The sequence below is a fragment of the Magnolia sinica genome, chromosome 8 (genome assembly GCF_029962835.1).
Source record: "Magnolia sinica isolate HGM2019 chromosome 8, MsV1, whole genome shotgun sequence".
NCBI classification, from domain to species: Eukaryota; Viridiplantae; Streptophyta; class Magnoliopsida; order Magnoliales; family Magnoliaceae; genus Magnolia; species Magnolia sinica.
The window spans coordinates 68,689,958-68,834,136 of NC_080580.1; the positions used below are offsets into that span (position 1 = coordinate 68,689,958).

Below are 144,179 nucleotides of genomic sequence, written 5' to 3' on the forward strand. Positions count from 1 at the left end.
TGGTGGGGTATGCTAGATTCGCTTAAGACTTCTTATTTAGATGGGGATCTGTAAGTACTATGGTTTTATAGTCCTTTGGTTGTCAAATTTTGTGGTGCCAAAACATCAATCTATGTCTTGTATAGCTCATTGGTATATATGATCAAGACATTGCATCACCGCTCTAAATACTTTGCTTCAAGTCAAAAACGAAGAACTACTTGAATCCATTTCAAGAAATGCAAGTACAAGCTACAAAGAAGTGATCTTATTCAAGACCCAAGTTAAGTGAAATTCAAGCTACAGGAAGTACAACTCAAGATTAAGTGTAATATAAGCCCTAGAAGATCTCAAGCTCAATGTTACATCAAGAATAGAGATCTTAAGCTTCACAATCTTCTAAGGTCATCTATCATCTGAAGAAATGGTATTTCAATATCCATACTTCATGTTCCAGGTATGAAAGACCATAGATTGACCTTAGGGTAGGTCATGTTGAATACATAATTCAAATTGAATCAGTTTAGAAGTATTTGGTCTGTTCTAAGACTAGTCCGGGACCTTGTTCGACTAGTCCTAACACTGGCTTGACCAGTCCTAGAAAATTCAGGACCAGTCCTAAGTTTGTTGCAATTGTTCAGAATTTTTTATTCATTTACGACTAGTCCTGGACTCTGTTCAACTGGTCGTGTGAACAGTGTCAACTAGTCATTCGACCAGTCCTAGTTCTTCGACTCAAACTACAGCAACCAATCTTTGAGTCCTACGACTAGTCGTGGGTATTCTACGACCAGTCGTAGAGGTCCTACGACCAGTTGTAGACACCCTATGACCAGTCCTGTAACTATCTGATTCAATCCCGCTTAATTTAAACATTTATTTCATCTACGACCAATCAAAGGGTTCCCAAGACCAGTCGTAGAAGTGATTTTTGCATCTATAAATAGACGACGAATTTCAGAGTTTGATAATTCAATTCAAGGAAAATCAAGGTATCACTCTGAGATAAGTTTGGGTTCATTTTAAGTTACATTGTGCATATTTAAAATTTTCTTTTGTTAGCTTATTTAATTTGATTTTGTTTTTATATTCCAATCTAATTTGAAAAGAGGAATTGTTGTATTCCTTTTTCTTGAAAAAATTCTCTTTTGTTAGCTTATTTAATTTGATTTTGCTTTTATATTCCAATCTAAATTGAAAAGAGGAATTGTTGTATTCCTTCTTCTTGGAATCAAAAATAAATATAGCTAGCCCAACTGGTTTAATTTAAAATCAATTAGAACCTAGAACCATTTCAAAGTGAGTTATTGGACATAGAACATCTACATTTGAACTTCTACTTCGATTGGTTCTTCAGGGCTGCTACAAAGGAGAAATCCAAGTATTTTACATTTATTGTAAATTTCAGTATTTTAGTTTTGTTTGAGGTTAAGCCAGAAAAATCTCATTGTGCTAGTTATCTGAGGAGAGCTAGAAAACTCAAAATTTGAGGTTTTTGGATTGTGTAAGCCCAAGTTAAAAACACACAATTGTGAAGGTTTTAGGTGAACTTGTGAAACCTATTTTGATAGTGAACGCTGATATCCCCTATGTGAGGATATTAGGAGTGGAGTAGTTGTGTGGCTGTTGTTTAACAGTTGGTGTACACACAGGCGAACCACTATAATTTCTTGTGTCTTGTGGTTTGAATGTTCATTTAATTTTTTCTATCTTTTATCATTCAAAATTGTGAAATGTTTGTGTGGATGTGAATGTTGTAATATTTATATTTCAAGTACAGTGGGGAATGTTGTAATAATTTAGATTTAAATTCTTGCAATTTATTTCAATTCATTGTGATTTATTCATTCCTTTTCTGTTTGAGTTCTTGATACAAAGAACGTTCTAGAAATAAGGTTGTCCTGCCATAAACCCTTGGTTTTTATGGTGTAAGGTTTCCTTAGAACAACATTTGTATCAACCTCTCAATTCTTGATTATTAAGGTTGTTTTTCGTTTTCAGCATTGTGAATTGATTTCTTTTAATTGGCTATCATATTCTTTTATTACGCTGTTAAAGCTTAAATTTGGCATAGTCCTATTCACCCCCCCCCCCCCCCTAGGACATATAGCTTGGCCTTTTCAAGTAGTATCAGAGCCTAATAGCTCGTTTTTAATTCTTTATTCTTGGATTCATTTCCTGAGCTAACAATCTAAGCTATATATAAGATGTCAAATTTTGATAGCCTTTCAGTCACTAGGCCTCCACCATTTGATGGCTCCAACCCTTCCTATTAGAAAGCCAGGATGAAGATTTTCCTCAAATTAATGGATGAGAGTGTGTGGCAAGCCACAGTGACTGAATGGATCCCACCTACCACTAAAGTAACTGGTATCGATGATTCAAAATCGATGAGAGTAACACCGCATTTCTCATGGACCACTCTTCAGAAAAATGAGTGTAGTGCCAATGCAAAAGCACTAAATGCAATTACTTGCGTACTTCACCAGATGAGTTCAAAAGAATTATATCCTGTGATACTACAAAGCAAGCTTGGGATATTTTAGAAATGACACATGAGGGTACATCAATTGTCAAGAAATCTAAAGTCGAACTCCTCACAACCAAATTTGAGAAAATTCATATGGAAGAAAATGAAATGTTTATGGACTTTTATACAAGATTGAATGACATTGTAAACTCCATGTGGGGTCTTGGCGATAAAATCCTAGAAAGTAAAGTGTGTGCAAAGATACTACACTCACTTCCTGAATGGTTCAACTCTAAGGTAACCGTGATCCAAGAACTTTGTGATGCAGACAATATGAGGGTAGAAGAACTAGTTGAGTCTTTACAAATTTATGAGTTAAACTTTAAAACTCCTAAAGGTAAATCTATCGCTCTTAAATCTTCTAAATATATTTCTCAAGAAAATTCTGATTTAGAAAATTTTGAAGACGATATGTCGCTTTTAGCAAAAAGTTTTACAAGATCTTCAAAAGTAAAAAGAGAGTTGATTTTCAAAAATCAAATGATAAGAAAAAATATATAACTAAAACCAGGAAATCTTTAAAAGATAGTCAAAGTTACAACTGCCAAGAATATGGGCATCTGGCAAACAAGTGTCCTAAAAGGGACAAACCCAAAAAGAAGAGCATGTTGGCTACTTGGGATGAATCCTCTTATTCTAAAGCTACTTCTGAATCAGAAGATTCTTAAAACGAGTTGGGCAATGAATTTGAAGCCCTTATGACTCTAGCCAAATTCACTTTTTTAGATAACGATGATTCAACAAGTGAAGAAAATCTGAATAGTGATTGTGAAAATGAAGATGATCTTCAAGATGCCTACAATGCCTTATACAAGGAAAGTTGTAAAATTGTTGTCAAAAAGTTTAAAGAAAATTTTGAGTCCCTTGTTTTAGAAAAATCTCATATTTCAGATTGTTTTGAAAAGACTAAATGCGATTTAGAATTCAAAACCTCCTTGATTAAAAAACTTAAATCTGAAAATGATAAACTTAAGCTTAAAAACTCTTCACTTTTGAGTTTAAAGGATACATGGAGGTATGCCCAAGGAGATCCAAAGTTTGAAAAACTTCTATCCGAATCTAGAAAATATGGCGACAGATCCGGGTTGGGCTATGATAAGAATATACCTTCTAAACAGAAGAATACTCCTCCTAAGTTTGTAAAAGGAGAAACCTCTAATTCAAAAGGAAAATGTATTAATCAAAGTTTTTATAAAAATGCTAAAACTTTTTTTAAAACCTAAAAGCAATTATGTCAGCTATAAAACTCAAAACCAAAACCCTTTAACTCAAAAAATAGTTGATTTTCTCAAAGAGCTCTTAAAATCTAACTCAGTGGGTCACTCGTACATCAATTACAAATACAAGAAGACCAACTATACTCCTAAACCCAAAACAGTTATGAAATGGGTTCCTAAGGTTACTTTCTTGGTTGCCCACACTGCTTTCAAAGCTACAAGCCATTCAAAGTGGTACCTTGATAGTTGGTGCTCCAGGCATATGACAGGCGACAAGGCTTTATTCTCCGACCTTAGTGATACGGCTGATGGGTCAGTCACATTTGGTAATGGTAACAACTGCAAGATTATTGGCCAATGTAACCTTCCCTTATTTAAGAATGTTTTATATGTTGAGCGACTAAAACACAACCTGTTTAGCATATCTCAAATATGTGATAACAATCATAGCATAAAATTTTCTAATAAAGGTTGTGAAATCTTAAACAAAAAGGGTTCAATAATATTATCTGGTCACAGAACTTCTGAAAACTGCTATATTGTTAGTGAATCCAGTTCATCTAGTCAAACGTGTTACATGGTCCACACCGATGAGACTGATATGTGGCATAAACGTCTTGGACATGTACACTACCGTAATTTGTATAGACTAAACAAAAGAGACCTAATAAGGGGTCTACCTAAAATACAGAAAGTAGACAAAATATGTGGCGAATGCCAAATTGGCAAACAAACAAGGAGCTCTCACAAAAAGGTGAACTCTAAAGCCACATCGAGACCACTTGAGCTTCTCCATATGGATCTTATAGGACCAACCAGGATGGAGAGTCGAGGTGGAAAAAAATACCAGATTTACCAGGGAATATACCAGATTTACATGGGTAGCCTTCTTAAGGGATAAATCAGAAACACTTGATGAAGTAAAAAGAGTGTTCAAACAGATTCAAACTGAAAAAGGTTCTCAAGTCAGTAAAATCTATATTGATCATGGATCTGAATTTGAGAATAGTAGTTTTGAGAATTTCTGTAGCAATCAGGGAATATCGCATGAATTCTCCGCTCCCAAAACACCACAACAAAATGGAATTATGGAGAGGAAAAAGAGAGTGCTTTAAGAAATGAAAAATGTAATGTTGAATAGTATGAAGCTCCATAGAAATCTTTGCGCTGAAGCCGTAAATAATGCGTGTTATATTATTAACCGAGTTTATACATGTAAATCTAATAATAAAACTTCTTATGAACTTTGGTTTGATAAGAAGCCTACTATCAAATACTTTTAAGTTTTTGGCAGCAAGTGCTATATTTTGCGTAACCATGAAAATCTGGGAAAATTTGACACAAAAAGTGATGAAGGGATCTTTTTAGGATATTCTTTAAACAGTCATACATATCGTGTTCTGAAAAACAGAACCGGTGTGATTCAAGAGTCAATTAATGTGGTCATTGATGATCACTTGAATACACCTGCCCCTAATTCAGATAATGATGAAGTTCTTTTGATTGGCAAACCAGATACTTCATTAAGTCAAAATATTTCTGAACAGAGGACTGTTAAAGATCATCCAACTACTCAAATTCTTGGAAACCCGTTCACTGGTGTGTGCACTCTTAAACAACTAGAAGACATGTAATTACGTGTGCTTCACATCCCAGATTGAACCGGTAAATATAAAAGAAACTCTTTCTGACGAAAACTAGATAGTAACTATGCTGGAAGAACTAAATCGGTTTATTCGAAATGATGTCTGGTACCTTGTTCCTAGACCTATAGATAAACATATTATTAGAACAAAGTGAATTTTTAAAAATAAGTCTGATGAACTTGGAAATATTATTCAAAACAAGGCAAGACTGGTTGTACAAGGGTACACTCAAATAGAAGGGATTGATTACGATGAAACCTTTGCCCCAGTTGCTCAGCTTGAATTAATCAGACTTTTTATATCCATTGCATACTTTAGAAAGTTTAAAATTTATCAAATCGATGTAAAGAGTGCCTTTTTGAATGGTGATTTATATTAACAAGTACATGTTGAACAATCTACAAGGTTTGAAGACCCTAAATTAACTGATCATGTATACCATCTTAAAAAATCTCTATATGGTCTAAAATAAGCTCCCAGGGCATGGTACGAAAAATTGACTAAGTTTTTACTAAGTCATAATTTTCAAATGGGTAGTGTCAATAAGATGTTTTTTATTAAGAAACATAACGATGATATTTTAATGGTTCAGATCTATGTTGATGATATTATTTATGGATCAACATGTACTAACATGACTATTGAGTTTGCAGATTTAATGAAATCTAAGTTCGAAATGAGCATGGTTGGGGAATTAAATTATTTCCTAGGGTTGCAAGTAAAACAACAACCTGATGGTATTTTTATTTCTCAAACCAAGTATGCCTTGAACTTGATTAAAAGGTTCGGATTTGAGAATGGTAAAAATTTTGATACTCCTATGAGTACAACTTTAAGACTCTCAAAGGACTCTACAGGTAAAGATATAGATCCTAAACTGTATAGAAGTATGATTAGTAGTCTACTTTATTTAACTGCTAGTAGACCTAATATTGCTTTAAGTGTTGGTATTTGCGCTAGATATCAGTCTAACCCTAAAGAGTCACATCTAACTATGGTTAAGCGGATTATGAGATATGTCGCAAGTACTGCTAAATTAGGTCTCTGGTATCCATATGATACTAGTGTTCAATTGGCTGGGTACTCTGATGCTGATTAGGCTGGTAATATCGATGATAGGAAATCAACCAGTGGTGGTTGTTTTTATATTGAAAATTGTTTAGTTTCTTGGTTTAGCAAGAAACAAAGTTCTATATCGCTCTCAACTACTGAGGCTGAATACATCGCAGCAGGAAATGTATGTACTCAGCTGGTTTGGATGAAACATATGTTAAGCGATTATGGAATTGCACAAGAATCAATGATATTATATTGTGATAATTCAAGTACGATAAATATTTCAAAAAATCTAATACAACATTCACGTACCTAGCACATTGACATCAGGTATTATTATATTCGTGAATTAGTGGAAGAAAAGATAATATCTTTGGAATACATTCCGACTGAGACTCAACTTGCTGACATTTTCACTAAACCACTCGACAAAAGCAGGTTTAATAAATTAAAATTTGATCTTAGTATGTGCATTCAAAAGTGATTATATTGGTCTATATTAACTTTATTACTTTTTTACTTTTGGTGTTGTATGAACCTTAAGTTTTTGTTTGAACTAGCTTATGTTGTGTGGACTTTTTTACTTGCTTATATCTTGATTAGTTCATACATTTCTTACTCTCCTGCTAATTATCCTTTTGATTTCTTCCTTTGTCATATTGTGACAAAAGGGGGGAGAAGATTTTAAGTATTGATTGAAATGGAATATGTATTGAAGGGTAGTAGCATTAAATTTTTTATATGTGTGCTACTCAGGGGGAGTGAATAAGTAAGGAAGAATTTATGCTAGTTAATGACAACTGGTGCATGATTCGTTATTGAGTATGTTGTGCTTCTCTCATTTTTATTAGAGTGTTTTGTCACAAATTTGACAAAGGGGGAGATTGTAAGTGTTATGGTTTTATGCTCCTTTAGTTGTCAAATTTTGTGGTGCCAAAACATTAATCTATGTCTTGTGTAGCTTATTGGTATATCTGATTAAGACATTGCATCACTACTCTAAACACTTTGCTTCAAGTCAAGAACGAAGAACTACTTCAACCCATTTCAAGAAATGCAAGTATAAGCTACAAAGAAGTAATCTTGTTCAAGACCCAATTCAAGTGAAATTCAAGCTACAGGAAGTACAACTCAAGATTAAGTGTAATATAAGCCGTAGAAGATCTCAAGCTTAATGTTACATCAAGAATAGAGATCTGAAGCTTCATAATCTTCCAAGGTCATCTATCATCTGAAGAAATGGTATTTCAATGTCCATACTTCATGTTCCACGTATGAAAGACCATAGATTGACCTTAGGGTAGGTCATTTTGAATACATAATTCAAATTGAATCACTTTATAAGAATTTGGCCTGTTCTAAGACTAGTCCTGGACCTTGTTTGACTAGTCCTAGCACTGGCTCGACCAGTCCTAGAAAATTTAGGATCAGTCCTAAGTTTGTTGCAATTGTTCGAAATTTTATGTTCATCTACGACCAGTCCTGTACTCTATTCGATCGGTCGTGTGAACAATATCGACTAGTCATTCGACTAGTCTTAGTTCTTCGACTCAAAATACAGCAATCAATCTTTGAGTCCTACGACCAGTCGTGGGTATTCTATGACCAGTCGTAGAGGTCCTACGACCAGTCACAGACACCCTACGACCGGTCGTGAACTTGTCTGATCCAATACCGCTTAAAAATTCAAAAATTCATTTCATCTAAAACCAGTCGAAGGATTCCCAAGATCAGTCTTAGACATTATTTTTGCATCTATAAATAGACGACGAATTTCAGAGTTTGATAATTCAATTCAAGGAAAATTAAGGCATCACTCTGAGATAAGTTTGTGTTTATTTTAAGCTACATTGTACATATTTTAAATTCTCTTTTATTAACTTATTTAATTTGATTTTGTTTCTATATTCCAATCTAAATTGAAAAGAGGAATTATTGTATTCCTTCTTCCTGGAATCAAAATCAAATATAGCTAGCCCAACTGGTTTAATTTAAAATCAATTAGAACCGAGAACCATTTCAAAGTACGTATTGGACATTGAACTTCTACTCCGATTGGTTCTTCTAGGCTGCTATAAAGGAGAAATCCAGGTATTTTATATTTATTATAAATTCCAGTATTTTGGTTTTGTTTGAGGTTAAGCCAAAAAAATCTCATTGTGTTGGTTATCTGACGAGAGCCAGAAAACTCAAAAAGTGGGGTTTTTGGATTGTGTAAGCCCAAGTTAAAAAGACACAATTGTGAAGGTTTTAGGTGAACCTGTGAAACCTATTTTAATTGTGAACGCTGATATCCCCTGTGTGAGGATATTAGGAGTAGAGTAGCTGTGTGGCTGTTGTTTAACAGTTGGTGTACACACAGGCGAACCACTATAATTTCTTATGTCTTGTGGCTTGAATGTTCATTTAATTTTTCTTATCTTTTATTATTCAGAATTGTGAAAGGTTTGTGTGGATGTGAATGTTGTAATATTTACATTTCAAGTACAGTGGGGAATGTTGTAATAATTTAGATTTAAATTCTTGTAATCTATTTCAATTCATTGCTATTTATTTATTCCTTTTCTATTTGAGTTCTTGATACAAAGAACGTTCTAGAAATAAGGTTGTCCTGCCATAAACCATTGGTTTTTATGGTGTAAGGTTTCCTTAGAACAACATTTGTATCAACCTCTCAATTCTTGATTATTAAGGTTGTTTTTCGTTTTTGGCATTGTGAATTGATTTCTTTTAATTGGCTATCATATTCTTTTATTACGCTGTTAACGCTTAAATTTGGCATCGTCCTATTCACCCCCCCCCCCCCTCTAGGACATATAGCTTGGCCTTTTCAAGTGGTATCAGAGCCTAATAGATCGTTTTTAATTCTTTATTCTTAGATTCATTTCCTGAGCTAACGATCTAAGCTATATATAAGATGTCAAATTTTGATAGCCTTTTAGTCACTAGGCCTTCACCATTTGATGGCTCCAACTCTGCCTATTGGATAGCCGAGATGAGGATTTTCCTCAAATCAATGGATGAGAGTGTGTGGCAAGCCACAGTGACTAAATGGATCCCACCTACCACTGAAGTGACTGGTATCAATGATTCAAAATCAATGAGAGTAACACCACATTTCTCATGGACCACTTTTCAGAAAAATGAGAGTAGTTGTAATATCCCGAAAAAATCCATACAGAAACCCAAGCACTACCTCAAACAGAAACCACTTAGGACCAAATCCTTTAGAAATTAGGTTAATATTAGCAAGTGTTAAACTAGAGTGCTTATGAAATTAGCACTAAACAGTTTAAATTTGATCTACAAGACCCAAAGTGTGCAGAATCATTGACGCTACATTACCCTGAAATCTAAAATCCATCCTTGAACCCGTTTGCTCTCGGGAGCATCTAGAAACTCCGTATCGGACCTGGACCGCATGTTGAAAGTCCGATTACCCCAAAACTATACAGTTATGACCGCATTACTGGACTTGACAATCTCCTCAAAAATCTAGTCCAAACTGTGTCTAGAAATGCACAACTTGAGCCCGGAGCGAAGAGTGTAAGAAACGTGAAACTATTTAGAAATAAAATTCAAATTTAAGTAATATGAGTCGCGTCGCTTGTGGACCAAATATAAGGATTCAGACCGTTAGCATCTGACCCAAAACACCCTTGGATTAGGAGAAATGTCTCTCACATGTCCGTGTACTTGTGACCCTGATCGAGTTTTGGTAACCGTTGAATTGAGATTGATCCGCCATGAGCGATATGGAAACCCGATCGGACTGAAAACTTAACTTGATCAAGATCTAATATCTGTGAGCTTAAGTCCGACCGTATTCAGCAAAAGGACCTCCAGAAATGCTCCGTTGGATCGGAATAAGCCCGATTTGGTTATAACCTAAGTATACCATGGCCTTGGGGCTATTTTCGTTAGTTCTGGGCCTATAAAAGGGTCTTAAACCCTCACTCTCTCATTCCATACGAATTTAGAAAACCTAGGAGAGAGAAGAGAGCAAAGAGAGAAGGAAAGAGAGAGGAAGTGAGAGAGAGAGTGGGAGAGAGTTCCTGGGATTCCATCCCATCGCTCCACGGGCTTGGCTACCACATCTATATCGCTAATCTGATGATTCCGACTCCGTACTTGGGTAAGAAATTCTAACCCTAATCTGTTCTAGGGATTCAAATAGTGTAATAGATGAAATAGCTAACCTATTTCGTACTGTAGGTTGTCATTGTGCCGTAAACAATGTATTAACAGACGAATTGAGTTCGTTACATGTCTACTGGCGTAAGGTGCGGACTATAAACGTATAGATTATGGTTTTCAAGCCTTTCAATGTCGGTTAATGATTTATTACTGACGCGGGTGCTATTTCACATGCCAAATGCGTCATTTGTTTCGCGTTTCAGATATATATGAACTATATTGACTATAGTGTATTCTAGGTATTTGTTGAAATGATTGAATGCGTGTAGAATTAGGATTTGTGTTTGCCATGATTATCTATCATGGATAGGGGATAGTTGCATTTGCAACAACTCCTTGGTGAAAGGATCCATCCAAATACATGTTATGACTGATGTACATCATGTATGTTGAAGGGTATAATTTAAGTGTTTGTTGAAATGACTGAATGAATATGAAATCATGATTTGTGCGTACCGTGGCTATGGGATGTTTGTGCATGATGATGGTGTATGTGACAACTCCATGTCGGAAGGATTTGTCCAAGTATATGTTAAAAATCAACATATGTCATGTATGTCGATAGTGTAGTATAAGTGTTTGATAAATTGTCTGTATGAGTAAGTAATTGGTGAATTGTATTGTATATGGGCGTTGAGATAAGGTTCTTAACTACCTTAACTATGTGCATAAATCCCTCTATGTACCTTATATTTTATTGTCTGATGAAATGCATATGTGTGAATTCATGTTTTTATTGTATTTCATAAAATGCTTAAATGGTTGTAGGATTTGAATTACTTACTGTTTGATTATCTCACATGAACTCTTGTTGGTACTGAGTGTGGTTGGGACTATGAAATAGTCTAGGCAATTGGTAACAGGTTCTGATTTGGTGACTGAGGTTGTTTTCGCCCACAGGACGTGTTCGATGAGCCCGAGCCATACTTCGGTTGTCGACAGTGGTTAGGCCACACAGAGTGCTCGTGCACTTCATGTCGATCAATTCGATGTGCGCTCATGCTAGTCAAGCTTGTCAAGTAACCCGATTGACCCGATGTATGTTCACCATGTATGGATGCTACTGCTTAAACCTAAGGTACCAAACTTACCAGTGAAAACCCCTTTAACTTTGGTATCTCGATCCGCTAAGACTCATGAGCCGGACATGGTAGTATGGGATACCGTGGTCAAGCTGTCGGCCTACGCTGGGGTGACGAACCTCCCCGTAGTGACCAGTGAGCAACCCAAACTCGTGAACCGAATATGGTGGTATGGGACACTGTATTCGAGCTGTCGGCCTACCCTTGCACAGCCTGGCTATGGTCCCCACTCGGGTTGGTGATGAGCCTTCGAAAATAGACTGTCAGCTGGTAGGGTGTGAGTGGTAGTGACCTCGAGTATACTCTGAGACTGTGTTGAGGCGACGAGTCTTTCCATAGCAACCAGAGTACAAACTAGGCCTGCACTGATAAGGTGATGAGCCCATTGCAGTGACCTAGAACCACAACATCGTATGAGAATTGCTAGGACTGATGACCCTAGCATGGATCATTATTTGAGAATTGATATAAGGGAGATACCTTAGCTTCCCAATCCTACTGTATGAAAAGGATTAATAAAAACTTGGTAATCATGTTCATGCACCGCATTGCATGTGCCTTGGCATTGTGGAGCACTGCGGGAGGTTGTCATGCGTACCGTAAGATCAAGACGCTGAGGGAGTGCAGGTGAGGGCATGCATCATTTCTTCATACATCCTTGCATTAACAAGAGTAATTAGGACTTGTTTGATTGTACTGCTTTATCATTACTACTTGATTGAATTGATAACATGTTAACCTTTGCTATATAGTTCCACTGAGTTGATCACTTACTCCCACGTTCTGGGACGGTGTTTAAACACCAACCAGACTCTGTCTTAGATGCAGATGATGATGTAACCCACTAGGCAGAGCAGGAGTATGAGGATGATGAGGAGGCGTTCTCCTTTATGCGGTTCTCAGGCGGGTTCATGTGAGCCATGTCCTGAGCTACAGGGATTCAGGGTTATTATTGTAGTGATTTATTTTATTTTGATACTTGTATTTTGAGACAAACACTTGTAAATATTAACCTGGCACTGCATGCATCCTTTGGGGACTTACACTAGTTTATATGTTCATTTCAGTCTTCCGCTTGCGTATTACAACTGTCCCTGGATTATGTTTGCAGTTTGGCTTAATCTACTCCATGTTTTATGCACTAATACAGACAACATACATTCATCATTTCATATGTTGCATAAGTGATGTTCTGAAACTCGAAAGCTGAGTTATGCTCGACCCTCGAATTTCAGGGCATTACAGTAGTGCCAATGCAAAAGCACTAAATGCAATCACTTACGTACTATCACAGAATGAGTTCAAAAGAATTATATCCTATGATACTGCAAAGCAAGCTTGGGATATTTTAGAAATGACACACGAGGGTACATCAATTGTCAAGAAATCTAAAGTCCAACTCCTCACAACCAAATTTGAGGAAATTCATATGGAAGAAAATGAAATGTTTATGGACTTTTATACAAGATTGAATGACATTGTAAACTCTATGTGGAATCTTGTGATAAAATCCCAGAAAGTAAAGTGTGTGCAAAGATACTACACTCACTTCCTGAACGGTTCAACTCTAAGGTAACCGCGATCCAAGAACTTCGTGATGCAGACAATATGAGGGTAGAAGAACTAGTTGGGTCTTTACAAACTTATGAGTTAAACTTTAAAACTCCTAAAGGTAAATCTATCGCTTTTAAATCTTCTAAATATATTTCTCAAGAAACTTCTGATTTAGAAAATTCTGAAGACGATATGGCGCTTTTAGCAAAAAGTTTTACAAGATCTTCAAAAGTAAAAAGAGAGTTGATTTTCAAGATTCAAATGATAAGAAAATATCTAAAACTAAAACCAGGAAATGTTTAAAAGATAATCAATGTTACAACTGCCAAGAATATGGGTATTTGGCAAACAATTATCCCAAAAGGGACAAACCCGAAAAGAAGAGCATGTTGGCTACTTGGGATGAATCCTCTGATTCTGAAGCTACTTCTGAATCAGAAGATTCTGAAAACGATTCGGGCAATGAAGTTAAAGCCCTGATGACTCTAGCTAAATTCACTTTTTCAGATAATCATCATTCAACAAGTGAAGAAAATCTGAATAGTGACTGTGAAAATGAAGATGGTCTTCAAGATGCCTACAATGTCTTATACAAGGAAAGTTGTAAAATTGATGTCAAATTTAAACTACAAAAAGAAAAAATTTCGAAGCTTATAGAAAATTTTGAGTCACTTGTTTTAGAAAATTCCCATATTTCAGATTGTTTTGAAAAGACTAAATGCGATTTAGAATTCAAAACCTCCTTGATTGAAAAACCTAAATCTGAAAATGATAAACTTAAGCTTGATAACTCTTCACTTTTGAGTTTAAAGGATACATGGAGGTATGCCCAAGGAGATCCAAAGTTTGAAAAACTTCTATCCGGATCTAGAAAATGTTGCGACAGATCCGGGTTGGGCTATGATAAGAATATACCTTATCAACAGAAGAATACTCCTCCTAAGTTTGTGAAAGGAGAAACCTCTAACTCAAAAGGGAAAAGTATTAATCAAAGTTTTTCTAAAAATGTTAAAACTTTTCAAAAACCTAAAAGTAATTATGTTAGCTATAAAACTTAAAAGCAAAACCCTTTAACTGAAAAAATAGTTGATTTGCTTAATGAGCTCTTAAAATCTAACTCAGTGGGTCACTCGTACATCAATTACAAATACAAGAAGACCAATTATACTCTGAAACCCAAAACAGTTATGAAATTGATTCCTAAGGTTACTTGCTTGGTTGCCCACACTGCTTTCAAAGCTACAAGCCTTTCAAAGTGGTACTTTGATAATGAGTGCTCCAAGCATATGATAGGTGACAAGGCTTTATTCTCCGACCTTAGTGATACGACTGATGGGTCAGTCACATTTGGTGATGGTAGCAACTGCAAGATTATTGGCCAAGGTACGATTCAACTCTATAACCTTCCCTTATTTAAGAATGTTTTATATGTTGAGGGACTAAAACATAACCTGTTAAGCATATCTCAAATATGTGATAACAATCATAGCGTAAAATTTTCTAATAAAGGTTGTGAAATCTTAAACAAAAAGGGTTCAGTAATATTAACTGGTCACAAAACATCTGAAAACTGCTATATTGTTAGTGAATCCAGCTCATCTAGTCAAACGTGTTACATGGTCCACACCGATGAGACTGATTTGTGGCATAAACGTCTTGGACATGTACACTACCGTAATTTGTATAGACTGAGCAAAAGAGAACTAATAAGAGGTCTACTTAAAATATAGAATGTAGACAAAATATGTGGTGAATGCCAGATTAGCAAACAAACAAGGAGCTCTCACAAAAAGGTGAACTCTAATGCCACATTGAGACCACTCCAGCTTCTCATATGGATCTTATAGGACTAACCAGGATGGAGAGTCGAGGTGAAAAAAAATATATTCTGGTAATCGTTGATGATTATACCAGATTTACATGGGTAGCCTTCTTAAGAGATAAATCAGAAACCTTTGATGAAGTAAAAAGAGTGCTCAAATGGATTCAAACTGAAAAAGGTTTTCAAGTCAATAAAATTTGTAGTGATCATGGATCTGAATTTGAGAATAGCAGTTTTAAGAAATTCTGTAGCGATTAAGGAATATCGCATGAATTCTCTGCTCCCAAAACACCACAAGAAAATAGAATTGTGGAGAAGAAAAATAGAGTGCTTTAAGAAATGGGAAATGTAATGTTGAATAGTATGAAGCTCCCTAGAAATCTTTGGGCTGAAGCCGTAAATACTGCGTGCTATATTATTAACCGTGTTTATACATATAAATCTACTAATAAAAATGCTTATGAACTTTGGTTTGATAAGATGCCTACTGTCAAATACTTTCAAGTTTTTAGCAGCAAGTGCTATATTTTGCATGACCGTGAAAATCTGAAAATTTGACACAAAAAGTGATAAAGGAATCTTTTTAGGATATTCTTTAAACAGTTGTACATATCGTGTTCTAAGCAACAGGACTGGTGTGATTCAAGAGTCAATTAATGTGGTCATGATGATCACTTGAATACACTTGCCCTTAATTCAGATAATGATGAAGTTCTTTTGATTGGCAAACCAGATACTTCATTAAGTCAAAATAATTCTGAACAGATGACTGTTAAAGATCATCCAACTACTCAATTCTTGGAAACCCTCTCACTGGTGTGTGCACTCGTAAACAACTAGAAGACATGTAATTACGTGTGCTTCACATCCCAGATTGAACCGGTAAATATAAAAGAAGCTATTTCTGATGAAAACTGGATAGTAGCTATGCAGGAAGAACTTAATCAGTTTTTTCGAAATGACGTCTGGTACCTTGTTCCTAGACCTATAGATAAACATATTATTGGAACAAAGTGGATTTTTAAAAATAAGTCTGATGAACTTGGTAATATTATTCAAAACAAGGCAAGACTGGTTGTACAAGGGTACACTCAAATAGATGGGATTGATTACGATGAAACCTTTGCCCCAGTTGCTCGTCTTGAATTAATCAGACTTCTTATATCTATTGCATGCTTTAGAAAGTTTAAAATTTATCAAATGGATGTAAAGAGTACCTTTTTGAATGGCGATTTACATTAAGAAGCATATGTTAAACAACCTACAAGGTTTAAAGATACTAAGTTAAGTGATCATGTATACCTTCTTAAAAAAGCTCTATATGGTCTAAAACAAGCTCCCAGGGCATGGTATGAAAAATTGACTAAGTTTTTACGAAGTCATAATTTTCAAATGGGTAGTGTCGATAAGACGCAATTTGTTAAAAAACATAACGATGATATTTTAATGGTTCAGATCTATGTTGATGATATTATTTATGGATCAAGATGTACTAACATGACTATTAAGTTTGCAGATTTAATGAAATCTAAGTTCGAAATGAGCATGGTTGGGGAATTAAATTATTTCCTAGGGTTGTAAGTAAAAAACAACCTGATGGTATTTTTATTTCTCAAACCAAGTATGCCTTGAACTTGATTAAAAGGTTCGGATTTGAGAATGGTAAAAATTTTGATACTCCTATGAGTACAACTTTAAGACTCTCAAAGGACTCTACAGGTAAAGATGTGGATCCTAAACTGTATAGAAGTATGATTGGTAGTCTACTTTATTTAACTGCTAGTAGACCTAATATTACTTTAAGTGTTGGTATTTGCGCTAGATATGAGTCGAACCCTAAAGACTCACATCTAACTACGGTTAAGCGGATTATGGGATATGTCGCAAGTACTGCTAAATTAGGGCTCTAGTATTCATATGATACTAGTGTTCAATTGGCTGGGTACTCTGATGCTGATTGGGCAGATAATACCGATGATAGGAAATCAACCAGTGGTCATTGTTTTTATGTTGAAAATTATTTAGTTTCTTGGTTTAGTAAGAAACAAAGTTCTATATCGCTCTCAACTACTGAGGCTGAATACATCGCAGTAGGAAATGCATGTACTCAGCTTGTTTGGATGAAACGTATGTTAAGCGATTATGGAATTGCACAAGAATCAATGATATTATATTATGATAATTCCAGTGCGATAAATATTTCAAAAAATCCAATCCAACATTCACGTACCTAGCACATTGACATCAGGTATCATTATATTTGTGAATTAGTGGAAGAAAAGACAATATCTTTGGAATACATTCCGACTGAGACTCAACTTGCTAACATTTTCACTAAACCGCTCGACAAAAGCAGGTTTAATAAATTAAAATTTGATCTTGGTATGTGCATTCAAAAGTGATTATATTGGTCTATATTAACTTTATTACTTTTTTACTTTTGGTGTTGTATGAACCTTAAGTTTTTGTTTGAACTAGCTTATGTTGTGTGGACTTTTTAACTTGCTTATATCTTGACTAGTTCATACATTTCTTACTCTCCTGCTAATTATCCTTTTGATATCTTCCTTTGTCATATTGTAACAAAAAGGGGGAGAAGATTTCAAGTATTGATTGGAATGGAATATGTATTGAAGGGTAGTAGCATTAAATTTTTTTATATGTGTACTACTCATGGGGAGTAAATAAGTAAGAAAGAATTTATGCTAGTTAATGACAACTGGTGCATGATTCGTTATTGAGCATGTTGTGCTTCTCTTATTTTTATTAGATTGTGTTTTGTCACAAATTTGACAAAGGGGGAGATTATAAGTGTTATGGTTTTATGCTCCTTTGGTTGTCAAATTTTGTGGTGCCAAAACATCAATCTATGTCTTGTGTAGCTCATTGGTATATATAATTAAGACATTGCATCACTGCTCTAAACACTTTGCTTCAAGTCAAGAACGAAGAACTACTTCAATCCATTTCAAGAAATGCAAGTACAAGCTACAAAGAAGTGATCTTGTTCAAGACCCAAGTCAAGTGAAATTCAAGCTACAGGAAGTACAACTCAGGATTAAGTGTAATATAAGCCCTAGAAGATCTCAAGCTTAATGTTACACCAAGAATAAAGATCTCAAGCTTCACAATCTTCCAAGGTCATCTATCATCTGAAGAAATGGTATTTCCATGTCCATACTTCATGTTCCACGTATGAAAGACCATAGATTAACCTTAAGGTAGGTCATTTTGAATACATAATTCAAATTAAATCACTTTATAAGAATTTGGTCAGTTCTAAGACTAGTCCTGGACCTTGTTTGAATAGTCTTAGCACTAGTTTGACCAGTCCTAAGTTTGTTGCAATTGTTCAGAATTTTCTGTTAAAGTACGACCAGTCCTGGACTCTGTTCGACCGGTCATGTGAACTGTGTCGACTTGTCATTCGACCAGTCCTAGTTCTTTGACTTGAACTACAGCAACCAATCTTTGAGTCCTGTCACCAGTCGTGGGTATTCTACGACCAGTCGTAGACACCCTACGACCGGTCGTGTAACTGTCTGATTCAATCCTACTTAAAAATTAAATAATTCGTTTCATCTACGACCAGCCGAAGGGTTCCCAAGACCAGTCGTAGACGTGATATTTTCATCTATAAATAGACGACGAATTTCAGAGTTTGATAATTCAATTCAAGGAAAATCAAGGCATCAATCTGAGATAATTTTGTGTTTATTTTAAGCTACATTGTGCAAATTTAAAATTCTCTTTTGTTAGCTTATTTAATTTGATTTTGTTTCTATATTCTAATCTAAATTAAAAAGAGGAATTGTTGTATTCCTTCTTCTTGGAATCAAAATCAAATATAGCTAGCCCAACTGGTTTAATTTAAAATCAATTAGAACCTAGAACCATTTCAAAGTGAGTATTGGACATTGAACTTCTACATTTGAACTTCTACGCCGATGGGTTCTTTTAGGTTGCTACAAAGGAGAAATCCAGGTATTCTACATTTATTATAAATTCCAGTATTTTGGTTTTGTTTGAGGTTAAGCCAGAAAAATCTCATTGTGCTGGTTATTTGAGGAGTGCCAGAAAACTCAAAAAGTGAGGTTTTTTGATTGTGTAAACCCAAGTTAAAAAGACACAATTGTGAAGGTTTTATGTGAACCTATGAAACCTATTTTGATAGTGAACGCTAATATCCCCTGTGTGAGGATATTAAGAGTGGAGTAATTGTGTGGTTGTTGTTTAACAGTCGGTGTACACACAGGTGAACCACTATAATTTCTTGTGTCTTGTGGTTTGAATGTTCATTTAATTTTTCCTATCTTTTATCATTCAGAATTGTGGAATGTTTGTGTGGATGTGAATGTTATAATATTTACATTTCAAGTACAGTGGGAAATGTTGTAATAATTTAAATTTAAATTCTTGCAATTTATTTCAATTCATTGCTTTTTATTCATTCCTTTTCTATTTGAGTTCTTAATACAAAGAACGTTCTAGAAATAAGGTTGTCCTGCCATAAACCCTTAGTGTTTATGGTGTAAGGTTGTCCTTAGAACAACATTTGTATCAACCTCTCAATTCTTGATTACTGAGGTTGCTTTTTATTTTTAGCATTGTGAATTGATTTCTTTTAATTGGCTATAATATTCTTTTATTCCGCTGTTAAAGCTTAAATTTGGCTTAGTCCTGTTTACCCCTCCTCTAGGATATATAGCTTGGCCTTTTCAAGTGGTATCAGAGCCTAATAGCTCGTTTTTAATTCTTATTCTTGAATTCATTTTCTGAGCTAAAGATCTAAGCTATATATAAGATGTCAAATTTTGATAACCTTTCAGTCACTAGGCCTCCACCATTTGATGGCTCCAACTCTGCCAATTGGAAAGCCAGGATGAGGATTTTCCTCAAATCAATGTATGAGAGTGTGTGGCAAGCCACAGTGACTGAATGGATCCCACCTACCAGTGAAGTGACTGGTATCAATGATTCAAAATCGATGAGAGTAACGCTGTATTTCTCATAGACCACTCTTCAGAAAAATGAGAGTAGTGCCAATGCAAATGCACTAAATGCAATCACTTGCGCACTATCTCCGGATGAGTTCAACAGAATTATATCCTGTGATACTACAAAGCAAGCTTTGGATATTTTAGAAATGACACACGAGGGTACATCAATTGTCAAGAAATCTAAAATCCAACTCCTCACGACCAAATTTGAGAAAATTCATATGGAAGAAAATGAAATGTTTATAGACTTTTATACAAGATTGAATGACATTGTAAACTCTATGTGGGGTCTTGGTGATAAAATCTTAGAAAGTAAAGTGTGTGCAAAGATGCTACATTTACTTCCTAAACGGTTGAACTCTAAGGTAACCGTGATCTAAGAACTTCGTGATACAGACAATATGAGGGTAGAAGAACTAGTTGGGTCTTTACAAACTTATGAGTTAAACTTTAAAACTCCTAAAGGTAAATCTATCGCTATTAAATCTTCTAAATATATTTCTCAAGAAACTTCTGATTTAGAAAATTCTGAAGACGATATGGCGCTTTTAGCAAAAAGTTTTACAAGATCTTTAAAAGTAAAAAGAGATTTGATTTTCAAAAATTAAATGATAAGAAAATATCTAAAACTAAAACCAGGAAATGTTTAAAAGATAATCAATGTTACAACTGCCAAGAATATGGGTATTTGGCAAACAATTGTCCTAAAAGGGACAAACCTAAAAAGAAGAGCATGTTGGCTACTTGGGATGAATCCTCTAATTCTGAAGCTACTTCTAAATCAGAAGATTCTGAAAACGATTCGGGCAATGAAGTTAAAGCCCTTATGACTCTAGCTAAATTCACTTTTTCAGATAATCATCATTCAACAAGTGAAGAAAATCTGAATAGTGACTGTGAAAATGAAGACGATCTTCAAGATGCCTACAATATCTTGTACAAGGAAAGTTGTAAAATTGATGTCAAATTTAAACTACAAAAAGATAAAATTTCGAAGCTTATAGAAAATTTTGAGTCACTTGTTTTAGAAAATTCCTATATTTCAGATTGTTTTGAAAAGACTAAATGCGATTTAGAATTCAAAACCTCCTTGATTAAAAAACTTAAATCTGAAAATGATAAACTTAAGCTTGATAACTCTTCACTTTTAAGTTTAAAGGATACATGGAGGTATGCCTAAGGAGATCCAAAGTTTGAAAAACTTCTATCCGGATCTAGAAAATGTTGCGACAGATCCGGGTTGGGCCATGATAAGAATATACCTTCTAAACAGAAGAATACTCCTCCTAAGTTTGTGAAAGAAGAAACCTCTAACTCAAAAGGGAAAAGTATTAATCAAAGTTTTTCTAAAAATGTTAAAAAATTTTAAAAACCTAAAAGTAATTATGTCAGCTATAAAACTTAAAAGCAAAACCCTTTAACTGAAAAAATAGTTGATTTGCTAAATGAGCTCTTAAAATCTAACTCAGTGGGTCACTCGTACATCAATTACAAATACAAGAAGACCAACTATACTCTGAAACCCAAAACAGTTATGAAATTGGTTCCTAAGGTTACTTGCTTGGTTGCCCACACAGCTTTTAAAGCTATAAGTCATTCAAAGTGGTACTTTGATAGTGAGTGCTCCAAGCATATGACAGGCGACAAGGCTTTATTCTCCGACCTTAGTGATACGACTAATGGGTCAGTCACATTTAGTGATGGTAGCAACTGCAAGATTATTGGCCAAGGTACGATTCAACTCTATAACCTTCCCTTATTTAAGAATGTTTTATATGTTGAGGGACTAAAACATAACCTGTTAAGCATATCTCAAATATGTGATAACAATCATTGCGTAAAATTTTCTAATAAAGGTTGTGAAATCTTAAACAAAAAGCGTTCATTAATATTAACTAGTCGCAGAACTTCTGAAAACTGCTATATTATTATTGAATCCAGCTCATCTAGTCAAACGTGTTACATGGTCCACACCGATGAGACTGATTTGTGGCATAAACGTCTTGGACATGTACACTACCATAATTTGTATAGACTGAGCAAAAGAGAACTAATAAGAGGTTTACCTAAAATACAAAAAGTAGACAAAATATGTGGCAATGCCAGATTGGCAAACAAACGAGCTCTCATAAAAAGGTGAACTCTAATGCCACATCGAGACCACTCGAGCTTCTCCATATGGATCTTATAGGACCAACCAGGACGGAGAGTCGAAGTAGAAAAAATAACATTCTGGTGATCGTGGATGATTATACCAGATTTACATGGGTAGCCTTCTTAAGGGATAAATCAAAAACCCTGGATGAAGTAAAAAGAGTACTCAAATGGATTCAAACTGAAAAAGGTTCTCAACTCAGTAAAATTTGTAGTGATCATGGATCTGAATTTGAGAGTAGTAGTTTTGAGAAATTCTACCGCGATCAGAGAATATCGCATGAATTCTCTACTCCCAAAACACCACAACAAAATGGAATTGTGGAGAGGAAAAAAAGTGCTTTAAGAAATGGGAAATGTAATGTTGAATAGTATGAAGCTTCCTAGAAATCTTTGGGCTGAAGCCGTAAATACTGCGTGCTATATTATTAACCGAGTTTATACATGTAAATCTAATAATAAAACTGCTTATGAACTTTGGTTTGATAAGAAGCCTACTGTCAAATACTTTCAAGTTTTTGGCAGCAAGTGCTATATTTTGCGTGACCGTGAAAATCTGGAAAAATTGACACAAAAAGTGATGAAGGGATCTTTTTAGGATATTCTTTAAATAGTTGTACATATCGTGTTCTGAATAACAGGACCAGTGTAATTCAAGAGTCAATTAATGTGGTAATTGATGATCACTTGAATACACCTGCCGTTAATTCAGATAATGATGAAGTTCTTTTGATTGGCAAACCAGATACTTCATTAAGTCAAAATAATTCTGAACAGAGGACTGTTAAAGATCATCCAACTACTCAATTCTTGGAAACCCTCTCACTGGTGTGTGCTCTCGTAAACAACTAGAAGACATATGTAATTACGTGTGCTTCACATCCCAGATTGAACCGGTAAATATAAAAGAAGCTCTTTCTGACGAAAACTAGATAATAGCTATACAGGAAGAACTTAATCAGTTTGTTCAAAATGATGTCTGGTACCTTATTCCTAGACCTATAGATAAACATATTATTGGAACGAAGTGGATTTTTAAAAATAAGTCTGATGAACTTGGAAATATTATTCAAAACAAGGCAAGACTGGTTGTACAAGGGTACACTCAAATAGAAGGGATTGATTACGATGAAACCTTTGCCCCATTTACTCGCCTTGAATTAATCAGACTTTTTATATCCATTGTATGTTTTAGAAAGTTTAAAAATTATCAAATGGATGTAAAGAGTGCCTTTTTGAATGATGATTTATATTAAGAAGTATATATTGAACAACCTACAAGGTTTGAAGACCCTAAGTTAATTGATTATGTATACCATCTTAAAAAAGCTCTATATGGTTTAAAATAAGCTCCCAGGGCATGGTACGAAAAATTAACTAATTTTTTACTAAGTCATAATTTTCAAATGGGTAGTGTCGATAAGACGCTCTTTGTTAAGAAACATAACGATGATATTTTAATGGTTCAGATCTATGTTAATGATATTATTTATGGATCAACATATACTAACATGACTGTTGAGTTTACAGATTTAATGAAATCTAAGTTTGAAATGAGCATGGTTAGGGAATTAAATTATTTCCTAGGGTTGCAAGTGAAACAACAACCTGATGGTATTTTTATTTCTCAAACCATGTATGCCTTGAACTTCATTAAAAGGTTCGAATTTGAGAATGGTAAAAATTTTGATACTCCTATGAGTACAACTTTAAGACTCTCAAAAAACTCTACAGGTAAAGATGTGGATCTAAACTGTATAGAAGTATGATTAGTAGTCTACTTTATTTAACTATTAGTAGACCTAATGTTGCTTTAAGTGTTGGTATTTGCGCTAGATATCAGTCTAACCTTAAAGAGTCACATCTAACTGCGGTTAAGCAAATTATGAGATATGTTGCAAGTACTGCTAAATTGGGTCTCTGCTATCCATATGATACTAGTGTTCAATTGGCTTGGTACTCTGATGCTAATTGGGCTGGTAATATCGATGATAGGAAATCAACCAGTGGTGATTGTTTTTATATTGAAAATTGTTTAGTTTCTTGGTTTAGCAAGAAACAAAGTTCTATATCGCTCTCAACTGCTGAGGTTGAATACATCGTAGCTAGAAATGCATGTACTCAGCTTGTTTGGATGAAACGTATGTTAAGCGATTATGGAATTAAGATCAATGATATTATATTGTGATAATTTCAGTGCGATAAATATTTCAAAAAATCCAATCCAACATTCACATACCAAGTACATTGACATCAGGTATCATTATATTCGTGAATTAGTGGAAGAAAAGATAATATCTTTGGAATATATTCCGACTGAGACTCAACTTGCTAACATTTTCACTAAACCGCTAGACAAAAGCGGGTTTAATAAATTAAAATTTGATCTTGGTATGTGCATTCAAAAGTGATTATATTGGTCTATATTAACTTTATTATTTTTTATTTTTGGTGTTGTGTAAACCTTAAGTTTTTGTTTGAACTAACTTATGTTGTGTGGACTTTTTAACTTGCTTATATCTTGACTAGTTCATATATTTCTTACTCTCTTGCTAATTATCCTTTTGATTTCTTCCTTTGTCATATTGTGACAAAAAGGGGGAGAAGATTTCAAGTATTAATTTGAATGGAATATGTATGGAAGGGTAGTAGCATTAAATTTTTTATATGTGTGTTACTCAGGGGGAGTAAGTAAGTAAGGAAGAATTTATGCTAATTAATGACAACTGGTGCCTGATTCGTTATTGAGCATGTTGTTCTTCTCTTATTTTAATTAGAGTGTGTTTTGTCACAAATTTGACAAAGGGGGAGATTATAAGTGCTATGGTTTTATGCTCCTTTGGTTGTCAAATTTTATGGTGCCAAAACATCAATCTATGTCTTGTGTAGCTCATTGGTATATATGATCAAGACATTGCATCACTACTCTAAACACTTTGCTTCAAGTCAAGAATGAAGAATTACTTAAATCAATTTCAAGAAATGCAATTACAAGGTACAAAGAAGTGATCTTGTTCATGACCCAAGTCAAGTGAAATTCAAGCTATAGGAATTACAACTCAAGATTAAGTGTAATATAAACCCTAGAAGATCTCAAGCTCAATGTTACATCAAGAATATAGATCTCAAGCTTCACAATCTTCAAAGGTCATCTATCATCTGAAGAAATGGTATTTCAATGTCCATACTTCATGTTCCAGGTATAAAAGACCATAGATTGACCTTAAGGTATGTCTTTTTGAATACATAATTCAAATTGAATCACTTTATAAGTATTTGGTCAGTTCTAAGGCTAGTCCCGGACCTTGTTCGACTAGTCCTAGCACTGGCTCGACCAGTCCTAGAAAATTTATGACCAGTCCTAAGTTTGTTGCAATTGTTCAGAATTTTCTGTTCATCTACGACCAGTCCTAGACTTTGTTCGACCAGTGTATGAACAATGTTAACTAGTCATTCGACCAGTCCTAGTTTTTCAACTCAAACTACACCAACCAATCTTTGAGTCCTACAACCAGTCGTAGACACCATACGACCGGTCATGTAACTGTCTGATTCAATCCCGCTTAAAAATTTAAAAATATGTTTCATCTACGACCAGTCGAAGTGTAAGACCCGTGTCCTAATCCGTACCATTCTGTTAGACGACGAATTTCAGAGTTTGATAATTCAATTCAAGGAAAATCAAGGCATCACTCCGAGATAAGTTTGTATTTATTTTAAGCTACATTGTGCATATTTAAAATTCTCTTTTGTTAGCTTATTTAATATGATTTTGCTTCTATATTCCAATCTAAATTGAAAAGAGGAATTGTTGTATTCCTTCTTCTTGGAATCAAAATCAAATATAGCTTGCCCAACTAGTTTAATTTAAAATCAATTAGAACCTAGAACCGTTTCAAAGTGAGTATTAGACATTGAACTTCTACATTTGAACTTCTACTCCGAGTGGTTCTTTTTGGTTACCACAAAGGAGAAATCCAGGTATTTTACATTTATTGTAAATTCCAGTATGTTGGTTTTGTATGAGGTTAAGCCAGAAAAATCTCATTGTGTTGGTTATCTGAGGAGAGTTAGAAAACTCAGAAAGTGGGGTTTTTGGATTGTGTAAGCCCAAGTTAAAAAGACATAATTGTGAAGGTTTTAGGTGAACCTGTGAAACCTATTTTGATAGTGAACATTGATATCCCCTGTGTGAGGATATTAGGAGTGGAGTAGCTATGGGGCTATTGTTTAACAGTTGGTGTACACACAGGCGAACCACTATAATTTCTTGTGTCTTGTGGTTTGAATGTTTGTTTAATTTTTCCTATCTTTTATCATTCAGAATTGTGAAATGTTTGTGTGGATGTGAATGTTGAAATATTTACATTTCAAGTACAGTGGGGAATGTTGTAATAATTTAGATTTAAATTCTTGCAATTTATTTCAATTCATTTCTATTTATTCATTCCTTTTCTATTTGAGTTATTGATACAAAGAACGTTCTAGAAATAAGGTTGTCCTACCATAAACCCTTGGTTTTTATGGTGTAAGGTTGTCCTTAGAACAGCATTTGTATCAACTTCTCAATTCTTGATTATTGAGGTTGCTTTTTTGCTTTCAGCGTTGTGAATTGATTTCTTTTAATTGGCTATCATATTCTTTTATTCCGCTGTTAAAGCTTAAATTTAGCATAGTCCTGTTCACACCCCCACAAGGACAAACTTCTTATTTGGATGGGAATCTACTTTCGAAAGTATCGTTGAGCTCGCCTCATTCGGCATGATCTTCGGCTAGAATCTCATTGAATCTTTCCTTTCTTGGTTCGGGATGAAATTCTTTTAGAGTTTTCCGCCTTTCAAGCCAGGGTCGATCTGGTCAGCTTGAGAGGCGAGTCTTATTATTGAACCCTGCCTTTAAGCAAGTCAACTTGGGGGTTGGCCGGCCTAGGGCTCGTCTCAATAGTGGTGCCTCACCAACTTATGAATTTTTCCCTGGTATTCTAATCAGCCTAGCTTTAAGTTTATATGCACCCTCTTCTCTTGTCAGTATGTACTTATAGTAACATATGTGATTTTAGATTTTTAATTCCATTTTATGTTTTTATTAATATATTCATGAAATTAACTCTTTCTCAAATACTAAAAAAATGGGGAGAAAGATCAAGTCCTACTGATAACGCCTTTATATTGCATATTTATCCTCTCAATTACACTAGTTTCAGATGTATTTAATTACTTCATCGATCTAATTATATATATTTTCTACATGCGAGATGATTTTGAACATAAAGATGAATACATACTTAAAAGGATATTTAAAGCTCAAAAAATTATTAAGCTTGAAGATAATGAAGACTTGGATGTTTTGATGTCATTAATGAAGAATTCAAATACCAAAGTCCAAAAAAATCAAGAACAAATAATGAAGAAAAGACTAAAAAAACATAAATTGCAATAACAAAAATAACAAACTGTTCGGTTCCACCTGAGGTTAGTTCAGTCCAACAAAAAATAGTGATTTTCATAGATAATTTGGCTCAACATTTAGGTACAACCAATCATCTTTAATGCAACCTAAGGGAAACAAACTTTAGACTTATTTTGGATAAATTTTATTGCAACCGAAAGTAGGTTCGGTGTGATTGAAGGTATGTTCGGATGCAATTGAAGGTGACTGTTGGTGCGACCAAAGCATAATAAAAGTGCAGAAAATTCAAGTCGGTTCCAAGTCGGTGTAAGTTTTTCCTATTTAATTGGATGTTTCAAGCTATTATAAGTACAAAATAAGGTAGAGGAGAGAGAGCAAGGAGTTGTGGGGCTTTTACGGATTCCTTATTCTTCTCCAATCCTTCGGATCTAATTTAGTTTTTATGTTTTTATTTGAGTTCAGTTCAATCATGTTTATGCATGGTTGGATAAATCTCTTAGCTATGGCTAAAAGGTAAACCTTGTAGCAGTTTTTAATGTTTTAGTTTACTTGGATTCATGTTATTGGTTTAATTATAGAACAATTCATTAATATTGGTTTGAATAAAGATTTAATTTTTAGTATACTTTGATCCATTGTTGACTCTGTGCACATTGAATGCTTAGAAAAGTTAAGAGTGATTGCTTATTTATTTTGCAAGGGATTGATCTACCGTAGACTAAGGACATGATAGATGCTTTGAATTTCCTGTAATCAATAATTTGGTGCATTTCGTGGGAACCAAATCAACTAAAGTTCAAATTTATTTTGATTTGTGAATGATAAATTAACTACTTTATTATCCGAGTGGATAGGATAGAAATAGATTCCAAATGAGTTATCTAATTGAATAAAGTGAATTACACATTAAGAATGGCTATAAGTGGATCATTAGTGCTCTAGTATTTTGCTTTATTGATTTCTTCTTTAAATTATCTTAGATTCAATCATACTTCTTTTTAAAATCCAATTTTATAATTAGTTTTAGTTCTATTTCTAGTTCTAAAGTATTTTATAAAATGTATAAATATAAGTCGATGCGGATTCAACCTTTGTCTCACTGAGTAAAACTACATCGTAGCCCTGCACTTGAGGTTTGCTCAACAAGTTTTTGGTGCCGTTGTCAGGGACTTTGGTTGCATTTTTCTCAAATACCTTAGGGTTAGAATTTGTGTAGGATTAATATTAGTTTTCTTTACATTTATAGGTTAGGGATTTTATTTTTCTACAAACTTTTCTAACTTAGGGTTTCATTTATTTTTTTTAAGGGTTTTTTCAGAATTTTAGAATTTTTTTGGAGTTTGTAATTTTGTTTCAAATTTTCTAACCCTGCTAACATTGTTTGCTTGTTTTTGTTTTATAGGTGTCTTATAGTTTTAGTTCTCCCCTTCTTGTAACACCATTCCCCTCTCTTCTTAATTAGTTTTCATATTGTTGTAGGAATTATTTTTATTTTACTGTAGGATTTAGTTTGGAATTAGGGTTTCATTATGTTCATGCTGGAGTGGACATGAAAATACATTAATCAACTTTTAAAATATGAAACATTAGTTGAAGGACTGTCAGATCACTATGTTAAGAAACGCCCTACGTCTCGTAAAATAACTGAAAGTACAATTGAGAACTGACCAGATTATGATGTTCCACCGGTTAAGAAGACAATGCGTGATTATTACAGGGTAAGAACACTTATCAATAACCATCGAGTATGCCCATATATGGCACATATAATCTTGATTGGTGGAACAATCAGAGCTTAAATTTAAGAGGTTAACCAACCATGGATTCTAAGGACTATCCCCTTAGGCCTTTTACTTATGAGATCCCACAAAAAAACCCAATAGATCAGTTTCAGAGGCTCATAGATGCTCAAGAACAAGTCAACCAAAACACCATGCAAACATTCCAAGACAGTAGAATATCATTAGAGATGTTTGTATCCTTCATTCAAAGAATTCAGTCACACCTTATTGATGAGGAATGGATTTGTCTAGCCCGGCGTCGGCCTAATCTAGAAATACAATGCGAGGAGAATGATCTCAACTAGCTCGTTGAGCATACTAAATTTGAGAATAAAGAGCTAGAGTATGTTCAAGAGCCTATGGTTCAGTTTTCCCAAGTGTTAATCTCATCGAAAGCATCATTTAATAATTATGAGATATGAGAAATTTTCGAACATAGTGATATTGATATAATCTACTTATTAGACACACTAGATTCCATTGTAGAGAATGAGTCCCTCTTCTCTGAATGTTATCTCTCTAGAAGTTGGCTTGGCACACTTTGAAGATTCGAATAATGACATGATTAAAGATATAATAAATACATTGTTGAACTTTACATCGGTACCTGACACTAACCGGGAGAATCATTATTTTGAAGTGTCTCTTTCCATCGGTCTGGAATGTTTACCATCAAAGGTGGAGGAGCTAAGATTTGAACCAGAGACTGAAACTTCAGAGTTTGTAGAGACTGTACCAATAAAAGAATTTTTTTCCTAAATTTCAATTAATTGTAGTCTTGATTTACCATTGTGTACTAACATTGAAATTTTTTCTGCCACAGGTGAATTTTATAAAATTTGTATACTTCAAAATTTTAAAAGAAATTTTTTTTTTAATGGGGTTTATAAATTTCTCTGGATGTATATGCTACAAAATATCCTAGCCTACTACAAAACGAACTTTTGTATGATTGTACTAAAAAATCCTTTGAGAAATTTATCGAAATACTTGTTAGATGAAGAACCTATGCGTTTGGATGATTGATAGTTTAGAATTATGAGTTTATTGCTTTGTTATGATTAGTTTAATTTAGTTGTTGAAACACCAAATGATAAACAGATCACGCTAGCACTTATATGTTGTCACCTTTCAAATATTTGTTATCTGCTCTTTTTATTTTTGTTTCTCTCATATTACTTTTATTTCATATATTTATACATTAAAGACAATATAGATTTTAGGTTGGGGCAAGTAGTATTCCTTGGCTGAATTTTTGAGCTTTTGAGCTAAAACTTTTCAAAAAATTTGAAATTTTCTAACAATTCATGCTAATCTTTTTTGCATATTTTCGTAAACATTTCTGGCGCCACATAAACAGATGCCATCTATCAGCTTTGGGTGGGCTAAGTTTGCATAAATTAGATTTTCGCCTATGCCCTTTTTTCTAATTTTGGCACACGCGGGTTTCAAGATGTCATGAGAATGCTCTCGGTCCAAGGAAATAATCGTCTGTGTGTTCAGGTTCAAAACAGAAAAAGGCAGAATATTCCACAGGTAGGATCTTTAAATTTGGAGGCATTTCAGTGCATAGGCCATCCACTGTGAGGCCCATCATATCAACGGTTTGGAACACTGAACCATGGGTCCCACTTGTAGAAAATGTAAACGTTGAACGTACTTTATAATTTTCGGCTCTGGCATTGTATAGGTCACGATGCATTAGAAGGTGAATAAATTTTTTGCCCTAGAAATTGCTACCAGTTAGTCATAGTGCAAGTGAGCCTATGGTAAGAGATCCAAACCCTTGATCTGATAGATCCCATTACATCGATTGGGGGATGTTCCAAAATACACGTACGGATGAGCCTAACACTTTGTTCAGTGGCAGACAGACAGACCGTTAAGAATATTTTACAGCAACAGCCTAGAAAAAAAAGGCAGATATTGGACGGCTAGGATTTTCTAATCTGGATCAGTTTAACAGTGTCCAACATCTGTAGTGGGGCCATCATGTTAACGGTTCCGATAGCGGCCCTAATTGTCAATGCAATAGTTTTGACTCAAACAGGTATTGACATTTTCCATGATGTAATGTTGCGTGTCTTTTGTGGCCCACGGAACTCTATTTTGGACGTAGTCTTTTGGAACCATGAAGTTGCGACCCATCTAAAGTTTTGACTGACTCTCTCTTCCTTCAATTTGAGAAAGAGAGACGCTAATATGCAGGCGTTGCATACAAGTTCCATACAGTTCTTTCCTCCTCACCATACACGTGGCAAAAATGTCTGATGATCAGGGCTGTTGTTGTGATGGGCCATCATGTGGATGGCCCACATTCCAAAATACAAGCGTATTAGAGCAACATAGAAATCCAATCTGTGCCTAAAAGAAGGACAGTTGGAGTTTCAGCAGAACTCAAACATTGGATGGTCAGAGTTGTCCAATTATTGTGGCATGTTCCCACAGATCAGACGGGTAGGATTTGTAAACTGTGAATATGAGTTATAACCACGAGCAGTGGGCTGCAATGTACAATCATGTGCTCATTTCGACGGACCATAGTGGCCCACTAGAATAAGAACAGGCAAAAACGACCTACCCAAAAATCAAGGTAATTCCGCCACATGGCTGCATCCTAGAGGCCTTTCGTTCCTCAACTATTCAATCTATTCCAATCTGGTGGCTACTGCACAAATAGAAAAGGACAAGATATGTAATATTTTACTCACATTGACCAAGTAAAATAGAGTATTGCTAGATGCATTCGCACGGGAACGATGAACACGTGTGTAATACCGCAGCCGGTCATCAGGCTGTCCCACAGGGTAGTGCCACGCTTCAAACCTCAGACACAGTTGGTCATTAGGTGGGCCACTTTATACAAAAAAATAAAAAAATAAAAAAATAAAATTGCATGACTATCCAACTTCTATATAAAAGTGTGGCCCACCTGTTAATCATATCGTTCTGTTTTTTGAGATATGAAATCTAGACAATCAGTAGAGCCTGATTACCGGATCGGATCTTGCATACGTTTCTTCATTTCCGCACATGTGGAGAGTGTAATTGGAGTGCAATCTAGCTTGCATTTCTCATTAGAAAAAGATAATGCATGTTCACGTACAATGTTGCATGAGGAATACAACATACAACGTTTTTAATTTTTGCTAATCTGTCATTTGGGTGGAACATCCAGACCGTTAAACCAGTGGACCACACTAAAAAGATCATCTATAGAAATAATTAGAAGAATACACACATTAGTTGAAGCAAAAGTCATACCAACGGCTGTAAATTGATTTCGAAAGTGTAGCCGAGAATATAAACGAACCATCCTGGTTTTTTTCTCTTGTGATATTTATAATACGTCCCACCATTTGCACGACCTGGAGGTTATAAAAAAGTATCACATTCGCCGAAGAGAAGTGTTGAATGTTAAAGATCTCATACAACCTTGAATGTAAACATTTCTCTTTAAAAAAGAAAAAATGGATTTGCCCAAGTAAACATGCATTAGGAATGTAAGAGAGATTAAGAGAGACGAAACCCATGAAGTAGAAGCTGCATGGAAACAGCTGCACCTACAATGGCTACTGGCTTCCTCCCATCAGCTTCTCTAGTAGAAGCCCTTATTCACATCTCCCATGAGGTCACATGCATGGACAGGCTCCCATACATACACGCCCGCAACACAGCCTCCACGATACGCAGAATCAAGCTCTTATCGTCGCTCTTTGAAGATATTCGGGAGGCGAAGAGCCCGCTTCCACCGTCTTCTATCTTGTGTCTCACCGAGCTCTTCTCGACGATCCGACGGACCAAGGCTCTCATACAAGAATGCGCAGCCAGGAGTGCGCTGTGGAACCTTATGCAGGCGGAGCTCGTCTCAAGACAGTTCTATGCTTTGGCGGTGGAGATGGGGCGGGCTCTTGATATCCTACCGTTGAGTTTGATCGAAGTAACGGGGGATGTTAGAGAGCAGGTTGAGCTTCTTCACAAGCAGGCTAGACGGGCCCAGCTGTTCTTGGACCCCAATGATCGACGGCGAAGAGAAGAGCTGTTTCAGGTGATGGCCCATAGCAACAGTAAAGACCTCGGTATTGATTGCAAGAAGGTGGAGGAGATCATGATTGGCCTTGGATTGAGAAGAGTGTCGGATTATAAAGAAGAAATCCTACGGTTGGAAGCGGAAATTCAGAAGCAAGCAGGCACCGGTGGCCTAATTGTGATATCCAACATCAACAATCTGATCTCCCTTGTTACATACTCAAAATCCATGATCTTTGGTGAGGATGGTAACGGCGCAATTGAAGAAGATGCGGGAAAACACTCCATGGCCCACCAGCGGAAGCTTGACCGTTCGTTGTCTTCGTATCTATTGGCACTGAGTGTCCCTGATGAGTTTCGATGCCCGATTTCTCTTGACTTGATGAGAGATCCTGTGATTGTGGCAACAGGACACACTTATGACCGGAGTTCGATCGCACAATGGATCAACTCAGGCCACCACACATGTCCGAAAAGTGGGCAGAAGCTGATTCACACAGCTCTCATACCCAATTTTGCACTGAAGAGCTTGATACATCAATGGTGTCATGACAACCATGTACCGTTGGGCGATGATGAATTTCCATCGACATCATCTGAAACAGAAAGTAGTGGGAGGAAATCATCCGCGGCAAGGGCTGTTGATCACATATCAGCCATGAAATCGGCTGTGGAAGCTATCAAGATGACGGCAGACTTTCTAGTGGGAAAATTGGCAACTGGGTCTCCGGAGATCCAACGGCAGGCAGCTTTCGAGCTACGGTTGCTAGCTAAATCTGGCATGGACAACCGCCGTATCATCGCTGAGGCGGGTGCGATCCCATTTCTGGTGACGTTACTCAGCACCCACGATCCGAGGACTCAAGAAAATGCGGTTACTGCGTTACTCAACCTCTCCATCCTGGATAAGAACAAGGTTCTCATAATGGAGGCTGGGGCGATCGATGGCATCGTAGATGTATTGCAGATGGGGAAGAGCATGGAGGCAAGGGAGAATGCAGCGGCAGCGATCTTCAGCTTGTCGATGGTAGACGAGTGCAAGGTGATGATTGGGGCCCACCCCAAAGCGATCCTAGCATTGGTAGGGCTCCTCAAGGAGGGGACTACTACTGGGAAGAGGGATGCCGCAACGGCGATCTTCAACCTCGCTGTCTATAACGCCAACAAGGTGAGTGTTGTGGATGCAGGCGCAGTCCCTTTGCTCATCAACCTCTTGATGGACGACAAGGCCGGGATCACTGACGATGCGTTGGCCTTGCTGATGCTTTTGTCAGCATGCGGGGAAGGATTGAAAGAGATTAGGGAGAATAGAGTGGTGGGGTCCATTTTGGTTGATCTGATGAGGTTTGGGTCTCCCAAGGGGAAAGAGAATTCAGTAGCAGTGTTGTTGGGGATGTGCAGGAATGGAGGAGAGGAGATGGCCAGGCGTTTGTTGATAAATCCACGTAGCATTCCTTCTCTTCAGAGCTTGGCTTCTGATGGGAGTCCTAAAGCAAGAAGGAAGGCAGATTCACTTCTAAGATTACTCAACAGATATTGTTCTCAATCCCACCATGCATAGGAATGAAAACAACAAACACACATAATATATGCACATACACATACACACACATGCACATGTTGTTCGTATCTCATTGCCACTGGAACTTCCCTATTGCAGTCATCTAAGGAGATGGGGCTGATGTGAAGGGATTGTGGTTTGTTTGTATAACCTGTTTGAAGTAACTTTCTCGAATGTGTGAATGACTCTCTCTCTCTCTCTCTCTCTCTCTCTCTCTCTCTCTCTCTCCTTGCCATGCTCTTAGGTTGTGTTTGTTTCTGAGGAAAACAAAACTTAGATATGGCAAACTAAGGCCCCGTTTGTTAAATCTGAAGTCTGAAGCTAAATATGAAGCCTGAATCTAAAATGTGAATATGAAGTCTGAATCTGAAATATGAAGCCTGAATCTAAAATCTGAATATGAAGTCTAAATCTGAAGTTCAAGAACTTGTTTGGTAACTGTTGCTGAAGTCTGAAAATTAAGTACCAAATTTGAAATAACTTGTTTGTTAACAAACGTCTGAAATATCTGAAATCTATTAATTCAACACATTTGCCCATATCTCCTATTTGGACATGTTTTATATTATAAAGAAATTATTTTTTATTAAATAAAAATAAAATCATTAACTAATTCCATGGATTCCAACAATAATTCCGATGTTTGATTTGGAGGTCTATTTTTTTATGACAACCCTTGCAAACGAAAACCAAAAATGAAGAACAGTAAGCTTCGCTTTCTTTCGTTACCCCAGAAATTGATTTAACGCCTTTTGTCTTGCTGACATTGATTTCAACGATTTTCTCCACACACACACACACACACACACACACACACACACACAAAAAAGGAAAGGAGAACTGATTTCCACAGCATATTTTTGTCCTTGCAGGCAGAGGAATAAGGAGTCCTTGGAAATGACTTCATTTCCAAGATATCACACAACGCCTAATCTTTTCAACGGAGAAATGAACCATTGATCTTTTTCTCTTTTCTCTATTGATCTCTCTGACACACTCATTTAAGTCATTTATTATTATTATCTTTGTGTCTTTTATTTCCTAAAAAGTTCAATAAATACGAAAGATTGCAATGTAAAACATGTCAATTATCAAAACATTGCAAGTTTTATCTTTCTTTGGAGTAATACAAAAAAGTCACATCCATTTTAACTTATTCATTCAGCCTGTGGGACCTGCTCCTCTTATCTCCATCTTTGGCTTTAAATAATTTTTTATCATTGCTGATAATATTCTAGTGTACATTTGTTTATTTGTTAAAAAGTCATGACGAAGTTTCATTGATTACAAAGATACTTCATTAGATGATAAACCCAATACGACACCAAAATTAAAATATTTTCATCTGTCAATCCCCAAAAATTCTTATACAACGATTTACAGAAGTATTTCATAGACCATGGTGTTGGGTTTCAATCCTCTTGCCTGCAAACACCATAACAAAATGATATAACTAAACGTAAAAATCCTCATTTATTGGAGGTAACCTAATCGCTATTGATTGGCATGTTAACACAGAATATTGGCACTAAATCATTGTTTTTGTCACCCATATAATCAATCGAAGTCATCTTGAAGTTCTTAAAGGCAACTCATACAAGTCTTGCAATCCCATGCTTCTCTATTTACAATTCTACCAATGTTATTGGGTGCACTTACTTTTTCCACATTCTTGGAACATCTGGAACCAAACACAAACTACAATGAAATGTGTGTTTTTGGGATATTCTAACTATTAAAAGGTGTTTAAATGTTTTGTCCCATGAATGAGAGATGTGTTTCAAGGATGCTATATTCATGAGACAATGCGCCATCCCTTCTGGCGCCCCTTCATCTTCCAACCATTAATAATTCGCGCATTAAAGAGGCCCCAATTTTTCTCCAAGCAAAGAACTAAGAGGTGTTTACTCAAGATAAAAGATAGAACCCAAACTTCTCGTGCATGGTTTGAAAAACTCAGACATACAATTTTTAAATTTACTTCCAAATTTAACCATTCTTTGTTCGTAAAACACATGGATGGCAATGCGAAAATTCTTGTCATATATATCATTGATATCATTTTAACTAGGACAAGTACAACGGGTGTGTGTGTGTGTGTGTGTGTGTGTGTGTGTGTGTGTGTGTGTATATATATATATATATATATATATATATATATATATAATCAAATCGTTAAGTTCTTGGCCTTGTAATTTAAGATGAATGATTTAGGTTTACTGAAATAGTTTCTAAGAATTGACGTTGCTCAATCAAAGCACAAAAATTTATTAGCCCAACACAAGTACATATTAAACATTCCTCTAATGTTGGTTTACTTGGTGCTCATCTAGTTGATATACCTATTGAAGAAAATCATAAAGTACGTGATCATAAAAAATAAATAAATAAATAAAAATCCTAGCATGTATCATCAACTAGTGGTCATTCAATTAATTTCAGTTTTACCTATCCTCGTGACTTTGTCATTAGGATTGTAATTCAGTTTATGCGAAAGCCTTGCCATCATCGTTTTAGGGTTGTCTATCAAATCCTTTATCATTGGAAAGTTGCTCCCGGTCACACTCTTAAACATCTTTATTCCTCTTAAACAATAGTGTTTCTATGATGCCGATTGGGATTGGGCTCTTCCTTTGAATGATGTTCTACTACAAGCTACTTCACGTTTGCAAGAAAAAACCTAGTTACTTGGAAAAGTAAGAAATCAGTAGTTTGCTCTTCTACCAAAGTCGAGTATTATGCAACAACCCAAGCTGCTTGTGAATTAATATGGGTCAAATCATTCTTCAGGACATGAGATTCACTACATCCTCCTCCATTCCCTTCATTATGATAATCAAGGAACCATAGACATTGCCTCAAATCCCATTTTCCGTGAAGGAACCATGCATATTGAAGTTGATTCCCATTTCATTCAAGAAAAATTAGATTCATAGCTTCCACATACATCCCTTGTTCATTGAGAAGATCGATTAGTGAATATCTTCACTAAAACCTCTTCATCCACCTGCTTAAAGAATATCAATCGCCAAGCTTGATACATGCATGCATAAGCTTGAGGGGGAGTATTAGAGTTCGCAGTTTTGTTTACGTGCAGGGCATCATACTAGTACACATTGTTCTATGTGTATGTCCAGAGCACCATATTGGTGACGTACATCTTTTAGTTATTCTTGATTTCTTTTGATTCAAATGGTAATTATATCATAATCCCTTTCTAAGATAGTAAATAAAGTACTATCAAGGAGAGATGAGAAGGCAGCTCTCCACATCTTCTCCCTTTTAATCTCTTTGGTTCCTCAGCTCCATCCACAGTAGCATTTTAGATTCTTCAGACAGGAAGAGAATATGAAATATTCATTGCTCATAAGCTGAATCCAGAAATTACATTTAGATTACAGGAGGCGTCGAGCCCTCAATAATTTACAAAACTCGGAATCAACATCTTATTAAAAAAAGAAAAAACACTTACATCCGAGGGGTTGAATTGAACTTCTGTTCAACTAATCAAGAACTGAACAGGCCGGAGATGACAGCGTAATCTTCGAGTCAAACCTGTGAACACCGATTCACAGGAAGTGAGACCAAGTTTTGGGTTAGTAAGCTACAGTTCCACCATTTCCAGGCGAATGTGTGTGCCGTCTAGCTTATACTTCCAGAACCAGCTTCCGCTGTCCATCATCTCTGTCTTTATGGGGTCTAACTTCACTAACAAACCTGAAATTTGGATCAGAAGCATAAAAAGGACAGACAGGTTATCCAAGGACATGTTCTTATGGAAAGTATTGCAAATTCCGCAAGGATATGTATACCAGCCCTTGTACATGCTGCCACATCAGAGCAGTCCATCACAGGGGCTCACAATAGATGCTCTGTTAATACCAAGGACTCACAGTAGATGATCTGGGAGAGTACCCAGGCTGATCCACTCATCACCTGGACTACAAAATAAAAAACAAATGTAAAGGTCAAAGAACTTGGCCAACCTGATGAATGGTCTGGCCTGATTTTTTTTTTTTTATCCTGGCAGTCTGGAGGGGCTGGATCATGCACATGAAACTCAGACTGGCGTGAGGTAGCATGGAGAGGAGCTTGGATATACACCCATAGGACACTAGCAATCCTCTTCATGTGGAGTATGAAGAATCTCAAATGAAAGCAGGAAATGGATAAAAGAAACACACATCAAGTGAGAATCATCAAGTTTCCAGGAGAGTTCATGTTTCACAATAACTCGTGCAATCATGATTATTGGGTTCACTAAGCCCACATGCATGTATATTCCTCAGCAATGTGGAGCTTGGGTGTAAGATCTGAGCAGTCCATCAGGTGGGTGACACTGCGTGGATGCTCTGACAAAGAACTCAAACTAACACAATCATCAGGTGGGCCACAGTATATGAAACAACTAGAAGGCTAAAACAATTTTCTAGCCATTCATTTGTTCTATACATCGGGATGCACCTAATGAGTAAACTGGCCTGATTTCTGGGCTAATTCATCCATGCAGTGTGGCTACCTGATAAACTACCTGGAGAGCACATTTGTGCTGCATCGGCATGTTCACTGGCATGTAGGTGGCTGGGTATTCATACGTGTGGTCGCAACCTCTATGAATGCACCTAAGTATTCTAATTGCTTTTCAAGAGTGATGATGACGGACTGGGGTCCAATTGTCAGATATGACAAAGGATTGAAATTCTTTTATTGATAGTGAATGAATCCACACTGGGGAGCATAAAGATACCCCTGCACAACAAATTTAAGACAGGAGATGTTTTCCATTCACTTTCATCTGTTTCAGTTGGCGCATGTGATGCTTTCACATACACAATTTAATAAACACAGTACGTGAGAAAGGGACAATAAGGGGCAGAAATATGACTATGCCGACTGCAGCATCTGATGGATTTAAAACGGGTGCCACAATCTGGTCTAGATGGCACAAAGCAAAGGGACTTCTTTGCACAGCTTGCTAAAAAAAAGATGGTAAGATAAGGAGGTACTGTTATTAAGTTGCTTTGGATAATTTTGAGTTGTTTACTTGCCATGAGGGAATGATTAACATTCGCACTGACAATCATATGACAGGACCAACATGCTCATGAGGAATAAAACAGATACAGGCATCTAATGCAAGCTCTTGGTCGCAGCAGATGAGCAAAAAATTATCATGGTTAAAAGGAAATCTAGCTTTAAGAACCTGGATTTCCAGAGGTGATACGCAGCCTGTGACCATTTGGAACTTCAAAAACATGATTTCCCTGGACAATACGAAGATATATGGTTGAGAATTTCAACAGGAGGATATTCCAAAGGAGGAAAAAAAGAGAAGAAAGAAAAACAAAACTGCTCTCTTGTCATTTTGACCTGCAGGACCACGTCTGTTGCCTCGAATTCAGCATTTCCATGAAGTATGACCTTCAATGCCTCAATACGCTTGACATCATGCTTCCAATAAATGTTTTCAGGAGACTTCCAGTCAATTCCATTATTCAAGACCTTGACATTCTGTAGCTTACATCTTCCACACCTTTTACCAATGTCAAGAACCACATCAGTTTCAGATACTCAATTTTGGAACTTCTTTCTTCAGGAAACATAGAAGCAGAGGATCTGATGCTAACAGTTATATGTGAGTTAGTTATCAATTGCTCTATATCTCCAATTCTCCAAGCACATGGGACACATACGATCAGACCCTTCCGTATGTTAGGTCTGTACCGTGGATAACCTGTTAAAATCAGACCAGTCTCATGATCCTAGCGGACTTTTGACATCTATAAATGGACGGTTAGAAAAAGAAGCCCAGGACATTCAATAGGCAGAAGTCCTCTAATCAGCAGCTAGGATCATCCAATTGGTTCAAATGTTGTTATGGCCCACCCATAGCAGGGTCCAATACATGAACAGTTAGTCTAGTTCATTTGTGGCCATTGTTCTGAGATAGGGTCCTTGACATGTAACGTTAGATATAATGATTCAGCAACAGATCCTTTCCCAAAGGTTTCAAGCCTGTAGCTCAATGGTAGACAGGGTGTGTTTTTCAACATTGAGGTCTTGGGTTCAAGCTCAGCTTACCAATAAAAGTAAAAAAACAAAAATAAAAATAAAAACAGATCCTTACCCAAAGAATGAAATCAATATATATTTACCTATATCCATAATGCAATATTGGTTCATCATTTTCATGGTTCCTAGTTGAGCCCATGACATTCTCAGCAACAACAATGAGGCTTCCATCAAGCTGGGTGGGAAAATGAAATCGATCTTCATCCTGGGTCAAACATAAAAGGCGTAACTTTTAACATAATATTATCTTGTGATGACTACCTGAACATCCCTCCACAAGAACTCCGCCACTTCTAATTGTAACTCAGAGCCGTCAGAAATAGAGCCTCCATAGAACTATAACATTGAAGACAAATAGTTATAATTTGTAAGGTTAATCGCATAAGAAGAATACTTTAGAGTATTTATAGATTTGTTAACAGTAACGTGTGAGTCTCAAAATTACTAATCTTCCCAACCATCATCATCATAGTAACTTAGATTTTAATGTGACAGGTTAAAATGCTGAAACATATCATTTCCTATCGGCATTATGGTTCTGAATATCTGTATTGGGTGGCATATTGGGCCAGTCAAAAAATGATACGATATAGATGTTGGGTATCGGTATCAGCCCGTCTCAATCAAAAATCTTTTAACACAAAAAAATCAAGGAAAATACAAACAACAGGGGGAAAATGAGATATTCAAGAATTTATCTTTTCTTTTATATTTAGGACATGTATATAATGGTGGATTAGACTATTCTTTTGATAAGAAAGTTGTTAATCTGTTTAACCTGTTGAAAGTCAACCAAATGGACCCTAATTAAACACAAATAAAGCATGATGAGGTAATGTTCGAAATATCGGTATCGCGTTATCTATCGCACCCTTGGGATACAGATATGTATCGGTTATCACATGGGATATATTAGTTGTATCGCGTAATGTATCGTTGTTGTTGGAAACATGGGGAAACATTGGAAATTGATCGAATTTTTCAATGTAATTTCAGTGATTGTTAAAAAAGACATCAATACACACTTACAAATCAAAACATTACAAAAAACAAGTGCACATAATGGGTTTTCTTTGTATGGGATCCTAATCTATGTGTTGTCTAACTAAATTGATGCAAGTATATTCAAAGTCTATTCATATAATTTATAAATGTAAGAAGACAAGTGGAAACACAAGAAATACATTCAAAAGCAAAAGAAGAATCACTAGATTAGGTTACATACATGGTTGATTTTGATTTTTTGTCAATTTTCCGCAATTCGGACCTTCTCCTCCAAATCTCGAAATTGAAATTCCCAATCCATGATTTTTCATGCCATGCAAAACTTGAAAAATCATGGATTTGTAACAATTTGACACTGATTTAACATGATTTATAGAAGGGAAAAAAAAAAAAAAGTTCACCGGATCGAACATGTGGGATGTATCCCACTACTTGTGTATTTTGTGTCGCATATGTGGGATACAAGATATATCGTGGGATATATCAGCTGATATTGTCGATATTTAAAACACTGTGATGAGGTGAATCAGGGCCTAGTACATTGAATACAACCAAAAGAAGATCAAACATGAAAAGATGTGAAGGCTTACTTTACTCCAAGTTTTCCTATATTCCACTTTGATTAGTCAAATCCAAATCAATGCCCATTACATGAATACAACAAAAAGAAGATAAAACATAAAAAGAAGTGCTCCGATTTTTCCCATATTCCACTTTGATTAATCAAATCCAACTCAAATCTTTTTTTTTGATCCCTAAGATAGGTCAAGATCCAAAAAGACTTTATAAGCTTCCTCCCTGGTTGAAATGCAAAAAAAAAATAAAAAATAAAAAAATAAAAAAAAATGAGGGGGAAATAAAAAATTTGGAGCCTTTATGGGTGTGTTGACCATATGGATCCATACTAGTGCCGATACACTCCCATATCAGCCGATATGGGTTGATACAGCCCATTTTTTAAGGGTGAGCCGATTCAGCCCTTTATTGTGTAACGTATCAAACAAATACAGATATGGAACAGCCATATCAGCCGATACAATATCGATACCCAAAACTATGGACACAGTGATTTAAATATCAGTATTGATGCACATATCATACCCTTGGGATACAGAAACAGATCAGTATTGCATGCGAAATATTGCATGTATCAGGGAATCTACCTGTTTGAGGGAAATGATGGAATTTTTCAATGAAACTTCAGGATATGTTGAAAGAGACATGATTACACACTAAGAACTCAAAAGACCACAAAAAACAACTGTGCACAACAAGTTTCCTTTGTACAAGGTCCTAAACTGTGTTGTCAGCAAAAGTGATGCAATTATATCCAAAATGAGTTCATATAATTCATATATCATACAATACAAGTTCTGAAAAGATTTTCCTAAACAAATTTAGGAGATGGATTTTTTGGGGGGGTTTTCTGCAAATTTTTTTTTCGAATTTCCAATGGGAGAATATATCGCAATGTATTGCATATATCGATGATAGAAAGGAATTTATGAAGGATTTTTGGAAAAATATCACAATGTATCAATTAATCACAATATATCGGCAATGCATTGAGATATTTAATGCGATATAGGGGAATTTAATAACTCCGCTTGTATATCGTATCAGCCATATGCGACATCGATAGTATATGGTAATATGGGCATGACGTACTCCATTTTTGAGGCCAAACATTTCCTCATAAAGGAATCATATGCTCATTGCTTGAGGCTTTATACAATATACTCTAGATTTTTATTTTTAAATTTTGATGAGTAACAAATTAATTAAAAGAAAACAAAGCTAGTTACAAAATTGAAATCAAAGAGGGACAAGAGATGAGTGATCCTCTCTTCACTCTATCTTTGGCCTACCAACCGCCTCATTGACCTCCTTTGGAACTACATAGCAATTGGTTGAGAATTTGACAGCAAAACCTTAGCCTTAACATTACAAGAAATGAGATGCCATGCTCCCAACTATTCCCTCAATACGCATTGGAAAATTTCAAAAGAATTTCCATCAACATTGATCCTTCCTAAGTGATGAATTGGAAAACATACACAACTCCCAGCATGAGCACGCAGTGGCCATCCTACAACAAGGGCCCAAGAACGCTGTCACCACAATACCGCTACCATTCCTTAAAATCCTTCTGATGCTACCTGGGACCTAAATACCCTTTGAGAAACTGCCAAAGTTGATCTTGAAGAATCCTTGAACACATCATCTTCCAACCTATCAATTAGCTCCTTATGGGAGGCATTCATGGACCAACCCCAAATAGTTGGAGAAAATATGTTAGAAGGATCTAGCTACAAGGAAATGGAGAAACAGGTGATCTACAGATTCTTCATCCCTTTGGCAAAGAACATACGTTTATGAGAGGACCACTTGTGGTTTCGCGAGGTTGCTCAAGGTAAGAATATGTATTCGTAAAAGCCACTAGGCAAAAGCTTGCATTCTAGGAAGATTAGAGCATCCCTCCACTTTTACGCAATGTGAAGACAGAACGTTGCAAAGGCAAATGACTTCAAAAATTGAGTTGAACTTACATCTGATGAACATTTCCAGATCTTCGGGATTTTTTTACTAATGACAAACAGAGCCCATTGTAATCAAGGCCACTGGCTTGTTGTGTCCTGATCATAGTAACGTGAACTGTGAAGAGATGGGGCAACAGATTCGGGCATGGGTACATGAACATGTCAGTTTCCAAATGTTAGCGCGTATAAATTACTAGGAAGCAGAAGCAGGGGTGCAAGTTTGAAGCATGATTCAAAGCAGGAAAGGCACCCATTTAGAAGGATCATGCAACTAAGGTCCTAACATGGATATTGGATATAAAACTCCGAATTTGGAAGATATTAGCCACCAATTTTGGGACCTTTTTCAGTTGCATGTGGATCACTGTTGTATTTCTCCTCAAACTTCAAATTGTAGGCCATGAATCAAAGGGTATTATTGTCCTATCGAGGATATTTTACAGATATGTTCGTTACAAACCAGTGGTCAGATTAGCAACCCATGGACCCCACTTGTCACCTATCAAAACTAAAAGCCCACGTATGTTGTCAAAGCTTCAGGTCAAGGACCCTAAAATTCCACATCAAAACACAACCATGAAAGTTAGCTTCACTCCTAAGCTGCCACTACCATCACCCTTTTGTGTGTGCGTGTGTGTGTGTGACATTGATATTACCAAGTTCCCTTTTCAGAGAATTACATGGTATTGAGGTGTTTAGCAGTCAGGTCAATGTTTTAGACGAGTAAATAATATGAAGAAGAAACTTATGCTGATTACTTTACCTAAGGTAGTTATTAAGCACTTATCTCAAGCAATGTGGTGTACACATGAGATGCAATTAGTTCATCTATCCAGTGTTCTTGTTGTCGGCGAGAAATCAATAATATCGGTATCGCCACGCCGGTGACACTGAAACCCACTAATTTTGTATCTCTTCCAAATGTCGACGAATTTTCAGCAATTTTTTTCATTTTTTATATAAATACAGTCATCGGAGATAAATTCATTGTAGCTACCTGCCCCTGTCATATGCTATACTGTAGTCAACAGCCCACTTCGACGATAAAAAGGCCGATGTTATCGGGAATTTCAGGGAGTGTGTAAATACGAAAATAAATTGAAGAAAAAAGGTAAAGAAGAAGAATAATCTAAGAGATTGATTTTTGATACCTATAGAAAAGGATTCGGAATTCGGAAGTAGAATTTGGTGGGCCAATCGATCGATCGTCGACAGTTGTGCACCGTTCTTCCATAGGTACAAAAAAAAACCTCCAATTTCCCTTTCTTTCTTTCTTTTTCTTTTTTTTTTTTCCTTCAAATAGAATACATATTTCAAAAGGAACAGTGATTTCAGTGAAGAATTTGCATAGATTGGTAGATATTTTGTAGATTTTGGAGAGGATTTGAGGGTTTTGAGGCTTCCAGAACCCTCTTTGATGGTTTCCCCAAATGGCTTCCCGCGTCCGAAGCTCTTTTTTAAGAGGATGATCGCATGTGCGACGTGCGAGTCGCGACTACACCTTAATGGAGGGGCATTTTCACATCGGGCTCAAGTGGGGTGGCCCGTGGGATAGGGGGTGCACATGGAGCTAGTAGAACTAGTAAACTGGACCGAAACCGACCAAACTGCACAGTTTGGTCTGGTTCTGAAGTGCACCGGTTCCGGTTCTGAAAATGAAAGAACCGATTAGTTTGGTTCAGTTCTCGGTTATGTAGAACCGAACCGTAGAACCGACCTTGGAACCGAACCTGAAAACGGACCATCCCAAGCAATAAATATTTAAAAAATAAAAACCCTAATCTCTTGATTCTCTTCACGCCACCCCTGCTACCTCCATTCCATTCTCATCTCTCTCTCAGTATATTTTAGTTGTCTATTTAACTCATGATTTATGGTTTACAATGAGCCCTTTGATTGTTTTTGTAAATGTACTTTTACACACCTTACACAATATCTAGACCATTCATCAAATGGATCACAACACGAATGGACATGGGCTAGATTTAATATATACATATATATATATATATATATATATATATATATATATATATATATATATATATAAACATGCATTTGGGCTAGATTATAAAAAGCCCAAAACTGTATAACCGATCTAAAACTAAACCGGTTTTTACGATTCGGTTCTAGGGTACAAACGGTCCGGTTCCGGTTCCGATTTTCCTGGAACCATTAGGAACGGTTCGATTCTGGTTTCACCCAAGAATTGGACCGAACCGACCCGTGTGCACCCCTACTGTGGGATGAAGGGGCACACTCAAGGTGAGCAGCCCATGTGAAGCAGAACTCATGTGAAGTGGGGCCCACAAAGAGGGTTCGGCCGAGGTCCTAACCCATGAGATGTGGGGTCTAAGCTATGAAATAATGGGATTAATTCACCATGCCTCTATTAGTCCGAACTTTTAGACCAAGTGGTTAATTGTCCTGCATCAAATTAGTATCAGAGAGGAGGGGATTAATGCAGGGGCATTTTCACACTGGGCTCGAGTGGGGTGGCATGTGGGATGCAGGGGCACACTTAAGATGGCAACCCGTGTGAAGCGGAACCCATGTCAAGTGGGGCCATAAGGGGGGTTCAGTCGAGGTCCTAACCCATGAGATGTGGGGCCTGGGGCATGAGATAAAGGGATTAATTCAACATACTCTATCAATTCGAACTTTTAAAGCAAGTGGTTAATTGTCCTGCATCACACCTTCACTGCTCTGTGGGCCCACTATGATGTAATGTGTTTTATGCACTACGTCCATCTATTTTGGAATACCATTTTAGGTCATGAGCCGAAAAATGAGTCAAATCCACAATTAAGGTGGACCACACCAAAGGAAGCAATGGTGATTGAACGCTTGGCATTAAAAACTTCTTAGGGCCCATTGTAGTGTTAATTTGTCATCCAACCACTTGATTAGGTCACATAGATTTGGATGAAGGGAAAACACAAATATCATCTTGATTGAAACTTTTGTGGCCCCCAAGAAGTTTTTAATGGTGGCCATTCAGTGACCATTGTTTCCTGTGGTGTGGTCCACGTTAGTTTAGATCTACCTCATTTTTTGGCCAATGCCCTAAAACGATCTACCAAAATGAATGGAAGTGTAGGTAGGTATACAATGTATTTCATCTAGGTGGGCCCTACGATCACGGTCCCACCCAACTCGTTGAATCACGACCTCATGCGGATTGCATGCGAAAGCCTTTAAGAGGAACTTCCGGTCACAAGAAGCTAGGTGGGGCCCATTGTGATGTTTGTGAGAAATCCACCCCGTCCATCCATTTTTCCGGATCATACATGGTCCCAAAAATGACGTAGATCAACTTAGCCACACGATAAGATACAGTGAGTAGGGAAATGCTTACCGTTGAAACCTCCCTAGCAATTGATGGGGACATCACGCGCACATGCACCCTCCCACCCCTTACGCACGTACGCAAGGAGGAGGAGGGCCCCACCATCGATCTGGATCAATGATGACGTCCAGGGAAGGCCTCTTAATTAGAGGACTGTGTTTTGGTTCGTTAGAGTGGACCCGATAGTCATGTGAATCCCACCATGGGTTCTCATGATCGTGGCCTACTATTCTAATTAATCTAGTACTTTGGGTTTTGCTTATTATTGTTATTAGGAGTATCATGGACAGTTTAGATTGCTTTGATTAGTTGTTATTTTTTATTAATTCGTCGCCAAGAAATAGGTTGCGCACATGGCGCGAGTTTTAGGGTATAGGGTTTTATTATAAATAGGCATCCATTGTAGTCTTTTTATTCATTGAAGATTAATAAAATTTCTGCGTTTTTCTGCTCCTCTAAATTTCTAAGTTGTGAAGATTTAATTGGGCGTGAAACCCTTCCTTCCTCGAAGGGCTGACTACCGTGGTGCGAAACCACACCTATCCCGATTTACCCCACCTTCTTCCATTTATATTTCTCTTCTCCTACAATCATCTACACTTCAAATCCATCCTCTATTATAGCCGTTTTGTCTCTACAGCAGATTTCTAGAATCTAGCCCTGTATGAGGGCTGAAACTTCGGCGGAGTACCACGCACAAACCATGCATCGGATCGAGCTGAAATTTGGGGGTTTTGGAGTCCACCCCTGCTAGCCTTTTTCTAAATAGTAGGCCCCGCACACGTGCGGCCGGGATCACACGCACGTGCGCATGAGACATTGCTGTTGTCCACACGTGCGGTACTTTTCTGGTTCGTCTCTCTCCCCTCTTCCATTCCTCTTTCACCCAAAATCCCTAAACCTAACCCTAAATTATTCAAATTCTCAATTTTATGCTCTTTCTTCTACCTTAGGGTTCCTCTAATTGAAATTTCTGAATCCCTTGGATTGGGTTTTTTGGTCTATAATTTTGATTGAGTGTTTGAACTTTTGTGTGGGATGTGGAATTTTGTGTAATTGTTTCTAAATTAGTGTGATCTAAAGACTGAAAATCTTGCACATCATACTTGAATTTCATGTCCTGCATCAAATTTGGTATCGGAGCTTAGGGTTCTTATAAGGGAATGCATTACATGTTTAGAGTTTAGTTTGTTTATGTCTATTATGCATCAGGTCCCATCATATAGAGTTGTTTAGAAGTCTATAATTCCTGGTACAAGCTACTTAATTTTCTGCTATCAGAAAATCCCCAATATTTCTTTGTTGGATTTTCTACTGACAGATTCTTTGGATAGGTAGGTTGCTGAAAATCGAGTAGTATTGTGTCGTTTTACCCATATAGAATCTTATATAAGCATTTAGTCTCATCTAGGCGAATATAATCATAGTAGAAGGTCCTTAGGTTGAGTTAGTAGTTGTATGCCCACACATACAGGTCGTGGTTTTGGCTTGCACCCTAAACTAAACATGGAGCAATTGCAAAAATCAGTGAACAAGTTGACCCAACAGTTTGAGTCTTTGGGTAGGCGCTTGGAACAATGTATGGACTAACGCCTTGAGTAGTTTAATGTGCGCATTACCCAAATAGAGACCTCCCTCAGGGCAAGCCCCACCATTGGGGAAGATGCCCAATCTCAGGCAGGTGGTCAGGAGGTTAGACCAAGGAATGGAGGTGGCCAAGGAATTGGTCATGGGCGCGTACCAGTGCCCCCACCCCGCGAGGGACATCATGATCAATATGACCCAGATGCATAACTCCTCAAGGGAGAGTAAATGCTCCTATGTTGGATGGTCACTTGGACCCTAAAGCCTTTTTAGATTGGTTGGTGGATGTGGACCACTATTTTGAGTGGTATGACATGTCAGATGCTCGTCAAATCCGATTCTCCAAGATGAAGCTTGTGGGCCAAGCAAAGAGGTTTTGGGCAACGGTAGAGCGAAAGAAAGAAAGAGCAAAGGAGCTCCCAATAGTCCATTGGGGGGAAAATGAAAGAAACACTTAAGAAGAAGTACCTCCCTTTCAATTATCGCTTACGGTTGATTGAAGAATATCGCTTACGGTTGATTGAGGAATGGCAGTCTCTTCGACATAGTTTCATGAGTGTTACTGAATATATTAAGAAGTTTGAAGAGTACTTGACTTGTTGCAAGGTTGATGAGGACCCCGTACTCACCCTTGTTGGCTTTAAAACGGGTCGCCGTCCTGACATTAGGAGAGCAAAGACATAGACACTATTAAACAATTGTATCAAGTAGTGTTTGACGTCGAGGAATACCTCAAAGCATCTGTGGGAAGGCGGTTTGACTTTCACGATTCTAGTGCTAAGGCCAACCCCTCTGGGGCTAAACCTCATACTGGATACTAAAACAAACCTCCCAACAGTTCTCAGTCCAGGCCCAAGGATAATAATGGTAAAGAAATTGTCGGGTCTATCTCGCGTAGAAGTGGGGCAACTAGGTATTTTAGGTGTCAGGAGTTTGGTCACATTGTCCACCAATGCGGCACGAAAAAGGGCACCAAAGTATTCCTTATTGATGGGCAAGTAGAAGTAGTACCCCCAGAGAGTGATGGTGAGGAGGAAGAATATGATCTAGTAGAAATCCCTAGTGATGAGGAAGAAGGAGCACAAGAGTTTGCGACCCTCACAATTGTGCGTTGCGCCTTTGCTCAAGGCCAAGAACAGTGATGATTGGCGCTGCAACACGATTTTCTATACTTATGCAAAATGTGGGGAAAAGAGTTGTAAGATGATCGTGGATAGTGGTAGTTGTGCCAACGCGGCATCGACTAGCACTGTGAACCGTTTGGGCTTAAAGCTTGAAGCCCATCCTCAACCCTATAGAGTGTCCTGGGTTGATAAAACTTTCATTCTTGTCTCGCACCATTGTCTTGTTCCTATTCAGTTTGGTTCATATAAAGACACTTTGGTGTGATGTTGTTCCCATGTATGTTGGTCATATCATTCAGGGTAGACCGTGGCTCTATGACAGGGACATTACCATATTTGGTCGTTCAAATGTGTACAGTCTGGTTTAAGGGCAAGAAGGTTAAGCTAAATCCACTGCCACCCAAGAACACGACTGGAAAGGAGTCCACCACGCAGTGATGTGAGCGGCTCAAAAGAATTAAAGGAGTCGAAGTCCAAGTCCAAACCTCTCCATATTCTAAATGCCAAAGACTTTGAAAGAGAAACGAAGGCGGACTCGATGGTATACGCCCTTCTGGCTAGGGAGAGTATACCAGAGGCTAGTGTAGAGTTACCCACTGAGGCCATTCAGGTAGTGCATGAGTTTCTTGATGATCTACCGAATGAGCTTCCCCCTATGAGGGATATACAGCATGCCATTGATTTAATCCCTAGGGCGACTCTACCAAACCTCCCGCATTATAGAATGAACCCAAAGGAGCACGCTGAGTTGAAGAGACAGATTGATGAACTCTTAGAGAAGGATTTCATTCGAGAGAACATGAGCCCGTGTGTCGTGCCGTGCCCGCCCTTCTTACACCTAAGAAGGATGGCACATGGAGGATGTGTGTTGATAGTAGGGTCATCAACAAAATTACAGTCAAGTATCGATTTCCTATAGCGCGTCTTGATGACATGTTGGATATCATGGCCAATGCTACTATCTTCTCGCAAATTGACATCAAAAGTGGTTATCACCAAATCCGTATACGACCTGGTGATCAGTTGAAGATGGTCTTCAAGACGAATGATGGATTATACGAGTGGCTAGTTATGCCTTTTGGGTTAACTAACGCCCCAAGAACTTTCATGCGTGTGATGACCCAAGTGTTCAGGCCCTTCATGGGGAAGTTCCTGCTCGTATACTTTGACAATATCTTGATTTATAGCATGACCAAGGAACAACACCTCAACCATTTGAAGCAGGTTTGTGGGATCCTTAGAGCCGAAAAATTGTACGCCAACCTAAAGAAGTGTGTGTTTTTGTCGAGTAGTGTTATCTTCTTGGGGTTTATTGTGTCAGTTGAAAGCGTATCGGCGGATCCCGAGAAGGTCAAGGCCATCGTCAATTGGCCTAAACCCCTCAATATTCACGAGGTGCGCAGCTTTCATGGCTTAGTCACCTTCTATAAGCGGTTCATTCGAGGTTTCAGTTCCTTTATGGCTCCCATCACGGATTGCATAAAAAATGGAGAGTTTCAATGGACAAAGGCAGCTTTGAAGGCCTTCAAGGAGATAAAGGTCAAGATGACCTAAGCTCCAGTCACTCAACTTACGAATTTTTCGAAGGTTTTTAAAGTCACATGTGACGCGTCAGGAGTCAGCATAGGAGTACTTAGTCAGGAAGGGCACCTTCTCACCTTTTTTAGTGAGAAACTGAATGAGGTGAAACAAAAGTATTCCACCTATGACAAAGAGTTCTATGCGGTAGTGCAATCACTGCGCCATTGGCGTCATTACCTATTGCCATAAGAATTTGTCTTATTCTCAAATCATGAGGCCTTGAGATATTTGAACTCTCAGAAAAAAATTAAACCCTAGGCACGCCAAGTGGGTTGAATTCCTTCAAGAATACACTTTTGTGCTTAAGCACAAGGCCGGTGTAGAGAATAAGCCTGCCAACACGTTGAGTCGTCGAGTCGCGTTACTCAATTCCATGAGTGTCGAAGTCACGGGCCTTGAGCACATCTAAGAAGATTATTTTGAGTGTCCAGATTTTGGAGTTGTGTACATATCGTTGTTAGAAAGTCCGTTAGGAGCTAGTAGTGAGTACTTGATTTTAGACGGATATTTGTTTAGGAGTGACCGCTTGTGCATACCGCGCACCTCTCTCCGCAATTTTCTTGTCTGGGAGTTACATTCAGGCGAGGTCGTGGGTCATTTCGGTCGAGACAAGACCATTGCCCTAGTAGCGAATAGGTTTCATTGGCCAATCCTCAAGTGAGACGTGGCCAAAATTATAGGGCAATGTCGTACTTGTCAACTGGCAAAGCAAAAAAACAAAGTACAGGATTATACACACCTTTGCCAGTTCCATTCATCCCTTAGCAGGACATCAGTATAGACTTCGTGCTTGGACTCCCCAAGACTATTCGAAGACACGATTCCATATTTGTTGTCGTGAACCATTTTTCTAAAGTGGCCCACTTCATTCCTTGTTCTAAGACCTCCGACGCATCTCATGTTGCTAAGTTGTTCTTTAGTAAAGTCGTCAAACTACATGGGTTATCAAAAACCAGTGTTTGACCGTGACGTACGATTCATAAGTTACTTTTGGAAGACACTATGGCACATGATGAATACTAGGCTCCAATTTTCTTCTGCCTACCACCCTCAGACCAATGGTCAGACTGAGGTGGTCAATAAGAGTCTAGGGAGTTTGCTCAGATGTTTAGTGGGGGGCATACCAGGACGTGGGACACCGTATTACCTATAGCCGAATTTGCGTTCAATAGTTCTATCAATAGGTCCACAGGTTATAAGCCTAGGAAGCCTATTGACCTTGTCCCTATGTCATTGTCTCATAGGCCATCAGAGTTTGCAGAGTCCTTTACGCATCACATTCATTCATTGCATCAAGAAATCAGGCGAAAGATCATTGCTAGTAATGAACATTACAAATTTTCTGCAAACCAGCATAAACGTTTCAAGGAATTCAATGTAGGGGACTCTATGATGGTCCGCATTAGGCCCGAGCGGTATCCTCAAGGAGCCATTGGCAAATTACACGCGCGTAGCGCTAAACCTTTCAAAATTATAAAATGAAACGGTCTCAATGCGTATGTGGTAGATCTTCCACCTTCCATGGGAATTACTTTCACATTCAATATAGAGGATCTAGTTACTTTTCAGGGGACCACTGATACTTTGTCCGGTTCTTCGCCCAACCATCCTGATTCCCCAGACCTGTCCCTTGCTCCATGACCTCTTCCCGACCCTTCTTCCCAGCATCAATCTCCCATACCTACCCTTCCCACACCCAGAGAGAAAATAGAGGAGATTTTGGACCATCAGATAACATCAACATCGGACGGCGGGTTTCAAAAGTACCTGGTTAAGTAGAAGTCACGCCCAGCTTCAGACAGTACGTGGCTCACTGAGGAGCTTCAGAGACTTGATCCTGACATCTTGGAATGGTTCAGGAGTTTTATTTCGCCAGTGGTGAAATCTTCGCAGCCAGGGAGAGTTGATGGGGACATAACGCGCAACCCCCCCCCCCCCCCAAACGTATGCAAGGAGGGCCCAACCATCGATCTGAAACAATGACGACGTCCAGGGAGGGCATCCTAATTAGAGAACCACGTTTTGGTTCATTAAAGTGGACCCGATAGTCATGTGAATCCCACCATGGGTTCTCATGATCGTGCCGCACTATTCTAATTAATCTAGTACTTTGTGTTTTGCTTATTATTGTTATTAAGAGTATCATGGACTGTTTAGATTGCTTTGATTAGTTATTATTTTTTATTACTTCGTTGCCAAATAATAGGTTGCGCACATGGCGCGAGTTTTGGGGTATAGGGTTTTATTATAAATAGGCATCCCTTGTAGTTTTTTTATTCATTGAAGATTAATATAATTTCTGCATTTTTCTGCCCCTCTAAATTTCTAAGTTGTAGAGATTCGATTGGGTGTGAAACCCTCCCTTCCTCGAAGGCCTGACTACCCTGGTGCGAAGCCACACCTATCCCGATTCGCCCCACCTTCTTACATCCATATTTCTCCTCCTACAATCATCTACACTTCAAATTCATCCTCTATTGCAGCCATTTTTCTCTATACAGTAGATTTCCAGAATCTGGCCGTAGGAGGGCTGAAACTTTGGCAAATCACCACACACAAACCATGCATCGGATCGAGCTGAAATTTGGAGGTTTTGAAGTCCACCCCTGGCTGAGCAGGGCTAAGCTAGCCTTTTTTTGAATAGTGGGCCCCACACACGTGCGGCCGAGATCACACGCATGTACGTCTGGGCCATTGCTGATGTCCACACGTGTGGTACTTCTCTGGTTCATCTCTCCTCTTTCATTCCTCTTTCACCCAAAATCCCTAAACGTAACCCTAAATTATTCAAATCCCCAATTTTATGCCCTTTCTTCAACCTCAGGGTTCCTCAAATTGAAATTTTTGAATCCCTTGGATTAGGGAATTATTTCTGTGCATGTGTGGATTAATTTACAAACCCCCCCCCCCCCCCCCCGGATTGTATTTTGGTCTATAATTTTGATTAATCCAGCCCTAGCACGTGTAGGCCTGGATCTGCATAAGATTCCCCTTGATTGAGTGCTTGAACCTGTGTGGGATGTGAAATTTTGTGTAACTGTTTCTGAATTAGTGTGATCTAAAGCCTAAAAATCTTGCACATCATACTTGAATTTCATGTCCTGCATCAGTGTTCCCATGATGTTTATATGCCATCCTTATCATTCATAAGATCATACCTAGTGGGATAAATTGAAGACAAAAATATTAACTCAACAACTGGTGAATGATTTAGTGATATTCTAGTGGCCAGGATTTCACCCATTGCTCTTTCAATGGATATGCACTTCCAATGGTTGGGAGTTCAATTATTGCTCTCCTGGTGGTGCTAGATATTACGACAACAAAGCAAAAATAGGTTCCACCATAAGGCCACAGGGTAATAAGCTCTAGTCTAAATGTATGGCACAATAACAAGTTCGGTCCATATGTCAAGTACAAAAATGAATCCAATCCAAAATGCCCAACACAAACGAAACACATCTTGTGAAAAAGCCTAGTACGGGGAAACTTACATCCTCAAAGATCTTACATGTTGGAAAACATGTGTGGTCAGAGAACCTAGCATATAGAAAAACAACTGTGGGCAAAAAGGCCCCACACAATGGAGATCATGTTAGACCAAAAAAGGGCCACTTATAAAGACAAGTGTTGGTTGGCAGTACTAATGAATAGGTAGACTGGCCGCATGCTCAAAGCTTGGCATGGTGTGGCTTTTGGAAAATGTAAACAAAAAACCTTGGTCTGGAGAATGACCCTTATGGTTGTTTGGTGGGCAGTATGGGAAGAAAGAAATGGGAGATGTTTCAAGGGGGAATCCAATCCAGTCGAACACTTAGTGAAAAGAATTCATTTCTTTACTGTCAAGTGGGCCTCCAATGTATTTCATCTAAAGGATTGTAGTTTGTTTACGTTTTGATCAGTGATTGATCCGCTTACTTAGCGGGTGGATTTCCTCTTTTGTAATCTTTTTTATTTTAATATAAGTCTTCTGTTATCTTAAAAAATAAATAAATAAATAAAATTGAACAAGTAGATGGTGGTTGAATTAGGAAGCAACAATGAGCAACCAGCCCACATACATATGTGCATACAAACTGGTACACTCTCAAAGTACCAAAAACAACATTTAAAAAAGGGTTTCTGCATCGATTGAGATGCAGTTGGCGGAGATACCAGAAACAGCTTGGCAACACGGCACCACAAATAAGGGTAGATCAGAGATGATGAACACATGGGCTGGTAGTGCCGAAAATAATGGTGGGTTTGCATGGCGAGCTGATGATACGGGTCCAACAAGAAGAAAGTTTGGTAAGAAAAGTGCAGAGATTGTTGGAGATTAATCGCACCGATTGAATTAAAAATCGGCGAGTCGTCGATTGCTCGAAACCCACCTCTAGCAACGGGTTTTGTTGGAAGTGGGTTACGACAAGGTAGATTCGGCCAAAGATCCGATGGCAGTGGAGATTTGGGAAATCAGCAGGTGATGGAACGCAACCACCTACTATCAATCCAAATTAAGCAAGTTCCACAATGGCTTGTTGGGGCATATCGGAAGATAAATCTATTGTCAGTGATCAGTGACTGCAAGAGATGTAAGGTTTGGAAACAATGTCGGGGAAGATGATAACTAGTAGGATAGCACTAGGAAGTAATGGTGGGTTCTTTGAGTGACTGATTCCAACGATGGCAAGGACGTTGTTTGCAGACATCCAAAATGGGTTTCAGTATTATCATGCAATAATGGGTGTCGCAATTGGAATCTAGATTTGTTGGTGATTGTGACAGAAGGTCACCAGAAACAATGAAGTAGGGATGGATCTAGTGCAGTGGTGGATGACAATGGTAGTGGTCACAAATAGGAGACCTAGCCCCAACAAGAACGGTTGTGTATGGATTACACTAGCTATGGATTTGGCAGGTGTATTTTGCACATATGACAATGATGTTGTGAGTAAACATCGTGATAAGGGTTGACTGATAATGATGGTCGAGTGACATGGTAGATCAAATTGTTGCTTTGATAGCATGTTAAACTACAAGACACTACATTGTGGAAACTGCAACTTATCGTGCTAAACCGCAAGAGACTACATTGTGGAAACTGCAACTTTTTATTTCAATGAGAATGATAGGAATACAGTAGAAGAGATGGGAGATATGTAGAGATTTGGAGTGATCTCAACAGATACACAATTTAACATAAAAGGAAGTATCCTAATCTAGAAGATTACACAAATCCACTCATCCATCTCAACATCCTCATTTCGCCTACACTCATTTAGTGGATATGTTCCTTAACTACCCAATATGTTGTCCCATAAAGCATGGCTGGCCTCATAGCTATCCTATAAAATTTCCACTTCGATTTGATTGGTACAGAGCAATAACATAAAACTCTATACGCACATCTTTGCTTCTTCTACCTAGCTTGAATTCGATAAGCAACATCCTTCTCAATCTCTCTACTCTCATGATCAGCACAAGATATCAAAAGTAGAGTTGTACACGAACCGAGTTAGCTCAATTAACTCACTCGACTTGACTCAGCTCGGAACTTGACTTGATTCGAATCAATTCGACTCAAATCGGATTCACTTAATATAACTATATATATATATATATATATATATATATATATTGTATATATTATAAATATAAATATTAAAAACCCTAAAACCTAAACTCGAACTCAGCTCGTAGGCTCGAACTCGAACTCGGCTCGAAAGATCGCTCGAACTCAACTCGAGCTGGCCCAAGCCGAGCTAACCAGTCAGGCTCGAGGATCAAGCTGAGACGAGTTCAAGCTGGGGTAGCCTGCTAGTCAAGCTCAACTCGGTTCGGCTTGTGTACAGTTTCAATCAAAAGCAGTCATTTTAGGGTACTTCTTGGTCAACAATCTTAACTATTTCTTCGTTTTCACTCCCATTGTGACTAAAATTGCATTCCATATACTCACTTTTAGTCAAAGTAATTCTGAAATCTTTATATTCTAATCATCCCTCCATAGTTTTGGCTTTTTGTTACACCCTCGACTCGCAAATCAAAATTGGTAAGTAGGACCATCAAACCAATGTAATTTTCAGATAGGGCCCATCCATGGACCAATCAGATGAACATTCTTGATCCCATACTTGATGTAGAATGTGTCACAGATACGTTCTTGGCAACTTGGACAACTTATAACGATGTTTGTCCCGCATATCACTGGGAAGATCGGGACTAGCATGGTTGGGCCCATCCATGGACCAATCAGATGAGCATTCTTGATCCCATACTCGATGTAGAACGTGTCACAGATACGTTCCTCTTGGCAACTTGGACAACTTATAACGATGTTTGTCCTGCATATCACTAGGAAGATCGGGACTAGCATGGTTGGGCCAAAAGAAGGTGGACCATAAATTGACCATAACTTTTGATCCGGGTATCATTACGTGGCACACAACCTATCAATCTTTACTGAAACGGGTCATCCGAGGTAAAACGACCCACAAAGTGGGTAGCATCTATCCGTCTCATCAGAAAATGCGCGCTTTCAGCTCAAAAAAGAATTTTTAGGAAAAAATTACTATTTTTAGTATTTCCAAATTTCTTAATATTTTCCTATTTTTAGAGTTTTACATTTTCTTCCTTTTTAGAAATAACTTGTAATTATACTAGGACTCTTCCAACAAAATTTTATTTGAAATTTTTATTTTTAGAAATTAGGCTTTAAAAGAATTTTAGTAGAATTAGGATTTTTATTAGAGTTAGAAATTTGCTTTTTTTGGTAATTATGAATTTTGTTTTTTTTCTATATGAATGATGTAACAAGTACATAGATATTAGACAATCATCAATCTAATTACAAATTTGCTAGAATTTATTTCTATTTTCTTGTTTCTTTTCTCATGGATTCAAGAAATCTCAGTGAGGAGTCCAAAGAAGTTCGTAAATTCAGAACAGTTATCCACCCTGATGAAGACGATGCTCGACCTCACGTCCTTCCCTGCGTCAATTTGGTATCAGAGCAAGGCTTTTCCTCAGTCTTCTAATAGCGGGTGGGCAACAATCCCATGGACAGTGCTCCATGGAATCATCTTTTAAGCGTAATGGCTTTCGAAGCAACACAGCGAGAGAATCGGCAAGCCATAAAAGGGCTACAGGCTTCCATCGATTGCATGGCGAATCGCATAATGGAGGCCCTAGGGCAGCTCCGTGTTCATGACGGTGATCCACCCCCAACAGGTGTTGGAATTGGTAATCGCACTGATCGCAGGGTGATGCTGGCAGTAAACCACAAGATCACTCCTAAGAAGATGGGGATCCAACGACATGATTCTACAACATCCTAGACGAGGCATTGATCAGATAGATCGAACGGATCAAGAATTCAATATGAAAGTCGATCTTCCTAGTTTCAATGGTCAACTCTACTTCAAGGACTTCCTTAATTGGTTGCTTAAAGTCGAACGTTTCTTCAGCTACATGGACATCGTGGAAGAGAAGAAAGTTAACCTTTTGGCCTACAAGTTGAAGGGTGGAGCTTCAACTTGGTGGGAACAACTTCAACTCGAGCGGACAAGACAAATGAAGGCGCTAAAATGCACGTGGTCACGGATGAAGCAATTGTTGCGCATGCGATTCCTTCTTAGAGAATACGATAAGGTATTATTCCAACAAAACTAAAATTATTGGCAGGATAGCCGATCAGTAAGGAGTTATGTAAAGAAATCTCATTATATGTCGACGAGAGATGATCGTGTCGAAACGGAGTTGCGACAAACTACAAGATTCATTAATGGGGGACATGTGGCCCCTATGGGAACGGAGAACCAACCTAAGACTTCAAAGTAGAGGGACAATGTCTCATAACTGAACAATCCTTTGTTAAACAATCTGAGGAAACGGGAGATATATATGCATTACTTGGAAAGAAAAAATATGTGGAGCCTGTGAACATCCCAGAGGATTTGGAACCAATGTTGCAAGAGTTCAAGGTGGTTGTGCTTGATGAACTCCCTAATAAATTGCCTCCCATACGAGATATACAAAACCACATTGATCCCGTCCCAAGGGCAAGTCTACCTAATTGCCCACATTATCAGAAACAATATAAGATCTTGAAGGCAGAAGTGAAAGAACTGATCGATACTAGTCAAGTCAAGGAAAGCATGAGTACGTGTATTGTCTCAGCTCAAGAGCCTAATGCCAAGTACAAGAAAAGGGCTAATAAACATCGCCGTTAGAAGTTATCTCAAAATCATGAGCCAAGTCCCTTACGTAACTCGATGACGATTTTTTTTCAAGTGGAGGGGTCTAATCTAGAACATGTAACAAATACGTTCCTAGCATAGTTGGGCCAAAAGAAGGTGGATTATAAATTGACCGTAACTTTTGATCTGGGTATCATTACGGGGCGCACAACCTATCAATCTTTACTGAAACCGGCCATCTGAGGTGAACTGACACACAGTAAGTCGCATTTGTCCATTTTGTCAGAAAACGCGCGCTTTCAGCTCAAAAACAATTTTTTAGGAAAAAAAATTACTAATTTTAGTAATTCTGCATTTTTTAATAGTTTCCTATTTTTAGATTTTTAGATTTTCTTCCTTTTTAGAAATAACTTGTAATTATGCTAGGACTCTTCTAGAAAAAGTTTATTTGGAATTTTTATTTTTAGAAATTAGGCTTTAGAAGAGTTTTGAGTAGAATTAGGATTTTAATTAGAGTTAGAAATTTGCTTTTTTTTGGTAATTACGAATTTTGGTTTTTTTTATATTAATGGTGTAGCAGGTACATAGATATTAGACAATCATCAATCTAATTACAAATTTTCTAGAATTTATTTCTATTTTCTTGTTTCTTTTCTAGTGGATTTGAGAAATCTCAGTGAGGAGTCCAGAGAAGTTCCATAGATTCGGAACAGTTATTCCCCCCTAAGGAAGATGGTGCTCGACCTCACGTCCTTCCCTACGTCAATACTACCATTGCACAAAGCGTGAAGGGAAGTAGGAAGAGACTCAATTGCGGAAGCAAGGAAGTTTCTATTTCAAAATGTTAGCATATATAAACAGCTAGGAAGCAGGAGCAGGAATGTGAGTCTAAAGCATGATTTACTTGGGAAAGGAACATTAGTAGAAGATTCGCACAATGGAACCCCATACATTTGTGCCACACATACAAAGATAGAGTGCCAAATAAGTAACTTAGATATAAGTAATTGCACCCAATGCGTAATGGTAAATTATATAAATAAGAGAGGTATAATGGTGACTCAAAATCATTCAAAAAATAATAATGGTGACTCTAAAAGTTGCAATAATACCTTTTGTCTGGTGACCTCCCAAAGTGGGCCCAAGGCTGGATGGAGAAGAATGAGAAATGGTGGTCCAGTTTGAATGTATTTATTGTTGTCTTCAATCTAACAAATAGAGGGAGAAAATATCATTAAACATCAAGAAAGAGAACCTCTTGCTAATTATTAATCAAATCTTTTTGAAAAACAAATATCTCATTAATGGAAATTCCATAAATAGGTGTTGCCTATTTGTTAGTGATTTAAAGCAGCTAAAGTCACATAATAAAATGTAAGGATGAACCCTATAGAACTCACTCTAATCCATGTTGGGAGAAGAACAAGAGAAGTACATCAAAAATTGGACAAAAATATTTTATGGGTCTATCATATGAATTCTACATCCTCGCTTCCTCAATACATAATTTCAATTTATTTATTTTTTTAATTTACCAAGGACGAGAAATGCCCTCCATGTCATGACTACTCTTCAAGGCTTAATTTAGGATAAAGAAACTAATTGGAAATTTACCTAATATCACATTAACTTAAATGAATGAGGGTCCAGACTACTGATTAGTGATCTTCTTAAACCTATCCACATCATATTGTTGTCGTCGCCTTATCCCAACTAATCAGGGTCAGTTACATGAAACTTTTTTCACCACTCCACTCTATCATGGGCCCTCAAACCCATTCACATGTCTAATTCAATGCAAAAATTGGAGGAAGCAGTCATGAACCAATTCAAGGAAATTTGAGCTTTAGATTGAAATATATAATACTGACATAAATTTTAGGTAACTTTAAAGAAAAGGGTATGACAACCTCAAAAATAATTCTACAAATAAATGCAAAATTAAAATAAAAAATAAAAGGCAAGAGGTCATTCAAGACTATGGGCCTCTATGTATGCAGAGAGAATCTATATGTCCACAATTAAGGTGCATAACATGTGATTGTTAACTATATAAAAGAACAGATAAGATGTTAATAATAGAACACAAAACATCAACCAGCAGTGTCACTATGGACCATGGTATTAAAAAAAAAAAAGGTTACATTAGGGTTGTATTAGCCTTTACGTAAAGGAAATTATCACCCCCGTCATTGCGATACGGGATGAATCGGTCCGTGATGGAAAAAAAAAATGGGCCGATATGGGCAGATACACCTCATTTCAGCACCGTTACGGGCAGCATACAAGGCCAAGTCACCTGTTATAGGTCAATACAGCCACAAAGGATGCATTATGAAAGTTTTTTTTTTATTATTTTCAATTTTCCCTCAATTTTATATTCTTTATACATTTCAACCATGAAGGAAGCTTAGAAACAATTTAGAACATGATTTAGGCATTTCTTGAGGATAAAAACAAAACTAAAAAACTTAAAAAAAAACTAAAAAACTAAAAAAAATAAAAATAAAAATTGAGCGGGATTCAATGAACCGAAGTAGGTGGACCATTTTGGGAAATATCAAAAGGGGTAAACCGTCACTATTTTTAATCTTTCCATCTTCTTCTTCTTCTTCTTCTTCTTTTTGTGTGTGTGTGCGTGTGTGTGTGTGTAAAGAAGCCTAATCCATCAACTAATGCTTTACTTTCAATTAGGGGCTATTTGGTCAACTTTCAGCAGGTCAAACTGACACTGCCTGAAAGACAACATTCTTACCAAAGAATGGGCCATCACAGCATCAAATACATGTCCAAAACCAAAAAAGAATATATATTTGGGATCCTCACATTATTTTTAGAATTTTCCCAACAATATTTTATATTTTTCTCAAAAAGTTCCCGCCATTACAAGGTCATATAGGCAATGAAAGGGGTTATATCAGCCGATACAGCCCATATCGTACCGGCCAGCTCTGTAGTAAGTTATTCTGGACATGTATTTAACAACCTGACCACTATGAATAAATATGGACCAAATTATGTTGAGTTGATGTGAGAGTCCAACTGTATGGCAGCTTCTACTGATATCCACTGACACTATTTGAAGCCGTCTGATTCTTTAAACCTGGAGATGAAAGAAGGCTTTTTGAAGGATAAAGAAAGCCGGTAAAGATGACGGAAAATAGTAAAGAGGGCTGAAACCATCGATGACAAAAGTGCATTAAAAAAAACTCATAGTATGCATGGAAAGGACTAAAACGATAAAAATAGCTTATACAAGATGGAGTCAGCATGACGACTAATGTGATCAGCAAAACTTGAAGGAAAAAAAAAAAAAAACCCTCTAGAAGAGTGTTTGTGGACATAGAGTCAAGACACCTATGTTTTTCTTAACGGACCATCTTCTTTTCCCAAGAAATCAAAAGAAATTACTCATTGCACAAGAAAATGCAGAAAAGAATAGCCTCAACAACTAGTGATCAAGAAAAAAATCTTTAGAAAAAATCCTCAAGCCTTCCCTAAAAGCCTTAGCTTCTACATTGTTGGAATCACCCCAATCGGATGGGGTGATTCATGAACCATGACCCCAAGTCTTTCCTTTTGAAACCATGCCAACATCACAGTGGGGTCACTGATCATCTATATTTATATTCGTGGAAGGACACTTTATCACAATACTAGACAAATGTCCCATTGTGATGATCTAAGATTGATTCATTCTAGTGCTTCACTATTGAAAACCAATTTAATTGAACTCCTAGATGGACTTCTCTAGTGGAAGATTCTAGATTTTTTGAGAATGGGTGCACCATGTGGATTTGTATCCAATGTGCCCCAATCAAGGTTTTGAACAACAATGTAGGTGGGTGTATTGGTCGGGCCCTAAAACAATACAAGACTAGCAGACCATATTTGACCAATATTAGAAAATAAAATCCCATATCAGCCGATTTATTTTTTGGGCAAAAAAAAAAAAATTTGAAAATTTATCTGGATAATAAGAAAAAAAAAATGCATAACACCATAATCTATCTTTTCTTTCTTTCTTTATTTATTTTGTTAACATGAATTCAATTGTGTATCATACCATTCTTTAATAATTATGTTGTATGTCAGCTTAACGTCCTGAAAGTCAACCAAATAGGCCCTAATCGAACACAGATCAAGCATTGATTTGGTGGATTATGGCCCATTACATGTAAATACAACAAAAGGAATATAAAAACAATGAAATAAAAAGTGACAGTTTCCCCCTTTTTCCAATACTTCCCAAAATGGTCTATTCTACTTCCATTCGTTGAGTCCCACTTAAATTCTATGTTTCGATCTTCAAAATAGACATAGATCTAGTCTAAAATTAGTTTTCTAAGCTTCCTCCATGGTGGAAATGAAGAAAGAAGTGGAATAATAAGAGCCAAATTAAAATATAAAATTTCAAAGTGGGGACTTTATGGCCTTCATTAGCCCATATCGACCTTTATCGGCAATGGGCTGATACAACCCATTTCTGGCGTAACGGGGTGGTTCAACCATGTACACATAATGAGGATGACCAATTCAGTTATGATACATGGCCATCAGCAGTCAGTTAGGGCTCTGTTAACATAATAGAGAATATCAAGCACATCTAGATGGACTCCAAGATTTCTATCTAGTTCATAGCATTTCATTAAGATATATTGTATGGCTTGCCCATATATTCATGGCCATGCTTCCATGTATTGTAGTTGTCTATAGTGTGCATAAAGTTAGTTTTGGTGTGGGTTCCTATAATACATTTCATTATCATAATCTAAGCCTTATCCAAATTATTTGGGGTCAGCTACCTGAATCATGTTACGCCATTCCAATCTATTAGGGGCCATACCATAGGTCATCAAATTTTTTCTTACAACCTCCATCCACATCCTTTAGGCCTTTGCCTTGCCCTTTTAGAGCCTGCAACTTGTACCAACTCACTCCTTCTAACTAGTGCAGTCACTGGCTTCCGTTTCACATGACCAATCTATCAAGTCTACTTTTCCTCCTCTTATTACCTATTGATGCTACTCCCAAGTTTCCTTGAATGCATTCATTTCTAATTCTATCTGTAACACCCCAAACTTTTCAATACCCGAGTATTGAAAGTTCTTAAGTGTTACCATGAAATTTAACTTGATATGTACATGTGTATGACACCTAACTATCCTAGCCTTACATCCATTCCCTGACATGAATCTAACCGTTGGGAATAATCTCCATTCATAGATCCAGCATCTGACCGTTGATTTTAAGGAAAAGACCATCCATCATGTGACTTAACATAGATACCTTCCCTTAAGTGAATTAAAGAATAACCGATTATTCGTAATGATTTAGAGAAAAGTTCGTTTGTAAGAATTGTTCAAAAATGTGCATATAACCATATAGAACCATTAGGTTTCACAAAACTCTTAGATCAGCAATAATTACGAAAATGCCATCAATCTATACCCCTGAATTCCAAATCACATGGTTCTCGTGATCCTTTTCATGTAAAATTTTATACCATGCCTAATTATCATAAATTAATCATACATGTCGAATTTCAGCCCTTAGATCATAGTAAACTAGCTACTTGACCTCTACATCCGTCTGTACGCTTATCAGATCAAGATTTTGATCTGTTCATCTTGTTCACCCCATATGAATATGCTTAATCCACCATTAGAATTGAAATATGAAGAATTTACATATGTGAATTAGTCACTCAAATCTAACGATATACATGTTCTACCCCTAATTACTCCAAAAACCTGCTTTATGTCCATCCATTTATGAAACTGACCGTACATCCACCTACATATATGATCAGAGTACTAAACATCAAGTCCCCTTATTTTTAGCAAGTCATATAACCATCCGTCATGTTTGGATCCACCAAACGGGCCACGCGAACATCATGGTAAACTGATCATCATGAAGATCTTACGGTCTAGGTTCAAACCACCCGGTAACTTATTAATCAAAGGTGTACAAATGTTATTTTGAATTATGGAGTATGTTAGCCACTAAAAGAGAATCTTAGTCATCCTTGATAGATCAGGGCCCAAATTTAACCTGTTGAGAGGGCGTGAAAAATAATGATCACCTATCAAATTTCACCTCGTTTGGACGATAAAGTTGCAAGTTACGGATGGCAGAAGTTTAGACAAAATAAAGGGTAAATTTGTAAATAAGATATACCATGTGCATGGCACTGTACGGAAGAGAATTTCAATTGAGTTTTTAACGATGAATGTTCTCGATACTCGATTGGACTCTGTGGCCCACCCGATTTATGGAATTATTTCATTTTCGACCTCGTGTCCTAAAATAGCGTAGTGAACCGGATAGACGGAGCAGATCTCCGAAAGAAACATTCACCCCACCGACTACAACAAAAGAACCAAAAGAAGAAAAAAAAAAAGACTCCCTCCGCAAAACAGTTCCGCGTAGGAAATCCTCACCAGCCTTCTGGACTTCGATCTGAATAGTCCAAAATCAAGGGTTGGGAATTCCGATCCCACCCTAGATGACGGAAGGAAGGAAAAGAATCAAAGGTTGATTTCCCGTCAACTATCTTGCGCAAAACGCATCTTCGAAACTCGCAAACGCGAACCACGATCGCATACGTCAACACCATGATCGGAATGGAGATCCAGAGGCCATAGAGGATCAACCACTAAATCTAGGACGTCCATCTAACCACCCTTCGATGGAGAAATGTTCCCAGCACTTTTAATTGCAAGAAAATACAACTAGCAACTGTCAGAGGGAATATAACCACAACTCTGTTCCGTCTCTGTACGCAATCTACCACTGCGTAAGGAATTCCTGCGAATCCCTTGCTACATAAAAAGATTCATGCAAGGGAACTTTTGGGTTTGAACGCCTATAAAAAGCCTGTCCGGCTGCAAGAAAGAAAACAAAATAGAAGAAAAGCCTGAGAAGGAGAAAAGGGAGCTAGTTCGCCCAGATCTATAGCCGTCCAACGGGAGGAAGAAAAGAAAAGAAAGGAGAAGGAAAGAATGAAGGAGAGAGAAAGAAGACTGTGCAAGTCTAGCCCATCTTCGAACAAGAATAAAGAAAAGGAAGGAAGCCATGCCACCCTATCAATGGTTCATACACAAACATTCCCAATTCGTTCTCCTCTTTAATTTCGTTGTTAAAATTACTTAAATCCTATCTCACAAAAGATTAAACTAAAACAAACGTGTAAGGTTAGTATCTAGAGTAAATTCTAAACCGAAACTACCTCAGAACTATTTGAAAACTAACTTAAGGTATCCAAACCAGGTAAATTAGAGAAAAAGGACGACTCGTCAATAAGAGGTGAGGGTTTTATCTTTTAAGCTTACGTTAATTTAAGTCGATATATTTATCCTGCCCTTTTATGCCTTCATGCTATTTTATCGCGCCTTTCACGTACCTTTTGTCTTAATTGAGTTGATGTATTTTATCTTGCCTTTACACTTGTCCTTTACATGTCCTCAGATTTCTATTACTTTCCCTCTGTTTTCATTTTAAATTGTTATCATCAATTATTGGCCCTTTTGAGATTTTTACATGATATCTATTGTAAGAGGCTTTCCTAGATTCATGGGAGGCTATGGATACAAGCCTTGCCTTTGCCTTACCATTGATTTGGCTCTGCCACTCTCCGTATCTAAGAATCGACGGTTGTCGGTCTTCTAATTATGGAGTTGGCCGTTGCCACCCTCCTCATCAAAGAATCGGTCATTGCCGCTCTTTTATTTATTGAGTTGGCTTTAACCTCATATTCGAGTTGACCTTCATCACTCGCCTCTTATTCAAGCTAGTTATTGTCACTCGCCCTTTTTTTTTTCCTTAAGGGCTCGACAGGTGTCTTGATATTCCTAACTGTACATGGATAAAGGAATTCTCTCTTGATGCAAGTACTATGTGGGGGGGGGGGGGGGGGGTTGTTGCAAATAGTCGCTCCAATCTCTGGGGGCGTATTCACTCAGTCATGTGTTGTGGTTGTCTTGGGATAACCGTGTAAAATGATGTTAAGCGTGGGATACGGCGGCTAATCTCCGTAGTATGAGATGCAGGGCGAGCCGGATAGCTAAAATCGTATTCCACATCATGGCAATCGCTAAGTGTGATACACCGCATATACTTTGCTAGGCATGCATCTCATATAGATTGATTGTGCATTGATACCTCTTGTAGTGTAGGGTACTTGACGTATCAGAACCTTTACATATTTTTATGAATCTCTTGAATTACTGTTAATCTTAAAGGATGACCATCACCATAAGTAGGGCATTGACCATCTCCCAACTGTACAGATGTTATAGGTGACATACAAATTGAAGACTTAGAGGACCAGCCTCCTATAGAAGACTACATCGAAAGAATGAGAAGATAGTTTATTTACTTAGTTTATACTTTCGTTGCGAACTCGAAAATGTAATAAGCTCCCATTGAGAGGGCATTTGATTGTTCTTTTTACTCTGATGAAATACAATCAATATAGTTGATCTTATTCTTATGAATGCTACCTTCAGAAATGTATCTGGATGTAATCTAAATGAAAAAAAAATACAGTGCGATTTTCAAAGCATCCAAGTTTTACATTATTAACACCCGGTTTTCTCGGGCACGAGTGTAAACTCTGGCCGTGAAATTTCGGGCTGTTACACTATCCTTCCTTATCAAGCCACTCGTCCATATCAACATCCTCATTTCAACTACACTAAACCTAGGAACATTTTCTTCCTTAGCTGCCGAACATTCTGTCCCACAAAGCATATGGCTGGTCTTACAGCTATCATAGAAAATATCTCATTCAGTTTGAGTGGACCATAGAACTCCACTTGTGAGAGTTTTGTGCTCTCATTGCCAGTCCCAGCCTGGATAAAGGACAGTTGCATCAGGTTGGCGGCTGGTGTCGAATAATAACATATCTTTCATCAAAATCCAAACAATATGACCGTAGAGGGCATGCCCCTCTATAATATTCATTGGAAATCTATTGTTTTATGATCAAAACTGGGTGCTCTGATACGCTGATTAGTGCTTTTACAGCATGTTTTCTTTTATTGGAGGATTCTGTCTCACTCTAGGGTTTTCGTTCCTGCAACTTGACCAATTATTTCTTTTATACCTTTGGGGCGGGGCATCATATTCATAGCTCAAGTTTTATCATTGGGCACAGTGATCTTTTGGAGCTGAGGTTTGAATGAATTTATTGCCATCATTGTTGATTTGTTGTTGCTCCTGGACCACCATTAGACAAAGGTCAGAGATAGTGTCTCAAACTGTTTGGCATAATTCATTTAGGATTAGTATGTGTATGATATGCATCCATGTCAGAAATTCTGTGACAGTTCGTGGATTAAGATTCAATGCACAAAAAAGATTTATTATTACAGTCCTTTGGCATTTCTGATTTATATATTCAAGTTTTATAGCAGAAGTGCATTTATTTGCTGCTTTTAGATCAAAACAGTGGTTGCCTAAGGGGGGAAATGGCAAACTGGGCAGCCCAATATAGAGTCATAAGCAGGAATTTATCTTTAAATGAATAGTCATATCTAACCTATCTGAGGATTGTGTGGAAAGTTTAAGATTCTATTTGAGAGAGAGAGAGAGTATACCTTGGGAATTTTTATATCACAGCGTGAAAGAAGATCAGATGCATTTCTTATAATATCCAACAAGGAACCATCTGGAGTCTGTTCATCAAGACAAAACTGAAAACATTAACAGCAGACCAATAAGGTTCAACGGGTTCTATGCTTAGCAAAAGATAACAGCAAGAAAGTTCATACTGCATCATGACGAATTAGGAGTTTTCTGGCTTTTAAAAGCCATTTTTCAGGTGAAATATAGTAGAAATGGCATTGAGGCAAACAACTTCTGCAGCTCCTAAGGGGATTGTTTGGATGCAGGATAACTTAGAACATGGTAATCCATGTCAAATGCATTTGGATGCAGCATTCACTTAAAACAAAGTTGTTCATTTGGACAGAGCTGTCCAAAAACTGGAATATTTTGGTGTCCAATGGGAGGCTGGAAGGAATACAGTTCTCCAGGACAAAGGCTTCCACAAAAAATGCTCGACTCCACAATCCTATTGTAACTGTACTCCAGCAAATGCAACCAAACCTTACATGGACTGGATTCCAGGTGATCATACTCACATTTTAGGACCAACTTACTATAGGGACAGAACCTTACACGTGTCCCATGTCAATGCAAGACTTTCTTTTAAGAGAAGTCCTCAGTAAATGCTAGAGACGATTCCCATCATTCTTGCAATCCAAACAATGGGAAGAAATATTTCTGTGGAAAAGATAATCATGATTTCGAAGCCATAAAGATTGCAGTGGAAATGGTAATGAGGATTCCTCACTGTTTCTTACAATCCAAAAAGTAGATAACAGTGATTTTGAGGAAAACAATTTCTTTCTACAGATGTCGCCAAAACAAACAGGGACTCAGTGGAACATCCGTTAAAAGTAATATCTTAGTCAAAGAATTGCTAGGTAATGCACAACCAGAAAATTATTGCACCAATGGAGTCAATAATAGTGAACTATTCAGAACTTACAAAAAATGGAAGAAGTAATTAAAAATGATATAGAAAGTAAAATTAGTCAAAGTTTCCACTTTATTACATGTCATTGTTTAGGTGCCCTAAGACAGTTCTGGATAGGTTGGAGAGGTTGAAGAGAGAGTTTTTATGGCAGGGAGCAGAATAGAAAAATAAAATCCACCTAATAATGTGGGAGGAAGTCTGTTTTTCTTACTTGAAAGGGGGTGCAAGCATCCGGAAGTTGGAGCTCATGAACTCCCACTGCTTGACAAGTGGTAATGGTGCTCGGATCGAAAGTAGGCAGTTCATGGAAACAAGTGATTGCAAGCATGGTCAGGAAGGAGGATAAGAGGACAAAAGAATCTTCATTATATCAGGCTTGGTTCTAAATGTCAGTATTGGCAGGCATATCGGCCCGGCCAACAACCGATACTGTTTGGAGTCATGTATCAGCATCGGCCCGTATTGGACAAGAAAAAAAAGCCAAAAAGGTATAAAAATATATGAGAAAAATGGAAAAAAAGGAGTTACATCCTGTGTGGCACTGTGGAGCTCCTCCAAAAGTTACGGCTTTTGCTTGGTTGGTGGGTAGGAATAGGGTTCTAATAGTCGACAACCTTCAGAAAAGGAGGATGGTCCTTCTCAATATCTATGTCATTTACATCCAGAGCACGGACTCAATCAGCCACCAATTCATTCATTATCCATTTGCTAAGGAAGTGTGGGAGAGGTTCTTTGAAGTCTATAGAGTGGAGTGGGTGATGCCGGGATCCATAGATTTTTCTTTTTCTTTTTCTTTTTTAATTTCTAGCTTGGTTTGGGAGAGGTGTATGGAAAAAAAAAAAAGGGAAGGTAGTTTGGAGGCTTATGCTTCTTGTGGGTTTGTGATGGGAAGGAAAAATTGATGCTTCAGAAATTATAGTGGTTCGGTTTTGAAAGTGTCTAGAAAGGCCAAGTTAGATGCTGTGGGTTGGTCTCATGTTTTGAGTCCTTAAATATTTGTAGTCTTTCCAGTTCGTCTTGGGCCTTGTTGGTGTATTTGCCGGTTTTCCCAGTGCTCTCTAATAGAAATTAGCAAATGAAACTAAATTGTAAGAAAAGAATGAAGCACTTCAATATAATGTTATTGCATGTAATTATACATCTGAACCATCAACTATGTGTGAAATATCATTTAATAAGGCCACTAGAGGTCTGGCATAAGTTCAAACACACACCCCCCCCCCCCCCCCCAACAAGTATTCCCCCCAAAATCTACCATCTACAATTTTAAAAAGCAGAACAACATATACCTGGTGCAAAGATTTGTCTGCCTGTCTTCTTTTCTTTTTAGCAGATGACGTGACCTTTCTTCTTTCATTATATACAATGAAGGTGTCCAATGCATCTGTAAACATAAACATGTTTCACAATGAAAGAAGTCCATCAATATAAGTGAAGGAAACAGAAGAACAAAGAGTGATAAAGTTTGCATACTGTGGAAAACAAACTTAGCATTAAAAGTAGTAAAGATAAATTCTTTCCTACCTTCTACATCTTTATAACATCTAGAAGAATATGTATTTAGAAAGTTATCAGCAATATTTTGCATTGTGCACTCCAACCTGCCACCAGAGACACTGCCAATGGGAAAAAGTGGGTTATGTGTCCAACATGAAGGGAAGATAACTTCAGTAGAATGATATTTACATTTGTCCAAATTGAATGGACAAGAAAAAAGTTCATATCAAAAGAATTAGAAATAACTAATTTAGTTGGGAGTCCCAACTACATTAGTTATTTCTTGCAGAGAATGAAAAAAGGAAAGCATCATCTTCTTAGAGCATAACACAATATATATATATATAGATAGGGAAAAGGTTCTATGCAGTCGAGCTCATGGGAACTTCCCATGAGGTCGAGCTGTGTGGGCCCCACCATGAAGCATGTCGAACATCAATACTGTGCATTTGATGGGTCCCCTTGAAATTATGGGATATCCCAAAAATAAGCCATATATGGAACTCAGGTGGGCCATACCATCTAAAATCATGTGAAGACATGCCTAAAACATATAAAAGCAGTTCGTGAGACCCACCTGAAATTTGGATACATCTGAAACTTGGTCTAACCCCTCATCCAAGTGGGACACATAATGGATGGGCTGGATTTGTGAACCACATCTCGGTGGGCCCAACAAATGATTATGAATGTTTTAATGGAGGGAAACCCTCTCAACTTTTGTATGTGGTGTGGCCCACACAAGTCATGGGTTGACTTGATTTTTAAGCCCTAGGCCCACCATGGAATGGTACACCTGACTGATGGGGTAGATGTTCGACACGCATCACGGTGGGCCCACACAACTCGACCTCATGGGAAGTTCCCATGAGCTCGACTGCATATATATATATAATACTAACAGAATCATACATTCAGCTGATGGGATCCACAAATATAATGGTAAAACTGAAAGCATCAAACTGTGTATGGAACCTGCTACATTTACCAACTCATAAATGTTATATATGAAACTTGGACATAGTTCCGTACACAGTAAGCACACAGTTTGAGCGAAAAGAGTTAACGAAATGGAAGATCTACAAGAGCATAGAAGTTTCTTAGTTTTTCCACATTTCAATAGTTTTTTTTTTTATAATCTAGTCTCTATGGAGTTGTTGTAAAGCATCTGGTAGATAACATTGACAGGAAGACTGTCTGTTTTTCTCCCAAAATTTTAATCAACTGACATTGTTTAAATGGTAGAACAAACAATAACCGAATATTTCCTCTTTCTTGTAACAGCTATCCAGAAAAGTGATAAAGAGACCTAAGTTCATAGGCTTAGGGGACTTCCATGAGGTGGACAATCTCATGGCTAAATTCCAAGAGTCGAGAGTGACCACTCACCAAAAGGGAATAAAAAACCCCCATTAAAAGACAGACAATCAAACTCTTTGATGGGGACATCACGCGCACACGCACGCCCCCCCTATGCACCTACGCAAGGAGGAGGAGGGCCCCACCATTGATCTAGATCGATGACGACATCCAAGGAAGGCCTCCTAGTTAGACGACTGCGTTTTGGTTCTTTGGAGTGGACCCGATCGTCATGTGAATTCCACCATGGGTTCTCATGATCGTGACCCACTATTCTAAATAATTTAGTACTTTGGGTTTTGCTTATTACTGTTATTAAGAATATCATGGACAGTTTAGATTGTTTTGATTAGTTGTTATTTTTTATTACTTCATTTCCAAGTAATATAGTGCGTACATGGCACGAGTTTTGGGGTATAGGATTTTATTATAAATAGGCACCCTTTGTCGTCTTTTTTTCTCATTGATGATTGAAATAAAATTTCTGTGTTTTCCTGCTTTCTCTAAGTTGTGAAAACCTAATTGGGTGTAAAACTCTCCCTTCTTCGAAGGGTTAACTACCGTGGTGCGAAGCCACATCCATCCCAAATCGCCCCCATCTCCTACCATCCATATTCACCTTTTCCTACAAAATCCATTGGTATTTTACAGTCAATCCTTCCCTACAGCATATTTCCAGAATCTGGCCTTGCAAGAGGGCTGAAACTTCGACGGAGCACCAAGTGCGGACCGGAACACAGATCGAGTTGAAACTTAGTGGTTGTGTGGCGCAGCCCTGGCCGACCAGACCCAAGTTAGGGTTTTTTTGGTTCGTGGGCCTGACACACATGCGGACAACCCTCAGCACACGTGCGTCAGGCCTGGCCTGCTGTCCACACATGCGGGCTGGCTTCAGGTTCATTCTCTCCTCTCTTTCACTCCTCTCTTACTTGATTTCCCTAACTCTAACCCTAGATTGTCTTAAATCCCAATTTGTATGCCCTTTTCTTCGACCCTAAGGTTCCCCGAATTGAAACCTGTGAATCTCTTGGGTTTGGGAAATATTTTTGTGCGTGTGTGGATGAATTTACTCTCCTTTGAGCAGTATTTGGTCTATAACTTTAATTGGTCCAGCCCTAGTATACGTAGGCCTGGACCCGCATAGATTCCCCTTAATTGAGTGCTTGACTTTATGTGAGATGTGGAATTTTGTGTGATTGTTTTGAACTAGTATGATCTAAAGCTTGAAATCTCGCATATCATGTTTAAAATTTCATGTCCTGCATCACTCCTGCACCACCTAACCACCATCTCCATTTCAGAATTTGACTTTCAAATGCTTTCATTTTTTTCTCTTCTTCCACAACACCCAAATCAAAAGAAAATGCACCCTCTATTACTTTCATTTTAAATAGCAGTTATGATAGGCCACATCACGACCATATCAACCTCCCCATTTACGCGATACGGGTTTGAACGAGTCCATTACAAAAACAAAAACAAAAGGGATGTATCAACTCGTATTAGTGCCATTACAACTGATATGACCATAAAGGCCCCAATTTGAACTTTTTATTTCATTTTTTTTCCAATCATTTTTCCACTTCTTTCTTCATTTCAACCATGGAGAAAGATTAGAAACTAGTTTTAGTCTAGATCTAGGTCTGTTTTGAGGATTAAAAGTTAAAACACAAGCTTTTAGTGGGATTCGAAAAATTGAAGCAGAATCAACCATTCTAGGAAATATTGGAAGAGGGGTCCACCAATACTTTTTTCTTTGTTGTTTTCCTTTTTCATCTTCTTTTTATTGTATTTATATGTAATGGGTCCTAATCCACCAAATCATTCCCCATTTTTGTTCAACTAGGACCTATTTATTTGGTTGATTTCAATAGGTCAAGCAAACAGACGTCATTCTTATCTACGAACAGTCTAATACATCATTGTATACATGTTAAAAGCATTTTAAAAAATGATACATTCTTGCGCTATACATTTTTTTGCTATTTCCCAGAAAAATAAAATAAAATAAAAATTTGAAGATTTTTCGTGCCAAACAAAAATGGCCAACACAGGCCTGTTCATTTGATACAGTCAGATACACCCCGCTTCCAATTGTTTTTTAATCCAGCCGATATGCCCACTAATATTGTCACTAAAAACCTTGGTTACTCTTGATTACCTTCATTTAGACCACTACTTCAGAATGGAAGGAGCCATCAATGAAAAGTAGACGATAAGAAAGACCAAACCTTCTAAGTAAACATTCAATGAGTAAATAAGTCCCCTGATCATATCCACTAATAGAAAAACATGTATAATGGATGCGAAACACCTACATACAGCCTCGGAGTGGGCCCCATGAAAGCAAAGTGAGGCAGACTCCATGATCTCAGTGAAGTGGAACCTACAAATTGTCCAATCAGATTATTGGGCCCAAGATCTGTCTAATCAATGATTCAGGCTCCTCAATCTGTCTAGACAGTTTTTGTGTGCCCCTAATGGTGGTTTTGTTGATCTATGGGCCACAGGGTGGTACGATTGATCAGTGGGCCCATACATCAACAAACTTGGGGCTATTTTCTATATTAGCAATTGGTTAATTAATTATTGGGCAAGTTTCCCTTTACTATTTTCTTCACTTATATTGCAGACTGCAGGCCACTTTTCATGTAGCTGACCCCAATTAATTGGGATACGGCTTACATGATGATGATGATATAGAAGGCCAATTTTAAAGCACCAAATTGTGTCCAAATAACACGAAATTGGACCGCTTTGAAAGCCTATTGAGTTATTTTCAAATAAGCCCAAGATATGGCGATTCTGATGTGGATTGAGCTACGACCCATAAATGATATACATGCATGGTTGTGATGGGATTAGGGATATTACAGTTTTCTTTTCTTTTCTTTTAACCTGCGGATCTTTCCTACAGGTGATGCTTCTTTGCTAGAAGTTTGACTCTTGTAGATGGTGCAGTAAGACGCTGAACAAGCATGATTTGGAAAGATTCAAACATCTATCCTATTTTTCCCTTCCATCCCCTATCCTTCAACCTACAAATTGTCTTCATCTATGTTTATAACTTTTCCATATCTTGTGATGCGTCACACCTCTAAACCAATCTGCAGTGCAAATAATCAAGGCTACAAAGACCACAGCTGGAAGGAACAAAATTAGAAGAACAAACTAGAGGAGTTGTAAACTAGAAAGAGTGCAAACTAGAAAATAATACAATCATACAAAATTACCATTTGAAGATCCAAAATATATAAACCATTAGATGGTAGAGAAGATAGCTTCTAGTCTCTGAAACAGGGACACGGAACTTCTTCAAAATGGTGCCATGTCAACGTGTGCACGTATCCAAGGGACAGAAACTCATGACATCATATAAGAAACTAAGTTGGCATCATATAAGAAACTAACTTATGCAGCTTAATAGCAGAAACGAGGAAACTGTAGACCACTAATTCTTCCATAGTCCTCTTGCAACAGCCATTTGTTGGGGTTTCTTCAATTCATTCAGTATTGAAAGGATGATGACAGGAGAGAGAGCCCCCACATGCTTCGTGGATGTTGTCACTTCTAGCAGGATTATAGTACATGCAAAGAGCGGAACAATAGAGCCTTCATTGATAAAATACAGCTTTGTCCATGCAGGTTTCTCTAAAGCGAATGAGAGGTAGCCTTTTGGGTGCAGAGCCGAAGGGTTGGGCAAGAGGAGGCTCTCCCAATTGGGGTGTACTTTTCGTCTACATGTGGTTAGAAGATGGCTTGTCATCTACCACTTGCTTCTTTTTTCTGTTTTGGCTTAGGTGTAGTGTTGTGGCATTCTTAATGAAGTTATCATTCTCAAATAAAAAAGAAGATAAAGTTTTACTTTTGGGGTCCTTTGTGTATAAGTAAATGACTTATCGGTTTACTATTTTTGCAATTTATCTTTGGGATTTTTACAAATAGATAACAACAGTAAACTATTAAAATACAATGTACTTATTTAACATATTTGCATGGACATGTCAGCCAATCTAACTTTTAATGGTACCATGTCCAACACCAACACAAATCAACATCCAAAATACATGATTCTAGCATTAAGTATATTAGAAAAGATTTTCAGATAAATAATATAAAACCCTACGTAAAGGCAAACCAAGGAAACAAAATACTGATTACAATTATATTTTTATTTTTATTGATGACAACAAATAATTATAATTTGATGATTGTATCACTATAAGAAGCTCAGTTCGTAACAAAAGGTGTTAATTTCATCAATTAGAATGATTGATGTGCATAACATGACTTGGTACTTTCACCTGAAAAAAAAAAAAAATCAAATATTTACTTAGACCGACAATATGGTCTGATACACAAATTTTTTAGTCGTTACCAACAATCTTTAGCATTCACAACCCAAAGGTACAGTTTTCTCAAAATAGTGGAGTTACCATGAACAGTGTAAACACAAAACATGTAAGCAAATTTCAAAGAATAACAGAAGCTTCAAAGGAGAAACAATATACCTATGCCGCATTCCAAGATGGTCCACATATACAATAGGCTTTTTGAGATTCAGTACCATCCCTGGTAGGCTGGTTGCATTTTTATTGGATCCAACTTTCTCAGCAGAAGCTAAATCAACGTATAGAATGTTTGTATTAGCAGGGAACTCTGCCTGCAAGCTTAAAACCAATAAACGAGGTTCATATTGAAGTTTCTTCAAGAAATCTTAATAAAGGAAAAATCAGTAAAACATACCTCATTGGCCACAATCAAAAGATTAAAATGTGTTGAGAAAATGTTGAGAAAAGGGAGATGTAATAAAATAACAGACTAAGAGGGAGCCACAAAGAAAATTGAGGAAACAAGGAATGAAAAAATGCATGACTAGTCATAAAGGCGTCACAACTTAGCACTCCATATCAAAGTCTGGAGACACCCAAAATATAACAGCATCAATTAGCAATGAATCCAATGGGAGTACTAAAAATAGTTCATAGTGTTCAATTGATTACAGTACATATGGATTATGGACTCTTTCAAATGGTAACCAAATCACATGTCCAAAGAACACGATCTAGGATAATTACCTATAGCACATTCTACAAATACATACAACACCAATGCACACATTCACAACATGCATCTATAACGCAAGAATAACATCCATATCATGGTATTCAAAATTGGTTACGTAACAGCCGTAAGGGTCATTACGTAACAGTAACAATCATAACCATTACGCGTTACGGGGCCGAAACGGCTGTTACAAACAAACAAACAAACAAACAAACAAACAAAAAAAAAAAAAAAAACCAAGAAGAAGTAGTAACAACCCCGTAACAGTCTCATAATGGTCCAGAAAACAAATTTTTCAAAAATAAAAAAGAGGCCGTTATGGCCTATATCATAATGGGTAACGGCGGGGGTCATTATGACCACCGTTACCATTATGGAACATCTCGATCCATATACAAGCACCCGTGCAAAATACTTGATTAAGATACAAAAGGCGGAAAGGGCTTCGACAGCCATGCCTTTTTTTTTCTTTGTTGAGAGGTTTACCATGACCAGTTTGACATCATCAGTCGGCCGATATAATCAAGTATCGCAAGTCATCGATATGAAACCATATTGTAGTTGCCATTCTTGCTAATATCCGTGATAATATCGCACAATATCACAATTTATTGCCAATATCGCGATATGTATCAATATCTCATCGCGGCCCTTTATAAAATTCTACGTTTAACAATGTTTTTGTTGATACCGTTGATACATCTTGATACCATGCGACACCAACTGCCCGTACCCAAAAAAATTTGAAGAAACCCCAAAAAAATCTCATTTTTTTTCCCCCACTTCTAAACCCTTTTTGACCTAATTTTGAAGTCTATCTTGTAGAAAAACTGAATTATTTGGCCGAAATGAATATCAATTTGTTTTATTTTATTAAATCAGTGGAATTAAGTTTCAAATCCATGATTTTGCATACAAACAAAATCATGGATTTGAAGCTTTGATTTAAGGATTTGGGGGAAATTTCATTTCCCCAATTTTACCCAATTAAATTGTAATCTGATTATGGAAAGATGAAATAAAACATGTTGGAGGTTGATACACAAATTCATGGTGGTTAGGTGTTTTTCACAAAAAAAAAGGACTTTTTAATCAAAAAATATTAAAAACTTAAAAAATAATAAATTTTTTCGAAAAATTTACTTTGATCAGCAATTAGGAGTGTCTGCTAATAATAGTATCAAATAAACTCTAATTTGGGGATTTCAAAATTTTTGAGGGAAACTGGGAAATATCCAAATTTTCATTAATTTCACCCATTTAAATTACAATTAGACTATGAAAAAAATGAAATCGAAGATGTTGGAGGCTGATCTACATGTTCATGGTGGTTTAGAGAATTTTTGAAAAAAAATAATAATTTTTTAGTTAAAAATATTTAAAAATTAATAATAATTTTTTTTTTTGGAAATTCCACTTTGATCAACTATTAATTAGCCCAAATTTGCAAGAATTTAAGAGAGCTTGCTGATAATATCATCAGATACACTCTGATTTGGGGATTTGAGGAAATTGGAAATTTCCAAAATTTCCCTAATTTCACCCATTTAAATTGCAATTAGAATATGAAAAAATGAAATTGAACATATTGGAAGTTGATCTATAAATTCATAATAATTTTGGAGTTTATTGGAAAAGAAATTAATTTATTAATTAAAAATAATTTAAAATAATCCAAAATTTCTAGTTTGAACGGCAGTTAATTAGCCTTAATATCTATGGATGTAGTACAATGAATATGCTAACATGGCGGTTTGCTTAATATAGTTTTGCAAGTAGAAAAAGGAAGGCAACTTGACATTGGATAACAGCATGGGACTCCTCTTCTCAATAATCGACTCGGGTTCCGGTGCAATTATTATGGGCACATATCGAAGAGTAGAAGGGTGTCCCGCATGAAGGAATACTTAGCGAGAGGATATCGAAATGTTGTCAATTGCCCAAGTGTTCTAAAAAGGGTCAGAGCAGAAGGATATCAAAATGTTGTCAATTGCCCAAGTGTTGAAAAAATGAGTGAAGATTAGAGATAATCATGCTGTGAGAGAGAGAGAGAGAGAGAGAGAGAGGAAGTTTAGGGAGGAGTTAGCAAGGCCAAGATCGGGCCTTAAAGATGTAAAAGAAGTAGATGAGTATGAGGATGATCCTGAATATAGACACGTTGTTTAGGAGTCATTACGGGATGGTCCTAGGTGTCGTTTCTTTGGGGGCTAGGGCATAATAGTGTGCGGATGCCAGATGTACCTTCAAATCCGGTGATGTATATAAAGAGGAGGGAGAGCAGAATAGACTATAGGAATTGTAGAGTAGGGGGGACATGAGGAAGAGGATGGGGAAGTTCATCTCTTCTTCTTTTTCTTTTTTTCTTTTCTTTTCTTTTCTTTTCTTTTTTTTTTCTTTTTTCCTTTTCTTTTTTTTTTTCTTTTTTTTTTTTGGAGAAATGACAACATTTTATTCAAAGGGCTCGAAAACGAGCAAAGAATACAACACCCACAAAGAAACAACACCCACAAAGAGACAAATCATGGCCAACACTCTAAAAAGTAGGAGATTTTTCTAATGACCTCCTCTGATGCAGGAGGAGGATTCCTAAAGCAACATCTATTTCTCACTCCCTAATAGCCCAAACCACCGCCATAATTAGGAGCATCCATCTAACTTTGTTGGTCTTCCCCACACGTCCTCCATGCCATGCCCATAAAAGGTCTTCAACTGACCACAGCATCACTCAACACGTGTGGTCCGCTGACAGGAAATGACTCCACACCTTCCCAGCAAACTGGCAATGGGTAATATGTGATTGATGGTCTCTTCATTTGCCATGCACATGAGACAAATATTGGGAAGGATCATTGCTCTTCTGTTCAAATTATCTAACGCAGGATTCTCTTGGATAAACCAACCGAACAAACACCACCACCCAAGTAGGGGCCCCGTAAAACCAATGATTGAAAGGAAGAAGGGGGGACCACTGCCTCATGCCAGATACTATGCCAAATAAAGACTTGATCGAGAAGGTTCCAGTAGAATTATCAACCCCCACCATCGAGTCTTCCACATGCATCTCTATCTTAACTCGGGGCCTCAAGCAAACCACCATACTCCTCGATCTCAGAGTCTAAAAGATTCCTGTGACAAGGAGGCACCCACACAATCGAATCCCCCAAGATTGAAAACACTCCACAACGGAGACAAAGTGATCAGGGGTCAACTGATTAAACATGATCACTGAAATGCAATATGGGGGTCAGGGTATGGTGCCACCCACACCACATGAGATTATGGAAAAGTAGTTAAGTTAAATGACGAGATCACTGAGATGCAATGTTATGTTGATGAGTTGAGGCCACCATGGGAGACATGTGGGGTCATTTTGATGTGTGACGAGTAGATGGGACCAATGAGGATGTCCGCCATAAATTCCATGCTCTACTATAAGGGAAGAACCGAATTCTTAAAGTCCATTGATGGAAGTAATGAAATTAAAAACTCAAGTTACATTTATGGGATGATGACAGATGTCATGAAAGAAGTTAAGAGGAAAAACATCATATAGTTTGTCATAGATAATGGGAGCACATTTATAGAGGCGGAAGAGTTAATGAAAAAGTACTTGTATTAGACCCCATGCGCAGCCCATTGCATACATTGAATGCCTAAGGCGATTGGAGATAGGCCTTCAGTGAAGAGTATGATTGCCGATTCCTGGTTTCACTACAATCACACCTGGCTATTGGCTGAGATGTGCGAGAGTTGTGTTGGGGATATAGTGTAGCCTAGGGCAACACAGTTTGCACAAATTTCATTGCCTTGTACAGCCTCCTGAAACACATGCAGGGGCTAAGGGAGCTCTTTAACTATACGGAGTATTTCAAGTGCAATCAGACCGGCAAGAAAGCAGCATGGAGGACTAAGGAACTTATTTTGAGCAGCTCCTTCTAGGACTACGTGTGAGGTTTGGTGGGTATTTTGGAGCCCATATATACAGTGCTAAAGACGGTGGATAATGACACATCCAGTATGGGTTCCTTGGATAATGACACATGTAATGTCATTAAGGCTAAAGCCCATTCATATAAACGGGTGCATGAAATAATTGATGACTGTTGGGAAATGACTCTCGAGCACCCACTTCACAAGATTGGTAAGTAATTAGATAAGTAAGATTCAATTTTCCATATGTTTCAATATTTTACTAGTTATTTGCATAACATGGACTTATAGGGTTCTTTTCTTGTACTAATATATGAATACATGCACCATGTTGGATTTCAACATACTTCCTGAAACCCAAGTACCACTACAACCACAAACTTGCCAAGAATAACAACTTAAAGAAGGCGATGCATGATGTATATAAGAAGTTATTCCCCAACTCTCCGGGGAAGCCACTTTTGGCAATAAGGTAAACATGTTTTGCATTTAGCTCTTTTCTAAGTTCTTGTAATGCTTTATACACATTAATATTAAATGCCATCAACAAATTGTCGCCTTCCATGATGCAAAGGGAATGTTTGGGTGCTAAGCCGCGAGATCATCAAGGAAGACGACGACGTCGTGTAAGTTGTACATTAGTTAAAATCTTAATAGTTAGTTTTCATATTTCAATACTACATATGGAACTAAGGGAAAAGTGATAAATTTCATAGATGAATGGTGGGCAATGTATGTGAGCGACCGTGAGACATTACAGCAAATGGCTATCCACATGCTCGAACAAATGGTGTCCTTATCACCAAGTGAAAGAAACTGGAACACCTACTCTTTCATTCACACCAAGCGGAACAGAGAAGGTTATGAGAAGCTTTAGGAGTCAACTTATTGCCATAATAACATGAAGTTACGAGAGATGTTGCTACATGTAAAAGGTAGAAGAAAAGTAGATGACCCATTGGACTTAATGATGATCAGCAATGTTTGAAATATCAATATCGCACAATGTATCGCACCCTTGGGATACAGATACATATCGGTTATCGCACGGGATATATCATTTGTATCGGATAATTTATCACACTTTTTGAGAAACATTGGGAAAATGGTTGAATTTTTTAATGAAACATTAGGGATTGTTAAAAAAGACCTTAATACACACTTTTAAATCATAACATCTATTTAAAAAAATAATTATAAAAAAAAAAAGTGCATATAATAGGTTTCCTTTGTATAGGGTCATAAGTTATGCATTGTCTAACTGAACTAATGTAACTATATGTAAATTGAATGCATAACATTTATAAATGTATCAAGACATGTATGAAAACACAACCAATTCATTGAAAAGCAAGAGAAGTAAAAATTGAGAAATGTACATCATGGTGGTGCCCATAGAGCAACATCCAATACACAATAAGAAATTGAAGACAATGACGTACAATATACAGTGAGACACCAAAAATGGACAATCTCATAATTGCACAGATTCCTACAATCAAAATGGAACATCAAAGGCACTTGGTTTTGTTTTGGATTATTTGATCAATGCAATTTTGGCATGGTAGTCCATTAAATGTGAAACAGTGGTGAATAGACAATTCAGATTGGTCATTGTATATCCACACCATCCATCTGTTTTTCCAGATTATTTTAGGACATGGGCCCAAAAATGAGCCAACAAATGTTTCAGGTGGACCACACCATAGGACACGGTGGTCATTGAACTTCCACCATTAAAAGCTTCCTGGCATGCACTGTAATGTTTATTGACCATCCAACCTATTGATAAGGTCATAAAGATCTAGATGAAAGACAAAAACAAATATCACCTTGATGTAAAACTTTTGTGGCCAACAAAAGGTTTTCAATGGTCATTAATCACTGTTTCCTATACTGTGGTCCACCTAAAACTTATCTTATTCATTTTTGGGATCATGGCATAAAATAAGCTGAAAAAACATATGAACGGCGTAGATATACAATTCATACATCGAGGTGGGCCCTACGGTCAGGGCCACCCACATCGTTGGTACCAGGGACTCACCCAAGTTGTGCTTGAACGCGGATTAGGTGTTACCTGGGTAACAGCTTAGTGGGTGTTACCTTTACCGTAGGGCCCACCTTGTTGACGTTTTGTATATCCACTCTGTCCATTCATTTTTCCAACACAGTTTAGGACAAGTTGTTAAAAATTAAGCATATCCAAATCTTAGGTGGACCACACCACAAGAAACAGTGATGATTAAATAGTCACCATTAAAAACTTTCCAAGGCCCACTTCAAACAAATCCATAACATTTATTTTCCATCCAACCCGTTGATAAGGTCAAACAGAAATGAATGAAGGGAAAATACAAAGATTAGCTTCATCTAAAACTTTTGTGGCCTACAAAAAGCTTTTTATAATTATTCATCACTTTTTTCTAGTGGTGTAGTCCACTAGAGATTTGGATATGCATAAATTTTGGGATAACGTCCTTGAATGAGCTAAGAAAACAGATGGACGGCGTGGCTATGGATAAAAATCATCAAGGACATCATCCGTACCTAGTAACAGACGGACAGACCTATCAAGGGTTGTATGGGGCCCGCCATTCATATATGTTTTATCCACGCCGCCCATCCATTTTGACATATCATTTTACGGCATGATCCTAAAAAAGAGGGAGATTGAAGGCTCCAGTGGACCACACCACATTAAACAGTGGTGATTGAGTTATTGTCCATCCAACTTGTTCAAAATGTCATAGGGCCCATTGTGATGGTTATTTGGCCATCCAACCTGTTCATAAGGTCACATGGACCTGAATGAAGGTAAAAAAATGAATATCAGCTTGATCTAAAACTTTTGTCCCTACCGAAAAGTTACCAATGGTAAGCATTCAGTCTCCACTGCTTCCTGTGGTGTGGTCCACTTTAGGCTTAAAAATGCCTCGTTTTTGGACTCATACCCTAAAATGATCTTCCATAATGAATGGACGGATTGAATAAAACATATACATCAAGGTGGACCCCACAAAGCCCATGATAGGATCGTTCGTCCTAAGCTAACGCAATGCACCCGTGTCCGTAAAAGGCTTTCAAAGCCAATTTTCGAACAAATTGCAAACAGAATGGGTTTTGGACCTTCCGAACCCTAAAATCTCTCAAAAAAATCCCTAAAATCCCTCAATCAAACCCAAATCTCCAAGGGTTACACAGATTTCTTGCAGAAATCTCCTTCGCAATTTGAATCGAGCATCTATTCGAAGAAAAAAAAAAAAGGAAATTGAGATTTTGTGGAACTTACGACGCACCACTATGGATCAATCAAGTGGCCCACCAAATTCTACTTCCGATCACACAATCTTCTTCTACCGGTACCGATTCTGGATTGAATGATTTTCCCTTTTTTTTTTCTTTTTTTGGTGATATCGCAAAAAATCGTGCAATATATCGCACGATACATAGAAATCTTTTTTTTTAATAATTTCTGAAGGGTTTCCGACAGGTTTCATGTCGCTAGCCAATGATAACAATAAAGTTGGCCAATATATCGGCCGATAGTATTGATATTATGAACACCGACAATCAGTCATCCTACATACCACAACGCAAATACAAAGGACCAACTTTGCAAGTGGGTTAAGTCAAATGAGTTGGATCGAGCAAATGGCCAACCAAAACCACAGGTAACAAAGGAGGTAACGTGATAGGGCATCAATGTTGACACTCATGTAGAGGAGGCTAGATCTCCTCCCAAAGCTTTCGATCCATTGATGAGGAATACAGAAGGCAGGCAGTAGCAATCATTGTCCCATGGGACACATGGTGGCCACTCTATCCAACACAAAGCAATACACATAATGATGGAGGTGATAGGCTTGTCATGATGATGACGATGGTGATGATTGTGGTGGCGGTGGGGATGATGGCAGCGCTAATGTACTTGACGAGAGTGAAACTCAACCTACGAGTGAGAGTCGGAGTCAGGGTGAGAATGAGAGTTAGAGTTAGAGACCTCTTTAGCCCGTTCACTCGAGAGAAGGATTTTGATCACACCACCCAAAACCAAGACCATGGTTCTCGTCCACAAACCCCGTATTATCCAAAATACGACTTATACTCATCATTTTCTTAAGAAGTAGTTAAGTGGGTCATAGGACTTCTTAGCACAGAGCATGGGATTCATGGACGTTGGTGGTGCGCAGGATAGCTCTAGTTCTATTCCACAAAATCATTATGGATATGGATCATATGGTGGCTATGGACCTCGTGGATATATGCAAGCAACTCCAGCAATTACGGCACACGATTTTTCGACTACAAGTAGGAGTTCACTCTTGCATATGGGTAACAATGTCCATAGCATGGCTATGGGCAGATGTATTCAGGAAATTCTTATGTAACCACCCCATATCCAACTCCAAATCCATATCCAACTTCGAATCCATATCAGCCACAGACAATCATGATTACACAATACCCACAGATGGGCGTATTGATCAAATTTAGAAAGGATGAGTACCAGCATTATGTCAGAAAGTATCTTCACTAGTATCACTCTACTATAACCTGGGCACAGTCTTGTCGATTTGTGGAGGAGCGGTACGATAGCCAGCCTCATTGTGATCAAGATGATTTTAAGCCACCGCACAACTGCATGCAAGTCTAAGGCACAATTACACACATCATAGGTATATTTCTATTTGTGTACTTCTTCTATTACTTTTGAATGTATTGTTTGTGTTTTCATACATGCCTTCCTAGATTTATAAATAATAGGAATTGATTTTGAATATAGTTGCATCACTTCATTTAAACAACACATGGATTAGGACCCCATAAAAAGGAAACCTATAGATAGGAATTGATTTTGAATATAGTTGCATCACTTCAATTAGACAACACATATATTAGGACCCCATAGACAGGAAAACTATTATGTGCACTTTTTTTGGTGATCTTTTGAATTCTAAGTGTGTATTGATGTCCTCTTTAACATCCCCTAAAGTTTCATTGAAAAATTCGAGCAATTTCCCAATGTTTCCCAAAAACAGCGATACATTACGCAATACATCTGATATTTCCCACACAATAGCCATTACGTTTCATATCCCAAGGGTGCGATACATCCATCGATAGCTGATACGAAAAACATTGACCACAACCATGCCATTAAGGGGGCCAATGGGCCAACTAGCCTGCCTGACCTGGCCTTGGGCCAGGCTTGAACCTCCTATCCTGGCCTATGGACTGGGCTTGGGCTTTGCATGCGTGGCCCGATCAATTTTCGCATCAAGCTTAGGCTCAAGTCACTTTAGCCTAGTCTGGCCTGGCCCAACTTTATACATGAATGTGTTATAGTCCACAAATGTATCATTTCAATCCTTGATTAGGCAATCCATCTATCTTGAATGTAGACCATTGGCTTCATTGATCTAAATGTCTATTTCTTTGTGCATCTATGATCCACTTGATGAACGGATAGCTTAGGAACCTTCAAGTGGGAATCAGGGATTTTAACAATTTTCAGGCCGGATCAGGCCCAAGCTCAACCAATTTTTTCAAGCTTGGGCTTGGGTTTACTGTGCTAGGCCCATGCCGGGCTTCGGACCGGGTCCTGGTGTCCTGTCGGACCCGAGTCTTAGGTATCCTGCTGGGCCCAGGCCTACCCTGGACCAGCCCATTCCCACCCTCACAAGTCATTGCTAATACCTAACAGTGGTTAAGGGCATCATACAAGAAAGTTATCATATTTTGTATAAGTCAATATAACCAAATATAGCTTATGAAAGATACAGGGAAATAACACTGTTTTCTTACAATTGAACCACAAATGATACAGCCAGTGTAACATGGTTCTGCCACCTTAGAAACAAACAAATCGTTTTAGAACTCAAACCTGACCACAACCAGTTTCCTTTGGGTGGTCAGTCCAAACCTTTCAAACCAGCTGTTCAACTAGTCTGACCGATGACTTTCATGTTTAGGATAAATAAATAAAATGAAAAGCACTGAACAACAAAATGCCCATAGCACAGGACACTGTGTTTTCCTCCTAAGAAGTTGTCATAGGTTTGAACCCTATCCAACTTATTTTAAGCTGTATCCATTAAAATATTAACAGCTAGGCCTTCTTGTCGAACCTGAAATTAAAAATTAAACAGATATTGCATAAACAATGAAGGAACTCATCACTTCATACAACGAATCCTAAAATGACTTGATACTAGGAAAATGGTTCTGCAACTTATATGACAAGCAATCATGTACCTGTTAGGAGAATTAGGCGCATATGTGATGCCAAACTTTTCAAACTCGGTGTATTCAATACATGTTAGACCATATGCCCATTGACCATCAAGGTTCTTTTTCTCAATAAGAACATTAATTCCTTCTGTAGCTCCAATTTTCCGCTCACAGGATGCAAACCCTAATTTCTGAAACAAGTCATATATGTTAAAAAATTGTACAACAAGAATCTATAGAGCCACATTAATAATCATAACCACCAGAGGTATTCTTTGAAAATTTTTTACTTAAAAATGAAATTTAAGAGAATGATTGCAGACTACTATTATATTATTACCAATAATATATTAAAGATAAAATGAGGAAAACACACACACACACACACACACACACACACACACACAGAGAAGGTTTCAGCTTTTATAAATTCACCAAACATGCAGAGTCTTAAAGACTGAGTGAAGGCATTTTATGCATGAAATTAGTAGTTGTGCAAAAAAAATTAGTTGGTTACTCAGGCTTGACGTCAATCAATATTGCTGCAACACTTTTTCCTACACTTCTGCTAAAGCATCTATTATTCAATATTGGATGTAAAAGAACCATGAAAATAACTAACCATTGTACGTTCCACTTATGTTACACGTGCATGAACTTTGAAATGGCCACTAATTATAGCACAGCTACTACTTTCAATTTTCAAGTAGTTGATACACATCATGGCTGTTGAATAATAGATATCTGTCAACTTGAAATCATAACATTAATTAATTGTTGAAACCAATGAATAGCAAGCAATGTTAACATAATTATTCAACAGCAAAGATCAAACTTAAATCCCTAAGTTCTTTATTTCGCTTTACCATTCGTAAATTTGTTGAAATCAAGTTTTCATAAAAAACCACAAAAGAGCTCTTTTTCATGCTCCAATTAATTTGCCTCCTAAGGACATCAAACATAAGAATTGCACTTTAAGTTACTGATGATTACTCAACCTTTTTACAAAGTTAGGCCAAAAGAATCTTTAAAACCAATCTGTGATGTAAGCCATAGCCATACCTTTCCATGGCGGAGGCCAATCCCCGCCAATGCCAATAGGGTCAAATCTGTTGCAGCCACCACATTACTGCAGTCACCACAACAACCTCAGTTACAATTCAAAAAGTTGACATTCCTCCACATAGTAGTGCTGAGCAATAAATGCTAGACTAATAATAAAAAAGATTATACATAAAGTTAACCTGACTTGTCGTACAGTTGCACCTTTTCTTCCATGGCTATAAAACCACTGGAAAATGCCTTTGTCATATGCAAGTTTCCATATCACACCATGACCACCAGGTTTGCACACTGGAGTGAAGGGCTTAGCAACCAACCAACGACCATCTTCTGCACCAACGGCTGGCACTAGAGGCTGGCAGTTCACAAAAACATTGAATTACTCTGTGCACAGGTATGATACAAGGAGTCCGACTTTCACAGATTGCAAAAGTAAACAAGATCATCCTATCATTCCATGCAAACCTGCTCAAAAAATTGAAAACTCAATCGACCTCTTCCAAACCATCCGAGTCTTTCACAGAGAGCCATGATGCACTGATTATTGTTCTTTGCAGAACTTGTCATGATTGCAACAGGGGTGATGCATTGCTTTCCATAGAGCTTATAATAGAGGAACTCTCTAGCCTGTCATTCATATAAGAAAGATAAACTCCAGTGTTCATTAGTTTTGTTATCTCAAGCAACTAAAAGATAAAACAAGCACTACATAATCATTTAGACATATAAGTAGGTTACATTGTCCTTACTCCATAATAGTGAAACCACAAAAATTATGGCACATTAGTACATAATTTTTTGTTTGAGCCAATCAAAGAGCCACCCAGAAAATTTATCTTCTGACCCGATTTCATAATATCACATAAATGGCACAAGCTGGAAATATAATCCTAGCTAGTATCCTATCATATGCTCACTACTGTCTGTTTCATCAATAAATAGAATAAGATTAGATTTATCATTTCTATAACCCCTGCAACCAGAAAACAGACTAAAAACTAGAAGTTAAAAATATAAGCCTTATGGACACTAACGACTTCCAAGTGGCATCAATCAAAGGCATCAAGAAATAACATTTGACTGAGCATTCTTAACAAGACAAGGGCTGGCAAAGTGAAGATTTGGAAAACATGTAAGAAAAATGAGCTGCAGTAAGCAGGCTTACATCATGAAAGTCATCAGCACTCGTATACTTTTACTTATATTGTTTTTGTTTATGGGCGAATTCTCTGTTGTATTTTTCAGGTTTATATTTGTGCCCAATTAAAACATGGGTTTTTTCCTATATAACAGTGAACTTTCTAGTAATTGAGTAATTCACTGTGCCAGTGCATGCAATCTCAAAACCCAGAGGGAATGTAACAGTCAGATTTCAATGTAAAGCCCTACCTATTTGCAGCCGAAAACACATTTCAACTGCACCTGTCATTTTTCTTGTGAGGTGAGCTGAGATTGAACCTGCAAGTTTGACACGGAATGCTATCCAATTGAGCAACGAGCTCAACATCAATGTTGATTCACGCCTTAATTTTCAACAGGTCCTTATAACTTCAGAGAGAATACCACATTACCAACATCATGCTTCACAACTCATCTAATTTGATTAGATCGTTTGAACAGAAATGGCCAAATTATAATTTCCTTATGCAGTAAACAAAGCTAAGTATGTGAGATTCCAGAGTTTTTGGACCTAGTCTTCCTCCCATGCTTCATGGGAAACTTGACTATTGATAAGGTGGCAAAACCAGGGTCAGGAACATTGACCTTCACTGGCAGACATACCCCAGTTTTTTCCAGGTTGGTGGTGAAGATGAAGGTGTCATCAATATGTGTGGCTTGGAAAGCTACTAACAGTTACACTGCATGAGATTGGCATTGAGGAATTGTATCCTTTTTTTTTCCAGCCTGTGGAACTGCATCCTCATTGGTGATCTACTGGCGTAAAGGTGGATACAGGCCAACCCTTTCAAGGATGTCATTTTTTATCAGTATCTAGGATGTCATGTATGAGTGAAAAAGGGCCATCAGTGTCTTTCAGCTAATTGTTGATTCTGATTAAAATTTATATGATTGAACACAAGGTTGTCGACTTCTTCTAACACCTGCAAGATCAACAATTACCAGTAGGAAATGGAAGCTCAAGCACACTATCAGCAATATGGTTAAGCCAGTTTTCTAGAACTTGTAGAAAAAGATATAGCAGTATTTTGAGGGTTTAGAAAATTGGGTGCTAACTAGAAAAGAGGTTATGATGCCCCAATGTGTAGGAGTAACTTTTCAAGGTTATGATATATTGTAGTCATATTACATATTAAATTGTAGACACGCCAGCAAAGAAAAATTATAACTAAGGACTAATACAGCCTAATGTTCAGTCATTAAAAAAAATAAAAACATAACGTTCACTGAACTGATCCATCTAACTGAAATGAAGATGTTAAACATCAATGCACACTATCCACAGCAGCATAGAAAATGGGTGGACTCTAAAAGCAAGTAATCTGCTCAAAAAGCTCTAGAGCTAAGTAGATGCTTATTTGGCACTTGCAGTCTTCATCAGGAAAAGAAATACCAGATCAGGACCCTGGTCTTGCACTGAGATTATTCATTCAATAAAGAGGAAACTTCAAGTTTCATGGGATTTCTTTACGTGTGTGTTTGCAGTGAATTCCACTACAACAAGAATGCATCATGAAACCGATTATTAATATCACTCCTAACTGTTAGATGCATGCAACCAATACAATGTCCATCTTATAATACATAAATCTGAAAATAGACCAAATTTAAACACGTAAAAAAAGAGAAGAACTAAAGTGGGAAAAAATAAAAGAAATCCAAAAACCTTAATAGGAAAAATAATAATGACTTGTAGACATATTATATAAGAAATCTAACTCTTCAGTTCAAGTTATCCACAAACATCATTCAAAGGAAATTCAAATAACCTGGGCTATCAGTACATGCTGCACTGTTGAAATAAACAAAAATATCAGATAAACATCATAGGAATACAAGTCAAACTCCTTTTATAACTTAATGCAATTCAATTATTTGAACTCAGTTTCTAGTTCCACATGCCAGAAGACGAGAAATCTTGGTACCTGAAGATCTCTTATAAGACCTTCCAATAAAGTCCGTCCACAATAAGGAAGCATTGCAGCAGGAAGACATTCACCTGTGACAGGGTCAACTAAACCAAGCCTGTCCCCAGAGCCGCCCAGAGGATAAATTTCACCCAGTTCTGCCAAACCCTAGAAATGAAAAAATGTTGATTAAGATTCCAATAAAATTCCTGAGATAGCCTGCATGGCAAAGTGAACAATAGCCTTTCAATTCTACTGCCTGTATACAAGTCCCTTCTTCCAATACTAAGGGAAGGACGATGCAAACAAACCTCAATTCCCCATAATGCTGCTTGAGATGCATATTCTGTATTGTCAGAAAGATCAACTCCACTCGGAAAATGAATTTCCTTAAATTGGCATTTCATTGACTCGTCCAGGTGCAGGGACCAATTCATGATCTGCCTCTCGGATTTGGATGGTGAAAGGAGCTCCAAAACCATTATCTGATACCTGCAATGAATATCCAATGCAAGTTACTAGAATTGTAACCATAAGATCTGAAATGGTTTGAGAAGTAGTTGCCAGCAATTCAGCAAAAAACAAGGAAAAAAAAATATATGTTTCAACTTTTGGATGAAGTCTTCAAGGTGCATGTTTATTCCCATAGATTGAAAAGAAAAGATGGAGTTCAAGGAAAAAAATGTTTCAACTTTTGGATGAAGTCTTCAAGGTGCACATTTATTCCCATAGATTGAAAAGAAAATATGTAGTACTCCTTGTTTGACTTAGATATCGAAACATACTCCACTCAGGGTTTTTCTTTTTCTTTTTCTTTTTTTAGAGATACTGAAATTTATTAGAATGCCTGCCAAAAGGGGGGAAAAAATACAATGCAACACTAACACTCCCTAAGGGAAGAAACAGAAGCAGCTTTATCTAGACCTTCCATTTATGAAACATCGCTCAGTCCGGTCCTTCCAAATAGTCCAAAAAATAGCCAAAATGAGAAGTCTCCAAAATCCAAATAGCTTTTCAAGCTTTCCCAGCCCCTCCATGCCACACCCAAAGTAGATACAACACCGATTCCGGCATGACCCAAGCCATGTGGAGCACATCAAGGAAGAAATCCCACACATTCCAAGCAAAAAAGCAATGGATGAATAGATTATCAATAGATTCCGCATCCCCCATGCACATCAGACAAATGTCGGGGAGAATAAGAGATCTTCACTGAAGATTATCTATAGTCAACTCTCCTTCTTCCCACCAACCAGACGAAAACCACCATTCGAGGAGGGACTCCGTAACAGTGTTTCAAATAGCGTACGCAACGTAGCGTAACATGGCCGTAGCGCTACGTAGCGTCCCAAATAGCGTAAATCCCCTGTAGCACACGCTACAAGGGTCGAAGCGTACGCTACAACTACGTAGCACGTAGTGTCCGTAGCGTAAGCTACAATGTATTTTTTTACTATTTTAGTTTTTTATTATTTTTTCACATTTTCTTTGTTTCTAATGTTGAGGAATGTGACACTTGTATTGTACTTGATACTTTTAACCTATGGGATTTTTATTTCTTTTCATAATTGTGACTTGTGGTTTCAATTAAACATTATTAATTAAAGTGGTTTTCTTAGAAAGTTGTTGATGTGATAATTATTTGATTTGACTTATATATGTGAATTGGCTTTTGATAAATGATAACTAATAACTTTTTTTAACATGCTTATAATTGATAAAATGAATCATCTTTTAGGCATTTTTATATTTTTTTCCCCTTTTTTTCACTATTTATTATATTTGTCCTATTTTTAAATTTAAAAATAGAAGTATCGTGTAGCTTACGCTACATGCTATGTATTTACGCTATGCGCTATAGAGGGCTGAGCGCTTCGCATCACGCTACTGCTATTTAAAACACTGCTCTGTAAAACCAATGATGAAACTGAAAAGAGATCGAACCAAGAATTTTGTGGATGGGTGACATTTCCTAATCATTGAATCCTCTTCCTGGAGCAAAGGCAGTGATGGAAAGTGCGGAAGGTGAGCCCTCAAGATCTGACAGTCTACACGAGTTTTGAAACCCTCACAAAGCAGAAGATTGACGCTCCAACAGCCCGTCTATCTACTACTGGAGCAGATGGATCTATTCACACCTCTGATCCTACGGTATAAGTGGTCACGCGATCTATGGATTAGATCGTCCCAAGGACAAGCCAAAATGGACAAACTACTATGCACACTATATCTCTCTCCGTATACTCTCGGTATTTCTTATGATTGATTACGAGAGAGTCTCATCCTTTATATAGGAAGGAATGAGAGTTTGGATGTGATCGGATGATAATCTATGGATTTGATCATCCCAAGGACAAGCCAAAATGGACAGACTACTGTGCACACTATATCTCTCTCCGTATACTCTCGGTATTTCTTATGATTGATTACGAGAGAGTCTCATCCTTTACATAGGAATGAATGAGAGTTTGGATGAGATTGAATGAGACCATATCATCCAATCACATCCCTATCTCCCATCAAAAATCAAATTCATATTTGAATTTGAAATTTAACTGAAAAGAAGAGGCCGGAAAAAACATGGGACGTACCCACTAGTGATTGCTCACCAGTGGGCCCCACTGGCCTAGGTCCAACATCTCCCACTCAATCACATTGTGGGATAGGCACAAAATTTTGTCCATTTAACTCGCCTAATAACAATTAAAGACCAAACATCGCGATCAAAAGAATCAGAGGCGTGGGACCAGCTGGATCACCGTAATCTTCTCACAAGTGCTTAAGTACTAAGTGACCACCTAACTAGTACTCAATAACCCAAGCTTTGCAATGCCTGTCCTAGTCCGCATGACCATACCGGATGGAGTTAACTCCCGGTCTGGACTACTCGGCCAACATACGCACTTATCCAATTTATCGAGTTATTCTGAAAACTTGATTTTTCACAAACTTTGACTAAAACCAATTCAAAGCAATACGTATATATATATGCTTTTTAAGAAAAATATTGTTTGCAAAAGTCTAATAAAACAACTCGATACTGCCAGCAGATAAGTCTTCAAGTGCGTATTTATAGTTCTAGAAACTTGGTGTAGCTGTCACGGTATCTTCCCTACGCAGATGTGTAATTTGGAATTAATCAAGCTGCTTTCCTAGCGTAACTGAGTCTGGCCAATCAAGGACCTTTCGTCATAGTACACTAAAGTAGCAACACTCAATCTCATCCTCATATACACAAGAGGAGGGTAGCTGAGGACACAGAGTCACCTACGGGACTGGCTACTCGCACGTTGCAATGATTAGATTGAATCAAAGCAATCTGTAGGTAAAAGGTCCCAGCACGTGGCTACAATCCACGTCGTAAAGTAGACAATACTAGGTGAATGTCGGGTCTACAATATGCAGGTTATTCTACATGAGGTACGACTCATCTCATAACCTCATAACCTGGCTATAAATTCAGGCCATATCATTGATCGCATGTAAATTCGACTTTATCAGTCTCATCTTCAATCTTGAATGATTGTAGGGGATACGAATCACTCATATCCTCATCCTTTATTATTCAAAATAAAGAGAAGTTCATGCCTCAGTGTATGAACATGACCCCAAATGTACCTCTCTTATACATTCAAGGTTGGTCAACCCATGCGAGTGGGTGACCGGCCTGCCGACAAAATAGAAATCCTACATGATCTCAAGGTAAATGCTGATGATCTACTTACCTAGTTTATATTAGTGTTCAATACTGAATAAATGGATTATGTTATTCATTAGTGAAATATCAAAGGTACTACAAAATAAGTACATCAATCAAGCTTTCTTCAATCCCATCTGCCTGACGTGAACCTGAAATAGATCTCTAGCTATAGGTTTCCTCATGGGATCAGCCATCATCTCCTTGGTAGGAATGTAGCTTAGGGCGACCTTCTTATCTCTCACTTGATCACAGATGTAATGATACTTGATCTCAATGTGCTTAGATTTCTGGTGGTGTTTAGGGTCCTTTGCCAAGTCAATGGCAGAAGTATTGTCTATCTTCAGTGATATAGGCTGACAAACACTCGGTACAACACCCAGACTCAATAGAAATCTACAAACCCATACACACTCCTGAACTGCAGCACAACATGCAATGTACTCGGCCTCCATAGATGAAAGAGCTGTGGATGTCTGTTTCTTACTCGACCATGAGATAGCTCCTCCTCCGAGTAAGAATACATATCCTGAAGTAAACTTTCCCTCGTCAGTGTCATTACCCCAAGTAGCATCAGAATATCCTTTGAGCTCGAGGCTTGTGCTTTCATAACACAACAATAGGTCTTTTGTTCCTCTGAGATAGCGGAATATATGTTTGACGGCTTGCCAATGAGACTGTCCTGAGTTACTCTGATAACGGCTGACTATGCCAACTGCATAGCTAATATTCGGTCTGTTGCAAAGCATAGCATACGTTAAGCTCCCTACTGCGCTTGCATAAGGTACTGAGGACATAGCCAATTTCTCAGCTTCAGTCTGGGGACACGACTTCCTGTCTAGCTTGGTAGCTTTATCCATAGGGGTTTCAAAAGCTTTTGAATTTTTCATCCTGAACCACTCTAAGTCTTTTGTATACAAGTAGCTTGAGATAAGCCTAAAAATTTCTTAGGGCGATCCCTGATGATTTTTACCCTAAGAATAAAGTTGGCTTCACCGAGGTCTTTCATCTAAAAGTTCAAGAATAGCCAATCTTTAGTCAATATCAACAATTACATGTCATTACCAACTAGCAGAATATCGTCTACATATAGAAATAGTATCAGAAAAGATCTTCCGGACCATTTCGTGTATACACAATTATCTTCTTCACTCATCATGAATCCAAAAGTGGCGATGGCCAAGTGGAACCTCATGTACCACTGTCTTGAAGAATGCTTCAGCCCATAAATAGATTTTAACAACTTGCAGACTTTCTTTGGATTTTTTTTATCCATATAACCCATGAGCTGTTGCATGTATATTTCTTCATCCATGTCACCATTTAAGAATGCGGTATTTACATCCATCTGATATACTCGAAGTATAAATTTGTGACAATGGACAAGATCATGCGGATTGAGGAGAATTTTGCAACAGGTGAAAAGGTCTCCTCGTAATCAATGCCTTCTTGTTGTGTAAAACCTTTAGCAACTAATCGTGCTTTATACTTGTCCACTGTAACACCTGCCTTTCTTTTGATCTTTAGTACCCCATTTATTACCTATCGCTTTGCGATTAGAAGGCAGATCAATAAGTTCCCAGACTTTATTCTTCTCCATGGAAGCGATCTCTTCATCCATAGCATTCACCCAATCGGTCGAGTTAGAAGATAATAATGCATCCTGATACGAATCAGGTTCATCATCATCAACTGCAACGCAAGAGAATGTTTGCCCCTCAATATCGAAGTATCTTCGGGGAATCAATCCTCTTTCGCTTCGACGTAACTCAAGAGCCTGCTGAGATATCCTCCCACTGTCCTGACGAACTATAGGAGCATCATCATCTTGTGAAGCAGAACTCCCACTCTCCTGAGATACATCAGGTATTTCAAAAAGTTCTATTGAAGCCTTTTGCTTCATTCGGCTGGGGTATCTATCTTCAACGAAGGTCATGTCCCGGGATTCTATCTCAATCCATCGTCCATGGTCCTCATAAACTAGAACGTATCCCTTTGAATGCATGGGGTACCTTATGAACACGCATTCAATGGTTTTACTATCAAGTTTACCTCTATGCGGAGTAGGCAGCAAAAGATATCCTAAAGATCCCCAAGGGTGTAGGTTGGCTCGAGAAGGAATCCTCCCAGACCACATCTCATAAGGTGTCTTAGGAATGGATTTGGATGGGACTCTATTAAGGACATAGACGGCTGTTAACAGTGTATCTCCCCAGAATGTGGTAGAGAGATTGGCTTGTGCCATCATCGATCTAACCATGTCCAATAGTGTCCTATTCCTTCTCTCTGCAACACCATTTTGTTGTGGAGTGTAAACTATTGTGTACTGCCGAATAATTCTAATGTTTTCACAATATAATTTAAACGTTTCAGATGTATACTCGCCACCTCTACCAAATCGAAGGATTTTAATCTTTTTCTCAAGCTGATTTTCGACCTCAGCTTTATATTTAAGAAAAAAATCAAAAGCCTCAGATTTGTGTAAGATGAGATACACATATCCATAGTGCAAGTAATCGTCAATGAAAGTGACAAAGTATTGACATCCATTTCGAGCATGTACATTAAAGGATCCACAGATATCTAAATGGATTATCTCTAGTGTACCCTTGGACCTAACCGCTTTAGGAAATGGTTTCTTCGAAGTCTTCCCGAACACACAATGTTCACAAAATGGCAAATCAACTTTGGATAAGAAGTCTAACAGACGAAAACGTACTAGTCTTGTCATACGATCCTTTCCGATGTGACCTAACCTCGCGTGCCATTTTTGAGATTCAAATACTACAGTTTCATTCGACATAGCAGATAAAGCAAGAGATGCATTATCACAATCTACCTCCAGAATAAATAAATCTGAAATTAAATTTTCTCATACAAAGATGAGGTTATTCAGTCTCAAAGAAACTCTTGTCCCGGAAAATCGAATATCAAAACCATCAAATAATAACCTAGAAACATAAATTAAATTCCGACGCATCCCCGGTGCATAAAGAGTATCACGGAGGATTATTGTTCGCCCTATGCGCGTACGGAGATGGGAAACGCCAATCCCTAGTATGTCTTCGACAGCATTATTTCTTATATATACTTTGTAACTTCCCTTAACTACAGGCCGGAATTCCTCGAGTCCTCGACAACTCCATGTCACGTGCTTTATTGCTCCTGAATCCAAAATCCACTCGTTAGATTTAGTATCAACGGAAAGGATTTCAGAACAAACGCCTACATACAAAGTATCTAGTGACCTAGGAATTGTCGTCTTTTTATGAGCACACTGTCGAGCATAATGGCCGGAATTTCCGCAAACAAAGCAAACTATATTTGTCTTTTTCTGCTTCTTCTTTCCATTCCCCTTCTTGAGATTTGGAGAAGGTGTTATGGTCTTCTGTTCTTAGTTATTCTTTTTCGCCTTCTTGCGAGCTTTGAACCGTTTCTTGTTAGTTTTTCGCTTATGGGTCTCTGCTACAAAGGCATTGGCCGAACCTGGCTGAATTGCATTCATTTCAACCTCACGTACCAAGTGGCCACAAGTCTCTGAACGTAGTGATAGAATCAGTATGATTTAAAATTCTTTTGATTTGGGCCCAAGATTCAGGCAAGGAACGGTGCATGGCTATAATCTTTTAATTTTCAGTCAATTTACACCCCAACATTCCTAAGGGCACCTATCATTTGCTCCATCTTACGGATATGATCTTTGATGGGGCAGTCCACTGACATCCCATACTCCTGGAATTCTAATTCCATTGCCCGAAGTCTCGCATCTGACTTCTGCGCATAGGCATTTGTCAGTGCTTCCCAGATTCTCTTAGCAGTTTCATGCACTTCATACGTAGGTATGAGTTCTTTGTGCATAGTACTAAGAAGGACATTACGAGCTGATCAATTCTATTTTCACTACTTATTGTAGCGAGTCATCGCAATCCTATGTTCTTTTAAATTCCCGTTTTCAGCCAATATGGGTTCCTCTTGAACTTCATCGAGTGTATACGATATGTCGTCCTCATCTAGAAGGCATCGCACCGCGCGGGACCAGTCTTCGTAGTTGTTACCATCGAAATGTTGTCCTTTCAGCTGTTCAGCGATTAACGCTTTGGTGACCATCTCTACATTGCATAAGTATCACTACTTAGCTATGATCTAAGGTATTAACTCTAATCATCAGCATTTCTACGTGTTATACAAATTTTCAGAGTATAAAAGTAGTCAACACATCTTAACGAGATCTGAAAGTCCACATACCCGAATGGGCGGTGTAGAACAATCAAGTTCTCTTTTTAAGATGGAATTGATGCTTTTATAAAATTACAATTATATAACGTGCAACCTTCCATTACTTAGTTGCATGCATCATTTGGTAGAGGAGAATAAACTCCCACTCAGGTTATGCACTACTTTCATTTTTTTTAAGGAGGATTCTAGCACTAAGTTTTTCTTTATTCCAATGAAAAAATGGCTAAGATCTGATCACATCAGGCCTAATTATATCACATATATAAACATCATCATCATAAAAAATAGAAAGTGCTTAAATATGAAGAGAGTCAAATCTTCACTAGTGATCATGTCCATTAGAGATGGATCTGATCATCACCGTTAATGATCATTGTTGATGATGGATCCTTTCATCAACATTGATCATCATGGTCAATGATCATTTCGATCACTAATGATCTCTTGATCAACAGTGAAGAAAATGTTATAAAGGAAACAACATTCATATGCATATATATGTACATGTCAAAAAAAAAAAAAAAAAAGAAAAGAAATATGCATATTAATTGCAAGAAAGCTATAGGGTTTTAGGTTACCACAAACGTGCAACTGGACCATAGTTTATTGATCCAACAGTTGATAATATGGGCCGTACTTTGTATATCCCATATGTCAATAATCCAGTTGATGTAAGAATCTAATCCCTTCATTTTATTAGATGATAGGATTATTCATTCTAGGATATATTTATTTCAAGGAAGATCGATAGTGAGACTAACAATCTCAACAGTGTAGATCATTGAAAAATGGGCCCACCTGTACAAAACTGAAAACCTGAGCAGTATCCCAATCCCAGGGTCCATATATAACACAAGCATACATGCAACTACTGCACACGGGACTTCACTTGTCTGAACTTGCCTAAGTTACATGAGCCCACGTGATATACATGTGAAATCCACTCAGTTTCTCAAGTAATGGGCTATTCTATTGATGTGCTTTAGCCCAAAATTAACGGTTAAGATTGGAGAGAGAAAGTATCAACGGCTGAGATTAGAGAGAGAGGTGGCACAACCCATGAAGCCATTCCCTCTCTATGACCTCTACAAGCCACTTATAGTTCTGGAAAAACGGATGGACACCATGGATTTAGAACACAGACTTCAAGGTGATCCTCATTATAGAGGTTTCCATGGTAGACGTTCAATCCCCGCTACATATTACAGTGTGGTCCATTTGAGAATTATATCTATCTTATTTATCTTCTCAAGGCTAAATCCGAGCTCGCCAGATGGATGGACAGTTTGGATACAGCACATATCTAGTGATCATACCCATGTGTTGCTGACGTGAATACAGTTGATATCTTTTTCTTTCAACGTGAATACACATAATGTGTTTTAGTTATTCTTACAAGTGGGTCTCAACATTCAGCAATCCAGACCATTGGTGATAGATCTGGACCGATCATTAGATCTGTATCACAATCAATGATTTTCATGCAAAAATTACACTGATCCAATGATCCAATCCATCCAAACTAGGCATTATACTCTCATAACCATCCGATTTCCACAACATAGATTCAATAGATGTGGCATCAATGGGAAATACTCCAATGCTCTCAAAAAAAAAAAAAAAACTTAATATTATAATGTTTCTAGTTGCATTCGGTCATATGGACACACATCAGATGGTGTGATGAACATCAGCCAATCTGCTCTAAAACAGCAGCAATATATTTGTGGTGTACTATAATACAACAGCTATATAGCTCGTAGCTTGTGTGTTGCACATTAGCCAACACGTGTACAGAAGCTATATATATATATATATATATATATATATATATAGCAGAAGCTATCTCCCAGAACAACACGTGTACACGTGCACATCAGCCAACATGTGTACACGTGCACATCAGCCAACACGTGTACAGATGTTATATATATAGCATAAGCTATCTCCCAGAACAACACATGTACACATGCACATTTGTGGTAACCCAAAACCCTACAGCTTTCATGCGAGTAATATGTATATTTCTCTTTTTTTTTTGACATGTACATATATATGCATATGAATGTTGTTTCCTTTATAACATTTTCTTCACTGTTGATTAAGAGATCATTAGTGATCGAAATGATCATCGACCATGATGATCAATGTTGATGAAAGGATCCATCATCAACAATGATAATTAACGGTGATGATTAGATCCATCTCTAATGGACATGATCACTAGTGAAGATTGGACTCTCTTCATATTTAAACACTTTGTATTTTTTATGATGATGCACTTATCCAACTTATCGAGTTATTCTGAAAACTTGATTTTTCACAAACTTCGACTAAAACCAATTTAAAGCAATACTTATATATATATATATATATATATATATATATATATATATATATATATATATATATATATATATATATATATATGTTTTTTAAGAAAAATATTGTTTGCAAAAGTCTAATAAAAACAACTCGATATCCGCCGTTAAATTCTCTGATACCACTGATGGGAAGCGCGGAAGGTGAGCCCTCAAGATCTAACGGTCTACACAAGTTTTGGAACCCTCACAAAGCAGAAGATTGACGCTCCAACGGCCCGTCTATCTACTACTGGAGCAGATGGATCTATTCACACCTCTGATCCTACGGTATAAGTGGTCCCGGATCGCAATTTATGGATTAGATCGTCCCAAGGACAAGCCAAAATGGACAGACTACTGTACACACTATATCTCTCTCCGTATACTCTCGGTATTTCTTATGATTGATTACGAGAGAGAGTCTCATCCTTTAAATAGGAACGAATGAGAGTTTGGATGAGATTCGATGAGACCATATCATCCGATCACATCCCTATCTCCCATCAAAAATCAAATTCGTATTTGAATTTGAAATTTAACTGAAAAGAAGAGGCCGGAAAAAACATGGGACATACCCACTAGTGATTGCTCACCAGTGGGCCCCACTGGCCTAGGTCCAACAAGTACAACATGCTTGAGGCAATCCAATAGGCCGATAAACTCTAGGACCTCATCATCTGTCAAGTTCCTACACAAAGGTCTTCAAACAACACCACCAACACAAATGGAGAAACACCAAGAGACCAAAATAAAGTGATCCAATGCAAGACAAGCTAATAGTGGGAAGGCATCTTGAAGCGTTCTGTTGTAGCACCAAACGTCTGTCCAAAAGTGGATATGGGTTTCGTTCCCAAGAGCGAAAGCAATCTCTCTACGAACAAGATGTTCGGTCAATGCTATAGCTTTCCATGTGCTAGAAGCACGGTAGAGAGAGGATCTCTTTAGAGACCAATCTCCCTCTTCAACTCCATACTTGTTGACCATGATCTCCCTCCAAAGCCTACCATGCTCGGTAGCAAATCTCCAATGCCATTTCCGAAGAAGAGTTGTATTCATGAGAAATAAACTTTTTTATACCCCCACCCCCTTCGGCAATCATCTTACAAACCTCCCCCCATCAAGCGAGATGAAACTTTCGGCTATCCTTAGCAAGGCATTCCGTTACGGTAATGGTGGCCATAATGGGCACCACCATTACCTTTATGATACGGGTTGTAATAGTTGCTACAGCCCTCATAATGGTCGTTAATGTCATTTCTGAAGAAGAGTTGTATTCATGAGAAAGAAACTTTTTTATACCCTCACCCCCTTCAACAATTAGCTTACAAACCTCCCCCATCAAGGGAGATGAAACTTTCGGCTATCCTTAGTAAGGTATTCTGTAACGGAAATGGTGGTCATAACGAGCACCATCATTACCTTTATGATACGGGTCATAACGATTGTTACGGCCCTCGTAACAGCCGTTACGCTCTCTTTTTTATTGAAAGAAAAAACTCAAAAAACATGTATCTGCCTTATAACATTGAAAAAAAAAAACTGAAAAACACGCATTTGGCCCGTAATAGACCATTACGGGGCTATTACGGCCTCTACAGGGGACGTAACGAGGTCATTTTTTTTACATAACGGTTGTTACGACCGTTATGACCCCGTAATGGGTAACGGTCGCCACTGTTACCTTTACATAATGGCCTTTATGGCACACCATGATCCTTAGCCCCCTTCCAAAAAAAAATGCCTTCGCAACTTTTCAAGCCTATTAGTAACCGATCTTGGACATTTGAATAGAGACGTGAAATACACCGACATGTTTGAGAATGCAGCCTTAATGAGGGTCAGCCTCCCTCCCAAAGATAGATACCGACATTTCCAACTAGCTAGTTTCCTCTCGATTCTTTCGATCACCTTTACCCATAAGTGGTTAGCGGGCTTTCCGATATACAGAAGCAGACCAAGATACGTAGATACATCAGTGATTAAAACAATATGGATGCTTTAACGCATTGTCCATAGTTGGAAATATATGGACTTTACCAAGGTAGCTTCTTAAATCCACTTGCACAAATGACAATTTTTAGACATATTTAAGTAAGAAACTGATGTTTTATTGCTTTACATAATCATACAAATTGTTTTATTAGTGATGTAAAATGGTGCATTTGACAGCATTTGCTACTACATGCATTACATAATAAGTCTTTTTTTTTCTTCTTTTCTTTTTTTTTCTTCTTCTTCTTCTTCTTCTTCTTCTTCTTTTTGCTTTCTTATAATCGATTGGTGGTTTCATCTTGGAGAAAGTGAAGATGTAGGACAACTCCTTTCGCTAGGTGCGAGAGGAACTAAAGCTAGTTTTCATTAATTCTTTCGAATAAGTTATGGACCAAGACATTGGATCGGCTCATTAACATGCACTATAATATGAAGTTGAGATTACGAAATGCGAAGCGTATGATGAACTTGATTGAGGAGAACAACTTTTGTCCAATAAACTTGAACAATATCTACGATGAAGATGGCCTACTTCAACCTTGGTTGGAATAAAGGAAGAAAAAGGTAGAAGAGAATAGTAAAGAAATCGAGGTGCACGACCCACTGTTACGCACAAGCCAACAAGAGGGTCATGCGACAGTTTTGATGATGGTTACAAAAGATTCAACCCAAGAAAAGAGTAACAATGAAACCAAGATAAATGATGACGGTAAGGATGATGTAATGCACCTAGTCTTGCTTCTGGTGTTGCTCAGTATACAAGGGTACAACCGTTCACAAAGAGCATCAACAAAGCAAAGGAGGTTGAACATAGAGTGCATTGATTCACGATGCCACCAACAAGGGGAGGAGCATCGTGCGAAGGTCGGCATTAATGGCACTAAAAGAGATGGGAAACCAATAAAACATCAGACAGTTTATGGATACCGTTATGAACATGGACAGTTTAGGGAGGCTCCTGAGGCACTTTCTTGTTGGACTAGACCTGGATATGATCCACATGGCGCAAGTCGAAATGGGAAATATAGATATCCATATCCAGATCCGATTCATTCGTCACCGCAGTCTCAGTAGTATGGGTATGGCTATGTCTATAACTGTAAGTTTGCATCTAGCACTAGCGGATATTCTATTTAGGTTTGACACAGCAAATGCCCAGTGATGAAGATGACCGTGATCAGTCATCCTTGGGTTTCATTAACATGATCTTTCCCTTTGACTATTATGGATATGTGGCACCCGTTCCACAACAACAAATGAATGATGACAACGTGGAAGTTGAGCAACTATAGATATCACGATTTTCTTTCTAGCAGTGACATGATTAGTGAGTAATATTTATGTATTTATTTATATTTTCACATCACTTTATATACTTCATGCATTAACATCTTACTATGGTTGTTTGTGGTCTAATGGTTATATAAGTATAAATATATACTTGTCGCATCATTAGATTCATGTTTATATAATCTTATTAAATTATTGATATTTTATATTTAGAAAATTAAATATAACAATTTGGAAGTCAATCTAAGCCTCTCAAGTTAACAAAATCATTAGCAGCCCAAGAATCACTCTTATCAAAGAATGGCCCGTTACACCATCAACAACATGTTAAAAATAAATAAATAAATATACATATTTGGAATCCTCTCATTTTATATTATTTTCATATTTTTTCTTTTTAAATAATTGATCTTTATGAGGGTGTAACAGTATCATGGCCAGCCATTACTGTTATTGAATACCTTGCCCTTCATTGGATTATGTGAGGAATGGCCCCATCATTGTCGTTTGTGTCCATGTTAGAATGTGAAGCCTAGGAGTTGGGTAAGCATCACAATTTGTCGCTTCCACCACATATGGACAAACGTATTTCAATTCTTTTTCCGTGGGCCTTGTCTGGGTTCCTAATTTTTCATATTTTTTTTTTATATATTTTGCTACATTTTTAGATGGTTTCAAGAATGACTTGGCTTTCTCTAATGAAATGAATATCTAATCTATTTTTCAGTTGTTTCATATGGAAATTACAAATCAACTTCGTTGGATATGTGTTTTACATTCTGATAACGCAAAGTATTATGGATCTCATGATTTGCAGTCTTATCTTGGTATACATGATATTTTGCATCAGACTCGTGTGTCCTTACCCATCAACAAAACGGAGTTGTAGAAGGAAAAATGACATGTAATCAACATTTAATCAAAGTTACACATGCTTTTTGGATATATAAGACTGTTCTAGGGGATTATTGAAGTGACACAATCTTACCGACATGTTATTGGATCAATAAAATGCCATCATCTGTTTTGAATGGTCAATCCCCTCCTTAAATCATATTTTCTAATATCACATTGTTTTCTTCATCACCTAAGGGCATGTTTGGGCGGTGGGATTAGAAGGGATTAGGTGGGATGGGATTCAAAAAACGTAATTATTAGCCATGGCAGGGATTGTCCCCTGTTGCCATAAGATAAGATTAATTCCATGCTTTGTTGGTAATACAGTGGTACATTGAATGGATATACCACCATCATTTAAAATTACTAAGAATAACACACGTGTTATATCTAAACCGTTCATTTGTTTTGTAACCTCATTTTATGGCATGGGCCTAAAAATGAGGTAGATCCAAAACTTATGTGGCCCCAAAGAAGTTTTCAACGGTAAGTATTCAATCCCCGTTGCTTTCTATGGTGGGGTCCACTTGAGCTTTAGATTTACCTGATTTTTTGGCCATGCTCTAAAATAATCTCGAAAAATGGGTGGACGGTGTGGATATAGCCCGCACATCAAGGTGGGACCTACATAACTTGCTAAAATTGAGTGAAATTGGCACGGGACCAATGCAATTCCATCTCTTCTAATTCCAAGCTTTTCCATTCTTCCCAAACATGGAGTGGAATTGGCACAGGACCAGATGAATCCCATCCCACCTAATCCCTTCTAATCCCACTGCCCAAACACGCCCTAAAGCTTTAGATGTGTCAGGTTTGTTCATCATTTAGATCGACAATATGATAAGCAGGCCTATCATTCAATTGATTGTATTTTTATAGGGATTCTCAAACCTAAAGGGGGTATCATTGTTATGGTACAAGCTTACATTTTTATTTTTATTTTAAAGGTTTGTTCTAATGTAACTTCCCTTGAGTCTGCTCCTTTTCAACAAAGAGTCATCGCTTGCAACACAATTTTTTGTACCAAACTTGGAGATATTCCTTCTAACCCTTCCATTGTGGCTATGGTCCCCTCTCTACCACTATGCCTCGAGTGCCTTCTCTTATGCCAATTGAATATACTATAATTGGGAGGAAGACTCCCAGCTTCAAGTATATGTCAAACGCAAAAAGAAGAATAATCAAGTCAATACCAAAAGGCTGCTACTCAAGTCTCCTTTCATGTCCACAGATTCAAAGCCGGTTGTTGAATCTTCAAAGGTCTCAGTTGATCCCAATCAGTGTTCACAGTTTTGGCATGGTTACATGTATCGATGACTTGGATAAGGAAAAATGTATCAATATTGTCAATAATATCGCAAAAATAAAAATAAAAATAAAAAGGTAAAATATCATCGTCCAAGGGAAACATTGGGAAAAAGATGGAACTTTTCAATGAAACTTCAGGAGATGCTATTGAGAGAGAGAGAGAGAGAGAGAGAGAGAGAGAGAGAGAATGCTTACACGCTTAGTACTCAAAATATTACAAAAAACAACTATGCATATTAGGTTTTCATTCATAGAGGCCTAAACCATCCACTCTTGGACAAAAACAGTGCAATGATCTAGTTAGGAACATCATTTGAAAGTGTTTCTAATAAGAGGCAGCAATGATCCATCCATCCATCCATACATCTATACATGCAAAGGTACACCCATCCATACATTCATACATCCACTCATCCATCCATTCATACATAAACCCATTCATCCATTCATACATATATAAACCATCTATCAATACATGCATACATACAAGGAATAATTTATGAAACAACTTTCTTATTTTTTTTTCAGAATAAACAGATTCTACATACACACATTCACGCATACATACAAGGATGGACTCGCACCCAGATACCTCAAAAATTCAGGAAAACATCCAAAATGGTTGGACACGGGAAAACTGAAACACCACTATATTTACACACATGTCAATAGCATGCTGTGCGAAATCCAGTTCATTCATCTGATTGGCCCTACAGTGCCTATCCTGCAGCCAGCGCAGCCACCTTTGGGGCAGTTGCAGCAAAGTGAAGCCAGCAAACTCTCCCAAATGTGGAAAATTTTAAAATTTCAACTCCATTAGCACAATCCAAGTCATTTCTCATCCAAATGCAGCAGAACAAAGAAAAGGATAGCAGAACAAACAGAGAATTGAATTCCAGTCGATTCAGCTTACCCAATAACGCCTCCTATGCAATCATAGAACCATTCAATCTCTCCCAATATCTGAACCAGCTTCCTCAACTCGGCAAGACTGCTCTCTCCGTCCCCATAGAAAGCCCCATACGCGCTTTCCAGCACATGCTCTTGGCCTGCAGCAACAAGGCATTTGAGCAGGAACAGCTCGGCGCGTTCAAGGCCGAGCAAAGAGAAAACCCTAGAATTCTCAAAGAACTTCTGGACTCTGGAGTCGGTGTCGAGGATGCAGAGTCTGGAATTGAGGTCGGGGGAATTGGAGAGCCGGGATCGGAGGATTTCGAGGCGCCGGATCTCCTTCTGGAAATCAGAGTCTGGAGCTGGAGCGTACTCGACCGGAGCTGTCGAAACACGAGTGGGAGAGAAAGAAGGAGAAGAAGAAAGAGAGAGAAGAGAGAGGGACGAGAGAGGTTTTGGAGGGAAGAGGAGGTTTTTATAGTGGAAGGAGAAAAGACGGAAAGAAGGTAAGGAAGGAGAGGAGGAGGAGGAGAAGGGGCGGTGTAGGATAGTGCTACTGTGCGCCATGGGCGCTGTTAGGAAGTGGTGGTGAGAGAAGGAGAGAGGGAGAGTTTCTTTTTAAATGGGAGGTGGAGAGGAAGAGACCGTTTTTTTCCGTTTCATCCGTCGAGTGATGAATGAGAGGGCCTGAGGATCAGACCCGTCCATTTTCGGAGGAATGTAGATGCAGGTTTTCAATGGGCCCCCATTCACCTCTAGAAATCAAAGGTCATGATCACCCTTGAAGTGCGATGATTGGACCATAAGTCTCATCGGAGCATTCTTTTTCATGTAGTCCATGGAATAGAAATCTGATCAGCAACTGTAGAAACGCCAATCGCCTTCCATTTTGGGGCTTTAATCATCATGGGTGGGCCATGTCACAAAAGGTCAGTCTCCTTCACTAAAAGGATCTTAGCTGTATGACTGGTGGCTTCTGGATCAGGAAGAGGTGGGCCCATCTCTGTATTGCATTCCCGCGTAGTAAGAATACCGAGTTTTGCATCCGTTGATGTGGATCCAGCTGGCCATCCGTTGGAAAGTCATCTCTCATAGGCCAATGTTAGGATTTCTGGATTGTGTAGGAGATTTGATGTGGACCACAGTGGCATCGCAGATGGATGGTCTGGATCACAGTAAATCCGTGTCTTGTATACGGATGGAGGAAAGTGAGGAACCTATGAATTCTTTTCTGTCCATACTCGACAGACAGAAAGCTACAGTAGGTGAGAGATAAGACGAGAGGCGGGGAGCATATACCTAGGCTATATGCTGCAAGGATTCGGCAAGAGCTGAGGAATGCTTGCTGCACTCGCTCGAGTGCACTTTGAAGGTCCACTCGCTTTACACGTGCAATCCAGGATACGTGTAAAATATGGATCCGTTCGTGATGTCATGTTTCAAAAACCAGGCCTCCATGTGTTTCATACATGTGGATAATAAATGAACGATTAAGAGAATCATCAATGGTTTAGATTAAATATACTCGTGTCGATCATCTGATATTGATATGGGCCTAAATTTTTATATTTAGCATTTGGGTAGTTGTTATTGACAGATGAACGGCTCCAATATCGCACAAGTAATCTACGTTTCCAAGGCGTGGTGCGAGGGCATTTCAGACAGCACTCGACCGAATGCAAAGAGATTATCATGTCCGGGCGTTTGTCTCGCGAGATTATGCAGCGTCATCTCATCTCTCCATCGCTGTTCCTATTGGCTGTTCTGCTTTCGCCGCCATCTTAAGAGGGATCGGAATCGACCACAGCACCTGTTTCAAGCTGCCCGTAAAAAAGCCATGTTTTTTTTAAAAAAAAATGTAAATCCGTTACTTAGATAGGGGAGTATCCTTACTTGAACCGTACATAAAATTCTCCTAACCTCTGATTTCGTGCTGTGGCTAGACTGAGGATTGTATCTAGCTGAAGTTTGTACCTTGGCTTCATCGCTGTGAGTTACCCCTGTTTAATGGGTTTGATGATAAATGCTTCGTATGGTTGTTGGGGTTGTATAGGAAATCAGCGTTTGGTTGATCTCCTGATTAATTCTTTACTCATAGCTCAGTGGTAAACTCACGAGAGTTTCAAGACAGAGATCATGATCAGTTCAAGTACCCACTGTGGGTTGCAGGTGTGTGAGTGTAAAAAAACATAAATAAGTCTTTGTATGCAATGATATTATCATCTAGGCTAGGGAGGTGTAGGCTATAAGTGAGTTCTTATGCATTTTTAAGATTGGACACATCAGCCAAAGTCTAAGGGAGAGATGTGGTCCACGCATTTCAATACCTTAGTCATGGCAATAGAAGTAACGTATATTTGTTTGTTGATAAATGATCATCTTATGGGTAGGGGGGCCTAACTTGGAGTCAGAATGAACTATCTTCACTATTGAGCTTCACTTGGTGTCGATTAAGCCTCACTCCACACAACACAAGTGTGTGTATATGAGTCATGGATGATTTGCTTAGATGGACTTTTGGTCACTTACATTGGTAGAATTGTTTACAAATTTCTAAATTAAAAGGCTCATCATATCCATAACAGAATGATACTTGCGTTTACACTAGCTCCTTCCGTATCCTTAAGACTTGAAGGTGTGTGGACCAAGATAGCTTGGTAACAGGTGCTTTGGTTCACTTTACTAGGTCGTCGCATGGGCATTGAAAGTGGATGATATTAGGTATCCACATCAAGTCTATCAAGGGCCAAATCCAACATTGGATCCACTTGGTATACTGAACACATTTATGTGGTATGATCTTGAGATTTGAATGGTCCATAAGATATTTTAAAGGTTGGCTTGTAACAATACATTTTTCAATTGTTTGATAAAGAAATTTCAACCATTGAAATTGAGTTTTGATCGGTGATATGCTTTATAACAAGCTTGATGGACATTAAATGGTTAAGATCTAATGGTTCACTCCTTAAGAATGGCATGTGATTCACTTGAAGATAAATCCCGCGGACAACGAAAGGAAATAGATGATCGGGTGCATGGATTGTGAAGGTACATGGGCTTCCCTCACAATAGGGTACACAAAAGCTCTATGAGATTGGGGACTACCATACAATGGTTCTCCTTAAAAACCTTAAACGCTTCCCTTTGTAAAATCTTATTGCATGAGGGATGTAGATTTTTTAGAAGCATTGGACTTTCAAACCACTTAGATGAGAGAGAGAGAGAGAGAGAGAGAGAGAGAGAGAGAGAGAGAGTGGAAAGAGAGTAGACATCCCAACCATACTCTACACGTGCATACTTGGGGCATGTATGGCCATATCTTGAATAGCTTTGATTAGCCCCTTGGCCCCTATCAAAGAATATAATTGGCTTTTCACCATCCTAAACTTGTAATAGATTGAGGAAGGACTCTCTAGCAAATGAATAAAAAAAAAAAAAAGAGGGAGAGAGGCAGGGCGAGAGCAAAAAGAAATATAGAGAGGGAAAGAGAGAGAGACAGGGAGGAAGAGGCAAGAAATTCTATAGGAGTATGCAATCTTCCCTTCTTCCTTCTCAAACCATTCATATATTTATTCACTTGGTCTTCTCCCTTTCTTTGAGAAATCAAAAGTCACACCTAGCCAAAGTCGTTGAGTAGAGTTGAAACTTGAGACGTCCGACCACCAAGTGAAAAATGGAAAAATAAAAATAAAAAATGACGGATTTAGAGACGGTTCTAGACCGTTTCTAAAATTGTTTGGTTTAAAGACACTTTAGAGATGGCCGTGAACCATTTCTAAACTTTTAGACAGCTCTTGACCGTCCTTAATATAGTCTTAAAAATTTAAACGTCCAAAAATCATTTAAGATGGTCAAACACCATCGTTAACTGCAGAAAAAAGACGGCCATCGACCGTCTGGAAAAGAGACGGTCTCTGACCGTCTTATATTCTGCCATTTGACACGGTCAAAGACCGTTCGTATTAGAGACGGTCATTGGTCGTCTCTTATTGGTAATCTGAGACTGTCACGGACCGTCTCAATTAGAGACGGTCATTGGCCGTCTTTTACTGTTAATCTGAGACTGTCAATGACCGTCTCAATTGGCCATTTAAGTTTGAGACTGTCAATGACCATCTTAATTAGAGACGGTCTTTGGCCGTCTTATAGCGTACGATATCGTCCAATACTGTCTGCATTAGAGACGGTCCTAAACCGTCGCTAATGGTCAACACTTCACAACAAAAAAATTATGAATTTCAAAAAAAATTTAATTGAAAAACTTGGAAAAATAATTAACAACATTTAAAAAATTTTATATTTTTAAAAAAAAAAAAAAAAAAAGCTATGATTTTATAATAATCTAGATTTTGAAAAAAAATAATAATAAGAACTTTGAATAATGTTAATAATTTTGAAAAAAAAAAAAGATTTCGATAAAAAAATAATATTTTGAAAAAGAAAATATAAAAAATTAATCAAAATTGTGAAGAAATTGACAAATTGTAAAAAAAATATATATTTTTTAAAAAAGAAAATTGGATTTTGTATTTTGACAAGAAAAATTAAAAAGTTATATAACAAGATTTCGATAAAAAAATGATATTTTGAAAAAGAAAATTTTAAAAATTAAATAAAATTGTGAAAAAATAGACAAATTGTAAAAAAATATATTTTTTGAAAAAGAAAACTAGATTTTGTATCTTGACAACAAAAATTGAAAAGTTATATAACAAAAGTGAGATTAAAAAAATGATATTTTGAAAAAGAAAATTTAAGAAATTAAACAAAATTGTGAAAAAATTAACGAATTGTAAAAAAATATATATTTTAAAAAAGAAAACTAGAGATTTTGTATTTTGACAAGAAAAATTGCAAAGTTAGATAATGAAAGTGAGATTTTGATGATGTATTGTGTATCGCTTGTCTCTCCTATGTTTCTCCAACCCATTTTTGGTCCGGGTATAAAAAATTGTGTAGATTTAAATCTTAAGTGGACCATACCACTGGAAAGAATGATAATATAGTACCTCGCCATTAAAAATTATAAAGAGCCTATCGTAAGGTTTTAGTAATGTTTATTTGCAATCCAACTTGTTGATAATATAAAGAAGATCTAGATGAAGGTAAACTACAAGAGGAAGAGAAAGGACGGAAGAGGAGAGTAGAGCAGAGCAGAGTGAAAGAGCAAAAAGAAAAGGATTGGAAGAGAGACAGATACGATGGCGCCCGAACCAGAAGATGTAGATATTAACAATGAGAAAAAACCCTCCTCCTTTGGATGTAAACAATATAGCACTCCTCAAAACCTATGGTTTGGGACCTTACTCTTCTAGCATAAAGAAGGTGGAGAAGGAAATCAAGGAAATAGCCAAGAAGGTTAATGACTTGTGTGGAATAAAAGAGTCAGACACTGGGTTAGCTGCATCCAGCCAATGGGATCTTGTTTCTGATAAACAAATGGTGCAGGAGGAGCAGCCTCTTCAGGTTGGAAGATGCACAAAAATAATAAATCAGAACTCCGAGGATGCAAAGTATGTGATAAATGTTAAACAAATTGCCAAGTTTGTCGTTGGCTTGGGCAATAAAGTTTCGCCAACAGATATAGAAGAAGGGATGCGTGTCGGTGTTGATTGAATTAAATACCAATGAATTGTGGAGGGATATCCGGTTTGAGCTTCTTGCTCGCCTCTGCCCCAACTCCATTGGGGCGGACATCAGGAGTGTATGCACTGAGGCGGGCTTGTATGTAATCCGAGCGCGGAGAAAGACAGTGACAGAGAAAGATTTCTTGGATGCAGTCAACAAGGTCATCAAGGGATATCAGAAATTTAGTGCAACTCCCAAGTATATGGTCTATAACTGACCAAGACCGCTTATTGCTTTACCCTGGCCTTTCATGACTTGATCCTGTTTGCCCTGCAATGTGCTGGCTGCCAATTCATCTGTTGAAATTTGTGTGTAAAAGGGGCCTCGCCTGCCTTCTTTATTTGGTTTGTTTTTTTGGATATCTGTTACCATCTTTAGTTAGAGTTACAAGAGTAGATGGTGTTCTCTGGTCTTCCTAGTACTGGCTGGCAACCCCGAATTTCTTAAGGTCACAAAAATAACTTAAATAGTTACACAAAAAGAGCGTTTTTTTAATTTAGGGTTAAAAAAAAGAAAAAAGAAAAAAAGGATGAAGGTAAACTACAAAGATCAAATTGATCCAAAACTTTTGTGGCCTTCAAAAGGTTTTTAATAGTTATTCATCATTGTTTTGATTGGTATTACCCACCTGAGATTATTGAGTTCTTATGATTTGAAATCACATCCTAAAATATATGGACGATGTCGATATACATAAAAGATATCAAGGTAGGCCTTACACGGTTAGAGTAACACCCATGAATGAGTTACCTAAATAGTGAAATGGTACTATAAGGTCACCTCATGGGAACTTCCCATGAGGTTAATCTGTGTGCGCCCCACAATGATGTATGTAGAACATCAACACCATGCATTTGACGTGTCCCCTTTAAGTCCAAAAATTAGTCATATACGAAACTCAGGTGGGCCATAGCATCTAAAACTATGTGAAGACATCCCTAAAACATATAAAAGCATTTAATTGGTGGGGCCCACATGAGTTTTGGATGTGTATGAAACTTGGGCTGACTCCTCATCTAAGTGGGATACACATAATGAATGGGCTAGATCTATGAACCACATCTAGGTGGGCCCAATAGATGATTATGAATGTTTTAATGGGAGGGTAACCCTCTCAACTATAGTATGTGGTGTGGCCCACCCAAGTCATGGATTGACTTTATTTTTAAGCTTGTGGCCCAAAGTCATGGTTTATCCACACCGTTAATCCATTTTTCCAAATCATTTTAGTGGTTGAGTCCACAATTAAAGTATATCCAAAGTTGAAGTGGACCATACCACAGGAAATAGTGGGAATAATGATTTCCACCGTTGAAAATTTCCTATGGCCTATAGTGATTTTTATTTGTCATCCAACCTGTTCAGTAGATCACAAATACATGGATGAAGGGAAAACTAAAATATCAACTTGATCCAAAACTTTAGTGACCTCCCAAAAATTTTCAATGGTAGACGTTCAATTTATACCGTTTCCTATGATGTGGTCCACTTCAGATTTTTATAGGCTTCAATTTTGAACTTATGTAATAAAATTTTATGTTAAACTAGATGGATGGAGTGGATAAAATGAATAAATCATGGTGGGCCCCATAGGATTTGCATAGTACGCTTAGGATATAAGGGGCCCTATAGGGCCTAAAAAAATTTGTCTTATCTAAGCCATCTATATATTTTGAAATATTATTATAGGGCATGAAACCAAAAATCATCTAGATCGAAGGCTAAAGTTGACCATACAGTAGGAAACATGGAGATTAAATCACATGTGTTTGCCATGGTGGGGAACAGATTGGCTACTCCCCCTGACACCAGCGATTGGCTAGTGGTCGGTGCTCTTTGGTGCCCACCATGATGTATGTGTATCATCCATGCCGTCCATCTATTTTTATATATCATTTATGATATGAAAAAAAAATATTTGAATTATATCTCAATCTCAAGTGGACCACATTACAGGAAATAGTGTTAAATGAATTTTGACCATTAAAAACGTTTTGGGGGCCATAAAAGTTTTGGATCAAGCTGATGTTTATTTTTTCCCTTCATCTGGGTGTTTATGACCAAATCAACAGATTGGATGTCAAATAAATAGTACAGTGAGCCTTAGGAGGATTTTAATTGTGAATATCCATTCATTATTTTTGTCCTATGGTGTGGCCCACCTAGGATTTATATCCCTATCGTTTTTTGTATCAAGCGCTAAAATGATATGTAAAAATGGATGAACAGAATGGATGAAACATGTACATCATGGTGGGGCCCACAGAGCACCAGCCACGGATAAATTTAGGGCATGATCCCAAAACGAAGAAAATTAAAATCTCAAGTGGACCACAGCACAGGAAATAGTTTGATTGAACATCTACCATTGAAAATTTTTTGGAGGCCAAAGAAGTTTTGGATCAAGCTGATGTTTGTGCTTTCTCTTCATCCATGTCTTTGTCATCATATTAACAGGTTAGATGACAAATAAAAATTACTTCAGACCCCAGGAAGGTTTCAACCTTGGAAATCACTATTCCACACTGTTTCCTATGTAAATGGTCCACTTGAGCATTGGATCTACTTCAATTTTGTCATCATATTTCCTATGTAAACCTGTAACCTATAACCTAAACCTAAACCTAAAACCTAAATGTATTCTCGAATTCCTAAACCTAAACCTACACCTAATCCTAATCTCAACTCCCTAACCTAAACCTAAACCTAAACTTGAAAACCAAAACCTAAACCTGATCCCAAACCTGAACCCGATTTCCTAAACCTAAACCTTAACCTATTCTCAATTCCCAGAACCTATTGCTTATAACCTAAACCGAAACCTAAACCTATACCTTAACCTAAACCTAAACCTACAACTTATAACCTAAACATAAACCTAAAACCAAAATGTATTCTCAAATCCCTAAACCTAAACCTACACCTAATCCTAATCTCAACTCCCTAACCTAAACCTAAGCCTAAACTTGAAAACCCAAACCGAAACCCGATCCCGAACCCGAACCCGAACCCGATTTCCTAAACCTAAACCTTAATGTATTCTCAAATCCCTAAACCTAAACCTACACCTAATCCTAATCTCAACTCCCTAACCTACACCTAAACCTAAACTTGAAAACCCAAACCTAAACCTGATCCCGAACTCGAACCCGATTTCCTAAACCTAAACCTTAATCTATTCTCAATTCCCTAAACCTATAGCTTATAACCTAAACCTAAACATATAACATATAACCTAAACCTAAACCTAAAACCTAATGTATTCTCAAATCCCTAAACCTAAACCTACACCTAATCCTAATCTCAACTCCCTAACCTAAACCTAAACCTAAACATGAAAACCCAAACCTAAACCCGATCCCGAACCCAAACCCGATTTCCTAAACTAAACCTTAACCTATTCTCAATTCCCTAAACATATAGCTTATAACCTAAACCTAAACCTAAACCTAAACCTTAACCTAAACCAATCACCTATAACCTAAACCCAAACCTAAACCTAAACCTTAACCTAAACCAATAACCTATAACCTAAACCTAAACTTAAAACCTAAATGTATTCTCAAATCCCTAAAACTAAACCTACACCTAATCCTAATCTCAACTCCCTAACCTAAACCTAAACCTAAACTTGAAAACCCAAACCTAAACCCGATCCCGAACCCGAACCCGATTTCTTAAACCTAAACATTAACCTAGTCTTAATTCCCTAAACCTATAACTTATAACCTTAACCTAAACCTATAACCTATAACCTAAACCTAAACCTAAAACCTAAATGTATTCTCAAATCCCTAAACCTAAACCTACACCTAATCCTAATCTCAATCCCTAACCTAAACCTAAACCTGATCCCGAACCCGAACCCGATTTCCTAAACCTAAACTTTAACCTATTTTCAATTCCCTAAACCTTAACCTATAACCTAACCTAAACCTAAACCTATTACTTGCACTTATAACCTAAACCTATAACCTAAACCTAAGCCTAAAACCTAAACCTAAACCTAAAATTGAAATATATTATCAAATCCTTAAACCTAAACCTACACCTAATCCTAATCTCAACTCCCTAACCTAAACTTAAACCTAAACTTGAAAACCCAAACCTAAACCCGATCCTGAACACAGACCCGATTTCCTAAACCTAAACCTTAACCTATTCTCAATTCCCTAAAGTTATAACCTATATACTATAACCTATAACTAAAACCTAAACCTTAACCTAAACCTATAACCTAAACCTAAACCTTAACCTAAACCTAAACCAAAACCTAAAACCTAAACCTTAACCTATAACCTATAACCTAAACTTATAACCTATAACCTAAACCCTAATCCTAAACCTAAACCTATAACCTAAAACCTAAAACCTAAACCTAAACCTAAACCTAAAACCTAAATGTATTCTCAAATCCCTAAACCTAGACATACACCTAATCCTAATCTCAACTCCCTAACCTAAACCTAAACCTAGACTTGAAAACCCAAACCTAAACCCGATCCCGAACCCGAACCCAATTGCTGTAATAATGTAGCCCAATCACATGGCAAGAAATAAGAACGTATCCCTTTTAACACATGCCCCTTTTTACAAAGCTTTAATTTTTGTTGTTGTTTCTATTAACTTGAATTGTAGCCCAATCACATGGCAAGAAACAAGAATGTATCCCTTTTAACACATGGCTCTTTTTACAGAGCTTTAATTTTTGTTGTTGTTTCTATTAAATTGAATTGAAACATTTTTTTTTTTACATTATTTGCTTGCGTTAGTTTTATTTTAATGATCAATTTTATTTTAAAAAAGTGCCCACTTTTTTGGAAGAAGTTTATGCAATTTTTCATGATTTTGAATTATAATATTTTGTTGGTTTAATATTTTTTTTTTCAGATGAAAGACACGAAAAGAAAATTGTTGCTGATTTTTTTCTTTTTTTTTTATTTATAATGTTAAACTTATATGTATTTATGCGTGGATGAATGTAATGTAGATAAGATTGTTTGTGTTTAGATGGATGTAGTTTATGTTTGGATGAATGTGAAAAGGCCAAGCTATATGTCTTAGAGGGGGGGTGAATAGGACAGAGCCAAATTAAAACTTATAACAGCGGAATAATAAAGAATATGATAGCCAAAGTAAATCACAATGCAGTAAATTAAAATAATCTCAAAATTCAGATCTTGAGAGGTTGATACAAACGTTGTTCTAAGGACAACCTTACACCAAAAATAGAGTTTATGGTAGGACAACCTTATTTCTAGAAAGATCTTTGTATCAAGTCTCAAACCGAAGAGGAATACAATAATAAATATAAACTGAATTGAAATAACTTGAATCAAAAATGTATTGTTCTAGGGACAGCCATACACCATAAAATGGCAGGGCAACCTTGCTGGAACAACTTTCAAATGAAATTGCAAATCAAGCGATAAAGGAATAGCAAAAAATAAATTCTAAACTATTACAACATTCCCACAATGCTTGAATTAAATAATTACAACATTCACCACCAAACATACATCCCACAAAAGAATAATTAAAAATTAGAAGAATAAAACAATCAAACACAAGGGTTTATAGTGGTTCGCCTGTGTGTTCACCAACTGTTAAGCAACAGCCACACAAAAAGCTACTCCACTCCTAATATCCTCACACAGGGGATATTAGCATTCACTAAAAATAGGTTTTCCCAGGATCACCCAAAACCCTTACAATTGTGTCTTTGTATGTGGGCTTACACAATTAAAAAAACCCCACTTCTGAGTTTTCCTGGCTTTCCTCAGATAACCAATATAACAAGATTTTTTTGGCAAATCTTGAAAGAAACCAAAATAATAAAAAAGAATTTACAATATGTAAAATACCTGAATATCTCCTTCGTTGTAGCAGCCCGGTAGAACCAAATCAAAGTAGATGATTGAATGTCCAAGTTCAATGTCCAGTACTCGATTACAATGGTTCTAATTCTAATTGATTTTAAATTAAACCAAACAGGGCTTGCCTTAATTGATTTTGATTCCAAAGAAAGGGAATAATAATTCCTCTTTATCAAATCAGATTGGAATAGTAGAAACAAAATCAATTAAAATAAAGCTAAGGAAAGAGAATATTAAATAAGCACACTTAGTTTAGATGGAGCATAGAATTATCTCTCAGAAGTTCGACGAAGATTGGCTTGAATACTTTAATTAATTCGATGATTTCTTCTGAGATTCGTGCACTATTTATAGGTGAGAAGATCGGGTCTTCGACTGGTCTAGAGTGCTCTTCGACTAGTCGAAGCCATAACAGATATTTGAAAAATCCGGCGGGATATGCTTTGACCATTTTACGACTGGTCGTAGGTCTCCTACGACTGGTCGTAGGTTTCCTTCGACTGGTCGTAGGTCCAGAAAATCTTCGCTGGACTTCGAGTCGAAGATTGTACGACTGGTCGAAGATCAGTCGACACTGTTCCTACGACTGGTCGTACAGATTCCTGGACTAGTCGAAGACTAACAGATTTTATCCGGAATTTGTAATAAACTCACGACTGGTCGAGGAATATCTTAGATTGGTCGAAGCAAGTCTAGGACTAGTCGAAGAAGACCTAGGACTAGTCGAAGAACAGACCAATCACATGTAAAATAAACATTCGGTTTATGTATCCGAAATGACCTACTTCTAAAGTCAACCTATGGTCAATCAAACCTCAACCATGAAGTATGGACATTGAAACATTCGGAACTTGAGATCTTGAAGTATGAGCCTTGAAGTCTTGATGTAGATCAAACCTTGATGTAGCTCAATCTTGAAAGTGTACAAACTGCCTTGAACTCTTCTTGAAGTCATGCAGCTTGAGTCTTGTCTTGTGAGCAGTTCTTTCATTCAAGATTGATCCTTGTACTTGTGAGCTTTGCTTGTTGTGAGCTTAGCTTGTTCATGAATGTTGATCTTTGAAAGAGCTTCACTTAAGCAAGTTATATATAACATAACAGTGATTTTGTCATCACAAATTTGACAACAGACAGGGATAAAAACTATAGCACTTACAATCTCCTCCTTTGTCAAATTAGTGACAAAACACATAATCAAGATAAACAAGAGTAAAACAATTGGTTAATACCTGCAAATCAATATTCAATATTCAACATTCAACCAGTTTCATTCAACAAGATCAAACATATACTCCTCAAGATCAAACATATACTCAAGATCAAACATATACTCCCCTTGACTCCCCACTCCCCCTGAGTAACATAACCAATGCTACTCCTCTTATAATCACATTAAGATCAAACCATTCTCCCCCTTTTTATCACAATATGACAAAGGAGAACTAAATAAAGGAAGTCATGAGAGGAAACATGAGGAAGTAAGAGAGTATAGCAAAAGAGTCATAGAGATACTCAAGATAGCATCACATATATCCAGCATAAATATTACATCAAGAACAAATATCCAGCATAAAATCCAACTCAAACTCAAGCAAACAAGTGCTAAGTAAAGTTATTACAGACCAGAAGTCTCATAAAAACTAGTCAGAACTAAAACTAGATGACGGAGCAGGAATAGAGGGATCAAGTTGGTGCATGCCTTTGTTCAAGCGCCTAAGATATTTGCGCATGTACTTGAATTGCAAATCATGAGCAACAGACATGTTTTCCAACTTAACATTAATATCCTCAACTTTTCCCTCTAATGCACTCAGACGTGCATCAACATCAGATGGTACAAAATCTGGATTATTAGCTGAGTCAGAATCCAGTTCCTCAAAAATGTCATCCATATTAATATCAACACCAACTTCTTCATGACCACCATCACCACCACCACCTTGTTCAGGAAGCAGATCTAACTTCATCTTATTAATATTTGTATTGTTGAAGATCAGATGATGGATAGGTGCTTCATCAACAGGCATATCGACTAACATATGAGTAGCCAATACAGTCATAAAATAAGCAAAAGGAATGTCACTATGACCAGGATGGAGTCGAAACTGAATAATGAAATGACAGATTAAGGATGGCCAACAAATCTGAGTACCATTTGAGATAGCATGGATAACACGAACTATAAATGAAGTCAAGTCAGATTTATTACCCGAACGAGGATACAGATTAGACACAAAGATTCTGTGGAGAATTCTGTATTTGGGTAACAAATACCTTGCGGGGAGCGCATTCCCTTTTTGAGTCCATTGAACATCCATATTGTACAAGTCTCTAGTGAGCATGCGTTTTTCAGCCATTGAGGGTTTATCAGTTAAGTTATGAATTGGAATACCCTCATCATTCACAGGAATTTCCATAAGGGCTGAAATTAAATGACGATCAACGTCAAATGGCCCTTCTCTAGTAGAAATTTGAAAAGTTAAATTATCCTGTGAAAATGCACTAATACATGTAAACATGGATTGGGCAATGGACCGGTATGCAGCCCACCCCATTGCAATAAGTTAACCCAACCTACAGCTTCAAGCATAGGAAGGATGTCAAAAGGAGCAATGTGATTAACATCAACAGGATATTCAACAATAACATTACGAGATCTAATGTCCCTAACATATGATGGATCATCATTAGGAACAAGAAGATGACGTTTAGAGATAGCGGTCGATCTGGAGGAAGAAGAAGGACCACGTGAAGTAGTTTTTCTACCTCTAGAAGCCATTTACAACAAGGATTTCAAGAAAATAGGAAGTTGCAAAGGATTGAGAAGTGGGTTTGCTCAAAACAGATTTTTTAAAATCTAAACCCCAAATCTCAAAGATTTTCAAAATAGAAAGCTTCAAGAGAGAAAAAGAAACAATCTAGACACAAATATGCAAGAAAAACAGGATTTGGAACACTAACCTTGAAGGACTTGAAGGATGGGTTCAACGAGTCGAAGTTCGGCTCCAAGGAGAAGAAAGAGGAAATGAGGAAGAAAGTGAAAAATCCCCAATTTGAAGTGAAACCCGTGATCTACGACTGGTCGTGGGTATCTACGACCGGTCATAGTACGACTGGTCGTGTATACTCACGACTGGTCGAATAAACCCCAAAAAAAATCAATTTTCTTGCAATTTAAACAAAAATTGGAATTCAATCTAGTAAATATTATACAAGAAGGCATAAATTATCAATTTAAAATGCACATGCGAAGATCAAATTTCATCTTTTTGAACCTGCTTTTATCAAGAGGTTTTGTGAAAATATCAGCACGTTGATCTTCAGTAGGAATATATTCTAGAGATATAACTTTTTCTTCTACTAATTCCCTTATATAATGAAATCTAATGTCAATATGCTTAGTACGAGAATGCTGAATAGGATTTTTTGAAATATTTATCGCACTGGAATTATTACAATGTAATAACATAGAATCCTGTTTAATTCCATAATCACTTAGCATTCGTTGCATCCAAACAAGCTGTGTACATGCATTACCAGCTGCGATATACTCAGCTTCAGCTGTTGAAAGTGATATAGAATTTTGTTTCTTACTAAACCAGGAAACTAGACAATTTCCAATGTAAAAACAACCACCACTGGTTGATTTTCTATCATCTAGATTACCAGCCCAGTCAGCATCCAAGTACCCAGCTAATTGGACACTGGACCAAGATTTACAGTACTTGCGACATATCTAATAATTCGCTTGACAGCAATCAAGTGAGATTCTTTTGGATTAGATTGATATCTTGCACAAATACCAACACTTAGAGAAATATCAGGTCTACTAGCAGTTAAATATAACAAACTACCAATCATACTCCGATAAAGTTTTGAGTCAACATTTTTACCATTAGAGTCTTTTGATAGTTTCAGGGTAGTACTCATACGAGTATCGAAATTCTTCCCATTCTCAAATCCAAATCTTTTGATTAGATTCAAGGCATACTTAGATTGAGAAATGAATATTCCTTCAGGTTGTTGCTTTACTTGCAATCCAAGGAAATAAGTCAATTCCCCAACCATGCTCATTTCGAACTGTGATTTCATCAAATCTGCAAACTCAGTAGTCAAGTCAGTACAAGTTGATCCATAAATGATATCATCAACATAAATCTGCACCATTAAGATATGATCATTATGTTTCTTAATAAACAGAGTTTTATCAACAGATCCCATTTGAAAATTATGACTTAAAAGAAATTTCGTTAGTTTCTCATACCATGCCCTAGGTGCTTGTTTTAATCCATAAAGCGCCTTTTTAAGCTGATATACATGATCAGTATTTTTGGAATCTTCAAATCCCATTGGCTGTTCAACATAGACTTCTTCATGTAAATCGCCATTTAGAAATGCACTTTTCACATCCATCTGATAGATCTTTATCTTTCTAAAACATGCAATGGATATAAATAGTCTGATAGATTCAAGACGTGCTACTGGTGCAAAGGTTTCATCGAAATCAATCCCTTCAATTTGAGTATAACCTTGTACCACCAGTCTAGCCTTGTTTCTAATTATATTTCCACATTCGTCAGACTTATTTTTGAAAATCCATTTTGTTTCAATGATGTGTTTATCTTTAGGTCTTGGTACGAGATACCAAACATCATTTCTTACGAATTGGTTGAGTTCATCTTGCATCGCAACAATCCAGTTCTCATTAGCCAGAGCTTCTTTTACGTTAGATGGTTCAATTTGGGATGTAAAACATACATAATTACATATATCCTCAAGTTGTCTATGAGTGCGAACACCGGTGAGAGGGTTCCCAAGAATTTGTGTGGTTGGATGATCTTTAACAGTCCTCAACTCAGAATCAGTCTGATTTGATGAAGTATCGGATTTATCAATGATTAGTACTTCATCATTATCTGAATTAGAAATTGGTGTGTTTAAGTGATCATCAATGACAACATTAATGGATTCTTGAATCACACCAGTCCTTTTATTCAGAACTCTATAAGCTCGACTGTTTAAAGAATATCCTAGAAAAATACCTTCATCACTCTTCGTATCGAACTTTCCCAAATTTTCACGATCACGTAAAATATAGCACTTGCTGCCAAAAACTCGAAAGTATTTAACAGTAGGCTTTTTATTGAACCACAATTCGTAAGCCGTTTTATTATTATCTTTACTAGTGTATACTCGGTTAATAATATAGCAAGCTGTGTTGACTGCTTCAGCCCAAAGATTTTTAGAGAGCTTCATGCTATTCAACATGACATTAGCCATTTCTTGAAGCACCCTATTCTTTCTTTCAACAACTCCATTTTGTTGTGGAGTTTTGGGAGCAGAGAATTCATGTAATATTCCTTGGTCGGTACAGAACTTCTCAAAATTGCTATTCTCAAATTCAGATCCATGATCACTACGAATTTTACTGATTTGAGAGGATTTTTCAGTTTGAATCCTTTTGAGAAGTTTTCTTACTTCTTCAAGGATTTCGGATTTGTCCCTTAAGAAGACTACCCACGTATATCTGGTAAAGTCATCAACTATTACCAGGATATACTTTTTACCACCACGACTTTCCGTTCTGGTAGGTCCTATCAGATCCATGTGGAGAAGTTCGAGTGGTCTAGATGTGGTATTTGAATTCACCTTTTTGTGTGAGTTCTTTGTTTGTTTGCCTATCTAGCACTCACCACATATTTATCTAATTTCTGAAGTTTGGGTAAACCTCTTACAAGTTCTCATTTGCTCAATCGATATAAATTTCGATAATGTACATGTCCAAGACGTTTGTGCCATAAATCAGTCTCGTCTGTATGGACCATGTAACATGTTTGATTAGATGAGCTGGATTCACTAATAATATAGCAATTTTCAGACGTTCTACGTCGAGTTAATATTACAGAACCCTTATTGTTTAGTATTTCACAACTTTGATTAGAAAACCGAACATTATGGTTATTATCACATATTTGTGATATACTAAGCAAGTTGTGTTTTAGGCCTTCAACGTATAAAACATTTTTAAACACAGGAAGATTAAAAAGTTGAACCGTACCTTGGCCTATAATCTGGCAGTTGCTACCATCACCAAATGTGACTGAACCATCAGTCATATCTTTCAGATCGGTGAATAAAGCTTTGTCACCTGTCATATGCCTGGAGCATCTACTGTCTAGGTACCACTTTGAATGACTTGTTGCTTTGAAAGCAGTGTGAGCAACCAAGCAGGTGACTTTAGGAACCCATTTCATAACTGTTTTGGATTTAGGAACATAGTTGGTCTTCTTTTGTGTACATTTATAGGAATGACCTATAGAGTTAGATTTTGAGAGCTCCTTGAGTAAATCAAATATCTTTTCAGCTAGTGGATTTCGTTTCTGATTAAAGTTGACATGGCTGTTTCTAGGTTTTTGAAAAGTTTTTGAATTTTTAGAAAAATCTTGATAAGTACTTTTCCCTTTTGAGTTTGAGGACTCTCCTTTAACAAACATAGGAGGAGTATACTTTTGTTTAGGAGGAAAATTTTTATTATAGCCCAACCCGGATCGATCGCCACATTTTCTTGATCTGGATAAAAGTTTCTCTACCTTTGGATCACCTTGGGCATATTTCCATGTGTCCTTTAGACTCAGAAGAGAAGATACTTCAGTTTTAAGATTCTCAATTTCAGATTTTAAATCAACAATTAGTGAGTTTTTGAATTCCAAATCGCATTTTGATTTTTCAAAACAATTTGAAATTTGTGATTTTTCTAAGACAAGTGATTCAAAACAATTTTTGAGTTTAGAAAACTTTTATTTTTGAATTTTAAGTTTGACAGCAATTTTACAACTTTCCTTATATAGGGCATTGTAAGCGTCTTGAAGATCATCTTCATTTTCACATTCACTATTCAGATTTTCTTCACTTGTAGAGTCATTATCTGAAAATGTGAATTTGGCTAGAGTCATAAGAGCTTTAACCTCATTGCCCGACTCAGTTTCAGAATCTTCTGATTCAGAAGAACCTTCAGAATCAGATGATTCATCCCATGTAGCCAACATACCCTTCTTCTTGGGTTTGTCCCTTTTAGGACATCTATTTGCTAAGTGCCCATATTCTAGATAGTTGTAACATTGACTATCTTTCAAAGATTTTCGAGATTTGGGTCTAAACTTCTTTTTGACATTTGATTTTTGAAAATCAACCCTTTTCTTACTTTTGAAAATCTTGTAAAATTTTTTAGCTAAAAGAGCCATATCATCTTCTGAATCAAAATTTTCTTCTGAATTACATTTAGAAGATTTTAGTGCGATAGATTTTCCTTTAGGAGCTTTAAAGTTTAACTCGTAGGTTTGTAGTGAACCAACTAGTTCTTCTACCCTCATATTATCCGTATCACGAAGTTCCTGGATCGCGGTTACTTTAGAATTGAACCGTTCAGGAAGTGAGCGTAATATTTTTGCACACACTTTACTTTCTGGGATTTTGTCGCCAAGACCCCACATTGAGTTTACAATGTCATTCAATCTAGTGTAAAAGCCAATAAACATTTCATTTTCCTCCATATGAATTTCTTCAAATCTGGTTGTGAGGAGTTGGACTTTAGATTTTTTGACAATTGTAGTACCCTTGTGTGTCATTTCTAATATATCCCAAGCTTGCTTTGCAGTATCACAGGAAATGATTCTTTTAAACTCATCCGGTGATAGTGCGCAAGTAATTGCATTTAGTGCTTTAGCATTTGCACTACTCTCACTTTTCTGAAGGGTGGTCCATTGGTAATATGGTGTGACTTTCATTGATTTTGAACCGTCAACCCTAGTAACTTCCATGATAGGAGGATTCCATTCAGTCACTGTGGCTTGCCACACATTTTCATCCATTTATTTGAGGAAGATCCTCATTCTGGCTTTCCAATAGGCATAGTTGAAGCCATCAAAGGATGGAGGCCTAGTGACTGAAAGGCTATCAAAATTTGACATCTTAAATAGCTTAAATCGTTAGCTCAGGAATTAAATCCAAGAATAAAAAAAGAGCTATTAGGCTCTGATACCACTTGAAAAGGCCAAGCCATATGTCCTAGAGGGGGGGGGGGGGGTGAATAGGACAGAGCCAAATTAAAACTTATAACAGCGGAATAATAAAGAATATGATAGCCAAAGTAAATCACAATGCAGTAAATTAAAACAACCTCAAAATTCAGATCTTGAGAGGTTGATACAAACGTTGTTCTAAGGACAACCTTACACCAAAAATAGAGTTTATGGTAGGACAACCTTATTTCTGGAAAGATCTTTGTATCAAGTCTCAAACCGAAGAGGAATACAATAATAAATATAAACTGAATTGAAATAACTTGAATCAAAAATGTATTGTTCTAGGGACAGCCATACACCATAAAAATGGCAGGGCAACCTTGCTGGAACAACTTTCAAATGAAATTGCAAATCAAGCGATAAAGGAATAACAAAAAATAAATTCTAAACTATTACAACATTCCCACAATGCTTGAATTAAATAATTACAACATTCACCACCAAACATACGTCCCACAAAAGAATAATTAAAAATTAGAAGAATAAAACAATCAAACACAAGGGTTTATAGTGGTTCGCCTGTGTGTTCATCAATTGTTAAACAACAGCCACACAAAAAGCTACTCCACTCCTAATATCCTCACACAGGGGATATTAGCGTTCACTAAAAATAGGTTTTCCCAGGTTCACCCAAAACCCTTACAATTGTGTCTTTGTATGTGGGCTTACACAATTAAAAAAACCCCACTTCTGAGTTTTCCTAGCTTTCCTCAGATAACCAATATAACAAGATTTTTTTTGGCAAATCTTGAAAGAAACCAAAATAATAGAAAGGAATTTACAATATGTAAAATACCTGAATATCTCCTTCATTGTAGCAGCCCGATAGAACCAAATCAAAGTAGATGATTGAATGTCCAAGTTCAATGTCCAGTACTCGATTACAATGGTTCTAATTCTAATTGATTTTAAATTAAACCAAACAGGGCTTGCCTTAATTGATTTTGATTCCAAAGAAAGGGAATAATAATTCCTCTTTATCAAATCAGATTGTAATAGCAGAAACAAAATCAATTAAAATAAAGCTAAGGAAAGAGAATATTAAATAAGCACACTTAGGTTAGATGGAGCACAGAATTATCTCTCAGAAGTTCGACGAAGATTGGCTTGAATACTTTAATTAATTCGATGATTTCTTCTGAGATTCGTGCACTATTTATAGGTGAGAAGATCGGGTCTTCGACTGGTCTAGAGTGCTCTTCGACTAGTCGAAGCCATATCTATATTTGAAAAATCCGGCGGGATATGCTTTGACCATTTTACGATGGTCGTAGGTCTCCTACGAGTCGTAGGTTTCCTTCGATCGGTCGAAGAACCTATAAAACTCTTCATTGGACTTCGAGTCGAAGATTGTACGACTGGTAGATCGAGTCGACACTGTTCCTACGATCGGTCGAGCAGACTCTCGACAGTCGAAGACTAACAGATTTTATCCGGAATTTGTAACAAACTCACGACCGGTCGAGGAATATCTTAGACTGGTCGAAGCAAGTCTAGAACTAGTCGAAGAAGACCTAGGACTAGTCGAAGAACAGACCAATCACATGTAAAATAAACATTCGGTTTATATATCCGAAATGACCTACTTCTAAGGTCAACCTATGGTCAATCAAACCTCAACCATGAAGTATGGACATTGAAACATTCGGAACTTGAGATCTTGAAGTATGAGCCTTGAAGTCTTGATGTAGATCAAACCTTGATGTAGCTCAATCTTGAAAGTGTATAAACTGCCTTGAACTCTTCTTGAAGTCATGCAGCTTGAGTCTTGTCTTGTGAGCAGTTCTTTCATTCAAGATTGATCCTTGTACTTGTGAGCTTTGCTTGTTGTGAGCTTAGCTTGTTCATGAATGTTGATCTTTGAAAGAGCTTCACTTAAGCAAGTTATATATAACATAACAGTGATTTTGTCATCACAAATTTGACAACAGACAGGGATAAAAACTATAGCACTTACAGAATGTAGTTTATGTTGGATTTACGTAGTTTGGGTTTAAATGGATGTGAATGTGAATATGATGAAATATATTATATAACAGGTGTATATCAGGAAGAATACAATGAAATATATTGTAACAGGTGCTTTGAAGGCTCATAAGGGATGGTCCATGACAGTCCTTTTTAAGGACGGTCTGTGGCCGTCCTTTGAAGGCTCATAAGAGACGGTCCATGACAGTCCTTTTTAAGGACAGTCCATGACTGTCCTTTTAAAGGACGATCCATGGCCATCCTTTTAAAGGACTGAAGGCCCATAAGAGATGGTCCATGGCCGTCCTTTGAAGGCTCATCAGAGACGGTCTATGACAGTCCTTTTTAAGGACGGTCGATGGCCGTCCTTTTAAAGGACGGTCTTTGAAGGCTCATAAGAGACGGTCAATGACCGCCCTTTTTAAGGACGGTCCACGACTATCCTTTTTTCATCAATAAGAATGACGGTTTTCGACCGTCCTTTAAGTAATACGACACATCAAAATTTGATGACCCATGCGACGGTCCATGACCGTCCTTTTTGGTCATTTAAGACGATTTTGGACCGTCCTTTTTTCACAATTTTGGCGTAGTGGACTCTCTTTTGTAAGCAAGAGAGTGTCTGATTTCTCTTGTTTTCCTCTCACACCTTGGATCAATCCCTATTCCATTTCGCATATCCCCGACACATCCAAAAACTTTGCTTACCTCGCCATTTTTTCTGCTTTTCTTTTTTACTTTTGTACACTTTTATTAGTAGGCTCTACTTTGACATGACGTAAAGTATTTTCTGTAGTTGCCTCTTCGAATGATCTTTTGTATAAGAAAATATGAGTTAATGGAGTAATCAAAAGTTCAATGTCGCTTCATTTCACACTTTTATCTTGATTTATTCTATTTTGTTTTAGTCTTCGTTTTCCTATTTACTTAGGCCTCATAGGCTAATAATATACTATTGATTTTTGTATCTTGTTGGAAGTTCCCTAAATCCCCTTTGAAAACGTATATCCTAGCAAAGTAGAGGTCATGCTCCGCATAGGCAGAAAAGGGTGCCTAACTCTTTCCTTTTTTATAACCGAGACCCTTGCCCAAAATCCACGGCGTATATCAACTTAGGAGTCGCTCAAGTCAAGAATTCTTTGGACTTCCCACTCTTTATCTGATTCTATAGATTTTAGCTAGCCGTGGATTCTAAGGCCTTCTTTTCTAGCTAGTGGTGACTCTCCTAGTGCTCAAGATACTTAGACGAGTCATTCTATTAACCTTGGAAAAGATATTGCACAACCAAGAAAAGTAAATTGATCCAAGCACATCATTTATACCCTCGAGAGTTCCGTACTAAAGGACACGAGTGGGGTGCATGTGATGCGAGCGATATTCATGACATCATTACTTCTCTCCCCAACCCCTCATAACTAGATTTTTCATTGGGTATAAGCTCCGTGACTGGTTGAAATTTTCAGATCCTGTTTTATTAAACTATTCATGATAGTCTAGTCACCATTCATTTGCATTCTAAGTGTTGTTTGGACGTATGCTCTATGACCTACTGATACCCTGGATCCTGTCATACCATAAATTTAAGCGTGCCTAGTTCTATATGTATTACCCTATCATATAATTATGCTCTGCAGGTGCAACCACAAATGATCCGATAAGGACGTGTGATCGCCTCTTGAAGTATTTTTCCAACGTTTACAATAGGATATGATCCCATTGGGTTGTTACACTCACCCCGTTTAGACACTTTTACAGGTGCAAAATTAGAGTATTACGAGCAAGTAGGATTCTACTAGTAGTTTCCTTTTTTATAATTAGGTTTAATTTATTTTGATCCTTAGGTTTAGTTTGATTTGAGAATTAAATTGAGTAGTTGAGAATTAATTAGTCACACATTTTATTACAAGAATCTAATTTAGTAGTATTTCCTTTAGTTGACTCTAAATATCTTTGGAAATGAATGGAATTATGTGGAATGTATTAAATTTTATTAAATTAATCTCACAAGGTTGGGATTTAGGTCTTGTATAACTCTACTCGGGTACCCGAATTTATGTGGATTGTATTAAATTTCATAAAATTAATCTCACGAGCTTGGGATTCGAGTCTTGAATAACCATACTCGAGTACCCAGATTTTTAGGCATGACAAAGGAATATTTAAATCTAAGGCCTTACCATCTACACTATAGACCCCATATCACATATGAATTATCTTTGTAAGTTTTTGTACTTTTCATTTTTATTAATACAATTAAATTCCTTTTACTCACAATTGAGGGAGTTGGAGGGAATTCAATCTCGCCGCTGCCTCCATGGCTAGTCTTGAATTCAGAGGCCTTTTTCAGTTGATGTGAAGTTATTTGTTGGGTCCACGGGATTAAATGGTATAGAGTTGCATTAAATGGAATTAACACCATTATTGCACAATGATTGCATGTCTGGAAATACCATGGTATTTTGACCATCCAATCCCTATGTTTGGGATCGGATTCTTCCTTGGGCAAAAAACACCATATTCAATAAAACTCTTATTTGGTGGACCAAAAAGTTATAATCAACGGACCAGATTGACAACTGATGTCGATCACTTGCATACGTATACAACTTGAATGTTATGTGTAAAGGATGCATATGAACGAACTACATGGATAAAACACATGCATCAATGTAGGGCCCACATATGTAGTGGATTTCAAGAAATCCTGTTTGAGACCAAAAGCAATTTCATTCCCCCCAATCCCATTCCTTCTTGTAGTCTCCGCGTCTGATGGAATTTGCATGGAACCAAATGTAATTCCATCCCACTTGATCCCTCGTAAGCCTACGTACCAAACATGACACCAAGTGTTAAGCCTTGTTTGGTGGATGGTGATCACATCGATGACACCACCTCCTTCATCTTTCATTATACTTGATTCTGAAGATACCGAGAGTTGTCTAACTAACTTATTTAGGGTTTTGAGTGTTTTCAAACCCTACATTCTGAGACGGGTTTGAATCACATGGAGCGTTCTCATTTTCGGTGAGATCTGTAAACATGCCTAATTATCTCTCATAAAAGAAGCCACTAAGGACCTAATTTTACTCATAAAGTCAAATGGAATTTCAATGGCATGTACTACCAACAGCCATGATGTGTAGTTCGTAACACCATCAAACACTTTAGCTAGGGGGGTTAATGGGTTGGGCTTGAGCCTAAAAAAATAGAAATTTGAATAAAGCCAGCACGACAACTTGGACCAAAATAGTTAAAAATCTACGCTGAGACCTACCTAGGCATAGCCCGTTGACAGCCCTAACTTTGGCTGGTGAACTCTAAACCTAGCCATTCATTTGTCATTCATTTGCATGTTATTGACCAGGTGATGGGAATTGTTTATGGGATGCTACTTTCTCCACATGACGTGGACCATTGATTAATCAGTCCCACTGTATATCTTTTCCTAATCATCCATTAGCCACTTGATGCTGGTTTTGATTTTTGGGACATCTCACATTATAGGTGATCTATCTGATGACTGGCTCGAATCCCCCAACAACGTGGGAAGAATAGGATTTCGTCATGGAGCCACTCATGTAAATGTAGAGATTTATGTCAACCACCAATTCAGGTGGTCACGGAAGCCACCTAATGGGGCCTCTATCAATTATTCCAACATGGTGGAGTTTCAGGCGGTGGGATTAGAAGGGATTAGGTGGGATAGGATTCAAAAAACATAATTATTACCCATGGCAAGGATTGTCCCCTTTTGCCATGAGATAAGATTAATGATTAATGCCATGCTTTGTTGGTAATACGGTGGTACATTGAATGAATATACCCACCATCATTTGAAATTACTGAGAATAACACACATGTGTTATATCTAAACCGTTCATTTGTTTTGTAACCTCATTTTATGGCATGGGCCTAAAAATGAGGTAGATCCAAAACTTATGTGGCCCCAAAGAAGTTTTCAACGGTAAGTATTCAATCCCCATTACTTTCTATGGTGGGGTCCACTTGAGCTTTAGATTTACCCGATTTTTTGGCCCATGCTCTAAAATAATCTCAAAAAATGGGTGGATGGTGTGGATATAGCCCACACATCATGGTGGGACCTACACAACTTGCTAACATTGAGTGAAATTGGCACGGGACCCAATGCAATTCCATCTAATGTAATTCCAAGCTTTTCCATTCTTCCCAAACATGGAGTGGAATTGGCATAGGACAAACCAGATGAATCCCATCCCACCTAATCCCTTCTAATCCCGCTGCCCAAACACGCCCTTATACTCTGACAAGCAATCCGATCCACACACATGCAACAATATTATACCACGTGACATATATTTGCCTCAATCTACACTGTCTGTCACACCCCAAACTTGGGAACTGGGCTCACAAAATTTTCGGTCACCGAATCTAATGCTGACAGTCTTTATAGTATCCCATTCTTGGATGTCAATGCTCATACACCATGTTCTGATCCTGGGATCCTACAAGGAGTATTTTCAGGGTAATTTTTTTTTATATATATAAAGGAGAATAACCACAAATGTACCTAAGCTACAAAATATCATCAGCACATATCTACTAATATATTATTTGAGTACAGTGCTGAAAGGAAAATACATGATATAATAAAACTCCAAAAGATCAGGCACTGCTGCAGCCTCAATGCTGTATAACTGCATGTAACGAACGTGTGTAAGCTTACCATGAAGCTTAGAGAGTGCATGCGTGTGTGCGCAATGCATATGCCAAGCATACAAATGTCCGAGTAAGTGAAAATGATGGAGGACTAAACTAGCACGTCCATAAATGATGTTAGCCATAATAAGGCTATGCGATGCAAGGCCTACGTGGCCAAATGTCATATGCTAGAGATGCAATGTAAATATGCTAATCATCAATTAGTCCACATATCAAAAAAGTTCGTTGATGAAAACATCACCGGGGTCTAGTACACTCCAACACTGGCTGCCGCCCATGATACACACGACCAAGTGAGTGGAAAAGACCTCACTATTCGCCTCGTTAATGGTATGCCAATGCTCACCCGGCTCGCCGATAGCAAACTCATTTATGAGCTGGTCAGATTCAACGTAGCTTACAACGCCCTACCCTCGGGTTGATAAGTTCACCCCCCCTTTTCATCTGTAACATCTTGAAAAAATTTGTACAAAGGCCCGAGTACCACCTCAGGCAGAAATCCCTGAGGACCGTATTTTGTAGAAATTAGATGAAAATTAATTAAGTACTAAACTGAATTAATCGGTGGATTAACTTGAACCATTATCTATACAAATGGCAAGACCCAAACTCGTTAAAATCACTAACTCAACGTTACTTAAAAACTTGGGAGAAATCTTAAAAGCCGGTTACTCTCGGGAGCATGTTGAAACTCCGTATCGAACCTAGACCGCACGTCGAAAGTCCAATGACTGCAAAACTATAGAGTTATGACCGCTTTATTGGACTTGACAACCATCGTGGGAATCGAGCCCAGATGGTGTCCCGAAACGCATAACTTGAGCCCTGAGTGAAGTGTGTGAGAAACGTGAATATCTTTAGAAAAGGTATTGAAACTGAAGTGAATCGGGTCATTCGCTTGTGGGAAAAATTGAAGACATCAGACCATCAGTTTCTGACCAAACTTCACCCATGGATCAGGAAAATTTTCCTGTACATATCTATATACTTATGGCCCTGATCGAGCGACAACGATCGTTGATCTGACACGGGTCCTCCACATTCGATCTGCTAATTTGATCATACCAAAATCATAACCTAGCTTAGATCCATGGTCAGAGAACTTGCTCCATGCCGTAGGTGAGTAATGGACCTCCAGATGAGTCCCGTTTGCCCGAAACAGACACCCTTTGGCTATAACCTAAGTATACCATGGTCATGGGGCCATTTACACCAGTTCTGGGCCTATATAATGCCCTTAAACCACCTCATTTCTATTCCATACGAATTTCTCTAACCCTAGGAGAGAGAAGAGAGAAAAGAGTGAGGAGAAGAGAGAGAGAGATAGGGAGATCGTTGCTGGGATTCTTTCCCACCACTCCGCGTGCTAATTCACCTCCCCACCATCGCTACGCAAATCATTTCAACTACAATTTGGGTAAGAAATCCAAACCCTAACGTCGTAGTTAAGGTATAGAATTATTTTTTGTCAACTTAGCTAACGAATTTTCCTAATTTAGGTAACCGTTGTTCTGAATACGGGAACGTAGGATTCGAACCAAGTTCGAAATGAGTTATCCCATGAAAGGTGCGGACTATAAACATTTAGGTTATGGTTTTCAAGGCTTTCAATGTCGACAATGTTTTATCTCTGACTTGATTATTGCCATATGATCTTAGTTACGACGTTTTCTATATATTATACATGTATGAACTATGTTGGACAAATATGCATTCCATGTGTTTGTTGAAATGTTTGAATGAACTTGAAATTATGATTTTGTGCTTGTCATGATATCTAATCAAAGATCCGTGTTTGTTATATGCGTTATAGCCTATGTTGTATAGGAAATTACTATAGTTCATGTCATAACTAATCTAGTCTATGTATTTGGTAATGTGTAGGCTAAGTGTTTGATAAAATATCTGAATGAGAAATTGTTTGATGAACTGTATTTAATAAGGGTGTTGAGATGGGATTCTCAATTACCTTAATTATATGTATAATTTCCTTTATGTGACCTTAATTTTCACTCGCAAGTTATAGATGAATTGTAATGTTCGGTAACATATTCAATATGATTGATAAAATGCTCAAATGAATGTTGTACTTAGATCGTTGTTAAATGCTTATATGATTGTCACATGTATCTATATGCTGCATTTGAGTATGATTGGGGCTACAATGTAGTCCAGGCAATCGGTAACGGTTCTCGATTGAGTGGCTGAATTTGTCTCACCATATTGGATATGTTCGATGAACCCAAGCCGTAAGACGATTGTTGACAGTGGTTAGGCTACGTGGAGTGTTTATGCGCTTTATGTCGATTATTTTAGCGTGCGCTCGTACTAATCAAACTTATCAAATAATCCGATTGGCCTATTGTGTGTTTACCATGTATGAACACTATTACTTGAATCTAAAGTACCACTTACCTATGTAAAATCCATTTCAACCATGATACCACGATCTGCTAAGACTCATGAGCCGGGCATGGTGGTATGGGACATCGTGGTCTTGCTGTCGGCCTACGCTAGGGTGACGAGCCTCCCCATAGTGACCAGTGAGCAACCCAAACTTGTGAGCCGAATATGATGGTATAAGACACCGTATTCGAGCTGCCGGCTTACGTTCAGGTGACGAGCCTCCCGTAGTGACCTCGAGTATAAACACTTGAATTTACCTATCCACTGCTTTCATTAGGGGTGATGCCCTATAACTTGCCTATTGTATGTGATTAACTAGGATTGACGACCCTAGATGGATCCTCGCTTGGGCTAATTATATAAAGGGAGGTACCTTAGCTTCCCAAACCTGCTGTATGAATAATCCTAATTAAGTACTTGGTTAACACGACCATGCACCACATTGCATGTGCTTTGGCGAGGAAGTGCACGTTTAGGGAGTTTGTCATGCGTGAATGTTGATGAAGTTGCTGAGAGAGTGTTGGCAAGGGCATGCATCATTACTGCATATCATCCCTGCATTAACCAGAGTAGTTAGGAAATGCTTGTTGTCTTGCTTTATCATTACTGCTTGATTGAATTGATAACATGTTAACCTTTGCCTTATAGTACCACTGAGTTAATCACTTACTCCCACTCTAGGATGGTGTTTTAAAACACTAACCAGACTCTATTTTAGTTGCAAATGACGATGAGGCTTATGCGATGGAGCCGAGTTTCTTAGACGAGGAGGAGTTCTCCTACATGCAGCTCTCAGGCGGGTCTGTGTAGACATAGAACTGTGTCGTCGGGATTACAGGGTTATGAAATAGTTAGACACTTTATGTTTTGGCATTTCATAGATTTTGAAAATAATACATGTAAACATTCAGCCAGTTACATAATTATACTTTGGAGGTTGTAAATCACTTACTTATTCATATATGCATGTTACAGTCTTCCGCTTGCTTAATCAAATTACCTCTGGAGTATGATATGCCATTTTGGTATAATCCTACTCATGTCTAATGCACTAATATGGACAACATTTAAACATCATTATCTATGTTGCATAAGTGATGCGTTGGATCTTGGGAGTTGAGCTTTGCTCGACCCTCGAAATTCGGGGCATAACAAGTTGGTATTAAAGCATGATTTGGATTAAATTGGACCTGGGTTATGGTAACATGATGCACTTTGACACATGTTGACTTAGGTGGGGGCGATAAAATGTAGAAATGCTCGTAAGATCCCAAGGTTTTGCCAACAGGCAAAATTGACCGTTGAAATGTGACCCATACGCGTCCGAGATCATGTGAAATGATCTCGATTCCTTTTTAGGCCATCAATCGACGGGTTTAAGCTATAAATCGGTGAATTTTAAACTTGAAACACGCCAAAAGGTGCGAATATGCATGAGTTGGACCGAGGAAATGCATCACACGGGTGTAGGGGCCAAAAACATAAATTCTGGTGGGACCCAGTGGGTCCCCCGCACATGTACAACACCCCGGGAGGGGGTGGCCACCGCTCTAGGGCGAAGCCACCGCCAGCACCTCCAGAGAGGCGCTACGACACCACTCGAACGGCGGCGCGCGGCCCACACCTCCAGCGGGCCGCGGCAGGCCGACGATTCCGGTGGCCCCCCACCCTCACACATACATGTGGGCCCTGTTCACGTGTGGGGCCACTTCATTTAACCCCCCTTTGCTCATTTCACCCCTCTTACCCCCTAAACCCCTCCAAAATCACATTTTCTCTCTCAAATCTCCCTTCCATACATAAAGCTTCTTATTCTTCTACATTTCACACCCACCTCCATTTTCCTCAAAATCCCTCTCATACAACTCTCCATCTGTAAGGCCCGTATCCTACTCCGTACTGTTCCGTTGACTCCCGCATTCCTTCTCGTCGAATTTCGTCAACCTGTGACCTATAATCGACGTTTACGCATGACCCTAAGTCGTATCCCGTAAATCTGAGTCGGCTCAATCCGAGACTTGTATCATTATGACCGCACTGTTGCCGTCGTTCCAACGTCGCGTTTTGCATACCGATTCGATACCCTGGCCAGGAGATGTGGAACCGCGTTCAGTTCGAGAAAAACACCACGCGTTTGCAATCCCAAGAGAATCTCTACAATATGTCCCATCAATCAATCAATCAATCACTTAAGCAATCAATCAATCACCTCATGTCAAGTACAAGAGCAACCCATGCTTCCTTTCTCCACAAGTCAAGCAATCTACCCTAAAAGTCAATAAATCTCTCACCTCACCCATCACTCACCTCACATCCATCACTCACCTTACATCCATTACTCACCTCACACCCATCACCTCTCTTAAAACCACCCCTTCTCTCTCTCTCTCTTTTTATTCACATTTTCCAAGCAACAAAAATTCTAAGCAAGAGTGGTGGATGTCCCAAGCAATTCCTAAGTGAGAGAAAAAAATTTGTTGTGTGGCCCACTTCCCACCCCAAAATCCTTCATCCTAGCCATTCATTTCTCATCATCTTCCATCAAAGAGAAGCACAAGAAGATTGGCGTTCCATCTGACCAAGAAGATCGAACGGTGGGTGTTTCTATAGGCTTAGATTTCATCCTTTTGATGATGGACCAAGTGGTGTCTACCGATTGATGGTATGGATCTCACTTTGAACCCTAGATGTGGCCGATGGCCCACCTTGATTCACATGATTGTTTCATGATGGGGCCATTCTCCATGGACCCCATCATGATGTTTACTTTTCTAGATTTAAAACGGTCATCTAGACCTTCCATTTTGGTGGAGAAGTAATTTCCACCATTGATTTTTGATTTGGTGGACCCACATGTATTGGGACCCACTGATGTACGATTGAATGCATGGAAAGGAGGGCCTATAGTGTCGGGGTCCCTCCATCACACGTGTGTCTCACTCTCTCTCTTTCTCTCTTTCTCTCTCTCCCTCTCTATTTCATTTTGTGTGATGATGTGGCCATGTGGCCCACTCGGATGTACCCCACCTTAATGTATGTCTTATCCACACCATTAAGTCATTTGGTGGCCCACCTGAGCATGGCCCACCTCAAATATGCGTTACGCCCAAACCGTCCAGCATCCAGGGACGCTAGACGTGAACTGAAAACCAAAAATATTAGCTTGGTTCAGCAAGCTTTGGAGAGGGCCACTCATGTAGGCCCCACCTTGATGTGTACATCTGATCCACGCCGTCCATTCCATTTCTCAGATCATTTTAGGTGTTGAGCTGAAAAATGAAGCCAATATGACTTTCTGGCGGGCCATAACATAGAAAACAGTATTTTCTCTCGTCGAAATCTACCTGATGTTTCTAAATGCCAAAATACCTTGAATATTGGGCTTGATGGGTCTGTCTTGAGCCCTAGAATCCAATGGTTGGTTCGGATTCCCCCAATGTAGGCCCCACCAATGAAAAATTGTGAAAAAAAATTCCCATTAAAAAAAAAAAGATAAGCAGCAGGCTCTGCTGCTGCAGTAGCGTCCTACTACGTATGAAGCTGGGCGGTGGGCAGGGGTCTCAGCCGTGGGCCCCATCATGATGTGTGTTGATCATCAACACCCTGTATTTGTTAGGTCCCCTCTAATCAGTGGGCCACCCCAAAAATCAGCCGTATGTGGGACTTAAGTGGCCTACACGACAGGAACAGTAGGGATTGAGCGTCTGCCATTGAAACACTTTTGGGTATCACAAAAATTTTGGATCGTTATGAAAATTATTTTTCCTTTTCATCCAGGTCCGTGTGACCTTATCAACAGATTGGATGGCATATAAACGTTATGGTGGGCCCCACATGGGACCCATTGATGTAAGTGTTTCACCCACATCGCCCCTGCGTGTGGAGGTGAAACGACTGGTGTACCTCACTCCAGCCATAGCAGCTGTCGTGGCGTCACCAAGTCCATGGGTCCCACCTACTTCATCCACGCCATCCATCTATGGGACCCACCATGATGCATGTGTTGCATCCAAACCGTCTTTGAAAGCTCATTTTATGGCATGAGCTAAAGCATGAGTCAGATCCATAGTTCAAGCGGACCCCCACCATTGCACTAATGGGGACAGTGACATTCACCGTTCAAAATTTCTAAGGGCCATAGTAGTTTCCTATTAAGCTGATATTTGTTTCCACTTCATCTATCACTATGTTAATTTATGAATAGGTTGGATCTCAAAATACATCACGGTGGGCCACACCATCCATCCGTTGATCAGGTGGACCACATTACAGGAAATAGTGGGTTTGAATGTCCACCATTAAAACCCTTGGACTATAGGGTTTGGACCTATATGATATATGTTTTCCCCTCCTAATCCGGGTCTTCATGACCTTATGATTAGATTGGTTGGAAAATAAACTTTATAGTGGGCCTTGTGATTTATTTAACCGTGAAAATTATTATCTCCATTGCTATTTGGGGAATGGTCCAAATGATCCTCCAATATGATTTTTGGGGATGTATGAGGCCCATCTTGATTTCTTTATAGCTGTCCATTGAGGCTCACCTTGGTACATATATGAGGCCCCATATGATTAGGCCCATCTTGATGTGGTTATGGCCCATCTGTTGAGGCCCACCTTGATATATATGAGATCCATGTTATGAGGCCCATTTGATGTATTGGAGGCCCATGGGTCGAGGCCTAATGGGATGTACTAAGGTCCATTGCAATATGTGATTCCACCATGGTTTGTGTAATGATGTTTATGGCGGCCATGCCTTGGGAGCAATGTTGGTTTGATGTCCACATTGTAAGGATGATGTTGGTTAAATGTCCGCATTGTATCTCTCCCTAGGGCCCATTGATAGGCCCATACTTGTTGTGTGTAGGCCATCTAGGCCCATCTGCGTTGTAAGGATAATTCATGACTTTATAACATGCTTAGTTTAACTCCATGACTCATGCCCATACGCATCAATGTATGCTTGATATGAGTAGTGACTGATCATTGCAAATGCCATTTGATAGATTATTTATGGGACTTATTGATAAGAGTTACCCACATGAAAGCGTGATACACACGAGATTGCTGCATGACTGTACGGTGTGACTCATGCACCTCGCATATGTGTGATTGATCATTGTACGCTCTAGCGACATCAGGGCCGTGGCTCCACAGGCACATCGTGGGTGGCCGTATCGGATACAAAAAATACTTGGTTCTAGCACTATGGGTACTTAGGATATCCTTGGGTCAAAGTCTCAGAACCTTTTTGGTACCAAGAGATACTCCAATGTTTAGACTGAGTGGATACACGAGCGCCCGAGTGCCAAATACCAGTAGGTCGTGTCTCCCACTATGTCGTGGTCAGTTAGAAGGGGGTGTGGCCTTATCCACCCGAGTGAGGGGGTTGTAAGCTAAGATGAGTTTGACCAGCTCGCAAAGGAGTCCGTTATCAATGAGCCAAGTAGGTATTGACAGACTACTGGTCAGGCGGATAGTGAGGTCTATTCCGCTTGCTAGGGAGGCGGCAGTCAGTGTAGAGTGTACTAGACCCTGGTGATATCCCAGAGAGGAACTGTACTGATATGTATACTTGATGAGGACTTGCATGCTTGCTTTGC

The 144,179-nt window shown here is 37.8% G+C and overlaps 2 protein-coding genes across 7 annotated transcripts; one reads left to right on the forward strand and one right to left on the reverse strand.

Annotated features, from left to right (window-relative positions):
* The first annotated feature begins 32,898 nt into the window (after positions 1 to 32,898).
* LOC131254040 (U-box domain-containing protein 1-like) lies at positions 32,899 to 35,117 on the forward strand. The gene has a single exon (XM_058255085.1). It carries the CDS (start codon positions 32,975 to 32,977, stop codon positions 35,015 to 35,017), a length of 2,043 nt encoding a protein of 680 aa, XP_058111068.1. The 5' UTR covers positions 32,899 to 32,974; the 3' UTR covers positions 35,018 to 35,117.
* A 3,238-nt stretch (positions 35,118 to 38,355) lies between these two features.
* On the reverse strand, positions 38,356 to 110,606 carry LOC131253394 (UTP--glucose-1-phosphate uridylyltransferase 3, chloroplastic). 6 transcript variants are annotated; one of them, XM_058254357.1, is made up of 17 exons: positions 109,930 to 110,598; positions 93,545 to 93,725; positions 93,252 to 93,401; positions 90,613 to 90,774; positions 90,330 to 90,502; positions 90,148 to 90,214; positions 89,110 to 89,276; positions 78,366 to 78,524; positions 72,523 to 72,614; positions 72,288 to 72,382; positions 70,055 to 70,150; positions 61,562 to 61,657; positions 41,351 to 41,425; positions 41,173 to 41,264; positions 40,388 to 40,550; positions 40,221 to 40,281; positions 38,356 to 38,734 (listed from the first exon to the last, which is right to left on the reverse strand). In XM_058254357.1, the coding sequence occupies exons 1-17, from the start codon at positions 110,472 to 110,474 to the stop codon at positions 38,622 to 38,624; spliced, it is 2,487 nt and encodes an 828-aa protein (XP_058110340.1). In that variant the 5' UTR covers positions 110,475 to 110,598; the 3' UTR covers positions 38,356 to 38,621. The 6 variants fall into 6 exon arrangements, with proteins under 6 accessions (XP_058110340.1, XP_058110341.1, XP_058110344.1 ...); XM_058254358.1 differs by having other exon boundaries at positions 70,055 to 70,132; positions 109,930 to 110,595; XM_058254361.1 differs by lacking the exon at positions 40,388 to 40,550 and having other exon boundaries at positions 109,930 to 110,606.
* Between the last annotated feature and the right edge of the window lie 33,573 nt (positions 110,607 to 144,179).

Coding starts and splice junctions, on each gene's coding strand:
- LOC131253394 (XM_058254357.1), bottom strand. CDS start 110,474: ATGGCGCACAGTAGCACTATCCTACACCGCCCCTTCTCCTCCTCCTCC. Junction 72,383..72,522: donor ATGTTATAAAGATGTAGAAG/GTAGGAAAGAAT, acceptor TTATGTTTACAG/ATGCATTGGACACCTTCATT. Junction 40,282..40,387: donor CAACAGACGTGGTCCTGCAG/GTCAAAATGACA, acceptor CGTATTGTCCAG/GGAAATCATGTTTTTGAAGT.
- LOC131254040 (XM_058255085.1), top strand. CDS start 32,975: ATGGAAACAGCTGCACCTACAATGGCTACTGGCTTCCTCCCATCAGCT.